The sequence below is a fragment of the Pholcus phalangioides genome, unplaced genomic scaffold (assembly GCF_987345545.1).
Source record: "Pholcus phalangioides strain wild (caught in Gottingen) unplaced genomic scaffold, Ppha-v1.0 ptg000015l_1, whole genome shotgun sequence".
In the NCBI taxonomy this organism is placed as follows: Eukaryota; Metazoa; Arthropoda; class Arachnida; order Araneae; family Pholcidae; genus Pholcus; species Pholcus phalangioides.
In genome coordinates, this window is record NW_028301608.1 from 19,870,093 (window position 1) to 20,000,000 (window position 129,908).

The 129,908-nt window shown below is 33.8% G+C and overlaps 1 protein-coding gene across 2 annotated transcripts; it reads left to right on the top strand.

Moving 5' to 3' along the window:
* Positions 1-42,230: 42,230 nt before the first annotated feature.
* DNAlig3 (DNA ligase 3) lies at positions 42,231-116,638 on the top strand. Of its 2 annotated transcripts, XM_089243119.1 has the most exons (29): positions 42,231-42,389; positions 44,187-44,468; positions 46,144-46,206; positions 47,466-47,522; positions 49,423-49,557; positions 50,747-50,853; positions 55,639-55,683; positions 56,270-56,356; positions 57,171-57,250; positions 58,644-58,721; positions 59,296-59,452; positions 62,554-62,706; positions 62,905-63,033; positions 63,494-63,573; positions 65,457-65,544; positions 68,235-68,312; positions 69,749-69,884; positions 74,234-74,373; positions 75,851-75,925; positions 77,045-77,191; positions 79,297-79,440; positions 80,589-80,639; positions 82,141-82,215; positions 86,528-86,587; positions 87,173-87,232; positions 91,703-91,786; positions 107,139-107,224; positions 115,269-115,335; positions 116,400-116,638. In XM_089243119.1, the coding sequence occupies exons 2-29, from the start codon at positions 44,189-44,191 to the stop codon at positions 116,511-116,513; spliced, it is 2,856 nt and encodes a 951-aa protein (XP_089099245.1). In that variant the 5' UTR covers positions 42,231-42,389; positions 44,187-44,188; the 3' UTR covers positions 116,514-116,638. The 2 variants fall into 2 exon arrangements, with proteins under 2 accessions (XP_089099245.1, XP_089099246.1); XM_089243120.1 differs by lacking the exons at positions 91,703-91,786; positions 107,139-107,224; positions 115,269-115,335; positions 116,400-116,638 and adding an exon at positions 89,590-90,011.
* Positions 116,639-129,908: the final 13,270 nt, after the last annotated feature.

Sequence of the window (129,908 nt, forward strand, 5' to 3'; positions counted from 1 at the left end):
TTTAAAAACTTTATGTAATTGGAAGTACGTATTGATATTGTAAGAATCGTGGCTGTTTCGCATTCTTGCTAGTGCTACCATCTGCCTCTCATGTTTCAAAGTAAAGGTGGTTAATGCTTGAATTTTCATGTTATGCCAGCATTGTGATGTAAGTCTGCTTGCTCTCTGTGGAGAGACTTTCTCAAATGGGAGACGCATTCACACGTCTCGAAGTTGGATGTTAACACGAATGATACGTTATCCGTGATTCTAATATAAACGGCGTTGATTGTATCAACAGAAAACTATACTTGCCAAAACTTTGGCAAGCTACCACATCCTTCTTGAAACAATAGTAAAATTACTCGTGTGTGTACTGCTTTTTTCCTAGTACTACACAAAGCGCTTTAGAAGGGTTTAAATTTCATGTCGGTCGAGAATGCTTTTTAGTGGAAATTCGAAATGAGCTTTAGACCGTAATATGCAATAAATTTTACTCATTTCGAAACATAATCTCAGTAAAAATATCAACTACACCGCGGTTATTATTAATTAAAAGTTTTTGATTCAATTACAGTTTTTAATTCAATTAATTGAATGAATAGAAAAGTAATCACGGCTAAAAACGCAAATTATTCGATATTTATAGAGAAAAATAAAATTTAATAACAGTAGCTACCGCACACTAACACATCTTGGGGAACGAGGAGGCAACACATTTACCAAAATACTACGCAATAAAATACTTAAAACGAAACAGTATGAAAAATTCGGTGCACACCTACGCTATTTATTTCATTTCCACCGGTAAACAATTTTTTATCCATATAAAATTAAAGTGCAATGGTAATATAGAAGAAATGCGCGGAATTAAAGCAAATAAAAAATACGATTCATGGTATGATAATTTACTTAAAAGTTGAGAAAATTTAAGAATTAAACAAAGTTTTAATTATGCGAGAATACTTCTAAATATAGTAAACTTTTAGATAGCAATAAATAAAATGTATACGCATTTCTTTTAGATAATTTGTGGACAATTTATAAAGCGGTTTAATTTTTCACGTTAATTCGTCATTATTTATTCAAATGCGTTTTTGTTTTTTTTGGGGAAGTCAACATTTTCGTAAATTTTGAATGTAATTTGATCTCGTATGGAAATCTTTTATTCATTATTTTTGGTCCTAAATAGTGTATCAGAAGAATTCGGTGTCGTACGGAACGTGTCCGGAAGGAATACAAGTTCTAGAGTTGGTTGTAAAATTGGAGTTAAAATAATGAAAATTATTTTTGCGAAAAAGAGGAAAATTGCAATAGTTATGTTACGGTAAATGTAATACATGTGATATTATGCGTAATAATCGATTGTTATGGACAATCGCCAATCGTCTCGGTAAGTTTGATAAATTTATCACTTATACCCAGGCATCGTTGGTAAATTTGATAAATGCTAACAATGAAGTTCAATTTATCGGGTAAAAGTGTAAAATTTGTTGAATTCGTTGAATTTGTTGAAAATTTGTTGTTCGTTATGTCAACGTGCGATTTAAGAATTCGTTAAACAGTAGTTACTCCGGAGATGTTTGGAAAAATTAGTTAAATAAGAGTTCTCATTATATTCAGACTGAGGCTCACAAGTACTAAGTAATAAATCTTATAACGGCAATGGGACCAATTTATCATATTCATCAATACGAAATGGTGATTATTCATAATGACCGGCAAATGTGATGAATTCACTACGATTTATCGTTTTGCCGGACGACGCTTGGCTATTATACATAACCACCGTAGAAATTTAGGGAAATTTGTCAAACTTACGAAAATGGTTGGTGATTATTCAAAATAACAGGACTTATCACATTCATCGTAACAGTTACACTCGTGTAAAATGAAAGATTTCACAGTTTCAAATTTTCTGAACTTTTGCCCATCATGTGTGGTAATTATTCTAGTTAATTAAAGTAATTCTTAATTAACTTCTTAACAAATATTTGTTGTCATCTTCTAGTTATAAATGAGCTGCATGAGATCCAGGGTTTGTCGGAAGTTGAAAAAAAAAGCATTCTATTGGCTTATCATTTCCATCAAACGGCACACAAAGACAAATTTTTGAAATTTGGTCAAACAATCGTCAAATTTGATTGATAAAATTATGTCAGTCAATGTAATTTGTCCCTTTCACTTTTGTCCCAACAAAAAAATGCTTTCATAATATGGAATTAAAATTTGTCGAGATATCGTAGTTGAAATTCTTGAATATTATTTGTTTTCACATGACAAAGGAACTGCATTTCAAAGGAAAACCCGGAGATGACTGATTAAAAACTATAAAAATTCCAGAAATTCAGTCATCAATATTTCTATGGTTTTTCATTCAAAAGTTTCAAAATTTAATTTGGCATAATAGAAAGGGGAGGAAGGGTTCAAATTATATTACTAGACAATTACTAGAGAACTTCCTTTTTGATTAGTTGGCTACATAAAAATTTTAATTTCTATGTTTCCACCAATTAATATTTGTACAGAAGTAAAATTAATTTTTTCAGCTCAATTTCCTTCTTTTGGTTGATCTTTTTTTCCCTCATCATTTACTTAAATTTTAAAATCAGTAGTAGAAGTGGTAGAATTATTATTCCTTTCACACACTTCTCATGAAACACATGAAGCCAGTGTTTGTTTGTCCATCAAAAGAATCTCCAAACATTTCCACTTATGGCTTTAGAAGAATATATTTTAAACGAATGAATTTCTCTCAGGTTAGTTAGTACCACTCTAAGTGGTGAGTAATTAAAGCAGGTGCGAACTATTTGAATTCGCGTCACACACATAAAAAGACATAAAACACCCATCGAAAGACTGAAGTCTGTTTCTGTTGCATACTACTTTCGATCTGATCCTCCATTGAGTTTCATTCAAATTTAGCGGACGCGAATTTCACACAACAATAATATACATAATAACATACTGCATATTCAGTCATACTGCATATAATTTATCATTTGAGGAGCTTATTTTCAAATGGGAATATTTCCAATTTGCGAAACCTACAGTAGAAGCAAAAAATGTGATTTTTCACATAGTTTGTGCTTTACAAAAGTAGAAAATAGCCCATCACGGAGCACTGGAATCGTTGAAGAATATTCAAATACTATGTTTCTCTTGACCAACATTCAAGACAGTTATGTACATTCGAATTTTGGAAATGATCCATTTTGAAAAAAAATTAATGGAAATGTTACCTTTTGATCAAAATCAGAACTAATCAAATTTGAAAAATTTTGAAATGTTTACATCACCTGTTGATTCCAGAAAGTTTTAATTAGCCCAGGAAAGTACTCTTATTGCCCTCTCCTCATTAACGTAAGAAACACTGTCATTCTACAGTGGAATCTCCCATAACGGGCACTCCTGTTGTCGGACACCTACACTAATGGACACTTTTTTTAAATTATGTCGACGGGACTCATGTATCTTACTGTCCATTAATTGACACACCTCGTTTGTGGACAAAATTTTCGAATTTTGTCGTTGCGGACAACCATCGAATATATCATTCACTATCATAAGCTTGAGATTAAATATTGCATTTTTCATACTTTTCAAATGCTAATTTGTTAACAGTGAAAAGCAGATCTAAGAAAAACCCGTTCGAAGTTAGTTTTTTTAATACTTCCACACTGTCATTCATTTCTTTTTTTTTATTTGATTGTGAAAGAACCAATTAACCGATTGATACGCAATATATTTTAATTTGGTTTGCAATTAAGTAAAATATTGTTTGAAAAACGGTCTTTAAAAATATTGATTTTTTGAAGCCTCAAAGGTCGAGACACCTTTTAATGATAAAGTGATTTTGTCGCATCAAAGGAAGCTTATTTTTGGTTTACTCTGACTCGGTTTCACAATACCTTTATTCATTTAAGAAATTTATGTTCAATTTTTCAAGCTATTTTCAGCTTATTGAATTTTAGCATAATAAAACAAATATATACGTCGCATTGAAGATAAATTTTGAAATTTTAAATTTTGAGAGAGAGATTCTGTTTTCTCACACAATGCATTTTAATTTCCTTATGAATATTTTTCGGTATGCACAAGTAACGTGTTTCCTTTATTGAATTCATGAATTTATTTCTTATTCTCAGCTAGCAAAGATGTTATATCTAACCTGTTGGATAAAATTACAGAAAAAATAATTTAGTATCGTCTCTTACTTTGAAATTCTGGTTCCTTCAGTAAATATTTTTCAAGCATTAAGCGCGACAAAAAACATGAAATTTAAATGAGTCATTCGATAGTATCGTATACATATAAATCCTTTCATAATTTTGAATAATAAAATAAGGAATAATATGTTTATTTTCAAAATTTTCAATAAGGTTGTTGTTATTCCAATCAGAACATATGGACAAGAAAGGAGGACAAGAAAGAATACACTTTTTGAATACACGATGCACACGATAACGTTTTTGATAGCGTTTATATATAAGTAAATATACTTTATTAAAAGTTTTTTTAGCCAGTTTTCATTTAGAATTTAATTTATGGGAATAAAACCAATTGAGAACTATATAATTCGAAATGATATTCGAAATATTTTTAGGTTTTTAAGTAATCTGTTTTTAATGATACCGATTACGAGGTATACTGAGAAATTAAATTTTCTGTATGTTATGCCGAAAATAATATTTCCATGAGGAAACAAATCACTTTTCTTTCCAAATATCAGTTTCGGCCAACATCCAGAAAATTCAATATCTCAGTATATTTCGGGTCGAAAAAATATCATCTCTTCATACAGATTACGGGAGTTCATCAAAATATACATTGCCAAAACTGACAGTTATGATAATTTTTACAAAGTAATTTTATGCATGTGATGTTTGTATGTACACCAATGCTAGAGTGGATGGTGCTGTAACAGCTCTATGTGGAATTTTTGTTGCAGTCATATACTCGTGCCTTTGTTGTGGTATCATCACTTTAATATGTAGAAATTTTACATTTCCGTCAGGAAAAAAGTCTGACAGGACTGAGGGGATTTATAATTTTTGAAAATTCGGAACTGTCTTTGGTCTTATCGTGATCTCAGTGTTGGTATTGTAATATGAAGGCAAGTAGATTTTTATTTAAAATTACCGTTCATTTAATAATAAATCAACAAAGTTTTAGATTGTGGATGAACTTTGTGGAATCAGAGAGATTTTTCCCAATATGCAGGGTGTGCAAAAATGAAGGGCACGATTTTAAAAATTTATATTTTCAAAACTATTGCACACAATATATAATCTGTGACACATAAAAGTAAAGATAAACATTCAATGTTTTTTTACCGTCGCTCGATAAATGGCAGCACTTCCGTAAAACTTGAACGGTGACTGAAATTGACTATTTTTTGTTCTGTTTTTTCAGTTACAAATTTCTGAATGAACGCCGCACAGTTGCAGTGGAATTAACCCTTGTATATTCCAATACACAAAAACTTTTTTTCCTCTCATTGTCTCCATTTCTAATTTCAGGCACCGCGTTCTACGGAAGTGCTGCATCTATTGTGCAACATTAGAAAAAACTTTTGATGTTTTTCTTTATTTTTTTGCATCACAGATTGCATTATGTGTAATAGTTTTGAAAACATATGTTATTAAAATAGTGCGATTCATTTGCGCAAAACCCTGTATATAAAATAAACGATTCACATATCACATTTGTTTTAGATTACAGGAGAATTCTCAAAATATATCAACATAACTTGAGTTATTTATTGTACAAACTTCTAGATTGAAATTAAAATAACGCATATAAAATAGGAAAAAGACCAAACACTTCAACAAATTTTTTTCAGAAGTTGTATTTTTACATTAGAGAGAATTACAGATAACAAATGCATAAAGGGTGTCTATTACGCAAATATTGGATTTTTCTGAATTTACATTGATTCTTATAAGTGAGAGAAGAGCTAATAGCATTCATATTTTTTTCAATACCTTTTGATAATAATTACGTAAAATTTATCAGAAAAAATTATTATGGAGCTTAACAGCAAAATATGTTTAGATGTTCAATACAGAAAAAACATTGTAAAGGAATTACACAACGTCATTTTCTACGTATATTTTATTTATCTTTCATTAAATTTTGTTAATTGGATGAGAAACCGGTTTACTAACAAAAAACGTTTAAAAAAAAAGTACTTCCACAAATGAACCTTAAATAATTGTCAATATAGTGTAATAATTTCTTATATATCCAGTATATTATTTGATTTACAAACTAAACGGATTGGTAAATAACTTTCATTTACTTTCATGGTATGTTGTAAAAATGACTGAGGAAAAGCATGTAAATTAACGAAATAAAAAAGTATCAAGCTCAATAAATTGTATTTCACTACAATTAAAATAACACAGAGATACACAGTATACTGTATATACTGAGTTAACGAAAAAACTAAAAAGTATTGATTTCTTTTTTAAAAGAGTCTCATAAGCATTGAATTATATGTTAAATTATTTTAATGATTCATTTATGAGACGTAACAATGAATAAAAACCGTATCAATTTACAAAAGGTTTCAAAACTGTTGTAATTTCATTTATATATGTATAGTTTCACACTTATATACAGTTACATGGTCTAAAGATAATGCTAGGGAATCCAAAATTTAAAATGCCCACAAGCCTTTCTTCTATCTCTACTTAATCCTGAATTACATTTTTACTAAATTAAACGTATTTTAGAAAGTAAAAAAAGGGTAATTCCTTTTTTTATTCCTACAATAAAATTGAGAATTTCCGTCCATGAAAATTTCAATTAGAAACTAGATTTTGATTGATATTTTTTATATTGACAGTTTTATATCTCTCTATTTCAGACTTGCAATCCTCATTGAAGATGATAAAAATTTAATTTCAAAACGTTTTCATCGTATTTGCAAGATTTTATACCATCTAAATACCATACCTTACTCTTTGTTTTATTTAATGCCAATTATTATTAGCATTAATTATATTATCCTAACAACTATAATTATTATTACTACATAATTTTTAGGCTACAATATTGCTACCTTCATTCGGGTTTTTGTATATTGCTATCAAAACATTATATCTTTGTTATTTTTATCGGTGGAATAAAAATTTACGAATGTTTTGACATGATGAAATTATTAGTATTATTACTGATTGCTTTTAATGTGATTTTAACAGTAGATTGGTCTATCAGCAAATGATTTTCTCTATCTAATGTTTGTTTAATTTGTTTGAGAGATTGGTTAAAAGGGGTTGCTGCACGCAAATTTTCCAAGAAGCACATTTTTGAATTTTTCAATTTTTAAATACTATGAAATGTTCTGCGTCTAACTGTGCTCTACTTTTTGTTCTAACTGTACTAGAAATGTTTCAAAAGTATTTTAATATAAACTGCTGGCAGGCATTATATATGCTAATGTTTTCCACTAAATTTTTTTCTCTCTCTCAAAATTAAGTTTGTTAAGTTTGCTAGATAAGAAACATTTTTTTAAAACAACTACTCATTCAAATGCCTTGAATCTTTGTGCGCCTCTCAACACTACGGTGTTTCATAGACGACGATTTTTTATTTAAATTATTTAGCAAATTTTTATTTCACAAAATATGAGTAAATTGTGGTGATTTTTGAAAAAGGTGCATGTTGTTGAAGTCAAAAAACCAACAATTAAAATCCTAAATACCCTCATTTAATTATATAAAAATATTCATAGTATTTGAGAGAGAAAAAATTGAGTGCTTTAAGTGAATAGAAAATTTTCAAATGTTCCTTAAAGAAAGAAGACTTTTCCTATAGGAAATGGGAATCCAAGATCGCGCACCATCCCCCTTAACAGCATATATCATCATTAAAGCTTGGATTAAAAAATGCCCTTACATTAATTCCTCCGGGAAAATTTGACTAACTACAGTATAGTAGAATAAATTCAGTCTTTGGAATTCACGTCCGCTAAATTTGAATAAAACTCAATGGAGGATCAGACCGAAAGTAGTATGCAACAGAAACAGACTTCAGTCTTTCGATGGGTGTTTTATGTCTTTTTAAATGTTGACGAATTCAAATAGTTCGTACCTGCTTTAATTACTCACCACTTAGAGTGGTACTAACTAACCTGAGAGAAATTCCATCGTTTAAAATATATTCTTCTAAAGCCATAAGTAGAAATGTTTGGAGATTCTTTTGATGGACAAACAAACACTGGCTTCTCTGAAAAGGTCAAAATATCAACGTCTTATACTGCATAAGGTGAGTAAAAAAGTGAAGTCTACCTTGAGATACTTCAAGTTTTCATCGGTTTTTTGAATAATAACCAGTGCGATGAGAAAAAAATACTCAAAATTTAAAAATAATTACCAAATTATAAATTTTGCTCACAAAAATCCCAATCTTCAATAGCCAATATGCAATTCATCGTTCATGATAGCTATACTAAGCATTACAAAGCATGTTCTTGCTAAAGGCTCACTAAAAGATTCAGTTTTGTGAAGGGCTATCGAGATTTAACGAAATATAATTTAAAAAAATGCAAAACATGATAGACTTATTGTCTATCAAGTTATTTCAGTAGCATAATACAGGCTTTGAAAAAAAACATGATATACTGTCCTATATTACGTACCATTAGCTTTTATGAACATTATTTCAAAATTTTGAAATCACACCATCAAGGGAGTGACTTTGCCCAGTTCTAAAATTGAAATTAAAAATTTTCATTCGACCCTCTAGTTAAGAGTCAAAAATAAAATTTTTATGTTTGGTTCGTGGTTCGTAAACATGATTTATATAATTTTTATTTTAATGGGTCACACCCTTCTTTTTCATAAAAAAAAATAAAAACGGGGTGTGTAAAGTCAACCTATTGTGCCGGTTGAATTTGCCCACTACCTGATTTGTGAATATAACAAAGATGTGAACAGATTTGTGGCCAACAAGGTATGTCAAGAGATTCACAATTGTAACGAAAATAACGCAAAACAATGCAATGAAATTTTTATTTTTGAAACATGACTTAATTTTGATATATCCTTAAAGTGGGTCCACGAGACATTACAATAATAAGAAAAGTACACGTGAAAGTTGGAATTGGGTAAATTATATGCATTATAAATTCATTTGTTATTATAAGAGTGTAAGCTTTCTAGAAAAAAAATGGATTTTGAAGAGAACGAAAAGGAGAAATAATAATAAAATCGATCGAACTAGTAGCTTCACTGCAATATACACTATTATACAAAGAAAGCAACTTAACATAGTCCAAAGATTCGAGTATGTATAAGTACTTATATTATCTTCAGAAAATACCGTCAACCGCGACAACTTTGCCACTTTCTTTCCCTCCTTTCAACTGCTTTATTAATTAATTATGAACGAAAATGGCTCAAAACCATCACAAAACATTAGTCTTGATCTCTAGCTTCACAATCTGTTGAAACATAAAAACTTAAGTAAAGATATGTACGGTAAAGATTTAAAGTAAGTAAATTATTTTCTTTTAAATCTTAAGTAAAAATTTGAAAGAACATAAAAAGCAGCGTTGGCAAAGTTACACTGGAAAAGAGACAATTTCACGCAATCCGGAATCGGAAGAAAAACATACACTAAAGTTAAGGCAGAGTTTTATTCATTCAAAGGCATTCATTTATTCAAGCATAAAAAGTAGATATCAAAGGGATAGTATTCTCAAGGAGTCAGGAAAGTCTCATACTGGATATTTAATGGATACACAAATAGATGAATATAAAGTATAAATGATACCCACACAACAATAAAGTAATTATAGGAAAGAAAACGAAAGAAAATAGGGGTGATAAACAAACTATCATTAAACTGTGACAACCACGGTGGTGCTTTGAGAAGTTGATATGGGGGGAGGGAATAAAAGGTATGTAAAGTGTTGGAGACATGTAAGCTCTAGTTGGAGAAAAATAATATACATATGCAAAGATGAATTCATTGGGTAAAATATCACAAATACATGCATGTATATATATATAGACACACACACACACAAAATTATTAATTTAAAAAAAAAGTTCAAAAGTGTTTTTCCATGTCAGCCTCAGATAACATATAGGATTTAATAAATTTTTTGTACTAGGAAGAGAGACATTTGTATCTAAATTTGAAGAAAATTAATTATAGAACTTTGGAACAACATGTAGAAAGTTTGTTCTAGCTATTGTTTTGTGAGTTGGTGGTAAGTGTAAGTACTTTTTATCCTTGAAAATGAACGAGTGGTATTAAGGTTGAAGGAAAACTGATTTTTGTGAATGAGCAAAAGTGATTTGTAAAAATAGAGATGTCGAAGAAATAAGATTTGTAGGTGGTTGTAAAGGACAAATGTAGGTGAGTGATAATCATTAGTAATACATCGTAAAATTCTATTTTGAATATAAATGATTAGTTGAAGATTAGTAAGGTAATCACTGCCCCAAGCAGGAAGACTGTACATAAAATGGGAATGAGAAAAACATTGTGTAAAGTTTTAATAAATATGTGTTAGTTGAACATTGTTTAAGGTAATAAAGCTTGTGTAAAGTATAAATCTAAGTTTATTTAATAATTATTTGACGTGTGGTTTTCATTTCATATCTTGGTCAATATGCAAACCTAGATATTTTATTGACTTTCTCTAGATCTCGACAAGTGCAAGAGAAAATATTGTTGCAGTTAATGTCATGGAAAACAGTTAAGACACAGTAAAATTTTCAGGTTAAATGGTTCCTATATAAATTTCATAAGTCAGTCCTGGAACAAATCATGAATAAAGTCAAATTTTCTGTGTATATTCGTTCTTGAGAGTGAATCTCGTGTTTAAAATAAATTTCTGTTGTTTTTTTTTCAAGCTGTAGAATAGTTTTAATTCAAAATCACGTTATAAGATTTCATCCATTTATACCTTCTAAGTTGGCACTCTGAGACAAAATGACAATTAGAAGGTGGGCAAAGTGACTGTAATGTCCTATGGAAACTGTGGTGACATTGCTCACTGAAATAAAAATCTTCCGGTGAGGTGCAAAATCAAAATTCCAGTTGCTTTACAATCTTCATTACATCTACTTAAAATAACAATTACTGATGGGACTCGGCTGGTTATTAAAAAGGCTGAAAATATGAAAGTTTGAGGCCCTCAAATTTTTCTTAATACTGAATCTTGCCGAAAATTGGCTTATTGGCGATATCACTTATCAGGAAACGCCAACCAGGTCGTCTCATTTACATGTAAAGCGAATGCCTCCAGCGCCACAAACGATTAACCAAGTTTTTTACACAGATAAAAAACATCTTTTTCAAAACATGCAGCTATCATGCAGATAAATATAGTAGACTCTCGGCAATCCGGCCCGTCTGGTAATTCAGCGTCTTTTCTTCAATCCGATAGAAGAATAAAACATATCACTGCATGTCTATGCGCAAAGGTTTATACAGTGCATACCGCTTAATGCAATCACATCGGGAATAGGAGTTTCTCATAACAATAACCGATTTATAAGTATATCCGAAAGAAATCTAAGAGCAAATAAGATGACCATACCTCCAGTTTAATCGAACGGGATGTATGAAAACGGGACAACTCGGAACAAACCTTTTTATTTTCCATTGAACTTTTTGCAAAAAGTTCAATCTGTCGTTTTCTTTTTTCATAGTATTTTAAAACAGGATATTTTTGCTTTAAGCTAAAATCCTGCACTTAATATTATTATTCATACATTATGAGGAGTTTAAGGAGATGGAGGAGAATTGAACTGTGATTGATTTTACGAATTATAATAATTTTTTTTAATTTACAGTACATTCCATAGATCCCCTGAAGAAAGCCTTTCGGCCGAGTAACTGTGAATCTGGTCTACTGGGAAAAAACTGATGCAGAACTGAAGGGGAAGGACTTTTGTTTTTACATTACATTTGCTGAAAAAAAAATGATAATATAAACCAAAAACCAAATTAATTATAAACGAATTTTTTTCCATGTAACGATATTGGTCCGTTCCGCGTTTTGCAAAAGTCATAAAAATATTCAAATGATAACGTTATCTATGATTCTAATAAGTGACGTCTACATTATTATTCAAATGGGTTTTTTTTTAACTATACCATCCAGTAATGCAATGATTTCGATAATCCGGCACACCCTGGTCTGATATGTGCCGGATTAGCGAGCGTCTACTATAATTTTTAAATAAAAAATTTACCGTATTCCCCGCAGTGATCGGCATGCCGGAAAATATCGAGGCAGACCAGCATGCCGAAATTCTGGAAAATTATTAACTATTTTTATTATAAAAATTAATTGAATTGGCTGAATGCATACTGCGATCCTTATTAAACCTTGCTTTTCAAATGTGGTGAAGTAACATATGGTGTCCTTCGCCAAAGATATGGTGTCCCTAGAGTTTGGCGGCATGCCGGCAAATGCGGAAGAATAAAGTTACAGAAATGATTAATAATTATCCTCTTTAAAAAACTTTAAATAATTCCAAAATAATGTACGGAGTGAGGAAATGTCCATGACAAATTTTACAAATTAATAAAAAAATCAACCAATCGATATAAAAAAGTGCGGTTTGCACTGAAATACTAAGTATAATGACAGTTTTTATTGCGTTAAATTCAAAAAAAAGTTCAAAAATTCACCTCAGATGGCACTGTATCACAAAAATCTCGACATAACACATAAAATTCGACACAAACAATGGATAACTAATTACGATATTGCGTTCATTGTGCCCATAATGTTCATTGCGTTAGATTAAAAAAAAAAATCACATTTCAATATGAGTGCCCGCTCTAGCTCAAGCTACATCTAAACGCGTGAAAGGGTACTCATATTTAAAAAAAAAGTTTTATGAAATGCAAATACAGTAGAACCCGAAACCCATGGGACCAAAACTTTTGTCCGTTAACGGAAGTGTCCGCTATTGGGGAGGTACGATATACAGTAGAACATTGTTTACTCGACTTTATTTTTTATACGACGTTTTTGCCTTCGGTCTCAATTGGTTCCTATATGTTACTGTGTGTAAAAGTGATACACCAGTGGCTATACATAATCATCAATCGTCTCGATGAAGAACGTTAGATTAAGTTTCACTACATATATCAGTTTTACTGGTGATTATGCAAAATTCCCAAATAAAGTCTGATAAATATGGAAAAAAATTATAACTTTTTTCTTTTGTTCATTAAACCAATTAATTTTTTTACCCATACACGTTACGTGCACTACACATATTTTGCAATAGAAATTAAATTAAGTATGAAGAAGGAATAAACGGTTTTTTTTCATAACACTACCAGTTTATGTTGGCTTTCTTCACATGTATCAGAATGTGCAAATAAAACCAACATTACTATTCGGAATCAGCATCTTGGCCATAGTTATGTTCAGTTAATCAAGTTGGAATGATTATCTGATTATCTATGGCTAATTATAAATGGCCATAATTATCACAAAAAATACACCAACGAGGTGATGACCCCGAATTATAGGGAGCAATATATAGGGCCAACCCAGGGCTGTCATTTCAACTTTTTCCGGGGGGGGGCAAAGCACATGTACTCAATGCATGTATATATATATATTTGTATATATATACATACCATTTGTAGTGTGGCCCCCCGTCCCCCCTAAATGATGGGCCTGGACCAACGAAAGTCCGGCAGAAGAGCGAATTTCGGGCATTGGCATGGGTCAACTCGGCTGGCCAGTTAACTTCGCGAACTAAAGCCTGAAGTACGACCAGTTCTAGAAGTGTCCAGTCCTTCGTGAATTGGCCGAGAATTTTGGTCAAAGTCCAATTTTCAGAAATTATTGTGGCTTTGGCCGGTAAATTCGCGAAGTGGCCGGAGATCCCTGGCTAAAGTTCGATGTGCTGATGTAAAACGGTCCAGTAGACGTCAAATCCATATTTTTTTCATAGCCAATGCATGGCTATAGAGGGTGTCCTGATAAATGCTAGCACGACCTTTATCCCATCAACAGTCCGTCGTAGAGGTATAATTCCAATTTAAAAAGATACTCAACGGGGGTTCAAAAATTACCTGCACCAGTTTTGAGAGTGGAATTACAGTGTATAACGAAATAAAAAAATCTCAACTTTCATTCGGTTGCCTGTGCTCCAACTTTCAATAATTGCCCGGTCTCTCCTGACATAATAACAAAAAAAATTCCATGTTTCTAAGTGCAATATTTATATAGATATCCGAATTCGAAAAGCGGAGAAAATTTGTGAAAGAACAGCATTAAATGCGGAAGAACCGTTTTACCCGCGTTTAGCACTGTTCTTTGCCAAATTTCCTCCGTTTTCCGAATTCGGATATTTTGTGACTTTGAAATATGAGCATTTTTTTTGTTGGCATCGGGAGAAACTGAGCAACGACTCTTTTGATTGGAAGTTGGAGCCTAGGGGTCCATATCAAAAATTTAGATTTTTTTAATTTTGTTACACACTGTATTTTCACTCTCAAAACTGGTACAAGATAATTTATGAACGCCTGTTGAGCATTTTTTAAATTGGAATCATACCTCTACAACGGACGGTTGATAAGATAAAAGCCGTGCCTAGCACTTACAGGATACCCTGTGCTCTATTGGATTAGCTCTGGATGATGAGAGGAAAAATAAAGAGAAATTTGAGGGAGAGAAAACTCTATAAAAATAATATAAAGATTTTTCTGTCAATTTAAAAAAATATAACCTCATCGTGACTGTGGTTTGATGGATAGCTAATGTGGACATAATTACCACGAAAAAATATACCAACTTTCTGATGAACCTGAAACATATCTTTTGTTATCGGACTTTGGCCAAGTATCTCTGGCGACTTTGCAAACTGGCTGGCCAAAGCCCAAAATTCGGACATTAACCGGCTCAATTTACAACGAAATTCGCCAATTCCCGATCTGGCCGGACACTTCACGAACTGGCCAATTCCGGGATTTTGTAATAACATATAGTTACATCATATATGATATATGAATCGACAAAAAATAATAGCATTAAGAAAATCATTGCGTTTACTGTATTTTCTACCAAAATAGGAACAAACAAGTGTTAAATCATATTTGAAAATCATGATAAATTGTAAGATTTTAAGAGCCTCTTAAGATTATTGTAGGAAAAAAAAAGGTTTTCGAGATTTTTTTCGCTTCAGTTAAAATTCTGCTCAGTTTACGCCCTCGCAACTTTAATTAGCGAATGAGACCAAGTTTCTTAGAATATTGGACAAAAGATTAGAGAAAAACGAGAGCAAGATTATACACGAGGCAAGTCTTTAAAGACGTATTTAGGCCTCGAGGCTCGAGTGTTTCTTTTTTTCATTATTCATCGTTAAAAAAGGAAATCTAGGTAATGTTCTTAACTAGAAACTCGATAATAAAACCAAGTCAAACTCTTATTTACCTCAAAATCTAATTTTCCCGAGGAAAAAAAAATATCTTTTTTTTTCAGTTTTTTTTTTATATGTAATATAATATTTGTATAATATTAAACTGAAGGGGAGTAGGAGGGCATTCACTTCATTTCTTTCCCTTGCTTCAATTTTCCTCTATCTTCTTTTCAGTTTTTATTACACAATAAATTATTTATCGTGCTTGGAGTTACTGGTTTTATGGTTCTGGAAAAATAAAAGGAAAAGAAAAACTGAATAAAACTCTATTTTTTATTAGCCATAAACTTCGCGAGTGTATTTGTGATCAATTTGCTGTGATGAGAAATGCTAATTAGATGGCTTAAGTGACCATAAAGTGACATTTTTTTTCGCTATATCTAAGTGTTTGTCCACTTGTGCTGATCTCATTTGTTTAATTCATGATCCAGGAAAAGAACTGGAGCTTTCAACATTTTTGCAGGTTTTTTTTATAACTAATCCACGTCATAGAACCATTATTTAAGGGTCTATGTTGAATGTTTCCAATTGATATTTAGCAATTAGTACCCTTTTTCTGATAATTATCTTCAGATATTTGAAAGAACGTTAATTATTGAGAGTAATTTAGATATAGGGGAGAGAGAGTGTTATACCTTGGACCATTATTTTTCAAACTTTTTTTTCAGTCAATTTTCACCGTAAAATTTCACTAAAGTCATTTTAAGTATCTGCATAATGTATAAAACATCCTGTGTAATTTATAAATTACCTTTCTTTTTTGCTGTAATCATGAATTATGGATTTTTGAAGAGGCAAAAATGTTCCAAGCTACAACAAGGGGTCATGTACCGTGAAACAAGGTAAAATTACAAAAAAAAAAAATACAAATATTGCTGCAAAATAATATAATGAGTATTTTTTAATATAAGTTGATATTGAAATAAAAAATATCAAAATAATAACACAAAATGTAATTATTAGTACATATACACAAAAAGTACTGTAAATGAGATAGAAACGTATTTATGTAGATGAAATGCATAATTAATCTATATTATACTTGCAGAAAGGAAATTATGTGGGATTTCTATTTCGTCAAATTTTGTGTAGGTTGCGTAAAATATGGCTGAAAACTCCACTTGTTAAAAGTAGAAAGCGTGCGATGAAAATTGGAATTTTTAAAAGAAACACCCATATCTTCGTGAAAGTAAGTTCAATTTTGACGAAAATTCGTGCATTCATTTTTTTTCAATTTTTTTCAGTCCCTTAAATACATTCGTGACTAAATTTTCATTGAACAATGTGGACAACCTTAGCGTTTTCATAACCAAAATTTCAGAACAATTCATCAAGTATTTTTCTAGAAGTTCGAAAAAATCTCTGAACTTTTAAAGTGTTCAATGACTTACGACTGGCTATATAGTGTATATCATTTCTCACACTCATAAATATATGCTGATGATGTCATAAATGAATGTAAAAAACAATTGTTGAGTATAAACTCAAATCTATGAATGAACAATCACTGAAAGCTAAAATTAATTATATGTAAGTTAGCAGGTCGTTTTCGCTGACGAGAATCCTTGAGTTCTCAAGTACGAGCATGAAATACAATAAGAGAGAAAACAAGTTTTACAATCATACATCTATTGGAATTTCTCTTTTGAAGTAGAGTAAAAATTAAAAGACAAACTGAATGTAGAAATTCTTGAAATAAGTTTTATCGTAAAGAAACAACTCTTTTATTTTAAAAAGGATTATGAATAACAATACCTACTCGCAAGCAAATTGTTCTCTTTGTGTTGACTTTTCCTCGTATAAGATATTAATGCAAAGAAACGTGCACTACAGGTGGCTTATTTTGATTTCCGTTTTTTTGTCTCAATTCAAATACAAAATTTAATAATTCTAAGTATTTTAATATTATTCAATAAATTAAATTACTATGATATATTTGAATTGTTCAAAGTATTTTACCTAATTTTAAATTCATGACTTCAACTTCATTTGAGAGTTCTATGTTACAAAATTTAGGTATCGGAATAATTGATTTTTTAGTCTGTACAGTTATTTTTTTTATATTTTATGATTAGATTTTATTGGCACGAAAGTAATCACGCACATGAGAAAGTGAGTGATTCTTTATTCATGTGCTTATAATGTTCAGTTATACAAGCTGTAGGATGTGAGAAAATTATTCTGCAATTTAAAAGTGCCACATTACGAAAATTGGAATTAGCAGAAAACTATAATGAATAAAAATGTAATAGTAATAAAAAAAAATTATCACGTAAATTGTTTGGTAGGTCTTATCAGCTCAATAGAAGACAAAAAAATAAAAATATACAGTTTTTCAAACCATCAGTAAGCACATAATAAATTATAGGCCTATAATCTGGCTCTTTAAAGTACTTTCGGTGGGCGAAAAATTAAGTAATTTAACAGCGTCCACAGTCTCATAAAAACTTGAAATGTTCATACAAATACAAATGCACGGCCACAACAAGCAAAATGCCCAACGAGATGGCTGAAAAAAAAAATGCCCATAACAAGTATGGATGTCATGTATTTCTGAACTATATACAGCAACCCAATTAAAAGTGCAATCATAAAAATAATATAAACTATGCATATATACATGATCAAATATAATACAATGCCCATGAAAAATATTTATGGTTGTCTTATTCTAAGTATGGATATCTTCTCGATTTACCCCAATATGTTTATCTTATTTCTTTTTTTAAAGTATCAATTGTGTTAGAATTTACTACTACCGCGGGTAAGCTATTCTATTTAATCACAACCCTATTAGAGAAAAACTCCATGCGACACCACGACCTAGAATTGTCCCTTACCAATCGATACTGGTGTTCTCTTGTCAAAGCAGTCGATTGACGGAATATTAATAATTCATGATTCATACTATCCCCACCTCGTGTAGAAAATTTTAAATACTTCCATCATATCCCCCGACACCTGCGTTCTTCCAATGTAAACATATTCAAGAAATTTCTCTCTCTGCATAGCTGAATCCTTGTGTACCAACAACAGCACGAAGGTTCATGAAAGTTGATTTGATTTTTTTGATATTTAGAAACCAGATGAATCAACTTGGTAAGTAAATATTTAAAAAAATGGTCTACATTATATTCAATTTAAATATGAATCCTAAACATATATGAAGAATTAATCATTCAAAACAATTGAATAACAGTCTTGTTAAAAAAAAAAAAGAGGATTAAACAAAGAAAAAAATATATATTAAATATCACATTAGTTAAGCTGCCAGCAGACGAAGGCAAGCATCATTAAACAGTAAAAAGTTTCCGGGTCATAGAGATGGAAAATGCCAGATTCAGATCTAGAGCAACGTAATCTTTTAAAAGTAGGGCACAGTCAAATAAAACCGAAAAACGGCCGAAACTCCGATACATCGCCGAACATTTCATGGATTTATATCATTTCTAATTTGAGAGAGGAGGAGTAAAAATATAATCTTATGCAATAGTTCGAAACAACAAATTTATTCAGAATCACCCTGTTTACCGATTTACTCAATGGCACGTGGAGATTTCGTCACGTTTCCCAAAACGATGTCATTTTGCCAAAAAGTTGTAGTTTTTCCATTCCGCTCGGCAAAAGAGGCTGGAATTGAACGATAAGCTCCGAAATTCTTTTGCATAAAACGACAATGAATAAGGCATCTCAGGCAATTCACGGCAACAAATGTTCGACTATAAACCGCTCTTTTGGGAAGGAACAAAATCCAATTCACCGTGAATTTATACTCGAATTGAAAAAAAAAAAAATTTACGCTTGAAACATTACAAGAAATTTTTCCTTTAAATATTTGAAAACATGAAATGGTCTCTACACAATAAATACGAAATTTGTTTTTCTAGAATTGGTCCCTACACAATAAATGATCGGTATTCAAGTAGATTTGTGAGTTGTTCTCAATTTAATTAAGCAAACACATCTCCAGATGTTGAGTTTAAGAGGAATAAAGTATCCAGTTTTTCTACAAATGATGATGACGCAACATTATATTAGCTTTAATGGCACAACGTTTTACACTCGCATTAAAATGACGCAACATCTGCTGTAACAATTTGTGGTATTGCTTATGAATTTCCATTGTGGACATCAAAAAATATATTATTTGGTAGATTCGATTACAGAGAAGAATTTCATTAACTATCGTTCTAGTTCTGGACTCGATACAAATATTCATAGGCATTTACATAGTTAGAAAGAAATTTTATGCATAACTGAAATATTTTTTTGCTCGATATCACTGCTCAACATTGATTTAATTGCCGAAGATATTTTAGTGATTTTCGGGTGATTTTTGGGCGCTGATTTTGAATCAATGGATTTGTCAGATTGACTGTAGTTTTTTGAATAAAGTGAAAATTAAATTTTAATAGTAATGCATAAGCAGCATACAAGTCACATTGAAGTGTGTGAAATGTAAATCATTGCCAGAGATATTTTAGTGAATTTGGGACGCCAATTTTGAATCTGGCGTTGATCTTGTCAGATTGACTCTAGTTCTTGAGATAAAGTGAATGTTTACCACTTCACGTACAATGTTTTGGCAAGAAATTTGGATTACCTCTGTTTAATAAATCGGCGATAAATATGGTAACCTTATCCTAACCTGGCCGCACGGTAGAAAAAAGAAGGCAGAAAGAAAAATAATAAAAGAATATAAATTATAATAGACAATACAGATAAAATAGTTTTTCAGCGACATCTTTCCACCCTCACCCTACGTGTTCTCTTCCGCTCTTACATGTATATAGTAGAAAGATACATTATAAAGAAAGGAGGGAAAGAAAAACCAACTTCCATAAATATTAGGGTTGCTAGAAAATACAGAGAACTTGATTGAATTTATTCCACTAGTGTTTGGACGTAATATTACGCCTGTGTTCGTAAAGAGGTTAAATTGCGTACAAAGCACGCACATTGAAACTGTGCGAGAAATGTAAATCAATAATAAACTTGATATTAATACATATTACAGACCAATGATGTTTGATAATGATATAAATTTGATAATATAGTGAATAAAACAGTAAAATACATAAATAATTAAACGTAAAAATTTGATGCAAAAATTAGGGGATGCATTGAAATATTGAGAGTAGCATTATCTATCTCTCAAAAACCAGTCAATTCGGCAAAACCAACACCAGTCTTGAAATCAGCTGCCCAAATACAACCTAAAACCGTTAAAATTTCCTCGGTAAATTGAATTTTGTTTTGTAGAACAGTATAATAATCATTTTTGAGCTGAAGTACACAGTATGACATTTACAAGGTCTTTCATAAATCATGAGATATCACAGGAATTTTCCCATTGATAAATAAACGTGTTCGATTCTGATCAAATGTACGCAAAAAACTTCAATTTAAAAATACACCCGGAAACACAAATTGGTAAAGAACGGAAAAGGAAAAAAAATATTTCCTAATTATTTTTTCTTCTACTAATTATCTCGTTGGGAAAACGACATGTTGCATTTCGAAAATAAAATTTATCGAAGCAGAAATATAAAAATAAATTGAAAAATCAGACGATCAACACAATAGCAGCTTTCTGGAGTAAGCAAAACATAGAAGAATCCGTGGAATGTTTATTTATCTTCGAATAGGAGGTGAAAAACCTAATATTTAAAACTAAACACCAATCGATACGGCTTCGAGATTCTTGCATTCTTTTTATCTTACTTCCCAAGAGGTCATCGTCTTTTCGTTACTTTAAAACTGAATCAACAAAAACGCCCACGATAAACACATAAATAAGTTTGAAAACGACTGAAATCACATAAAATGTATCCACGTGGAATTTCGAAATATTTCTTTAAAATTGTTCGTTATAAGAAAATTTAAAATTTAATGTAAACATATATATATATATATCAAGTAATAATTTGAAATTCACTCTCTTCTGTTGAGTATTCAATTATGCATATGATTAAGTTGAATTTTTTAATGAAGACTTTTTGATATTATTCTTAGATAATTAATTGCATTAGATATGAATGACATTCAATATAACTCAATATTATTATTATATTTAAAGAACAAATTTTTGAATGATATTTCAATTATCTACAAAGTACATATAAGATTAGAGAACCTAAGAAAGATTTTTTTTATTGATTAATTTCATAATCTCGAAAATTATTGGAATAAAAATACATGTATATTAATTTCGAAGTTAATAATTTCACAAGTTTTTGCTCTTAAAATCTCATTTTCTTTCAAGTAGTCACCTCAATTTCAATTAATTTCAATTTATATTCTCGTGCCAATTCTTCTTGAGAACGAAAACTTATGCAAATATTTCTTCATTTACCATAAACTCTTTAAAGAGTTTTTAATTATTCTTTTTTCAAGTTAAGACCTGAGGTACACACATATGTGTGCACCTAACTCTAAATAGTCCTAGTGAAGATATCGATTCAAATTAATTGATTTTTTTTCTTTTTAAAGGGCATTTCGACATGCGATAAATATACAAATACAAATACAACGCCACAACAGGCAAAATGCCCAACGAGGTGGGTGAGAAAAAGATGCCCATAAAAATATGGATGTCATATATTTAAAAAATATAGCAACCCAATTAAAAATGCAATTAACAAAAATTGTGAACAATATATACACATGATAAAATATTATACAATGTCCATAAAGAATACTTATGGTTGTCTTATTCTAAGTATGGATAGCTTCTCGATTTACCCCAACATGTTTATCGTATTTCTTTTTAAACGTGTCAATTGTGTCGCAATTTACTACCTCCGGGGGTAAGCTATTCCATTTATTAACAACCCTATTCGAGAAAAATTCCCTGCGACACCATAGCCTTGCATTGTCCCTCATCAATCGATACTGGTGTCCCCTTGTAAAAGCAGTCGATTGGCAGTGTACTAAAAGTTCATGGTCCATCCTATTGAAAATTTTGAACACTTCGATCATATCTCCTCGACACCTGCGTTCATCCAATGTAAACATATTCGAAAAATGAAGTCTCTCTTCATAACTCAAGCCCCGTGTGCCAATAAGGACACGCGTAGCTCTTCTCTGCACCCCTTCAACCTAGTCTATGTCCCTCTGTAGGTATGGTCTCCAAAACCTTACAGCATACTCCAGTCCAGGACGAACTAAGCCTCGAAAAAGCGGAAGAATGACTTTAGGAGAACGCGAAGAGACCTTTTTGAAAATGGGACCAAACATTCTATTCGCTTTTTTGACCACCGCTAACAATGTTCGAAAACCTATCGAAACACAAACCAATCGAGAAAAAAAAATTAGCAGTCAGTTTTGGCTCAGTTGTGAGAAGGATAATGATAATTTTCAGCCAAACACAAATATATTTTAATTAGTCATAATGATTGAAAACAGAAATGAATATTAATGCTCAACTTTTGATACAACGTAAATATTATTGATGAAACGATAAATCATAGATATAACGGTTGGTATAATAGTTTTTTTTCAATGATTTTTCCGAAACTCTACAAAAAAATATCTGACGGAATCAACCATTATTGATGCTTAAACAAATCGAACTGAGAACAAATCGAACGAGCAACCATTTTTACCTTACACTGCCCGATAACTTGTCTGATTAATGTGATGCACCAATATTTTTCAATTGGTACATGAATATATTTTTACGCATATTTTATTCATACATTTTATCTTTATTTATAAAACACGCAAGCAAAAGGTTAAAAGTAAATTAAAGCTTACAGTCAGGAAAATAATAGGAGTTTACAGAGAAAACAAATAAAAAATTCAGTCGTTACAAACAAAATAAAATAAAGTTAGGGTAGGCTGTGTGTCGAGACTCAGCCGCAAGTTTTATACGTAAATACGTTAATTAGTAAAGCATTTGTTTTGTGAAACCCACACACAGAAGTCGTTCTATCCCCTCAAATCGTTGTCGATGTTCAAAAAACAATTTATTTTCCATATCTCACGTTATTTTGAGAAAATGCAGAGGTTTCGCTATTTTTAAGTCATAATTTTTTCAAATTCTCCTCCTTATTGGTTTTTATTTCACTACATTCTTGTAGAACTTGCTGATAGGCGTCCAACGAAATCTTACATAAGGTGATAGCAGGCATATAAATAAACCTTACATTCCTAGATACCTTATAAGGAATTTAGCGCATCGTTATTGGTCTCAATGAGCGATGAACCATTATGCTACCCATAGCGAAATTTACATTTAGCGAAGTTGAGTGGTTTTTTTTTCTGTTCTCTCTCCATCATTTTCATTTTCTCACGTGGTTTCAGGTGGTTTTCCGATTTTTGTGTTTTAAATGTCATTGTTTTATTTTATTAACTTCAAAAAGGCTTTCTAACGGCCAAATAATTCTTTCAGTGAAGTTGCCATTATCTTTTGTGAACAAGATCGTGGAAGAGAAGGATAAGACTTTCATGATTTGAAGTACAGTCGGCCCCCCGTATTCGCGGGGGTTACGTTCCGGGGATGACCGCGAATACGGAAATCCGCGAATAACAGAAACCATAGGTTTTTTTTGTATATCTCGTTTAGTGAACATCATGAGAGAGAGCAGGGTGACACAGAGGTAAAAAGGAATGTCAAAGAGGGTGCAGCGATTGTTGGCGATGTTTTCTGAAAGAATGTTGTGATTTATGTTTGCCATTTTTTCTTTTTCATATCATCAAGTATGTTGACAAGGCTTCCTCTACTAATTTTTCTGCATGTGAAGAACGTAAAATAGAGGGATATATGTTATGAAAATAATCTATTGCTGATTTGAGCTTGCGAAGCGCTTCCGCTATGTTACTTGTGGTTGAACTTGTCTTCTACTTCTTCATCTTGATCTTCATCTCGTGCAGCTTCAGTTTCAGGACCAGTTAGCTGCATTAATTCCTCCTCGGTCAATCCAGTATCAAAAGAACTTTGAATAGCATGTATTCACTCTCAAGGTACCTCCTGATTTCCGGAACGAAACACCGTTTAAACCAATCCAGGAAAAGTGTTTTCATAGTCCAAGCCTTTTTGTTGTTAAATACTGGGAACTTTGGCTTATCCTTCCCCTCAATGCTCATGGATTCGCAGATTTGAAAATTATAGTGGGCTTTATCATGTACCCACACGCATTTTTGCGCAAAACAACATAGTAAGTCTATCTCTACTTGCCTTAAAACCAGGAGCTCGCTTTTTTCCTTTTGCTTAACTTCTTTGCGGCGTTTTCTTCCAAAATAATGTAGTTTCGTTAGCGTTAAACATCTGCTGATGTGCATAACCCTTCTCTTCAATAATTTTCTACAAAGTCTTCAGAAATTTTCTAGCTGTCTCCTGGTCAGCAGAGGCTTGATCGCCAGTAATTTTTGTATTGCGTGATCCGAATTGTTTCTTAAACCTATGAAACAACCTTTACTTGCATAAAATTCTGATGAAATAGACGTTTCACCAGCCTTTTCCTTATGGAAGAGTAAAAATTTTCGCCTTTTCTGTTATAATATTACAATCAATTGGAATACCTTTTTGTATCAGTCTTGTACCCACAAAAAACGGCATTTTCTGTACGAGAAACACGTGGATCCCGTAGGCGCTGCAAAGTTTTGACTGCCACGGGTGCAGCTGCAGTCACGGCTGAACGAATTTCAGATTCCTTTTTCTTGATGCATTTCACCGTAGATTCGTTGATTTCGTAATGGCGGACCACTTACTTTCCCCAAGCATAGTTTTCGTCAATATATCCAATTTTTCTTATAAAGTTTTCACTTTTATTAGTCTTTTCAAAGCATTATCAGTAGCATTAGAAGAATGATCCATCCTAAACAAACACAGCTCAAATTTTGTAAACAAAACACGTGAATGACGATTGCTGAGTGTTGTCAAAAAAAAAATCCAATTTAAGGAAAAAAACCGCGAATACGGAAACCGCGAATATGGAAACCGCGAATACGGAAACCGCGAATACGGGGGGGCCGACTGTAATATAAAAATAATCGACGACAAAAAAAATCGACAACTATTTGGCAAAAAATTGGTTTTGTCAAAAGTTTCACCCCTCATGACATTTTGCTATCTTTCTTACTCGTAGTAATCAATCACTTTCCCAACTTCAAGGTGCAAATGCAAGCCCATCTTCTAATAAAAAAGTCTCGCTACAGAGAGGAACAGGTCTACAACGGTGCAATTACTCAATCGTAGCACTTCACTCGTAGTTAGAGAAACTAATGGCAGATGGCAGCACTAAACATAACAAGCATTACACAGAAACGTATTTCACATTAGATTCACAACACGCACCCACGCACTTTCCACCATGTACCAATTCGGTAAAAGTTCCGCAGAGGAATATGAACGAGGTGCATGTGTGGTTTAGTATTAACCAATCACTGCGTGCTAATGCCTATTGTGTTACTAAGAATGTAAGGATTGTAATTAGGCTGCCGGGGTACCAAGCTATACCAATTTTCAATGTGTGACTGACACGACAATTTTCGTACTTCATGTTTGTGACACAATTGTATTATCTAATGGCGTTATACCCAGATCAAACTCATATATCACTGAAACTTTTTAGTCTTCTCCCTCTAAACGAGATATTGAGCACTGTTTTCATATCTGTGTATTCGAATTATTTGGATTGAAAGTCTGGTCTTATACTTTCGGGACGCTCAAATATCATACTTCGAGTACTTATCACATGCTCAAATCAAGTACTTATCACAAAAAACTTTAAATTTTTGTTTTTTCAACAAAATATTGAACATTGTTTTCTCATGTGTTGTATGATATTTATTTGAATTTGAAGTCTGACCTATTTTCGTGACGCTCAAAAATCGTGCCGGTTTATGAGACGCATTCACGTCCAAAAATATCAAACACGTTGAAGAAAATAGAAAGTGACTATAATAATAATATATATAGTGTGTGACGAAAATAGAAAGTGACAATAACTCTTTTGGCATCGACCAAAGAAGAATTTACAAGAAAATATATGCTTGGATATGCAATACCAAGAATCTGTGTTTGTAACAGATTATACTATATCGGTATTAGTAGTGAAAAACTTGACGGCAAATAGACATTTATTGATATGCTATGACTTTCTACAATAAAATGTAATTTATTGATGGAATATTTATTTATAGAACTGTTTTTTTCCCTAATATACGTAACTTAAAATATTATTGTAATGCTTTATATACAGTATATACAGGGTATCCTGTAGGTCCTAATTCGACCTTCATCTCAACAACCATTTGTCGTAGAAGCATGCCTCTTATTTAAAAAATGCTAAAAATGTGTTCAGATATCTCACTCTACCATTTTCGGGAGTGAAAACTCACACACACACACACACAGTGTGACAGTGTGTCATAAAATTAAAAAAAAATCTACATATTTGTACGGTCCAATTACTTTAGTTTCCAATTACAAAGTTATTGCTGTGCCTCACTTGAGGTCAACAAAAAAAGTTCCATGTTTCTAAAAAAAATATTCGCTGAGATATTCAAATTCAGAATCCAGAGAAAAGTACGGAAAGAACAGCATCGACTAATGGAGAACGCTTCTTTCCTCTCATTTATGCTGTTTTCCCCCAACTTTTCTCCGTTTTTTGAATCGAAAAATATTTCAGCGAATATTACACTTAGAGACATATTTTTTTTTTTTGGCCACAGGAGAGGCAGGGCGACAACTTTGTAATTGGAACTTGAAGGACAGAAATGACCACTTACAAATTTTGATATTTATTTTATGACACTGTATTTTACTATTAAGACTGTTACAGAGTGATTTCTGAAAAAAATTGAGAATTTTTAACATTGAAACCATACCTTTACGATGAACGGTTGAAGAGATAAAGACCGCATCAAGACTTACAAGACACCCTGTATACTTCGATACACTGTTAAACTTTAAAATACTACTAATAATGCTCGTGAAAGTTACGTTGTTGTTTTGAACAAATATTTAAAAATGTAAAACGAAAATGTGGTGCCCCTACACACACACCTTTACTTATACTTACGCTAAGCGTAAAGTTGATAATGGTAAAGGTTGTTGGTTTATCCATACAACAGATGTCGACTACCCACACACACACACCCTATACTTAGATGAGGATACCGATACATTTATCTAAGCTAAGCTTGTATAGGGGAATTATTCACACTGCTGATTATTAGAGGAGAGTTCGCGAGTTTTAAATGTTTAAGTGTCGTATATTGCACGTGTAGATAAGAGAATGCTTCCGATCGAATGAAATATGCTTGGACCAGGAATTCCGAAGGCTGTTTTCTCCGCATTGTGAGTTACCCCGCTGAGTAAACAAATCAAAATTAAATCGTTGGGCGTGGAAACAGTAACCTCACTCACGGGTTGAACAAAACGTCGCGATGGACTCTAATGAGGTGCTTAAATTATGGTTGCAGAATCGAGTAGATCGAAAGAACTTCTCATACGAGTATACGAGTAAGGGAGTACCAATGATATGATGATAGTAAATCCACTACCTAATACACTAGAAAACTTGGTTAGTTCGAATTTTGTATAATTCAACTTCTTACTAACACCCCTTGAGTTTTCTATAAAATTCTATGTTGAAATTTCTTATTTAATTCGAATTGTTTCGATTCATTTGAATAATTTGACGTTGGAGGGAAAAAGTCATCATTTTTGTATGAGCAAATTTAGTTTGGAGAAATTCTGCAAAAAAAAAAAAAAGTAGACTTCATTTTTTTTCTCGATCAAGTTGTTGTACAACAAATTTTTAGAGACTAATAAAAGTTTTTAAGTTATGTTTTTTCCATAATTGAATGCCCATTTTAACATTGTTCAGCTGGAGTGAATCGGGAATGTGTACCATTTAATTCCGATTGTTATTCAACCTTCACAAGGTGTGCCATTCACACAAAATCTGAATCTCTTTACCCTACGGACTCGACACTCAAGAGAACCAATCATGACACCCCCTTCCCCCCACCTTTACAGCTGATTTCCCTGACTTTAAAATTTGCCAATTTAGTTTTATTGCTCATACTGGAATTTTTGACAAAAGAAAAAAAATTTAAAGTTAACTTTCTATCCAATTTTAATTTTAATATAAGTATTAGAATTTTGAAAATATTTTTTTTGGATAATTTTCAAAAATTAGTTAACATGTAACAATGCAAATGATTTTCTAAAAGCTTTTTCTGGTATAACAAACATCTTGAGTGCCAACGGTTTTCCATTTTTCTTTATGTTGGTTACAGTTCACTTGTATTGTTTCAGTTAGGATTTTTAATATTTTTTCTTTTCCTTATAACTTTTAATGGAGCACATTTCACGTGGTAGTGTCTTAAAATAAATTTTTGTGTAACTGATGTATTTTACATGTTTTCCTAGTGGTTTTAACATTTTTGTATTTCTCAATAATTCTATTTTGATTTTTCTCATATTTTTGGATTTCCAAAGCTTGTTTTGTAAAAAATGTTGGAGGAACGGATGGTAAAATATGCCCATCTTCGGTTTACAATCATGAGAAGCCTTTTTTTGCTTTTGGGACAATTTGGGGAGGGGGGAGGATTCTCATTTTAGAAAGGCCTTCTCATTGTTCCATTAACTCCATTTTTCTTTTGTTTGTCTTTGTTCTAATTTTTCACTTGTATAATTTCTAGTTAAGTGTACATAGCTACCTTAGGTGCTGCACTCTAACTTCGAATTTTGAACTTTAAATTTAATTTTCAATTTGATTGTTTGTAATTTGTGTTAATTGCATTTTTAATTGGGTTGCTGTATTTTTGAAACATATGACATCCATATTTTTATGGGCATCTTTTTATCAGCCACCTCGTTGGGCATTTTGCCTGTTGTGGCGTTGTATTTGTATTTGTATTTAATTTAGTTTTTTTTTCATAGTTGAATGCATAATTTTCTGGATATTTAATTTTTGGTAAATTTGGAAAACAATTTCGTAAAACGATAAAATTTTTATTTATTTATTTTTTTTCAATTTCGATGATAAAATTTTAATAATTGGTAATTATTATCCCATGTGAATGTGAATGTTGATGATTAAGTTGCAATTTGTAGTCATTTTACAGATTTAGGTGAAAATAATTCGAATTTTATGTAGTTTTAACTTTTTCCAGTGACACTTTGGACTTCGAATTAACCAAGTTCGATTATGTAAATCAATATATTAAATTTAATATATACATAAATAATCATGAAACTGTGTTAATTCCTTATGAAGTTTTTGAAAATTTACTAAAAACTTTTTGTTTGTTCGAAAAAAATTGAAAAAATAAACATATTTGTAATCTGTGTTTTTTTTCAATGAGCTTTTCAAGTTAAAAGGTTACTAGTAAATAATATTTTTAAATTTTTTATCTTTCGATAGCACGAAAATTATAAAAATAAAACATAATACCGTGTTCCACCTCTTTAGACGGCATGCGGGGAAACATCAAGGGAGAACAGCATGCCATGAATTCCCGTATTTTCCGGCATGTCAATAAATTCCAGTCATAGATTCCAGAAAAGTCTTAACTATGTGACTAAGAATCAGTTAAATTGACTGATTTGAATCTCACCTGTTCTCTGCATTTCAGGATTACCTCTGTTTTATGAACTACGTTGGAGATCTCTCGAATTGCACTTTTGCTTTTGCTACTATTAATATCCTTGACTTGAAAATTTGCCTGTTTAATTGCATTGCTTATATCATAATTTTTGACAAAACAAAAGAATTTAAAGTTAACTTTTTATCTAATTTTAATTCTATTATAAGTATTAGAATTCTTGGACATATTGTTTTTGACTATTTCCATAACATGTAACAATGCAAATGATTTTCTAAAAGCTTTTTCTGATATAACAAACATCTTGAGTGCTAACGGTTTTTCTTCATGGGGTTTTTACTTCACCCACGTTGTTTCAGGCAGGATTTTTAATATTTTTCTTTTCCTGTGGCTTTTAATGGAACACATTTCATGTGGTAGCGTCTTAAAATTAATTTTTGTGTAACTGAATGTATTGTGGTCCTTAATCTTTATTTACTGCAAATGTTGGATACCAAGTATTATCATTCTTGTAGATTAGATGAGCTAAGTGGAAAAATTAGTAGATTGCGAAGTATTTTTGCATTATTTTTGATCAAGTGTTCAAGATTTGGATACGCAGAGAAAAAAAAATATTATTATTTTTCAAAATGTGATGTTCTAATAGAAAAGCGACAGCATATTACTCCAATATTCTGAACAGGCAAAAAAAAGTGCAAAACACAGTATCTGCCTTTTCGTAAAAGGCTGACAAGTTTAAAGTAAGTAATAGCTTAATATTCAATATCGCTATCAAGCTCCTGGACAAAACACGTTTGCTACAGTGAAAACGATCATTTTATTCCGATCCGCGTATTTATTCAGATTTAATATAGATTGATATCAGTCTTCTGAATGTACCATTTAGTCCTTTTCAAACCTTGCTTTCCCGGCGCAAAGACCGTGTGTTGTGTACCAAGTTTTTTACGTGTTTTCGATGTTTGAAAATGTCTGAGACGGAAGTACGTAAGAATAGCCAAAAAATATTCGATATCTATAGTTGATTTTTAATGGATTCTATATAATTTATATATTTTGTATAGGCTGGAGTCAACTGGATGGCTAAAGCATCAGACAGCAGAATGGAAAAATTTAGAGGAGACCTTCATCCAGAAGTGGATTGTAAATGGTTGTTGTTGTTGTTGATGATGATGATGATGATGATGATATAGTTTATATGAGTTAAATCTATTTTTTGTATAATGGAAAAATGTGCAAAGTTCCCTAATTAACCGGTTCTCTCATTTGGGGGGGGGGGGGTAGTATAAAAATTTAATTTTGAGAGATATTCACACCAGTTATCTATCACTTTACGGGAGTCAAGCTCAATCACAACTGAATTTTTCGTTTTTTTGCTGGTAAATTTTCACATCAACATATTTTAATTTTAGAATCAACCATATTCATAACTTTTGGACAATCCTTATGAAACACCCTGTCCAGAGTGATTCTAAATTCATGAGACAAACTTTAAGAGATGATATACGACACTTAAACAAGCATTTTTGATCATAGAATGTGAGGTCGAACTGCAATACCAAAGGTGGTAAAGGTTGTTTTCAGAGAGTGCTCAATAGCACACTTCACTAAAAACAAATATATTTTTCTGACGGATATGTTCGATTTGTGCTATGAACTGTTCGTGGGTGATATGCACCTTCGGACTGGATTTTGGAGTTTGCTTTTTATTGGTGCAAGGACCATCAAGGTTATGCTGCGCCAAACAATTATCAATGACATGGATGAATTTGCGTTACCCAGGTTACACAATGAGAAGGCCTATCGCATTGCCATACCCTGCACTCTCGAATGGTTTATTGTACTTATTACAGCAAATCCCTCAGAAAAATATGATGTTTGCTTTTAGTGAAATGCTGTTTGGTACTGTCTAAAACTACCCCTCTACCACCTTTGCTTTTGCAATTCGACCACACATTCTATGATCAAAATTATTTGTTTAATGGTTTTATATCACCTCTTGAAATTTGTCTCACGAATTTAGAATCCCCTTGTATAATGAATTTGTCTTTATACAATATATATAGGTTTACAATGAATAGTTTAAAAAAATATATATGAGAATAGAATAAGTATAGATGGGTTACATCATCACTGCGAGTAATTAAATGATAACGCCATAATTGACAATTTTAAACTTAAAATTTTTTTAACTACTTATCATATTTGTAAAAAGCAAAATCATGGTTTTTTATCTTCATAATAATGAACGAAGCTGTCGTATTTTTTATGGCAGCTGATGATTAATGAGCTCAATCAACGATGAAAGGTTGAGGAAAAAATTTAATCATAAGAAAAGAAATATCACTTACGGGGAACCATCATGGAAGAAGAACCATAAATTCTTTCACGTTATTCAAAATAAAACTGGCTGCACTACATTAAGAGTATCATTAAATGAGGACACCCAACTTGATAGACATCTTGAAATTTCTCGCTCTAATAAAAACCTTCATATTTCGATGTTTAAGATCCTGTCAAATAACGTATTAGTTATTAGTCTGGAAATGGATTCATATACCAGAAGCAAACAGCGTTTTATGAAGAGGAAATTATTATATAGTGTGCACAGAAAGTATTTTTCCAGTATTACCTTTTCCTCCTCAACCAATTGGTCGTAGACAAAAACATTTCATGGCAGAAATGTTTCGAATAAAGTAAATATTCATATTAAGGCACATTTTGCTATTTTTTCATACAAAAATTTATTTTTGAAAAATAACATAATCAAACTTTTTATATTTCCCCCAAAGTCTCTAAAGTTATTATTAGAAAAAGTTCGTCTTTGCAAATAAAACAAGTTCCATCATGTTATCATAAAATCGAGCGATATATTTAATTTCAAAGTTGCGGATTTTCAGCTTTTCTTTTGTGCTTGAAAAGGCATCTTTTTAGCTATCACCAAGAGGTTGGTGTAAAATTAATAAGTAATTCATAAACTTGTTGAACGGCAGAATAGTTAGGCTTAACCAAATAATCATAAACCAAATAAATGAGGTTTCAAACCACTCGCTGATATTAATAAATTGAGTGATTATGATTGATATTCCACTGTTTTTGTCATGACGTGCTGTACATATACAATGTAGTTTAATGCCTGAGCGAGACATGTTATGGGAATCATGTGGGGAAACAAATTTCTGATTTTCGTCTGCTTTTATAACATGGGCTGCGTTCATCTGAAACAAACTCATTCACGTCTAACAAAATCTGGTCAAAGCAAAGTTGGCAACATCAAGTTCCCTATCTGTCAGATCAATTATTCGAGTTTAAAGGAGGACTGGAAGAGGAGGGGCTTTCTGATGTTAACCAATAACTGAGAGTTGGAAAATTTTAAAAAGAGCAATTCTTTTGTTTTAAATGCTCAAAATATCCAAGTTTTGCAGAAGATTAGGGCCTCTGAAATTCACTAATAAATTTAAAACTATGTTAAAATAGGCATTTATAAATGCAGAAAAAGTTCAAAAATACATTTATGGCATTTTGCCGGAACTTCCGGAATAATAATGTTTACTTTTCTAAATAATTTTTATAATTGAAAGTTTTTGTTTACAGCCAACGGTTGACACTTTCTGGACAAGTTGTGTATGAGATTTATGTATTTTGAAGTTTTTATCATTTCTTCTTTTCCCATTTAGATCAATCAGTAATAGTAGGTAATAACAAATAATGATCAAATTCCTATCGTTTCTTTATATATTGGGGAACTTCGGTTATATTATTATCTAGACACTACGGGAAGGGTTCAATTTAAAAAATCTGATTGATAATATTTATATTACTTTGTGCATGTGTACACAAATTTTTGTGAATTTGTGATATGAGGCAGTAGAAAGTTGAACACATAGTTAAAAAAACTGATGGCCGATGGTGTAGTGGTATCAGGTTCGCTATACATCCACACACATTCCAACATGTACCAATTCCTTAGAAGTTCCGCAGAGGAATATGGACGAGATGCATTTGTGGTTCAGTAGTAGAAAGTTGAACACGCATGTTACGTAGGTGGGCATCGAATGCCTGTAATCGATTAAAACCGCAGTCCCCTTTGAACAATAAATTCATTTAATGAGAAAACAAACACACTAGATAGAGTATATTAAAAATTTTCCGTAATTAAAAGCACTATTTCATAAGTAAACACTTCTTATTGAATGAGTACCAAGGCCTTCAACCTGGAGGGCATTTTTAGTACGTAACTTGACGTTTAATTTTGATTTATTCCGTGATCGCTGGGAATAGAGTCCTCTGAATATTATTAATAATTCTGCCGCACAGTAAAGTAAGCAACCGGGGGAAAGTTTTTCGACTTTGTTATATTTCTTGAATAAACTACCTGACATTTCCGTAATCATTAACAATATTTAATTAATTCCTCACGACAATCTGCGCTGTTTGCGCGAATCTTTTCCCGTGTTCTCATTAGTTTTGTAGCCGTTGTAATCGAATCACAGTGATTCAATTACTTCTTCATAACTTCTCGATAAAATCTTTCATGCATTCGAATACTTATTAGCATATTTAGCGAATAATTTTACACTCTTGGAACTTTTTTGCTCATCCTTTTTAAGGAAAAAAAAAACTCTGTGACAGGAAATGAAATTATTTGACATTTCCCGAATAATTTATTCAAAATTAGTTTTATGGTAATTTACCCTGAAATTTATATAAACACAGATAAAGTGAAACTTCACTACAATGATACTCGACAAGCGATAAATCCCTCTGCAACGATATTTTTGAAGTGTGTGTGTCGTTCACAAATTGCGAAACATAAACTAAGTTCAAGTTATAAAAAATCTTTAATTGTCAAAAAGTGCAATTGCTATTTATTGAGAATAAAAAATAAAATGGTTGAGCCATTCTACTTGTCTACAGTCCCGAAAACTGGCAAATTTTGAGCTACTCAAAACTTGCCAATACAGTGGCAAGTTGCCAAAACATAGTGATTACATATACAGGGTGCATTGCTAACTCCTCGAACTACTGGTGAACTGTTGATCTTAGAAACATGCTTCCAACTAGAAAAAGTATCCAAAAAAAACGTGTGGATCTCAGATACATCGTTCTATTGCTAGGTGTTGTGTAGTTATTAAAACAAAAAAAATGAACTTTTTATATTGACACCCTGTGCCCAAAAACCCAATTAGAAAGTTGTTGCCCTGTTTTTCTTGAAGCCATCAAAAGGAGTTCCACGTTTTTAAGTGCAATGTTTGCTGAGATATTTAAATTTAAGAAAATTTGAGCAAAATTGGGGGGAAAAGAAATTGGGGTAGAATGAGAATGAAAAAATATTCCGTTAGCTATTCATATAAGTAGATAGAATGCGGAATATTAAATGGAATGATAGATATTATTAACAAAATAAGTCAAGTGGAGTGTCATCTAATTACATTTAGGTACAATAAAAGTCTTCATCTTTGGAAGTTAATGTAAATTGATGTTAGTATACTTCTCACAATGATCTGTCGTATATGCTGTGTGTCTCTCTCATATTTGTTGTTGAAGATAACCTTTATTCGCCAACATTTTGTCGGGAAATATTATGCTTTCAAAAGACATTTTGTGCAAAGATATCGAGGAAAAAATAAATATATAATTATATATATATATAGCATGAAATGAGATGCCTAGAATTAATTGCGTACGAGCACCAGTTTTTTCTCATTTGATGCCTCCATCTGAAGATTATGTTCTGAAGCGATTATGGCTATTATCGTAACTCGACATCATCATCGCCATCCATTTAACTCAGGAATGCGTTTTAACCTACCAAGTGGGTGGGAAAAAAAATACTTCGGTGTCTCGAAATTTAATCCCCGCGATTTTTAAAAGGATTATTTTGAGAGTTTTATTAATTTCTTACGCTCATTAATAGCATTTTATTTCTCACAGAAAAGTTAGAAACAAAAGACGAAAAAATGGAAATAAAAATATCCCATGATTGTTCCAATTATTGATATGAATAAGCGGTGATAAATACAAAAGGAATTTATCGAAACAAAAGGGTACTTCACAAAGAATCTATAAAACTTTATAAAACTACATATTTCTAATTTTTCAAGGATCTTTCATAGGAGTATTGTCCATTAAATTATTTCCCTAATCGATGAACATGTTTCCTAAACTTATATAGTTTACTGTTGATCGATTTTATTGCTGTAATGGATACCAAATATATTATGATGAATAAAAAAAAATCACATTTATATATATATAATGATTAATTATTGATTTTTAAAAAAACATTATAGTTTATGTTAATCAAAAAAATTTCCGTCCAATGTATTGTTTTATTTGGCCCGTTGAATTTGTATTTGTATTTCCCTTCAAGGTAGTATACGATTAAGCACAATTAACAGAAAACTATAGTTTTTCTCTTCCTTTTGTTTTATTTTATTATTATTTTGTGTTGAGAGGATAACAGAAAATAAAAAAAAATTTCTTGAACGTAGGTGGCAATTTTTGTAGAAGATTTAGTGATTTCCACTGTGGCAGTTATAATGCGGATCAGGAAATATTAAAACCACTTAAATAAAATAAAATATTAATTTCTTTTAATACACCAATGTATTGTGAAATCCCGCTCAATGATCATCTTTCTTTACGGCAAAATAATAACTACTTACTCTTTTTTTCAAATTTCTTCAATAACAAACGGTGTGCGCAAAAGAGGTGTTTTGTTGTATCTGTATAAAATTATGTATTATACATAATAAAAAGAATTAATTCAGTATGTATATTAAAAAAAATTAATGTAATATGTATATTAAAAAAATTAATGTAATATGTATATTAAAAAAATTAATGTAATATGTATATTAAAAAAATTAATGTAATATGTATATTAAAAAAATTAATGTAATATGTATATTAAAAAAATTAATGTAATATGTATATTAAAAAAATTAATGTAATATGTATATTAAAAAAATTAATGTAATATGTATATTAAAAAGAATTTCAATTTGTATTTATTTACATCGTAAAGCAAAACGTAGTGTTTTCTGATAAAACCATTATTACAATAAAAACATTAAATTTTGTTATTTCAATTTTTAAAAGCACGTTAACAATTTTTGAAATTCCATCACTATTACTCTCACCCATAATTATTCTTTTGATGTTACCCGAACATTACTTTCGCTTCATGGGTTTCCTTAAAGGTCTAAATTTCTCGTAAGAAAGAAGATTTTGCAATGAAGACGAAAATTTTACGAAATGAACCTTTTCACTTGATATTTCCCTAGATGTTTGCAAAATAGGTGACGATGCGCAATCACTATTCGACACTGCTTGACGGTTTATGACTAAAGCCAATGATGCAGAAACTTCTCGTCGATTGTACCTCGGGGGGAAACAAATGAGTTAATTCAATTCTGATAGCTTCCGATTAAACTCTATGAGCTCGACCCACGAAATTTTAAGAAAAATGCAGGAATAGCCCTTTTTAATACTGATTCTCCATCAATGGTAAACACTATAGAAGCGTATAATGGATATGTATCAAGAGTATTGAGGTGTACTAGAACCACATTCATAGAATCACATTTTATCACATAAATGCAAGTTTAATAAATAATCCTCGCATTGGATGTAAATCATAACCAAGAGGGAAGGGGGTGTGTTACAACTCAAACCTTTGGAGGTGATTAAAATACATAATTTATACAGGTAAAAGATGTTATAACACTTTATAGGATAAGTTTGTCGAACTATTTTAACAGGTGCCATATCTTCTTTAGGAAGAAATAGGTTCCTTAGATTTGAGGGAAAGATTTTTTTCCTCGCGGTGTTTTCAAACAGGCCAGTAGCCAGAAATTTTGTTCGTGGGGGAGGGGGGGGGTGCACTTTCATTTCGGGTGGGGGGGGGCCAAAGTGATAGAACAATAGATTTAGCCATATTTTCCCGTTCTTTCGATCGTTTTCTCACATTTCGGGGGACCAGACCTCCAAGTCCCCGCACCCCTTTCCCCCGCTACGGCCTTGTTTTCAAATATTTAACCTCAGCACCCCGAATACATGATTCGACTAAAAATAGTTTTTTCTCCATGCTATTATGAATATATGTTCACATAAAATATTATTAATTATAACGAATTAATCATGCAAATGCAGTAAGCACCCTTGATTGGAAAAAACTTCACCCAAACTTCTTTATGTTCGTCTGTCGCTCTTTAATCCTGAATCATAAACAAAAATATTTCTGAATAAAAACTTCACAAAATATTGAGAGGGAATAAAATAATAATCCTTTAGATATTTTTTACTATAAAGAAATTTAAAAAAAGTTCTAAGTGTTTTTAATGTGATCATTAAATTCATAAATTTAAAAAAATAAAAATAAAAAAAAAGATAATAAAAATATCAAACTTGATTCATCATGATCATATCAAAACTTATCATTTTTTAAATCATATTTTTAGTACTTCCATGTACTTATGCCTTTCAAATAATTAGGAACTTTATTCATAAATGATAAGATATGGGATTGAAATGTATAGGAGTAGCCCTGCAACCTTTACGGGTAAAGTTCGAATTTGGAATTAGATGTAATTGGCGGATGGTTCATACCACTGTGCTCAAAATTACTGTGATCTGATAAAAGTAGGGTGACCACATATGACCAGCATTTTCCCAAGTCATGCTGCATTTCTCCGTAATTTTGTCTATCTCGACTATTTTTTTATCAAAATGCCTCATTCTTTTCCGTATTTTCAACGACGCAACTTGAATTTTTATTCGTTGAGGGAATCAGGGATTAAATTTCTTCCCAGTTTTATAAATAATTATATTGTGATAAGTATGACTAAAATATTAATATTCATATCCCATGTCTCTCTTGTTAAGTAATTACAGAACTGACAACATCTCAGTAAGACAGATATCATAGTCGTGACCCCAATTCCTCAATTGTTACTTTCTGCCTTCTCTAGAGTATCATGCCTCCCCTTCCCCCCCCCCCTCCTGACAAACGAATATTCAGGGCCACCTCCACCTGGTTGGAAACAGGGCCGGATTAACCCATATGAAGGCCCTAAGCACGCAAATGATTTCGGTGCTCCTCCCCCCTCTTTACATTTAACCTTTTACCTTAAATGCATGACCCGGGACCTCATGACAATTAGATCTGTTTACAATTTCAAGAATAAGTGTGTAAATTGGTAAGAAATTTTTTTAAGGGGAGATTTAGGAAAATCATTTCAATCAAGGCCTATATGATCCCAAGGCTCGGTAGCATCGATTGCAGGGAGGCCTCATGACAATTTGATCTGGTTAAAGTTTTGGAATGAGTAAGGATGCAAATTGGTATTCAGGTATTTGTAGCTAAATGGGGGAGGGGACCTCAGATTTTTTTTTTAACCGGTGGCCTATGATGCTATTGAAACAGCTCTGGGATTGTACTTTATGGAAATTAAGCAAAATTTCAATGCAAATACTGAGCATTGACACAAGTTCTTGTTTGCAATTAACTTAGTTTCTCTGATTTTGTGTCACCCTCAGGGCTAAAGTGTACCGTATTACTTGGGGGAATCGGTATCAATTTTGGCTCCCCCCTCCCCATAATTTTTAACGCAAAATAGTAAACTTTGCACCTTCCTTTCCCAGAACCCCCCTTCCTACCCTCAATTAGTTGCAGCCCTGATAAACCTTTCGATAAAGGTCTTCAACTGTACAATCAAGTGCTCTTAAAGTTTTAGGATTTTCTACCAGATAGTTGATGCCGGTGAAAAAAACTTGAATTAAAAGAAAAGTACACTATTGCATCATTTTTTGTGGTGCCCCTTTTCTCTTGATGCCCTGAGCACGTGCTTATTTTGCTTAATGGTTAATCCGACCCTGGTTAGAAGTACCAACCTGCCAACTTACATAAAAATCATATAATGCTATACAGCAAAATATCTTATCACCATGGAAAGTTTCACCCAAGTCCCCCTCCCATCGTCCTTCCCTAGACCATTCCCTGGCTTGTGACCCCGTGTGTTAAGGGTGCCGTGTGACGCTTGGGTTAAGCTTCCACCTTCTTCTATTCAGAAATAAACAAAATGGGTTTTCAGAAATAAACAGCCAGAGGATTTCAAGCAGTTCACCCCAACAAAAAAAAAAGGGGAGACCATGCAAATGCTTTTTGTTCAGAAAAACATTAGGTATTTTATAACAAACATAGGTTTAAAGAGAGATAGATGGCTTTTTCACAGCCCAAGATATTAAGGAAACATTTATTTTTCGGATATGATGCTGAGGTGAACTCGGAATATAACTGTTTTTTTAAACATAGGTTTGTTATGAATACAGTGGCGCCATTTGGTGTAAACATGCTCAAGTGATGTTGTTGCGTGTGAGGGTACGCACGCATGTGCCCTCATTTCTATCCCCTTAATGAGGCTCTTCAAATTCTAAGGAATTTCACACAACAATCTACCATCCATATGGCACCAAATGCACTACTGTCTCGGATTCGTAGGGACAGGACCCAGGGGGTATGCGCTGCATACAATTGCAGTTGGCACCCCGGTTCCACTAATCAAGGTTTCAGGTTTCATTTCTAAGCTTCAAAATTTGGCAACATTGTGGAAAAGCTTGCGCCAACTGTAATTGGCGAATCATAACAAAATACTTCTGGTTTTATTTGATAATTGGCAGCAAGAGTGTCCTAGTGCAGTGCTTTTTCTCGCATGTATAGATATACGGTTGAAGTTGTTTTCAAATTGAATTTCTGATCATTGACATTTTTATGATTTTGTTATAATGGTTATCTTTTGCCAGGGAATTCATACCAGAAATTCCCATTAGAAATCAAATCCAAATACGATTAATTAGACGATTAAACTTATTTATTTTTAGAAAAATTCTAGTCTCTTTTATATACGGGGTGATTATAAAAAAACTATCCCGACATATGGGCCCCTAACTATCATACCATTCACAGAAACTGAATGAAATTTTGGCATAAGGTATTTTGAGGTATGCGCTCAAGAATGATATGGAAAACAACAGTGTCACTCTAACAGTTACGGTTACAGTGAGAAAATTTCGAAAATATCAAATGGCAACACCAAGTTTTTTGTATTGGAATGCGATCTCCATACTGAAAAACACTAAATAGCGTTGGAATGGCACCTGTAGCACGAAAATCCCCGGAGCTAGGCAAGTAAAAAGGACTTTGCCGTGCACCAGAGCATTAATGTTCGTTTCATTCGTCACACCGTTTCGATCCAAGCCTGATTAGTCCTCCACAAGGTCATGTGGAAAACACAATAAAATGCTTTATTTTATGCTGCTTCTCTGTCCTTATTGGTTGTCCTCACTTTTAGACTATCTACCGCCGGTGATTTTCATGCTACAGTTGCCGTTCGAACGCTATTTAGGGTTTTTCACAATGGAGATCACATTCCAATACAAAAAACTTGGTGTTGCCATTTGATATTTTCGAAATTTTCTCACTGTAACCGTAACTGTTAGAGTGACACTGTTGTTTTCCATATAATTCTTGAGCGCATACATCAAAACACCTTATGCCAAAATTTCATTCAGTTTCTGTGAATGGTATGATAGTTAGGGGCCCATATGTCGGGATAGTTTTTTTATTTTCACCCTGTATATTTAATAAGCCAACTTGAATTCTTATTCTTTAGATAATCCTAAACTTTTTTCACTTGTGAAACCCTTTCTGTGATCAACGGTTATCTACGGCTCCCCCAGAGCAATTTAACAAAGGAACTAATCAAAAATCCTTTGTCAGGGCCGCTTTTCTATTGCACCCCTATGACAAAAGTTAGAATTTGACCCCTATGACAAAGGACTCCTGCTTTAGAATATTAATTTGATCATTTTTGTCGCACCACTGTCATTTTCTGCACACTGTTGGAGTGACACGGATTAGTAGTAATCTCACCAGGACCCACAATTTATCGCCATTCCGAGCGGAACCCCTTTCTTACACTCACTGAGATTAGTATATTAAGGATTGAAATTTATCTTCCATCTCACATATTTCTCATGTCCACACGTTTAATTCTATGGAATTCATTTTAATCCACTGCAATTTCTAATAGCGCAACTTTTTCAAGCCATTTGCAATTTTTCAGTGATATTGGCGATAGTTAGCAACTTTTAACTTTCTTTTGGCATTGTTTTTAGCGACAATTGGCAATATCCAGTATTTTTGTCAAGAAAATATAGTCATTATACTTTTAAGTAGAATGCACTATCGATAAAAATCGTTGAATCCTCATTATCGTCATCGTAATCTTTATTGGAACATCTGATCTGAAGGGGAGTTTAAATAGTAAACACAATTGTGGAGAAGGGAGTTGATTTCGAATTTATTTGGCGGGCTCCTTTGGAGTTCGAAGCTATTTCTTGGCTTCTAAAATATCGTTTACACAATCGGTAAATCCTTTAATTCATTTCACAATTTCTCATTAAAGAAATTATTCAAACTATTTCTATCGCATTACTTTTAGTATTTAACACAAAACTTTTAATTCTAATATGCCACGTTGTTTGGATCTCATGCGTGAATTGTTGAAAATATTGCATTACATTAACTTCAGTTCAAACTCAGCCAAAATTGGCGAGAATTCCGCATAACTAAGGTTGCCATATGCTTGAATATTTTCGTTAAACCATAGATGTTTTAACTGCACTCCCTATTTTCATGGAAGTGTATGTAAAAGTTTTGGGAACAGTTATAGTATAATTCATTTTTTTCGATGTGTTGGCGGTTTTTTTCCTTTAGCTGTAAAAACGTCTGAAACCATGGGTGAAAAGTCATCAAGAGTGAAATGAAGTTAATTTCGAAAAAAAAAATAAATGTCTGAAATCTTGGTGTGAAGTTGTTCAGAGCGAAACAGAGTCATGCTTTTAGAGAGGTCAGCTATTGTATAATCCTTTTTGGTAATGTCTTGGTGATCTTTTCCTTTGGTGAGGAAAAACGTCCGAAATCATGGTGGGAAGTCGCCAAGAGAAAAACGAAAACTGTTGGTGCTTTTCTTTCTGGTCTGCCATTTTCTTCCGTTGGCATTTTTTTCTGTTTGCTATTGTTATCTTTCGTTTCTAGGTTGCCCATCTCCTTTTTTTCGCCATTGGATATCATCTCAAGAGTTGCCCCTAGAGGACCCTACTAATAATATGATTTTGCATGGAGCAAGCGCTACATTTGAATAAATTGAGTCGTTAGCATTTCGGAGCTTATTTTTTGTTTGTTCGTTGAAATGCTGCATCTATCTTTCTGCATCCTGCACCCATAACACTTGGCGGGGCGGGGGGGGGGGGGAGAACATGGTGATATATACAAATCAGTTGATAGGTTGCATTGTCCCACGATAATGGTTTATTAAGTCCAGCCACTGAACAAGCACTGGGTTCCTAGTAGCCTCCGTGAGAAATAACATGTTATGCTGTATTCCATTATGTCTGAATATCACATTTCACATTTATTTCTTTCAGGTTGTACAATCGTACTTCGATTTTTATTAATTTTTTTATATACTAATTTTGGTGCCGCAATCATGCTTTTATTGAAGCCGATCTTCCCGTTAAAAAGTCTCGCCGCCGAGAGCAACAGGCCTACAACGTTTCAATTATTCATTTATTACACTTCACTCACCGCTATGAGTTGAGAAAAAACTCATAGTTTGAAAAATTTATTACACATAACAAGCACTACACAGAAACAAACTTCACGGAAGGTTCACTATACATACACACACATTCCAACATGTACCAATTTGTTAGAAGTTCCGCAGAGGAATATGGACGAGGTGCATAGTAGTAGTGGTGAGAGCACTCGTCTGGCAAATGAGGGGTCGGCTTGCCAGTTCTCTGTGTTTTCTTTCCTCTCTCTTCACCATCGCAAAGCTTTATAGCAATCCTATTATCTACAGAAGATTTTGTTTTTACGAATATGTATCTTTCTACTTTATACATTTGAGAGCGAAAGAGAACACTGAGGGTGAAAAGAGGACTAAAAGGAAATACATTCTCTTATACTCTCTTAAAATTCTCTTATTATACCTTTTCTCTCCCCTTTATATATCCCCCCCCCCCATTAGTTTTTCTAACGTGCTGTTAAGTTAGGACGCAAAGTTACCAGATTTATTGCCAAATCATTAAATAGAGGTAATCTAAATTTCTTGCCATATACTTGTGTTTAATGCTTTAGAGAAATTTCTTCTTATCTCTCAGGAATGGCATCAAACAAATACTGTATCGACATTGCAAAACGTGGTACTGCAGGATGTAAAGAATGCAAGACAAAGATAGATAAAGGACTTTGTCGAATCGGTATTGTGGTTCCCAATCCTTTTGCTGAAGGTGATATGAAGCAGTGGTTCCATATGCCATGTGTGTTCCAGAAACTGTCTCGCTCCAAAGCTGCTACGAAAAAAATTGAAGATGAGGATGATTTGGAAGGTTGGGATGATATAGACGAAGATATTAAGGAGGAAGTGAGAAAGCATATTAAAGGTAACTAAAAATGTTCTATGGAAATAAGATATGTTTGTTAGTAATTTGATCAGATCTGTTGTAACAGAATTGTAGGTCTCCTTGCAGAGTGATGTATAGCCTTCAGGAGGGGGCCCAGTAATCTATGTTGATGACATACTTGCTTAAGTGACAAACCAAAGAATATTTATAGGTGCCGCAAGTACGATTGCAGATTCGTTCATGTCAGAATCTTTTCTGACATAAAGGTTCAACAGCAACTGTGTGAGATGAGCCTATATGGGAAAAGTACTCAATTGCTGCCCTCCAAATTTGGCAAAAAATTCTAGGTCTGAGTCTAATTGGTGCTCTCATGAAGAAAATGGCTGTGGTGTGACAAAAATTATCAATAATTAGTAGCCGAAGGAAAATAAAATGCATTTCAATTAGAAAGTTTGGTACACATATCGAATGTTTATGATTTGTATGTCTTCTCTCCCCAACTGTTTCTGTAGGAGGTCATAAGAAAGCAATTTTCAGGTCCACTCACATAAGTTAAGCCAACAAGGCTCTAGTCCCAAAAACTGTTGTGATCCTATTATTTGTTAGTTCCTGTTGTAAATTTACTATAAAAGGGCTCATCAAAAATCTTGGCTTGGGAGCCTGCTGAAGATCTTTAGCCCAGAGCAGTGGTTTTCGTCACCACCTGATTCATGGTTTATCTGTGGCTCCCCAGAATAGTTTAGTGGATATTTTCACTTATTAAAGAACAACTTCCAAGCATAAATAGGCACACAAATCAATATCTGCAGCTCGTCGTGATGCCTCTGACAAAGGTTGGCGACACCCCTGGGAGCCACAATGCACAGTTTGATAAACACTGGCCGAGAGTAACAAATTTCACTGTATACCAACTGAAAATTACATGTAAAAACAAGTAGGCCGTCGATTGCAGAAGAAAAATCAAAACGTCTGGATTTCTTGGTGCATATTGCACACCTCTACATCTTATGTGCAATTTTTTTTTCTAGAGGTCTGGATGAAAATAAATATTTAAAAATTTATTGGTGTAAGTTTTTTTCCTTCAAAGTTCATCTTTTTTTTCAAAACTATAAGACACCCCTTCTTCTATTCCTTAAGATTTCCTTATTGATGAATGAAATTTTCACATGAGGATTATTTCCAACTGCATCATGCTAAACCAGCCCACTGCAGACAGTATGCTTTCTAAAAGAGTAACAAAATTTGTGCTGTCACAAATTATATGTAGAAAACCATGGCATCTCTTCCTGGATGTAGGTGCCTTGAACAGTTCTTCTTAACCTGTATCACTGGTAAGGTTATAAAGGATGAGTAAAAATAAAATAGCATTTTTGGATTAAAATTTATCTTCCAGTTTCCAGATAGAACAGTCTATAAAAGTAGTAGGAAAACTATGACAGTCAAACTGTGCATCTTATGTTATTTTTAATCAATTCTTTTGCTTGAATGTAGTAAAATTCTCTGCTATGCATTCAATTTTTACAAAAGATGACACCCATTATTTTTTTGACAGCATATTTTTAAAGTTTTATCTGATTGAAGTATTTTTCCGCAGTTTTTACATTCGATCTGCATTTGTTTTGTGATGTATAGCCAAATATTTGACTATTTATTTCTTCAAACATTTTTTTCCTCAAATTTTCCCTCTAATTTTTGTCTGCATTTTTACTTGCAGATTTCTGGGATGTGAACAAAGCTGCTGCACCAAAATCTGCCAAAAAGTTAAAGACTAGCCCAGGTACTAAATCTTCTTAGCCAGAAATTTCATCATCATAATTCTTGTGTTGTTTTTATTATTATTTTTTAAATCTTCAAAAATAATAAGAGTCTTTTAAAGATGTCATTTAACACACACAAAATCCATATACGTTCTATGATGCAGTAGATCACATTTAAAAAGTTTCCATTCGAAAGGTTTTTCCTGTAGGCAGAGTCCCATATACCCTCTCCTCATATTGGAACATTCCCCATGTAATAAAGCAGGACTGGGCAAAATCTCAGGTGTCAGGTTTCAATGGCGACTAAAAAATTGGTATTGGCACTTAAAATTTTCTTTGTATAGTTACTAAATTGTAAGCTGAGAGCAGCACAAAATGTTTGGAATTTATAGTAGCATATCTGCCAATATGAAAGAGGATCACTATGCCGTGAAAAAGTCAAAAGAAGCATTATTTTGGACCTTTTCCTTTGGGTAAGAATTATTTTGGCGCCTAGATTTTTTCTCTTCAATTAGTCCAGCTCTGAATAAGGTACCTAGAGTATACAGAGTGGACTTGTTGCCCTCCATTTTAGAGTGGCAAGCCATCTCTTCAAAGTGATATCTAATTGGTTTAAAAAAGACATGGGGGAACAGCTATTTGCTGCAGCAATAATATTGGCATCACACTTCGCACGAATATGTTGATGAGCCAGCCTGGATGTTTTTCAAGGAACTATACCATGTAATGAGTAGGGCTAGGCTTTATGTGACCTAAAAGCAGACAGAATATGGTTCATAAAAAATGCATTTGTCCTAAAAAAAACTAAAAATACACCTTAAAAACAAAAATATGCTTTTATAACTAGACTGACCATATTTCCTGAAGAAAAATATGGGAAATTACAGGAAATTGCCAATTATTGCTAAAGTCACCAATTGCGGGAAGAGAGAGAGAGAGTGCTTCAGGGGAAAAAAATCCCTCTTCATTGTTATTCTGGAATATGCAAAATATGCTCCAAAATATGAAAATATGCCTTAAATTTTGAAGATCATCAAAAATGCCCTAAAATTACTGAAAATCATGAAAGTATGCTCTGTCGCTTAAAATTAGTGAAATATGCAAAATGCGTGCATAGCATTAGATTTAGTCATAGAAATCCTAGCCCTAGTAGTGAGTTTTCTCCTTAACATATTTATGTTGCATGGCCCTAATGATAGTGTATCAAGTGGGATTCATTGTTGAAATTATTATTGCCATGTTAATAACAATTACAACCATTTTTTCTTTCCATCTTCAGGGCAGAAATCATCGAAAAGAGAAGCTAGTCCAAGCTCTCATAAACCGAGCACTTCAGGTTAGATATCATTTTTATGATTAGTCCCAATGCATTTGGTTTTTTTTTTTGTATAATTTATTTTTTTGTTATAAAATTCCATGTTCAATATCATTCAGTATGAATATTTACTCCTAACAAGGATTACAACTCGCAATTTATTGTGATCATATGCTATTATCAAGATTACATACTTTACTTACATGTTAGCTTGCCTACAAAACTACTTTAATTGTCTTACTTTTTATAACTAAAACTATCGATATCCCAATTTTTTGTATTTTTTAATCTTCAGTGTAATATATTTTGTGTGAATGAAAAGTTCTGTAACTCAGATTTTCAAAACTCAGAGTAATATCAATTGCCAGAAGCACATAGAAATATTAAAGTTTGACTGTATTTGTACTTATAACATACTAGACATGCTGTTTTAATACCATAATTTATTTTATTCACTTCATACTGACATGAATTAAAGATGCAAAGGAAAAAAAAGAAGTCAGCCAAGGAGTCAAGAGCCCTATACAGTAAAATGGGGTAATAATGTGCCTCTTTTGGAGGTTTTTTATTATAACCCCTCTTTAAAAATTATATCGGGGAAGAATTTTTATTCAATGTAGCAACATACCTTAGCTTTCAATTCATAATTTTTTGGCACATTTTTTCCACCCAAGGTGCGATAACAATGTGCCACCCACTTTATGAAACCCATACATACTCTGAGCAACCCCTGGTACATTTTTACCTCTTCTATCAAATAGAGCATGGTTTTTTATTTGCAGGGAAAAATAGATTTTATTCATTCAAGTTGTTGAAAATAAATGGGGGAAAAATAGACATTTTCTTTTAACACTTTATTACCCTAAAAGAAACTTTGGTGGTTATTACAAGAAATGTATAGAATGCAAATTTCACTGAAGGAGCAATTCTATTATTTATACTAATCTTTTTGTGCCAGAGTTCTTTAGGTTTGGGCCAAACCCAAAACTTTACTTTTCATGGCTGAGACTTGAGCCTCCCTAGAGTCAAAAATTTGTCATCATTTCACCTGGGTAGAGTTTGGCCTGGTATTCTGCCAGTACAAAAATCTCCTTGTGCAACCACCAAAATTGCGCTCCAGTGAACAGAACACATTAAAAATAAAAATCTGAAATATTATTCATTCAGAACTTCTAGAAGGGATAGTTTATTGGAGACCAAACAAGAAAGAAGACGGAAAAAAAAAGTTACGCTTAAAAATCTGTGAGACATTAACACCCCCAAGCCCACTTTATTTGAATTTCCATGTATAGATTGTAAATAAAACACCATAGGAATATGCCATTTGTGTGACATTATTCATCTTAGAGAGTATGTCAAAGAAAGTTTGCCCAAGTTTCACACACTTTTAACAATAGGTAGTTTAAATTTAAAAATTTGGTGGATGCAAATAAAACCTTTTGCAAATATAACCTCACATTCCACCATCCCTCAACATTAGCATTACCGGTGAGCACTCCACATGGCATCTAGTTCTACACCCTGGCCTGCAGGATGCACTGAAAGGCTACAAAGCTGGAGTGGCACATCAATACCCCATTTCATGGTACTGGTTGAAGCATTGCAAATTCAATGAATAATAACAAACACAAGAACATGTTAGTAAAGTAAATAACAAAAAAATGAAAAAAAAAACATAATTTAAGAAACATTGAAACCTAAACATAATAAATAGGGTCATTAATCCATGAGGTCTCTCTGCATCACATATAGTTTAAAATACTTTGTAAAACTGTCTGAGCAATTATCAGAATTTTAAAAATGTTGTGTTTATACTATATTTTTCCTCTTTTATTTTTTATGTACTTTTTAACGAATTTACTTGATAATACCTCAAGCTCATTATCAAGATCGTTTCATTTCTTGTTTCCTTTCTTTTTAGGAAGTAAAAGAGAGCCAACAGTTGATGATGCATTCAGGACATTTCGTAAAGTTTGTGCAGACATTGCATCAGTGAATGAATATACCATGAAAACTGCTGTCCTTGCTGATTTTTTGAAACATGGTTCCGATAAAAGTAAGCATATTCTCCCCACGTAAACATAAAAAAACATATTATATAAGTGTATTAAAAATATTGAACAACTTGTATTCATGCAATTTTCTCTTAAACAAAGTCACTCATGAATTTATGTAACTTTGAATTTAGTTTTTACCCATCACATATAATGCAGTTATTTGATTGATTTTCAAAGTCCCACTTACAAATCGCATAGGAACACCCAAACCTAAAAAGCGGTTACATATTTTTATATCATGGCCAGTGTCTCAGATCTGGCTGGTTTGCAAAATGGCTAGTTGTAAACCATTCACAAACCTTTGCATATTGGCCCTGGTCCTGGATAATAGTTTTGATTCATTCCCTATGCATGCTTCTGGGTTTATTGGAAAAAATTGTAAACCAGACACTTGAAAATCAAATTAAATACTAACTAGCTAGGTGAGACAAGTATAGAACAAGACTCAAATCGATAACCAGGGAGATCCATCTTTCAAGAGAAGTGCCGCTCTCTTAATTTCTTTCATTTGGCCTGTGTATATGATAGAGATTACACATAATAAGATGAGAGAACCAGCAGATAATATTAACCATACATGCTTCCTGTTTTTATACATTCTTGTAAACACAATTTGTACACATTCCTGTATAGAATTTCTAACAAATTGGTATATGTCAGATGTATGTGTGGCCCTAACATATTTATGTTGCCAGAATTATGTTTATTTCATGTTATAGCTAGTACTGCCATATTTTGAAGCAAAAATGATAAATGCTTGAATTTTTGTTTCATGTCAGTATTGTGTTGCCTGCTCTCTGTGGAGAGACTTTCTCCAATTGAAGACTTGCTCGCAGTCACACTTCAAAGTTAGAAAACCAACTTCAGCCGACCACTACTGTGTGTCAACAGGCAGAAGGGCTGGGCAGGTGGACCAGAGGGATTAGTTCTTGGCTGGAAAATTGTTGAATCAGCTGTAACATGTTACCAGCTTTACATTAATAAGTGTATAATTTGTAATATGCAAATCACATGTTGTGTTGATCCGTGCGTAATTGTCATATTCATACTTTTGCCTGAAACCATCAGATATTCTATAGGATATCAGATTTCATACTTTTCCTGTAGCGTGTAACATACATAATGTTATAATAATGTTGTTTCTTCTTTGATGATTCTTTTGAGAATAAAGTTTTGATTGTGATGTAGAAGGCTTTGATGGTGATCTGCATTTATGGATGAAGATGCTTCTGCCTGGAGTCGATAAGAGGATTTATAACTTACAGAGCAAGCAGCTTGTAAAATTGTTCAGCCAGGTGAGTATGTCATTTTTTCCTATCGTTTCAGTGAGTGATGAATATTTCAAATGGTCAGTTGGCCATTAGATATTAACAATATCAGGTAAATGTAAATTTCTCAATATTGTTGCCTTATTTGCAATGTGTGAATGTGCAATTTGTTTCAATATCTGAATTAAACATGATATTAAAACTATCCATATGCAATGCAACTAGCTCTGCTTAATTTGATTCAGTTCTGACTAAATGATGTTGAAGGAGCATTTGTGTGTGTGTGTGTGTGTGTGTGTGCTGACGAAAATTTTTCTCTCCTGCTCTTGTTATCATCGTATACAGTGTGGCACAGTAGATGAAACAAAGCCCATCTCAGATAATACTCATAATAACCCGATAGGCCATCTTTGAAAAAATGTAGTGTCCCATCTAACTAGAAGGAATCGCTAGTTAAAAAATGAGTAAAGCATAATAAAATGTAATTTTTTGATGTACATTGCACTTAGTTTCAAATTATATTAGGCACTCTTTCAATAATGATTAAAAATTTTGAAAACTTGCATGAATAAATTAAAAAACAAATCTTAACCCATAGCACATAATGATTGTGACAATTCATAAACACTCACTATAGAGCATCACAGGAACATTTTCAAGTAGTTTATCACTGTTCCATTTGGTGGGCATACCTGAAAGTGGGGTAAACCCGGTATTTCATATTACCCAACTATAATCCTACTGTAATCCTCATGCTTACTACAGCTTTCTGTGTGCATAAGAAATTAAAAAAGTAATCTTTTTTTTATTCCTGTGTCATTCATATATTTACAACAAGAGCAATTTAAGGGTTAGGGAGGCCAGACTGACTTTTTTTTTTAAAGTTCAAAGTTGAAAATTTATTATAATGTAGACAAAATACCTTGTCTGTCAATGGGTGCTGTGGTTTTAGATGTTATAGCTAGCCTATTGGAATAAACAGCAACAAAAAATCAACTTGTTAACAAATCTTCAAAATACATTTTGCTTAAACGGCAAGGTCACTTGATGTGATGCATGAAATGAGAGTAGAAGAGAGTGTAAGTGTATGGTTTTATTTAAGAGAAATTTATTCCTTTTAATTAATGTTTCAATGAGACGGATAAACCTAGATAATCCTAACCACATAATAAATATATTAAATATTAAACTGAATACTGATTATACTGTTTTATTGGTGCATTGTCTGATGCAGTGGAATCAATTTTAAACTGTATGTGATGGTTAAATTTGATCCCTTATCTACAGGGTGTTCTGTTAATGGACCGACAAACTCAGAGGGTTGTTAGTAGATATCAAGAGGAACAAAAATTATAATGGAACATGGTGTCGCAAGCCATGTTGTGAGGCTGAAAATGACAAAAAATGCATGCAGGTTTTGACACCACGCTTGAACGACAAAAAGTACATTAATAACTACAAAAAGGTTCATTTGATTAATTATTACAAAAGTTTTTGTAAGTATCAGCTGCTGTTGTCATTGCACAGTCTAAAACAATGTAAAAATGATTCTTGGATGCGCTCAAAGATACCAGGTATGCTTTTGATGTCTGCCACAGTGACAACAATCCCTGATATGAGATCCTCCAGTGTGTCCACAGGCGTTGCATAAATAAGTGATTTAAGGTGACCCCATAGGAAAAAGTCACATGAACTGAGATTCGGCGAACATGGAGGCTGAAAGCAATGGGTCCAGTTTCTCTAATCCACTTCCATGGGTATGTAACATCGAGATGATTACGCACCTCGTGTAACATATCACCCCTAGGGCTTTATGTCCAATTAACCCTTTCCTGTTAACCTTACATTAACATTAATACAGAGTGAATCCCAGAGGGAGGATGTGTTCGAGTCACGGGATTTTCATTGATATAATGTTTGTTTATGTTTATTTTTCATTATGTTATTCATATTTATGTTTATTTATACTGTAATGATATACATGTACATTGTATGAAATGTGATTAATACTTCTATATACCTTGTCTCATGAGCGGAGGTACCCGCAGACTTCCGTTTCGTCATCACAATTCCACGATCTGAAACTGCCATAGCCTTGTCAACAAGGGGAGAAGCCTGATCAACTTCCTCCATCTTGTTGAGCCTGTTGCCACCCACAGAAAAATAATACTCTTCCGATAATTACAAATCGCCCTACAACATGCAAATACATCGAGTGACGTCATAGTTTTCTCTGTGCGCCAAAGGACAACAGAATGCCATCGGAATGCCAACAGAATTGGTCCATCGCAAAACCAGCTCTCCTCTACTATATATATTCCTGGCGGATGCTTCAGCGGGGCAGATTCTCTCATTCATTCTACAGTTCATTTCGCTTCATCAACTAAGCAGTTCTTAGTGTAGAGCAGGAAGCTCTCACCCTAACCCTAATAATGTTCGACTAATATTTCAAGTGTTCTGTTTCGAACTACTCCGGCTGGTCCAGGTAGTTAGTGGTGCATCCTACAGTGATGTAGTTGCAACTTCATTCAACGAGCTGCAATGTTCGACCTCTTCATGTGATGAGATATCACTAGTGTCTGTGTTGTCTTCTGTCAAGTTAGTGGAGTGTCTTGTGTGCCGTGTCATCGATGTGCTGACAGGTGAATCACAATCTTGCATCATTATTGTCTAGTTCCTCAGAGAGCTCTCCAGAATTCTCTTAGCCTGAGGGACCCCTGCTGACATGGTTGGGTGAGACCTTATGTTATAGATTGGCAGTTGTGTTCAACTATATTTATTTGATCTATTCAACAAGAGTAACATAATATAACATAATTTTGAAGTAATAAATGATTTAAATAAGAGAATTGCCTGTATTTTCTTTGTTTGCCAACGACTTACTCTGTAGATGAGAGAATCACAAGAATCACAGGATGTAGCTGTTAAGAGATGCTACACTTGCAGGAAAAATGTGCAGGGGCACCATCATGCGTGAATCACATTCCTCACTGCACTGCATCTGGCTCAATTCTGGGAGGACGTGTTGCAGAAAAACAAGGTCATTGCTCCATTCAGGCATTCAAGCTAATTTACTTCGTCTGCAGCGTGTGATCTTAGCCCTTTGCATACGCTGCTGCATATTGCTACGCTGCCGCATATCGCTACGCTGCTTATGTCAGATATGGTGAGCAAACGCATTCAGCGATCAACTGACATCTATCTTTTGTCTCCTCTGGACTCAGAGCCTGCATGCATTTTTCACGATTTTCCCCCCAACATGGTTTGCCACACCATATTCCATTGCAATTTTTGTTCCTCTTGATGCCTACTAACAACCCTCTGAGTTTGTTGGTCCATTAACAGAACATACTGCATAAAATGACCATGACATAACAGAAGTTAGCACACAAATTGAGATAATATTGTGTATTTACTCAATTTAGTCATTCATTTAATTTGGATATTGCGAAACTATCTCAGGGTGAATGGGAGATTTGGTATTTAAATTTGAATTATAAATATAATAGATATACAGTCAACGCTCGTCAGAACTACCCCATGTTATAGCAACCATTCCATTGTAATGACCAGTAGGATCAGGGGCAGCTTAAGCGAGGGTGCAAAGGGTGCCATCCACCTGGGCAGGCATCAGGTTGTAAGGGGCGGCAGAATAGACTAGTTGGTCTCAAAAAATGTAGAAAATTCACATGACATCAAGCTTTTGTTGAGCGATAATTCAGTGATGGAAAACAATACTTGACGAATAGACAGGGCCTGGGACCGTAGTACCAGAAACAAAAACGTAATTTATCGGAGATGCTTGAGACACAATCTGCAGTTCATTTATAGTGTAGAAAAAAAAAAGATAACGATTGAGAGTCCCGGGCCCCCAAGCTAGAGCCCTTTCAGCTCTACCCTTGTAGGATGGGGCCATGTTCTCCCTCACAGATTATCCAATTTCTAACAAAAAAACTTTTTCTTTTCAATTTTTTTGCCCTTTCATCTCAGATTTGGCACCCCCCCCCCAAAGCAGACAAATAATTTTCTTTGATTTTCTTAGTTCAATGAAACTCCCCCCCCCCCGGATGATTTAACATCCCTCTTTAGTGGTGTCCTGTGTGGCCACAATGGGTTGCATGGTTCAAGAGCCTCTGTACTGTATCCCAAGGAGCAAGTGTGAATTTTGGTTCTGTCACATAGTATTTTTTCCAGAACAGTCGAATGAAGGCAAAAAAAATTTTGTCATTTCTCTGGTCCCTGAAGCACCAGAAACTTGAAATAAATTTCTTGATAAAAATTACCTTTTTATATATAAACTAAAGAATAAAGACAATTGATGATAGCTCAGTGCTGTTTTGAGGATTAAATTATCTGGCATTATTAAGAACGATAAAATAATTTGGGATCAGAAATTGGGACGTATGGTCACAAACATTTGCATGCTAAGCAGTGGTAAAAAAAATCAGGTTTATCTAAAAATCGAGTTCCCCTAGATTGGAGGCCTTTCAGCCTCTCACCAGTGCTGCCCATAGGCGGAGAAAGTAACTTGAAAGTGTGGGGGGGGGGGGGAGGCATGATGATGATTATGTCAATTCATATATACACTTATACATTAGATCAGTGGGATAAGTCTGAAATGTTTTCATATAATGACTACCATATATGTTTTTCTTTCAGTACAATCACCTTACCAATATAACGTCTGTTTTTGAAGGGGGTATCATTATATCAAGTAGCGACTGTATTTTGTATCCGAGATAGAAATGTGAAATTAATTTTTAGCTCACACAGTACAGAATTTTCTCATAGTTTGTATTTCTTGTGTTGTAGATTTTTGATGCAGATCAAGAAGAAATGATAGATGATTTGAACAAGGTAAAATATATATTGTACTCCTACATGCCATTTCAGTGTCATGCTACAAATCATCAGAATGGGGTGGGGGAAGAGATTATTTGATGATTTTTACAATGCTTTTTAAAAGTTAATTTAAGCTTTTGTGGTGAGTTTAAAGCTAGGCATATTCAATACCTTTGGGATAATGTTTAATGTTAAATCCATAATATTTGGAAAGAAAACTTGAAAGGTGAGTTAAATGTATAAAATTAAGTTTTATTGAAGGGGTTTTTTTTTAGTTCTTGAATGAAAATTGTGTTCTGCTTATACAAAACTGCTTTTTGTTTTTCTACAAAACCTTTTTCTTCTCTGGATATTAATTTTATCTTTTCATGGTGCTTATTCATTGGAAATTTAGTGCATGTTTGTTATATTATGTCTCAAAATGATACGTTCTTGAAATGTAATTATCAATGTCATCATAAAATTAAAACCTATTATGTAAAATTTTTTTCTCTATTCAAGTTTGGCTGAAATGAGACACTGCATTTATGCATATGCATTGGAGTATATACTATGATCATAAGTGAGTTCAATACAAAACTGTATGATTATATTTACACAGGGTGATGTGGCAGAAACTATAGGATCCTTCTTTGAATTATCGACAAAGTGCACAGCAGCCAAGAAAAGTACTCTAACTATGCAAGAAGTTAGTAAATGTTTATTCATATTGCAGTGATACCTTTTATGAAATTTGATGTCAGCAGACTGACATTTTTTTATTTTAAACAGATGTTTTGCAAAGGTGTGCATGAAAAGATAATTTATTTTTTTCTTTATGCAGAACTTTATGCACATTTTACTTATGAGTTTTTCATACAACTATGTTCATTAAACCGGTGTTACAGTAGCTCAACAAATTAATAATTTTAATTACATACAGTTAAAGGTCATTATAATGATACTCATGAACAAAACATTGTAAAGGAGTTATATGGAATATACATCAATGCTACTGTGAAAAGTACACATTAGGACTGGGGAGTAATATCATTATACAAGTGATTATCATTATATTTGATTTTCACTGTATGTTTTCAATTTTTACATATCCATGTTTGTTCAATACAGCTTGGCTATCAACATCTCGGGTATGATTGATTTCAGCAATTATTGTTTCACAATGTTTTGGTAATTTGTTATTATATTGAGAATCACACTTTGATTCACTAGTTTCATGACACCAACTATATTTGAAAGCTCAATCTCAATTATCCAGATGACAAACCAATTTATTAAGATATACCAGAAGACATCTTCATTTTGGTATTAAAAGCAGCAAGCTAAATCTTCCATAATATTTGGAGTCATCTACACTTTCTTGTTAGTCTTGCATGGAACTGGCCATACTTTTATGTTTTAGATTTTTGAAAAAAATAATAATTTGCTCAGGTCAGAAAAAAAAAAAATTCTTGAAAAAGGAATTAATTCTAATTTTATTTTATTTATTCATTTTTTGGCAGATTGAATCTTTCCTTGAAGATTTAAGTCATTTATCTAAAGAAGAAGAACAGAAACGCTTATTGCAGTTAGTTGCCAAACGGTAAGAACTTTAGTTAAAGCAGAGTGCAGCACTTAATATTGGTTCATTTTCCCATTCATAACTATTTTTTTTTCATCACATTTTTTAAATTACTCTGTGCATTAGAATGTATACCTTTTTGACATTTGAAAAATTTGAAAGCACAGGAATTTTGTTTTGCTAATACTCCCTAATAACTGATAATTTGGAAAAGATGGGTAGAGAAAGCATGATTACTTACTATGTCTATTTTATTTTTATTCCTGGGAGTTGCTTCCTTATCTCTTTGTTAAAATTCTCCCAAATTTTCTTACCTTTTTGATGAATAGTCATGGCTGTAGAAAGCTAAGAATAAAGAGCGTCAATTATATTCACCCCCTGTATCTTATATGTAAATGTGAGAGTATGTGTTCTTTATACAAATCCACACTGTTGATCGTATCACAATTTTTTTAGAATTTTTCACTAATGCGTGGAAGAAGCCGTAAGCATATTCCCACTGAAAAATATATTTTATCAAATTTTTTTATTGCAGAAATTTCTAGAAAAAAAACTTTTTTTTCACCATTTTTCCATGTTTTTAATTAGATGCAACAATTTTTTCCCACACAAAAGATGTATATTTTACTGGGTTTACCATTGCAATTTGAATTTTAAAAACTGGTTAACAAATAGTGGAGTCAAACAGGTTTTTGTTCCACATCAAATCTTAATTTATAAGTACAGATGTGTCTTTTATCAATGTTATTTTTTTTGTGTGTACAAATGTTTTCTGCGATCAGTGTATTTTTTAAAAAAAAAGCAATGTATCGATCAGTGTATTTTTTAAAAAAAAAGTGATGTATCGATCAGTGTATTTTTAAAAAAAAAAAGTGATGTATCGATCAGTGTATTTTAAAAAAAAAGAAGTGATGTATCGATCAGTGTATTCTTTTTTTGCTGTGTTATGAGCAGCATTCAAATGCAATCTTGTGAATAATCTTTAGTGAGTATTTGAGTTTAATCTTTGTGTGTGTGTCTAAAATACAGGATTTTTAATGGAATGCACATTTTCCAGGCATGTTTCCACTGTTAACATTATTGAATCACTTTTAGATGAGCCTGAAAAATATGGCTAATTAAGCTATAGATACATAAATTTTTTATGGGGATGGGCAACAACACCGGGTATCAGCTAGTGTATTATATGATGAAATTTTGATTTGGAAAAAGTTCGGTTTTTATGTTAAACTTAAAATTTTGTTTTATTATTTCTCATTGCAGTGCTTTTCAATGGGACTATTTTTTCTTATAAAATGACAATTTTTTTATCAGACAAAAATATGTTTTGAAAGTTTGAAATTGTGTTTAAGAAGCTATATACATAAAAAAATTAATAAATCACTAATTAACATTGTGAAGGAATTTGTTACAGATGTACTGCCAATGATCTACGGCTGTTCATTAGATTGATAAAACATGACCTTAGAATTCAAGCTGGACCAAAACATATGTGAGTATATTATTGATATTTACTATCAGTTGCTCTGCACTGATAATATTAAAATTATATTTTATAACAATCTTATATTTTGAAGGGCAGAAAAGAGCATTTATCTAATTTTTTTTTAATTTTGTTTCCAGATATCAGTTCATCAAATTATAGTTCAAGTATTTAGAATTTACTAATTGTTTTGCATGCAATTGAAAATATGTTTTCATGAAATTAAACATTTTAATGCCTCACTATTTGAATGTTTAATTTTATAATGAGGAGAGGATGCTTCATGCTTGAATGATTCATGCATTAATGTACACACCTTTTTTTTAATGCTTTTCTCACTGCTGTGCTTGTAAATATGCAGCAGTACCACTAAAGGAATATGTTACATATCTGGATAAATAGTTTTTTCTTTGCATGACACCCAGTAAAAGTATTTTGATTGTTAATTGTGTTTCTATAATGGGAAAAACCATGGCTAGGCTATTTTTTTCATTTCATCAAGCTAACATCCATTCTTAGTGCAATCTAATTTAATGAAATTTTCTTGTGGGAAAATGATTATTTCTTATCTGATTTCATGAAGACTTGGAGCTATACATCCCACTGCTTATAAAGCATTCCAAGCATCACATAATTTGAAAGATGTTGTATTACAAGTCATGAAAGGAAAATCTTCTGGTGGAGCTTCTTCGAGTCTCAGTGTCAAAGCATCTGTTTTAACACCGATCAAGCCCATGTTGGTGAGGCACTTGCAATTATTCTGTTTTATTTTCTGCACCTCCTCAAATAAATTTATCATGCCATACACATAGGTATTGTCTGAAGTTACATTATAAATGCATGCAATTAAATTTATATGACATTATTAACAGACAGGAATGGTGACTGAAGATAAAAATTTCAAGTATTCCAAAATCTGTTTTGTTAGGAGAATTTGTATGGAAGGTGCTCCCTTTCCAGAAAGAAATGACAATATGTTATATCCAACTATAGTGCATTTCATGATTTTTGTTTTCTAAATTCCCTCTGAGATGCTGCATGCATAGTAAAAATGCCTCCATGCATGCAAAATCACAAAATTTACCATAAGTGTATATAGCATATTGCCATTCCACAGAAGAAACAAATATTTGCACATAAAATGAAAATTAGAGGGAATGTTGCTGAGAAGTCAAAATAACTCAGAATTCTTGAAACTACTTTAGTTAACTCATGCAAAATTTTAATTTGTGCTTGCTCTGTATAAGTCTGTGCAAGAAAATATACGTAGTAGCTTAGGTTGTGCACACACAATACATGTTCCTTGTGAATAAAATGTATATATATACAATAGAACTTCATTATAATAGACAGTTAAGAAATTTAAATATTGTCTGAGGCTTTCATGGCGGGCGTTAAATGACTTGCAAACGGTTTTCGGATTATTAGGCCATGGTCTAGGAGATTTCTTCCTGACGTTTCGCCCACATCTGCGGCAGGCATCATCTGAGGTTATTTGGACGTAAGTCTCCACGGTAAACGAGAAAGGCTTAGTATACATCTACTGTCATTGACTTGTTCTCTATATGCACTTCTGAGACTTGATCGGCTGCAGAAGAACCGCATTGGTTGGCTTGTGTGGATGTATTGTGCTCTGATTGGCTGCAAGTGGTGTCTGGCAGCAATTGGCTGTCGAAGTCATTTTCTCTCTAGCATTCATCGGAAGCACATCTCGACTCTCTACGCCGCTGAAGTAGGGAGTCGAGATGTGCCGTTTGCAAGTCAGTTAAGAAATTGTTATAATTATAAAGGATGCTCATTTTTATCTGATGAATTTTACATTTTTAAGCAAGTGATTAAACATTGACTTTTGTGTTGTTTTTCATAAACATGAATGTGCTGCATGACTCGCACTGCTTGCCAGCCAGGAATATTAAGATTAATGCAGTTGTATACGTACACATCTTTTTATAGCTACTGCTATACTTTTGTTGATGTACATCTTGTTAAATCACACCCCTATAGGAATTGTTATACACTAGACGTTCATTGAAATGGACAGCTTTTAGCCCTTATTAGTCCATTGTAATGAGACTGTAACTGTTCTGATATCACATGAGTTAGATTATGTAGTTAATTAATATATCATATGGGGATCACAGAGATATATCATTGAACCACATCATACCATTAATATGATATTTCTGTAATTTCTTGCATATAATCTGTGATGCAAATTCTGCTACTTTGAGAAAAATGTCATCACATATTCCACAGCTACGTATAATTCACATATGTCAATTTCATTCATCATAAACTGAAGTAGGAAGAAAGGAAGGGGGGAATGGTTTGTAATATTTTTGTGGGGGAAAAAATATAAATTTTCCTACTTGCATTTTTAAAACATGTCACTAACAAATAAATCTTTAACATAAATTTCTACAAACTAATATAAAAGATATTTATTCCTACTCCAACTTTTAGGAAAAAAAATATGCTGATAATATGCAGTGCAGTGTTTGCCAGTAAGCATCTGGATGTGTGATTCACGCATGAAAATTCAATTTTATTCCTTCAAATTTCGATGAGTGAAAATACTTCTAATTTTTTTCAATAAGTATTTCACTGTTTTTCATGAAAAAAAATGCCCTTTTACAAAACTATCCCTTAAAATTTTGGATAAGAGTGAAATTACTCTTTTAAAATTATTTTTTTGGATAGTACTGATGCAGGAACAGATCTGCGGGGTGATGAGAGAAAAAAATCCCTGAAGAAGGAGCAATGGAACAAAATGTTTGGAAACTATGATCTACATGAAGAAATTCAGATATAATAACCTGTGCATTATACACAGAAAAATATAGTGTTCAGTAATAGATCATGATAGATGGTTTTTAGCTCTACCTTAAGCATAATAAGAGGTGTATGGGAAAGCTTGTGCAAATTTCAGAAGGTCAAGAGAGAAAATCTCCATGGAGATTTTATAAGCTCAGGCAAGCCACTGCAGTAAAAATTTTAAAATTAAATTTATCTCTTTAATGCTGCATTCACATTTTAAACCATATACAGTTTTACTGTGAGTTATGTGTCCTGACTTGCCAGTAATTCAAGTTACAAGCTAAAACTATTTGCTTAAAACTGGCTATAGTAAGCATTTGATCCATCAAACTGAAACATGACAAACAGGTCATTCAACACATAAAAGTTCTGGTGCATTGAACAAGTTAAAGTTGATAGAGATGCTCATAGTACTGTGTACTTTACTTGCTTTGCGAGCAAAAATATTTTTGTCATACATAAAGTGCACTGTAATGTACTGAGCTAATTTATTTTTATACAGGGAGAGATTCATATAGAACCGGCCTCACACAAAATGAGGTACATCACAGAACATACCGTATATATAAAATTATGTGGTTTATATATAACTGGCCTTGGATTGTGTATGTTTGAGTGCCATTCATTGTGATTAGGGTAGATGTTGAAAATGGGTGCTGTTTTCTTGAAGGCATGCAGCCATTCAATATTTCATTTCACGCTGAGAGATTAATATGTCAATGTTTAGCAGTTATATGCATCAACTACAGAATTATTTGAGAATTCGTTGGGCCGGTTCTATAAGAATTTTTCTGTACAAGAAATAATTTTGTGTCAAATGAATGAAAAATCTCCATAGTTTTAAATGGGGGGAAGTTTTGGCATGATACAAATAACTTCCAGAAATGAATTCAACTCAACTCAGAATTCGTAATAATGTCAATAATTAAATAATGTGATAATTTTCTATAGTTTTTTTTAATGATCTCATTGAAATACATTTCTATTGCATGCATAACTTTCATTCATTGTTTTGAATGATCAGGCCGAAGCTTGTGGCTCAGTCGAGAAAGTATTTGAAAAATTGGAACGTCCTTTAGCAGAAATTAAATATGATGGGGAACGAGTCCAGGTTCATAAGAGTGGAGATGAATTCAGTTATTTTAGCCGAAGCTTGAAACCAGTGATGCCTGGCAAAGTAAGTATTGATATTTTAGTAGAGACAGCCGAAGTAATGGGCTTGAGTTTTACTTGTTTTGCAAAGTCATCTGAACATAGTATTATGATTATGGTGAGGATTTTTATGGTACACACTTTATATATTAGATGAAAGCAGTTAGTGGGAACAGCATTTTGGTTCTTTTTGAAAAAATGTTCTAATTTTTTTATTTTTCAGGTTATGCACTTGAAAGAATACATTCCAAAAGCCTTCCCACATGGCAATGACCTTATACTAGATAGTGAAATATTACTTGTTGACAGCAAAGGCACTCCACTGCCATTTGGCACACTTGGGGAACACAAAGTGAGTAATATGACATAAATTTTTGGGGGCAGTAAAGAAAAAAATTCTGAAGAGAAATAAATTAACACAGAGGTGATGAGCCATCAATTCATGAGAAATCTTGTAGTATGCTTAAGAGTGTGGTAGATAACAAAACCCCAAGAAATTTCAGCTTTGTTCATGACATTATCATAGCTGCCAAGTCCTCCAGACTTAAAGGTTCCAGAATTTCTACATTGCTCGGACTTTTGGGGATGTAAAAATTCTGGCTATATCGCCAGAAAAGTGAGTAAATAGCATTAGATTTATGTTTTTGTTCAGAGAAATTTATACCTTAGCATAGAAAAAGTCAATGTGCAAAATAACAATTTCTCTTTCTGAACATGTCTACATGTGTTTATTTGTAAATTAAATTTTTTTTTCTGAGTTAAGTGACATAATTTTTTCATATTGTAAGTTTTCTCATTTCTGTATAATATAGAAAAAAGCTTTCAAAGATGCCAATGTGTGCTTGTTCATTTTTGATTGCATCCAGTTCAATGACGAGAGTTTAATAAACAAGTGAGTAGTTTTTTATTTTCTCAATCTGACATTGTATCATTCAAAATGTTTAAGAGAATTAGATGTTTTGTTTAAAATCTAGTAAGCGCACCAATTTTAAAGATTCTGTAACTCATAAGATATATTTTAAACTGTAATTTGCATCTCTCTCAGATTTTTGGTTAGTGCAGCAATCTTTAGCTGCACTTGACTCTCATTCCTGCTGAGACATTGAGACCTTTGTCCACCTGTTCTGAAAGTGTTATAAACTAGAAGTTTTTAAACTTTCTAATGCAGTGTCTACCCTGAGCTTCTAATTTCTGTATGCACTTTCCCATAACTTGTTTTTTTTTAATCAAGGTAGTACTTAAAAAAAACCAAAAAAACTCATGACTGACTAATTTTAAAAACTTGAAAAAGTTCTTCCATTTCTTCCAAAAAATTTGGATGGCTCCTGCATAAAATACACCTCACAATTCGATTATTTTCGAATTATTTTTCCATCTGATCACTCTGTATGAGAGTGATGCCATAACTGGTACATGATCAATTTCAATTTTCACAGTCGACGATCAATTTTAGGAACCTCCAATTTGTGAACACTCCCTCTTTTATGAACTGGTCCTCTGTCCTGAACCGCATGCGATAGAGCTAATGTTCAGCTCCATTTTACGAATTCTAATTTTTGTTAACTCCCTATTTTACAAACTCCTTTTTCTTCCATTTTTTAAATTATATTTTTAAAATGGCAGAAGGGAAAAGGAGAAAAAAAGAAAAGAAAGGAAACTTTTCTATTCATCTCCAAGTTCGTTGTAAGCAAAGGTGAACTTCAATTCAAATGCTTTGCATGTTTTAAGTGCAAATATAGGAGGAGATGGAAGGTGTCACCACACAATTTGTCATCACCAACATGTAAGTGCTTTGTGAACACGTGTCAGGAAAGAGAATTTGATTGTTGTGGGGGGAGATCATGTGAATCAAAGATGCATTCACAATGTAAATCACTCTTTGTGCATTATGATTGGATAAACTGGTAGTTTGAGAAATTGTATGATATAATAGCTTATTAGTAATGCTACTTCCGGGTCGAGAGTTTATCCAACTCTACTTTGGGTAACTGTTGTTGTTAACTTTCCTTTTCACAATGTCAACAAAATAAAAAAATATTGTACTTGACAGTAGAAAAAAGAAAAATAGTTTGAAAGAAATTTATGTGTCTCTTACAAAGACAGAAATTACCGAAAGTATGGGATTCCGAAAAGTACATTGAGTACTCTGATCAAAGATTGTTTCTACGATAAGTGGTTCCAGTAGTGTTCCACCATCCTGGTAATATTTCAGAGAAGCAGGATTCATGGGAAATGTTATCTTACATGAATTTTATGGTATCTTATTTTTACCAAAATGTGGCGATAAAGCAAAGAAAAATAAGTGATTTATTGGGATATCGTCAAATAAACATGACCAACTCATTTTTCATTTCCCACGGTTTTTTTTTTGTCTCTCCCATTTATGAACTCTGTTGATTTTATTAACTAATTATCAAGTCCATACACGTTTGTAAAAAAACATATTGATCACTGTTTTCAAATCTTCACTTGTACATGATTAATGCCTGTGTTGAATTGTATTTAAATGGGTGTGCACTCTCTTCTTTATTGACTCTGAATATAGTCTGCAAGCAGCTATTGTTTTAATTTTTTTCAAGTAGGTTCATATCATTATATAAATTTTTAGATACATTACCTGAACACAACATTACAAGAAATAAATTTATTTGTATAGAATAATAGAAGAATCCATTACCAATTTTGTAATCTGATATTAGTTCTTATTTCACCAAAAGTAAATATTGGTATTGATCATGCATACCATTTTTAAGTAACATTTTTACAATACTGCAGGCCCTTGAAATATCGCAGGAAAGTTTTGAAGGAGAACATTAAGGAAATAAAAAATCATGTTGTGCTGTCTGAGATGAAGCCTGTAGATGTGAGATTTTTAAATTTCTTAATTTGTATATTCAAACCATTTATTTTTTTTTTTGTTATTTTTTGTAAACTGAATGTCTAAATTTAAACAATTATAAATGCACTCAAATAAATCAGTGCAGCATGAATGAATACACTGCTAATTTTTTTTTCTCGCTCTCATTCCATTTTCATTGTACTTTCGCCAGGTTTGTGACAGTTGTTTCTTTGTCAATAATCAATTTCTTTGCTCACGTGCTCATATAGGAGGAAATATCTGGTTCTTTGTTTCCCACCATTTTCATTTTTTTCCCGCTTCTTTGATATAAATTTGTGAGTTTTGGATATTAGTGTATACTTTTTCCCGGGTACTCTCAGTAATTTTTTTTTCATTTTAGCCCTATTGTTTTAGTGTTTGTGAATTAGTGAATCTGTCAGAGTTATTACTATTATCCTCCCGGGAGGAGGTTCAGATGTGACAGTGATTCCAGTACTGCCAAGGGGTAGTAATATAGAAGTAGGATCCACCATTTAGGATATTTGCTCCTCACTTGGGGTCACATTCTTGGAGCTTTTTGCATTTACCGATAGGTGGCTTCATTGGTATGGGATTCATCTGAATAAGGGGGGGGGTCTGGGAGGGGTTTACGATAGACTTAGGCCAGATTTTTTACTCCCAGACTACAGACAGGAATGTGGGTTAGTTAATGATCATAGCAACAGTATTTACTTGACGGGGAATTACCCACCTCTGAATTGGATGGCTTCTCGATTGGCATTAAATCACAGGGCAAATTAAAATGTGTGCTAACAAATTCCAGGAGCTTGGGTAATAAGAAAGATTTTTTAGAACTATGATAGCTGTGGAGGGCCTGGATCTTATAGCCATTACAGAATCTTGGGCAAACGATGGGGATGAATCTTTCTTATACATCTCAGGATAGGATACTTTTTTTGAGAAATAGATCTACATCTGATAGGAGAGGGGGTGAGGTGCTGATGTACGTGAAATTATGTTTGTGTGAAGGCTAGAGAGTAACGTGCAGAGAAGTGATATTGAAACTATATGGGTTGAGTGCTTGAAAACAAAAGATGTTATAAACTTATTGTTGGGATTTGTTACAATCCACCAAATATTAATCCAAACTACATCGCCAAATTTCATGATGAAATTTCCTACATGTGTAAGAGTAGGAGGGTTGTCATTCTAGGGAATTTACCCAGGTATCGATTGGGAGAACCTTTCAGCTAGAGCTCAATATAAAAGAGACTTTCTTAAGTTTGTGCTGGATAAATTTTTGTATCAGTATTTATCAGAAGCCACTAGGAGTACTGCTATTTTGGATTTAGTTCTCACGAGTTCCGAGGATCTTGTTGAATATATTTCGGTGGGGAACGAGTTTTCTTCCAGTAATCATTGTGTCATGTTTTCTCTAACTTTTCTTCGGGTAAGATTGATAACAAAAGACTGGTTTCTTGTTTTCAGAGAACAAACTTTGATGTTTTGAGAGGAAGGTTAGCTGAAGTTTTCAAAGACCGGGTGGAATCAGTAGGGGGGGTAAGTCAATGGGTGAATTTACTATGAAGCTGTTTACTATTTTGAACAACACCATGCCCTTTCACCTTTCAAAGGTTTTTAACAGCTGGCTAATACGAAGATATATCTTGGAAAAAGAGAAAATTCAACTGCCCCTGCGGGGAATCAAACCCATGTCCTTTCACTTTCTGGGTGGACACCCTAGCCCCTAATAAATGGAATAGCTTACCCCCGGATGTAGTAAATTCTTACACAATTGACACATTCAAAAATAAATACGATAAACATGTTGGGGTAAATCGAGAAGCTATCCATACTGAGAATGAGACAGCCATAAGTATTCTTTATGGGCATTGTATAATATTTTATCATGTAAATGTATGTGTTGATGAAAATTGTTTGTTTAGATTCAAAGACCGTCGTTTGTTTGAGTTAGTTCTCAAAGTTTCCCAAACACTAGTGGTTGGCATAATCAGGAGAATTGATAAAACAGGATCAAAAGACTTTTGATCCAGTTTTATCAATTCTCCTGATGATGTCAACTACTAGTGTTGGTATGATATGCACTCTTTATGATAAAAATATGCTGTAGTGCAAACCCTCCTCTAGGGTAAGGAGATCCTGATGTCTTCATTTAATTATTGATCAAGAAATAAATGTAATGTTATGTTGATGAAATTATCCAGCTGGCATATATAACCTAATGCACATTAGAAAACCATTGTATACAAGGGATGATTGAAAAATGTGGCGAGTGTGAGTAGCAAAATGGACTGCAGTAAAGAGGAATTACCATTTGCCAAAAGACTTTTGATCCAGTTTTATTAATTCTCCTGATGATGCCAACCACTAGTGTTGGGGAAACAATGAGAACTAACTCAAATGGACGATGGTCTTCGAACCCGAACAAACAATTTTCATCAAATGATGGCCACGAAACCTTATCAACTATTTATATATATATATATATATTGTTTTTAATGGCATTTTTAATTGGGCTGCCGTATTTTTGAAATATATGACATCCATATTTGTTATGGGCATCTTTTTCTCAGTCGCCTCATTGGACATTTTGCCTGTTGTGGCGTTGTTTTTATATTTGTATAAGCTAATATTCATGATTTCATTAAATGTTGTCCAAGAAGATGAGTATAATAAAATAAAATTCCTCACAGAGCCCTGAGGATCTGAAAGAAATGATAGAGTCTGTTATAAGTCAAGGACTAGAAGGTCTAGTAATCAAAGATGAAAAGGTTTGTATGCAATTTGTTTTCATTATCCTTTAAATTTACACTACATGCACAATGCTTGTGAAATGTCTTTAATTTTTATCATATCACTAATGTTGCCTCTATAAAAACAATTTATTAATTCAATGAACATGGTTAAAATAACTTTTATGCATGGCCCAACCACATTCAAAAGGCTGACACAGTTCCAGCCCAGGATAAGTCTTACTTTTTTGTCCTCTTTATGATATAAATATGCTGTAGTGCGAACCCGCCTCTAGGATAAGGGGATCCTGATATCTTCATTGAATTATTGATCAATAAATAAATGTTATGTTGATGAAATAATCCAGCTGTCATAACCTAATGCACATTAGAAAGCCATTGTATACAAGGATGATTGAAAAATGGGGCGAGTGTGTGAGTAGCAAAACGAACAGACTGCAGTAAAGATGAATTACCATTTATTTTTCCACTTAAACTTCTGAACAAACTAATAATTATATCACTGTTTATAATAATTCTATTACTGTTTACACTGTGTACAGCATTTGGAAAGGGTGGTAATATTAATTCTCTTTTCAAAATCATTACAGAACAGACCAAGCATGACCAGGCTCTGTCACATGATACAAGCTCATTGCCCAGAGGGCATGTTCGTACCAGAGAAAATTCTGAGTTATAAGGAGAAAGAAAAATAAAAACAATTGGGGGTCCATATCATGGGACCTAAAGAACCCCCCCCCCCATTCGTGTATGTGCATTCAGATGCAATAAAAAAACATGTAGAAGAAATTGTTCTAACTTCAAAGACTTTTTCCTTCAAAAAAGCTCTTCAATAATTTCCAGATTGCCAACTGATGTGAAAAACAATTATGTGCACCAAGTAGGAGTGGACAGAAATAGCAAACCTTTTTACCTCCAGAAAAAACGAAAACAAAAAAAATTATTATTCATTTTAGGCCTGTATTGAATACATTGATACCCTTACATACATCAGAGATTCATTCCAAGACTGATGACACGTGCCAATGTAAACTTTTCTAATGATAATGCCCTTTTTTCTCCAGAGGAAGCAGGAAATAAATTTACAGATTTTCTTAATTATTTTTTATTTGTCTTTTTTTTTTTATGGAAACATCTCTCTCTCCAAGAACAAATGTTGAAGGCCTTCAAGCTTTGTGCAATTAAAAAAATTAGTTTTTAGCTGAAGATAACGGCAATTCAGGGTGACATGTCAGTTGGCATATTACTGTACTTGGCAATCAACTCCATTATACTTCAAAATTATGATTGTAAATTTTGTTGTTGTTTTCAATGAAAAATCTTGAGATTGGGCTGATTGATGTCATAAATGCACAGATCTGGCAAGTTTTAGCAAATTGTTAAGAATATTTCAAGTAATATTTCTATATTAGTATGATTCATTTGGAATACTTTGTAAATATCTATTTGTGCAGAGTATTTACGAACCTGGTAAAAGGCATTGGTTGAAAATAAAAAAAGACTATTTTGAAAAGGGTGGTGTCAAAAATGCTATGCCAGATACTGCAGACCTTCTTGTTGTTGGAGCTTATTATGGCACTGGAAGAAAAGGTGATGTTTTTACTAAGATTATTCATGTTCACTAAATTAGGCTGTTATTGCAAACATTGCCAACCCAATTTTTGTATGCTAGATGAGTTGCATGTTGTAAAGTTTAGTGTCATAATCTATCTCTCTCTATGACCTAATCAATTGAAAAATTATGACTAGAATTTGTTACTTAATTTACAGCTTATAAATTAACTAACAGTTGCAAAGTATGAAAGGATGGATACCAAGCAGGGATGAAGATGACAGTTTGGAAAGAAAAGTCATATTCCTTATTAGGAAATCAAACCACCAACTTCTATCAGTCTGGACAAGTGCTCTACCATTAGATTCAGAGAACTGACATTGTCTGGAGCACTCGCCCAGACTACGAGAGGTTGGTGGTTTGATTCCCCACTGAGACATGTGGATTTTCTTTTTAATCTTTATCTCCGCTTGGTATCCAGTCCTTTGTATGTTGTGTGAGAGAGCAGAATGAGATATTTTTCCTCTCTTAACTAACGGTTGTCTCCTAGCCATCAAAATACTTATTAGTTGCTGCATAACTTCCAATTTAATATACTTGATTAATTATGCTGGTTTTCTATCATTATTCATGGACCTAATTGCAGATAAATAAAATGTTTGAGCTTATATTAGAGAAATGTTGATACTCAAACCCAGTACACACCTTTAGCCTAAGAGAAAATGTAGTAAAAGTCTGATTTAACGTGTAGTTTATAGCAAGAATCTCGCTATAACAAGTTATTGTCAAAGAGCTAATGTTAAGGATACAAAAAATATTCAGTTATAGAGTTAAAAATTAGGAAGCATTTTTGCTATAACCTCAAAAAAAATCTCAAAAAAATGCTGGTTTTTCCTTTTCTCTCTTCAAGAATTGAACATGATGATTCTTTTCATGGCACATTCTCCTTGTAAAAATTACTCTGAAGTACTTTTAACAAAGAATAGACACAGAGAGGTCAAAACTTTTTAATTCCCCTCTTCCTATTTTTGGGCTTCCCCACTATACACATGTTATATGTGACCATTTTATTCAACTTTTGTCTCTCCCAGTGACCACGGAATCAGAACTCCCAATCAAAGGTTATTTCTGAATGACTGAAAAAATCATTCTAAAAACTTTCTAACTAACAGAGAAATGTTGACGAGCTTATATAGCCATCAAAGTGAGTAATAATGTAAAGAGAATTTTAATTGATCAGTTGATCGAATAAATCACTTTGTTTATATGATATTCTATGTAAAAATGTCTTGAAGTGCTGTGAGAGACTAGAAATAAATTTTATGACAGGAGTTCTGTTAATTTGTTAATATTAGAGTATAAAATGATTTATAGAGAATGGTTTAAAATGCAAATAAAGCAGCAATTTTCTACAATTTTATAGCCTGCACAGCAAAAAAAATTGCTTATAACAAAAAATCTGTTATAATGACAATTTTCTTCATGATTTTTAACTATTATAACCAGGGTTTGTACAGTGTTTAAAAACTCCTTAAAATCCTTCCAGCTGTTTCTAAAAAGAAGTTGACTTTCCCACACCCTGGAATATTTCCTGCTAAGGTTGATGAATGGTTGATGATGAGTAATACTTGATGCTGAAAGAAAGTCCCTGAAAAAAAACAAGGCGGGGGGGGGGCCCAAGAAAGATTTCTTTATAGGGATTTCAATGCCACCCTTTAGCGGGTGGGAACAGCTCTGCCAACAACCAGCACAGCTAAGAGATAACGGCACCTGATTGGTTGGACTACAATGGCCACACCCACTTCTGATATGCTGAGAAAAACGGGAGAAGAAGATTATTGTACTGTCAAAAAATTGACAATGAAATTGAAATAAAGTTAGCTAAGTTCTAACTATCATTCCTGCCAGAAAATGATGCAGTGGTGGGAACTGTGCGCCAAAATTAACATCTTGCTCCTATAGTGTATTTTCGTATTTTTCTGCGTCAATATATTTTTTTGTGTACTTAGAAATTTGAAGTACTTTTATATCTGCCTTTTATGTACCTTAGGCCGGGATTGCACTATAAAAGTTTGATAAAATCCCTTTTATAAAACTCGATAAATCCAACCAATAAAGCTCATAGATTACATTTGTGCAAATGCAGCAATAATCTTATTGGTTGAATTTTTTTCAAATTTTAAAAAGCTGTTTTAAAAAACTTCTCCTCTATAGTATTTGCAATGACACACTCAGTACATTAAATTCCCAGATTTTCGGAAAAGGAGACAAAAAAAAGTTTTGTTTTCGCGTGCCACGAAACGATTTTTTTCCAGGGAGTGTGTTTTATTCCTTCGTACTTCAGCACCACCCCTTCCTCCCATCTTCCATAGTCGCACTTAGAATTTTCTGAGAAAATAATTTTGAAGAGAATAATTTCACTCTTCAAAATTTTAAGAGGAGATATTTAAAAAATAAATTTTTTTTTATTAATATTACTTTTTAAAAATTTTTCTTTTTACAAGCGGTATTTTATCTTATGAAAAAAAATGTTATGCAAAATTTGAAAGATTATTTTCAGTCCTCTACAAAATTTGGAGGATTGAAATTAAATTTAGATGCATATTGGATTTTCCTAACAAGTTCCCGCTCTCGATTTTGTCCCCGAAAATCAGATTGTGGTAACCGCAGCTCCTTATTCAAATTATCAGCCCCTCATCGGGCTTTTCATCATAAAACCTCTATCATATCTTTGATCAGATCGTACAGCTGAAGATGGTTTATTCTAGTCCAGTGTTTCTCGACAACTGACCGCTGTTTCCGTTTTCAAAAAAAGAAAAGAAAAAAAGTCGCCACTGTGCAAGCAGCAGAAATTACTATGGTAGATCGTCATTGCGTCAAATCGAGATGTTTCGTGGGGGAAAAAATTCATTTCATGAATAAAAAGCTAGTCCGCGGAATTATGAGTGTTAATTTGTAAATTTCGCCAAGCAACGAGTGTTAAATTGCCAAACATCGTGTTGATTGTCCTTAAATTTGCTCCCATTTTGCAACAATTTCTTTGAGTTCAACTGAAAAACAGGAAGGAAAATTGAAAACTTAATTTTAAAGAATTTGTGTATGTGTTGATCCACTTTGAGCGAGAAGTGAATAAAGCGTTGCTGCAAATATAAACAATTTTGTATAAAAAATCTTTGTCAGCTGTGGTTTTTTATTTTGAATAATTGGGGGAGGGAGAATGAATATATCAGTTTTAGAATATTTATAATTTATGTGATGCACTGTTATGAGTTATATTTTGGACCAAAACTTTGAAGGTTTTAGAACACTTTGGTGACAACAGAAAAGTATGTATGTAGATTGATTATTTTATGAATTCTTATAATGCTGGGTAACAAATCAAAAGTTGTAATTTCTGAACTACTTCTACATCTATATTTTTGAGAAGAGGGAAAATTTGTTTGGCAAATTAAAAAAAATATATAAATTTGCATATGTGCCCCGTCTTTTTTTTTTTTTTTTTGCTCTAAAACTTGTAAGTTATGAAGTTTGTCATGACTCCTTAAAAACTGCTTGAAACTCCTTAATTTTTATTGAGGAAATTTTGTATGAACCCTGTGATAAGACTTTTACTGTAATCCATTTTTATAACATCCATGAATATATAATTAGCTATTCACTACTATTTATGTTTTAATACTTCGCTATTAAAACATATTTACATTCCTAAAATGAATTTTATAACTCTTGTAATTGCACTCAAAATTTGTGATAGTAAGAATTCTTGTGAATAAGAATATTTTACAATATAAAGAATTCTAATTACAATATTTTATTTCTTGTGAGCTACTTATCATCAAATACAATAAATTATGATCATCAAATAAAATAAATTATGATCATCAAATACAATAAATTATGATCATTGAATACAATAGCCTATGACTGTTCGATTTTGAAGAAACTTTCCCTCATTGTTTTAGCAATATGTTAAGACATTTACCTCAACTTACATTTTTTTCAGCTTATGCCATTTGTATTAGAATGACTGAGGGCGTGTCACTGTGATTACTTGAGTGGTTATAAAATTCCATAGATTCTATTTATTTACTTTTAATGTTAAGGGAGGAAATATATATCTCTTACTACTACTTAACCATGCATTCACTTCGTACACATTCCTCTGCAGAATTCCCAATGAATTGGTACACGCAGGAATGTATGTGCTGAGTGTATGTATGACCCTAACATATGTTGTCAGAGTTATGCATAATTTGCATTCCAGTGATGCTACCATTTTCTTCCATATTTTTAAGTAAAGGGGCAGAGGCTGGAATTTTTGTGTTATGGAAGTATGTTGAAGGTCTGCCTGCAATTGCTGTTATGTTCTATGTATATTCTTGATCAGGTGGCATAATGTCAGTGTTTCTGATGGCCTGCTATGATGAAAGAACTAAAAAATGGTGTACCGTAACTAAAGTTGGTGGACGTACTGATGATGACTTGAAAAAAATCAAGGAAACTTTAAAGGTTGAAGAAATCAATAAAGTATGTAATGCATTTCTGTATTGCTTTTTAAATTCCTTTATCACAAAAGTTTCTGAATTGCATTAGCTCTTATGACATATCTACAATTATATTGCATGTTAAAATTATTAAATCTCTCCCCCCCCCCCCCCCCTGATCCATTTATTTTTAAGAAACTATCATTCAAAGTATAAAAATATCACTTACTGCTATTAATCTTACAAGAAATATTTGTGTTATTTTTCACTATTCTTTGTGGTTTTATGTTACATCAACCAAATTGTTATAATTTTTCATATCAAGCAGACAAAAACATTATTTCATATCAACTGTAGTTTTTTGAATTAAGTTTGATAGATTAAATGAAAAAATGTGCATTCTCAATGATTAACCGGATTTGTTTCAATTAATAATAACTCAGTTAATTTAAATCAAAACATCTGATTTTTTTTACTTTAAAAAAAAAAGAGATTTTTTTCATACCCTGCCCGAGTTAATTTCTAGAAAGGGGAAAAATAAATCTTCTCCTATAGCAGACATGATGATGGCAATAACTGATTGACACTGACTGTAGATCATCACGGGAGCATTTTGAAGTGGTGCTGTGCTCCACTTGGTGATCATATCTGAAGGTGGAGGAAATCCGGTATTTCAAATTACCTGACTATGCCATATTATCTGACTATTCCATAATCCCTATATTTCCTATTTATTGATTATTTAAAGAATTAGGAGAATATAAGTTGAAGTTCAAGGAGGGTGGGAGCATTTGATTTGCAGTTACAGAGCTGCAGCTTGGTAAAAAAGTTGAGAATCACTGCTTTAGAACACGGATGAATGATTCCCAGCCTATATAGTAGCACTAAAAATTCATGCACAACACTAGATATGCACTTAAGACTGTTAGTTACACATGCATACTTCTGGCACAACTTATTCAGTAGTAAACTGCCCATGGTGATAGATTAGAGTTGTACTCGGTTTGAAAAAAAGGAGGCCTAAATAAGGCAAATGAAGCCCATTTAAAAGTTGTTTCCAGTTTGCAAAGCAATTTTAAAAATATTGGATTATTTTTTAAGATATGATTCATGATAAGTCAAGAGTATAATATGTAAGCGATACAGAAGTGTGTATCGCTAATGTAATCATTAATTTTGATGTAATGGTAATGAAATTACCTCTGATTAATGGCATGAACAAAATGATCCAATTAAAACAAGGTCTGTTTATATATTTTATCAGTTTTTTTTTCTAAATCCATATTTGGCCCATATTTAGCTATTGGGCAGCCCTCAAAAGTAATTCTGTAAGAGAGTCCACCAAGCCAAAAAATTCAGTACATTCATGCCTTAGAAAGTCATTTTTTTTAGTATAGATATTAAGAAAATTCATATCTTTAATAATAATTTTCCTGAGTGTGTGTGTGTATTATTTTTACACATATCTTGTACTTTGTTTTTGCATATGTTTTCCACATAATCTTTATATTTACATTTAGGACCATTTGAGAGTTCCAAAGTGGCTCAATGTAACCAAATCACTCACTCCAGATTTTATTGTAACTGATCCTCAGGTAATTGATTGTAATTCATAAAATGCAATTGCAGTGTGGCAGTGTATTTTATTTAAGATGTGTTTCATTTTATCGCATATTTGATAAAAATGAATTATAAGTGTTTTGGTGTCAACTTTTTCTATTCAAATTTAAAGAAACCAGTTCTGATTTGAGTCTAATCATTCCATTCCTGCATTTATTTCCACATAAATATACAAATACAAATACAACGCCACAACAGGCACAATGCCCAACGAGGTGGCTGATAAAAAGATGCCCATAAAAATATGGATGTCATATATTTCAAAAATACAGCAACCCAATTAAAAATGCAATTAACATAAATTATAAACAATATATACACATGATAAAATATTATACAACACCCATAAAGAATACTTATGGTTGTCTTATTCTAAGAATGGATAGCTTCTCAATTTACCCCAACATGTTTATCGTATTTCTTTTTAAACGTGTCAATTGTGTTACTGACTGTCTATGTACTGTCCTGTTCAGCACATACAAGCTCTAACAAAAGAGATTCATTGCATTTCTCTAGAGCACTCACCTCGCATGTGAGAGGCTGCAAGTTCAATTCCCCGCAGGTCAATAGAATTTTCTTTCTTGAATTCATCTTTGCCTCAGCCAGTTATTAAAACCATGATGTTTTTACTGAATAATTGCACTACTTTTCAACATGTGTTACGCTGGATTCCCCCCCCCCTTTCTGATGTGAAGTAAACAAGAATAGTTATAATAATTGCATTAAAAAAGTTTTTGTAAAATTAATTTTAGTAAGTTCAAAAAAAATTCTTGAGTACTATTCTATTTAAGTTGATGTCACCTATTGAATGTTTTCTGTTTGTGGGGGAAGAGATCTTAGCAACGGGAAAGTTTGATTCTGCAGTTCTTTGACATTCACACTTCTTGTGCATGTTTAATTATGCTATGCTTCTTTGAGTAATACATGCCATACATGCTCTTATACACTGAAAAAAAAATGAAGTACTGTGAATGTGCTTTGTCTTATGGGGGATACTATCACAACTGTAAATTGCTCTTAATTTCTCATATTGATTGTTTGTTTTTATTTATTAGCTCTCTAATGTATAAACTGGTATTGATGTTTTCTAATAGAAATCAGAAGTTTGGGAAATTAGAGGAGCTGAATTTAGTAAAGCTGAAGCTCATACAGCTGATGGTATCTCCATAAGATTTCCTCGTTTTGTTCGAAAAAGAACAGATAAAACTCCAGAAGATGCAACAACACTACAACGACTGAAAGTAATTACAACAAAATAGTTATATTTTGATTTTATCATCAATAACTTTTTTTATATGTTATCAATTTATGTTACTTCCAAGTGAAATTTGTTTGTCAAAGAGCAAAATTAAAATCTACCGTGTATATATATCACTTGTGTGTATAAACCGTCAAACCGAAAGATACCCAGGCCACATCGCTATATGGCAATATCGGCTCATTGTCCCCATGGACTGGATACCTCTGGCAATTTATTCATAAAAAAAAATACATTATAAAATATACATTACAATCATAACAACTATAAAATCATAATCTAAGTATAAAATCAGTTGCGAGATCACAAATCTACGTATATAATCGGAAATCAAGCATATAATCCTATATATTCCATATTAAATCTTAATTTGAATATAAAATCCTAAATCACATATTGAAATCAGAAATAAATCAGATAAAATTTATAATCTATTTCATCCTCAATTTAAATCGTTCGATTTCCACGGCATTATACTGTTCTTGTGCTATCAGTCATCTTCTTTATAGTTGATCAGTTTCTTTTTTCTTAGTGAACAGTGAGGTGGTGCAGTTTGTACTTGTGCTATTGGCTGATATGGCATCTGTCAGATCACTTTGTCTTCATTGTCTTCTATCCATCTAATTATTTTCTTGACTTTATTTAATCTACTTTTGTTTTTAAAAATCTCTCTGATCCAGAGTGTGGCATTTTTAGCAGCGGGCACAGCCATTTGTGTATAAACCAAGTTTTTTTGTACAGGAAATCTTTCACATATTGAAAGGATCAGCTTATACATGGGTCAGTTTTTGAGGAAGAAGCTTCACCCGGAGTTTTATCATCCTCCTCTACCTCCCTTTCTAGTGAAGTGCACTAATTGTCACCCACAAAGCGGGTGCAACTCTGCCTCTGTATCAGTATCATGGGAACCCTCTAGTCTAGCAATACACTGAGATTCCCCCCATAAATTGGACACAATTATTATAAAATCATATCATCAATTACCATAAATTGGACACAATTTATGGTAATTGCTATGCAAAGTCATCTAAGACTTTTCATGCGTCAAGAGATCCACACGCAGTTCCCAGGTGAACCCCTGCATTAAAAGCCATTATTTTTGGCCCCTTGGATAAAGACAGCGCTCACGTCAAAGTGGTTTCCAAAAACAAAAGTATCAATCCAAGCAGCACGGTAATTAAAACAGTTTGTGGTATGCAAATGGTAGCCATCAAATGCCTCTCAGCAGACATTTTGTACAATCATACTTTTTTGTCCATGCTGTAGCCATTGATACGATGGAAAATGTTTTAATGATGTTTCATAAAATGTAGCAAAGAGTGAGTAAATGGCAGGAGGAAAAATATTCGGAATGTTTTGATAATTTTTCATAGTAAAAACCTTTATATATTTAGAAATATATATTTTTTTCCTTCAAAATGTGTCCGATTTTTTAGAATTTGCTTACACTCAGGTATATGATTTACTATTGTTTTCATGGTCATCAAATTGGGAGGGTCTGCTTATATGTGGTAATTTCAATATGTTGAAGTGCCACCTCAAAATCAGCTAGAGATATTGGAAACAAAAATAAATACTTGGTGTTCTATATAACAAAAAAACATGTTAAAAATATATACTTAATGTAACTGATTTTAATGGTTATGATCAAACTTGTCTGAAAGAAAACTTTAAAATCTAAGAAACTGATAAAACTTGATAACTGAATATGAGGGTGTGAGCATGATCAACCACTAGAAATAACAATAGATTTGGTGGGGGGACTTAAAGAATCTCTTCTATAAAAATACTGAATTATTAACATTCCTTAGAAAAGCAATTTATATTAACATAAATTTTGATAGCACGTAAAGGTATTTTCTCTCAATATTTTTTTTTCACAAACATATTCAATAATATTTTCAATTATTGATCATATTGGGGGGGAGGAGGACACACCGTTCCTCCATCCCTGCATGAAACATTGCATTCAAATCCCTTCACAACTCTGACTCAATACAGAAGTTGTGAACTTGATTCATGATGATTGTTTATGAAATTTTCTGTGATGAAGAAATTTTAATTATGCTAATTTTTTCTTTTCTTCAGAAATTGTATGAAGAGTCAAAGCAAACTAGCGAGAAAGTGGGACTTGGTTCTGTTTCTAGTGGCAACAAAAAGCGAAAAAGCAGTGAAAAAGAAACCTCACCTAGTCCTACTAAGAAAAAGAAAGATAAATCACCATCTTCCAGTGTAAGAAATTTTATTTAACCTATATACGATGAAAAATACATTTTATTAAAGAACTAGCTATAACTCTGGCACTGCTCAGGTTTTCTCAATATATTGGGAGCATTAAAGAAGTGACAAACCATTGTAAAAGGATAATCATGTTTGAAACACATTGTTTGGTAATCATGGTTAACCAAATTAAACATTCTGGAAGTTATTGGTGAGACTGACAAACCAATTCTTTTCTCACAATTTTTTCCCCATCTTTGACAAACTTTTCATTCAAGTTGGATCTTGTTTGACCTATATGCAAAATTTGGTGGAGACCGGTTTAAAATTGTAGATTTGTATAGAGAACATACACAAAAAATCAGTTATATGTACATGTGCTACCGTGAAAGACTGAAACCTGGCGAATGTCGACATTCACCATGCACTGCCCAAAATATTTGCTAACTATCATTATTTCTCATTTACATCACCAAATGTCAACATTCACCATGCATTGATGGTGAATGTTGAATAAAAATATTTTTTGTAAATGATGGCAGGGCCCTTGCTGGACACTTGCTATTTCCGACTACTTTATTAGTAAATATACTTATAGGCCAGCTCGCTACGCTTGGACGTCGCTTCACTCCTCGTGTTGATAAAGGGCCCCTGGGACTGAAATTATCTACTCTTTTTTTCACAACAACTGGCAAAAAAGATCCATAACAAGGATTTAGTGCCTCTCTAGCTGTGTCTTCTTGGCTTCTCATATGGACCCTAGAGCTTATCTGTGACTGTCAACATACACCGGCGATGGTCTGTTGTGTATAAGAATATAACCAAACGCACATTTCGGGCATTCACCATCAATGCATGGTGAATGTCCACATTCTCCAATTTCTGTCTTTCACAGCGACATATAGATGATGAATTTTCAGTGAGATTTCAGTTTTTGATTAGTTTATTAGTCATTCATCATTTTTTTGATTGTCTCATCACATCACTCATACTCAGTATTATAGAGAGAACTCTTTTTTTTTTTAATTGAAATCGAGATTTTTCTCTCTCATTTGTGCTTAAGAATAATTTTGAAAACCTGTTACTAGTGTATACTTTGGGAGTTCTTTAAGTATGCGATATGAAAACAGCATAAATCAAAATGCCTTTGTTTTTTCCAGAGATCAAACTCTCCGAATTCTAAAGGTAGAAGCAAATCTCCTACATTGAAAGTAAGTCAGGCATTCAAAATTTGGTTTAAGAAACCTAATTTTTATGATAAATCACTCTTCAGATAACATTTGCTTTTCCCATGAGAGATTTTAAAGTTGATGAAGTGATGGGAAAATATAAGATGACCATTTCAAGTGAAAGTTTTGATTGAATATTGGAAAAGTGAAAATGATACACTTTGGAAAATAAGCAGATACAGGCTTCTTGAACGAAAAAAGAGGGAATCGTATAGGGTATATATATATATATATATATATATATATATATATATATATGGCAAATGCCCACCTACATCATCCCACCAATGGCAAAAGCACAATTTTTTTACTGAAACCCAATCTCATCCGTATCTGCCTGTGCTTTCAATTCATTCTTAACATTCTCATCACTTGTATTTGTTTGTTTCATAAATATCTTGTCTAATGTACAAATGTATCATCTCATTCACAAGCCTCTTCATTTGTATGTCATATGCATAAAGAGAACAAAGGCCGAGGAAGAAGCTTGTTGCCACATCTAAATTTAATTTTAATATGTTGCGAATGAATACCGTTATAAAAAACAGGAATTTGTGAAATGCATTTGTTGAAAATTATTTTGATTGAGAAATATTAAGAATATGCTTATAATAATTATTTTTTGTGGATTTATGGTTTTTATCATTGCGATGTGGGAAAAACAAAAGCAGTACAATATAGTCTCAATGATTCATGTCTCGAGAGTTTGAACTTGTTAATTATTATCCAAGGTGCTGAATTTTTTTCAAAATTTCTTTCTAAAACCTTAGTCTTCCTGTTTTTCTCAGGGAACATTTTTTGGAAGTATTAATAATACTCACTAACATCACCAATAATTAATCACCAACAAAAAAAGTCAAATACTAGGAAAATACAAAACTTCTGATGCATTTTGACACACTATGGGTGTCGTCTTCAGAGATTTAAAAAAATATAGCGCTGACCAAGGGGATCCCACTTGGATTTGTTACTGAATCTTAACTCTTGGTTGCTCAGTGGAAGGAAAACATATATGTCTGTCCAAGTCAAATGTCGTGACCAGAATGAAGCTGAGCACTGCCTGCATGTAATTCTTCTATAATGCAATGATTGGCCACTTGCGAAATGATGCTATCTGATCGGTCTATTCAATTTTTTTTACAATTCCTTCATATAACGAACTTAAGCCATAGCATTGCAATCAGAGGTGTTGATACTGACTATTCAACTTCAGATTATCAAGACTCAACATGAAAAAATAAACATTTCATTTTTGTGAATAAAACATACAAGTGTATTAGCATCAAGATTGTATCACTTTTTTAATATCATAAATACACAGACACATACATTAAAAAAAATTTGTGACTGAAAACTATATTTTTGTACTTGGACGAAATCTATAAGAATAAAAAAATAAAAATTTCATGCTGTATCTGATTTGCATCAGCTCAAATAATGTTTGGTAATTCTAGAGAGAGTAATTTGCATTACATTTTTCAAGAAAACGTCATCTAAAAAGACTCCTACGAAGAAGGCAAGCAAAGGCAGAAGTGCAAGCAAGTCACCTGTTAGAAAGGTACTAATGATTTTGGCTGCTCAGAATTTGTTATCAAAAATGCTAAATTGTTTGATGTATTCATGATTTACAAGCAAGTACATTTCATTCTCAGCATTCATAACACATTCCTGAATCTTCAAATGTCTGAAATTACAACAATTGAACAAAGACAAACGCAAAAGCCACAGCAGGCAAATTTTGCAATAGGGTGGCTGAAAAAAAAATGCCCATAAAAAATATATGCATATCAAATATAACCAGAATACAGCAATCCAATATAAAAGCATTTATCATGGAGGGGAAAAAACTAATAATTAGCATTATATAATGCATTGCTCATAAAAAAATATTATGGTTGTCTTATGTAAAAAAAAAAGTATGGATAGCTTCTTGATTTATCCCACTATGTTTATTGTACATTTTTTTAACCCTTTATATCATGACAGCACTTGAAAGTACCTCTTTAATCAAATGCTGATATCTTTGTAATATGACCACTTTTACTGACGGTATCTACAAGGACACAATGAGTGTAGTTCTGACAGCAGATTGTAGATGATAAAGACAGAAATCCTTTTTGTTTTTGCTGTGGGCATTGTATCTTTACTATGTAGCATTAGGAAGAAGTTTTGCAGTAGAGTCGATTTGCGTGTTTATTTGAGTGAATGTAGTAACTAATTACCAGTTTATATTGTTGCTATTTTATTTTCTATCATGTGGTCAAAAATGTATGCTGGTACTGCATAGTACCACCAGGTAATGAGTCATTTTTTCCCCATAATAAAAATTACTTCAATGTGGAAAAAAAAATAGGAATGATTTTAGTGAGGCAACTACATTGAGTCATCGTGATTGAGATGTGATGAAAAAATATGTTGTAGCACCTATGATATTCATCAATTGGCAGAGTGGACAAGGCAGATATGCTGTGCTCATTATATGACACAGACAGAAACTCAAAGAAATGGTGGCACAGGCTATTCTTCACGATGATTGAAACGGTATATATCATTGCCTATGTCATGTATAAAGAAATACATGGAGAAATTTCACTATTGGAGTTTTGAAGAAACTTGCCAATGGGGACTCATCGTCCAAGGACGTAACTTAGTAGAGAAGAGAGGTCCTCCTGCTGTCAGCATCACAAGAGGCTGCTGCGTGGTCATGAGGGCATCATGCTGGACTCTTGTCTTGAGGATCCATGTTAGAACCCTGTTGACAGCATGGTGGTGGTCGGCTGGAGTTGGTTTCCTGCAAGTTTTCCAGCTTCAAGGTGTGAATGTGAGCTGGTCTCCCATTTGAAAAAATCTCCCTGCAGAGAGCAAGCATACCTACAACACGATACTGACCTAACATAAGAATTCAAGCATGTCCATCTTTATTTCAGAAAATGAAAGACAGATGGCAGCAAGTAAATGAAACAAGTGCAACTTGACAACATAAATGTTATTCTATTGCTACACATACACTCAGAACACAGCACATTCTGGCATGTGCTGATTTGTTAGAAATTCTGTAGAGGAATGTGTACAAGATGCATGTACATTTAAGTAGTAGTAGGATTGTCAGCACCACACCAGAACAGCCAAAGAAGAGAAAGAAAAGTAACTTTTCTGTGCCTAAAGACATCAGGAAAGAAAATCTGGGAGCTCATTCACCTACATTTGTTCAGCAGAAGAGAAAATATGAGATATGCTCCATTCGAAAGATACAGTTCAAACCTTACTCAAAAATGTTCATATTGCAATGTATTTCTCTGTTATAATGAAAATAATAATTTTTTGAGAATTATCTCGAGTAGTGTAAATAAAAATGTTTGAATTTTTTTTCCTTACATATTACCCATATTCCTGTTGGTACTTCTAAGTACCAGTTGCATAATTAAAACACAGTAAAAAGTATTTTATTCTTTTTCCTAGGGTTATTCTGCACCAAAACTTATCAAACTTATGAAAAAAATATAATTTAAAAGTTACTGGTAAATTAATTCAGGATATAAAGAGTTAAATATGTCAATTGTGTTAGAATTCATGACCCCCAGAGGTAAGTTATTTTACAGGCTCTCCCGCTTGTCTTACTTTTCCTACTTTTTGGTAAAATGCCCTACTTTCTCGGTTTGTCCTACTTTTCTACCAAATCCTATCAACAAAATTCATGTAATTGATTTCAATTAAGCAGGGAATATATTGCCAAATATTACAAATGTTGTAGATTGCAATTAATGATTCTGCCGAAGCAAAAATTATTGTTTTTAAGGTGCTTTGGGTGGTGGTGTATGTGGACCATTTGGTTTAATAATTTTTCATTTGCATAGTTTGAAGGTTCACCAATTAAAGTAGTGATACAAAACTTCTGTCTGGATGGAAAAAATAATTTTGTATTTACTACTGCGTGGTCTTGGACGGTAACTAACATTCATAATTATGGTGCACATTTTGTGTGTAGATGAAACAATAGCTTGCATTACAAAACAGTTGGATACTTAGGCCTATTTTAGGTTTGGTGATTCTGATGCTACCCAATATCATTCAAGTCTTGTGTATTTTTAATGCATGAAGAGGCATACACAATATTTGCTATGCTGAGTAAAGAGCTAGAAATGAAGGCTTCATTTGCCAAAAAAAAATTACACTGGCTTCTTCAAGAGTAAAATGTAAAAAAACAAATCCTTTAAAAAAATATGGGTGATGCAGTGAAACCATCTGGTTTACCTTGACTTATTTACATCAGACTTTGTAATTTACAAATTTTTCACTGCTTTTGAAGTGGTCTCGAAGGAGAATCATTCTTAAAAACTTACATGCCTTCATAATTTGCTGTGTGCATTGTCAAAGAGAATTAGTTGACAGATTGGACTGTGAAAAACTCTAAAAAAAATTAATAAATATTATGAGGAGAGGCAAAAGAATTATCCGGGTTTTGTGACCAAAAATTGTTGTTGTAGCTGTCATTTCTGTCATTTTGCTTTTGCTTGAGTTAGTCTTATAGGATACTTAAATAGCCCTATAAAAAAAAATTAAATTTTTTATAAAATGGGAAAAAAATTTTAGGTATTTTTATTATGTGCTATGATTATGGTAGGGCACCCCCTCCCATCCTACTTTTAGTCAAATTTTTTCCTACTTTTTCAAAGTGTTTGTGGGAGAGCCCTATGTTTTATTTATTAACAACTTTAGAGAAAAACTCCCTGCAACACAATATGGAATTGCCCCTTACTAAATAATACTGGTGTCCCCTTGTCGAAGCAGTTGATTTACAGTGTTTTAATAGCCCATGCTTCCATCCTATCCATCCCATTGAAAATTTTAAATACTTTGATCATATCTCTCCCCCAACACCTGTGTTCCTTCAATGTAAAGATATTCAAGAAATCAAGTCTATCTTCATAGCTCAAGCCTTGTGTGCAAACAATAGCACACATAGCTTTTCTCTGCACCTTTTTAACCAAGTCTATGCTCCTTGGTAGATATGGTCTTCGAAACCTTAAGACATATTCCAGTTTCTAGGGCGAACTAAGCCTCAGAAAAGCAGAAGAATGAATTTAGGAGAATGTGAAGAGACCTTTTTAAGAATAAATTTAGGAGAATGTGAAGAGACCTTTTTAAGAATAAATTTAGGAGAATGTGAAGAGACTTTTTTAAGAATAAATTTAGGAGAATGTGAAGAGACCTTTTTAAGAATGAAACTGCACATTCTATTCAATTTTTTCACCACCGTTGATCAATGTTCAGAAAAACCTAAGCCGTTCGTCATCGGTCACTCTAGTTGCATCTGGGATAATAATGCCATTCAACTCGTAAGTGAAATGTTTATTGTTTGAACCGAAATGAGTGACCCATGCACTTATTGACACTAAAGGTCATCCTCCATTCATCAGCCCATGCCACAATCATATTCAAGTTTGATTAGAGACTTTCCCTTGGATTCCCAACCACCTCCATTAGCTTCATGTCATCTGCAAGGCAGTGACATAGTATATCACTGTAGATGAGCAAAAATCATAGTTCTAATCTAGACAAATTTGATATAATTTAATATGCGTTGATTACTGCTATGAAGAAAATGAACACTGCTTTATTTAAATAGTGATGAACAAAATGAAAATGTATTTTTTCCCTCATGAAAATGTTAATATGTCTGTTTCACCATTTGTTAACATTTTCTTAATTTTTCATTTTCAAATATTTACTTCACTCAAAAGTTTTTGGTGTATTCTATGTATTCCTAATGACATCAAACTTTTCTGAAAGTATTTTTTCATCATCAAATATAATGAACATGTATATGTAACTTATATGTAGGCCTATACATTTACTAAAATATATTATAGAAATCTCCCTCAAGTGAAAAGACCAAGGAACGAAGTAAAAGCAGGTCACCAATCAGAAAGGTATCAATTTTTTGATTTGATAACAAAATTACAGTAGACCCAGGTTATAATAAACAACAGAATGTAACAAACAAAATTGTTATTTCCATTCCATAACATATTCCCTTATTAGATCCAATATAGGGAACCAAAATTCTGGTTCTTCGAGATTCTTATAACAGGGTTTTGACTGTGGTGATTTAAAAATTATAAGATGCAAAGTGCTTTGAGTAAATTTTTAAATGTTATTTAACATTCCAATTTAAAATGTTTTTATATTGTACTTAAATAGGATGTTAATTCTAAATTTGACAACCTTAAGTTTTGATACATGTGAAAACAGTAAATTTTACCTTACTACTATCATCAGGTGCTTCAATTCATGCCATTTGAACACTATTGTAATTTTTGCTCATATTTTATCTTTTTTTTTAAAATCATTTTTCTTTGTTTCTTGCATTTTATAGGTGAGATCTATTTTATTTTGTTTGAGTTTCATTACATGAATGATGTTCTCTCTCGCAGGATTGAATACAGTTTTTTCATCAGATATAATGAACATGCGTACATAACTTATATGTAAATATTTACTAAAATTTATTATAGAAATCTCCCTCAAGAAAAAAGACCAAGGAACAAAGTAAAAGCAGGTCACCAATCAGAAAGGTATAAATTTTTTGATTTGATAACAAAATTACAGTAGAACCCAGGTTGTAACAATCCCAGTATCGATTTAATATAGCTAACAAAATTTGTTAGTTTCATCCCATAACATGTTCCCTTATTAGATCAGATAAAGTGAACCAAATTTTTGTTTCTTTGAGGTTCATATAACAGGGTTTTGACTGTGGTTATTTAAAAATTAGAAATAAAAATACTTTGAGTGAATGTTTTAATTTTCGTTGACATTCCAATTCAAAATGTTTGTATAGTGTACGTAAGTTAGAGTATTAATTATGAGTTTGTCAACTTCATTTTTCATACATGTGAAAATAGTAAATTTGATCTGATTATCATCAGGTGTTTCAATAGCATGCTATGCGATCACTATGTTGTGATTTATATATTCATGTTTATATATATATATATATATATATATATATATATATATGTTGTTCTTGATAAAACTTACCTTTAAATTTTCTACCTTACCTGGAAAAATTATGGGATCGAGCATCTATTTATGCTTTGGAGACAAAGGGATGCTCTCAGAAATGTTCTGTGTTAAGCCAATATCAGGGTGTTCCTCCCAATGAGAGCCCTAGTCATTGGTTATGACTTTTTTTCATTTTTGAATTCTGGAATTTTTCAATTTTTTTCATTCTAAAGTTTTGCAATTTTCAACTTCCAATTCACATAATTAATTTGTTTTCAGTTTAACAATGTTTTTTCACTACACTGCATATTACAGCTTCCTATGGAGCTGATATTGGTGAGTTTTAACAAAAATCAATTTTTCATAATGTACATTTATGTATATGTTGATCATTTTTCTTTGTTTCTTACATTTTATAGCTGAGATCTATTTTATTTGGGCTTCATTACATGAATGTTCTCTCTCAAAGGATTGAAGCCATTGATCTTGCTGATATTTCAGTCTTTTTCTATGAAAAATATATCTTTTTTTTATATCCTCATTCATTCTTAAGAATACGGTGATGTATCGGCTTAAGATAATTTATTCTGGAATCATATTCGTTGGTCAAAACAAGATTTCCCATAGCTTTCTATGTAAGATTATTTAGTTTGTTCCAGGTTAGGCGGAAAATTTAAAGGTAAGTTTTATCGAACACTAAAAAGCACTGTAAAAGATACAAGAATTGGCCCAATGCAATATGCGCCGGAACCTGGTGACTAAGGCCATTTCAGCCACCCCTCATTACATTTTCTGAGAGTGTTGAGTACCCCCTCCCCAATAATTAATAAATGTACAATGAAACATATCCCTATCCTCCTACATACAGGATTGAGTCCCATATGTATGGCAAGACTATGTATGGTAATTTTCATCCCCTCAATGTTTTCTTCATGTCGGCACCCCTGTCTAACACTGATATGAACATCTTCACAATTGAACGAAGGAGAATTTCAAGGAAAGGAGGAGATACTGAATATCTTTTTATATTACACTACAGTATATAACTCAACTGGTTTGTCAGTTTCCTAGGTATTCTCTTATGTGGATATGGTTAGCACATTTCTGTTTCATACATACAGATGGAAAAGGCAAGCTCCTAGAATGTCCAGACGGTGGTGTAGTTTGGTGCTAAACAGTCCTGCACTGCAAACATTCAAGTGTAGGCTCTTTCTTACTATTTATTTTGGGCATTTTTCTCTTAGCCTAATGTTTCTGTCGCGAGTTCGATACCCAGTTCGTCCTTGGCAGAAAACTTTCCTGACACAGGGGTACAACAAAAAACTGCGACTTGACCGCAGCAAAAATTGCTACCACAGGGAGTCCCCCATCGAGGGGTTAGCGCACCAACCTCTCGATGAGTATGAAAAACAAGCCTGCCGTTCGGAATCGGCAATAAATTGTAGGTCCCGGTCTAATTAGCCCTCGTGTGCAGAAAATGACCGTGGTGCGACAAAAATGATCAAATGATAGCCTAATCTTTCATTTTATATGAAATGGCTCAAAAGCTTTCTGAAAGAGAAATAGAAGTACATCTGGAAAATGATTCCATGACAGACATAATGAATTAATCAGGCTTGAATGACAGTAATTGTGATGATGACTTTAGTGTCCCACCAGTAAGTTATGGAAGCATGTCCATACAGAATCAACTATAGATCTTGGTCTAATTACTCATCTTGTGAAAGCAATCAACTTTGAATTATTACATTTCTCTGATGATCAGATTGCATCTATTTTTTAAATAATAGCATCTTGTCTGTAACCAACAAAAAGAATGAACAATTCATTCAAAAAAGGAAATAGTTAATCCTTATTAATAAACAATGCAAATCAGTTTCTTTGGAACTGAAAAATAATGGTGCTCACTATCATTTTTCCATTTCAGAAATTGCAGAAAAAAACTAAGGAACCAAAAAAACGTTGAGGATAGAAAATTTCCCCCACTCAAAAAGATATGGACTGTAGTGATTCAATCTGTCTGATCAATTATTATATACAAAATACATGAACGTGAACTAGCATTATACATGAATAAAATATTTTTGTTATGATGTATATAATTCATAATTTATATGTGAATTTTATAAGAACTGATTTTTGAATTAAAATCAATGACATAAGAATTAAAAATAAGGTAATCCCTACTAGTAATTGTATGCATGTTTTAATGAGAGATAAATAAACTGATATTCTATTTTCTGACTAAAACAGTTTTTATAAAAATATACTATGCAAATTCGTTTTTGAAAAGAGTGGCATTTGTAGTTTCCAGGAGAAAAACTTCATAAAATTTGTTGTTGGTCTGCTATTCAGTCTTTTTTTTTTAATCTATTCCATTGCTAAAACTATAACCTCTTTTACAAGAAAATGGATTCCTATTCCATGATTCAGTTTATTTTGGACTCTGCCATGAAGCATTGGGTTGGCCAGTATACTTGAAAGTGGAGAGGCAGGAAGCTGTGACACTGAAACCTATTCATCATGGACAGCAAATATATTGGGACTTAAATTTATTAATGAGATCATAGGTAGATATGAACAATTAGATAGATCAGAGCTGCATTTGCCATTGGCAAATGTAATGAACATCATTAGAGGGTTTTTTTTTTGGAAAAACCAAGGTTTATAAAGTCTTCAATTGGTTTTATTCAGCTGTTATATTTTGCTTTTATTCATTTGGTTGTCACTTGGTGGAAAGAAAAATGCATTTTAATAAACTTGATAAAAGTTCTTAAATTACTACAAATATTCACTACACCTTCTATAACCGCTGCAATGCAAATAAATTTCATTACCCATGTGTTGCTTAATACATAATGTATAGGAGAAAAAAATTGATTGCCAATACAGTGGAACCTGTTTGAAGCAGAACGTCAAGAGACCAAAATAATCAGTTTTAGACGCTTTTCCTGTTTTCATGAAGGTACAAATCAAAGCACTAATCATCAATGGAATTATATTTTGATTCCGTTGAAGATAGGTTTCCATCTCATGCGGTATTTGTCTTAAACGGGTTTCACTACACAAAAAAAGTGCCAAATTAATGCTTGTAGCTCACATCATTAAACTTCTAAAGCTTAAGAATAAAACCAACATTGCTAAGTTGCAAAAAAATTTGAGTAGTGTGGAATTTTTGAGCATTCGTCTGTTGAAGAAAAAAACAGTTCTGTGTCTTCTGAGAATGAAAATTATTAACTTCCCATTTTGTGTAATTTCTTTTGGACTTTTAATTTTCCTGACCCACCCCCTGCTCAACAAAATCTAGTAAGTTGAACCAAAACCTCCTATACCTGCACTGGTCTTTAAGAAGCTTTGGCTGTTCATCAGAGGAGCCTCGTGCCAGATATTAAAAAAAAAAAAAAAAAAAATTGGTTCCAAAATGATTACACAAAAAATGTTTTGATTTCATGTTTCAGTCAATAGGAAAGGAATTATATTTCTTAATACTGTATTAACAAAATTTTTAATTTTCTCATTATTCGAAAGAGAAAAAAACCCTATAATATTATATACTATATAAATCTCAATAGTTCTTCAAATTTTACTTTCTTGCTTGTGATAAGGTACAAACATAGTGCATGCTGGTTTCTGCGAGTCAGTGCCTTTATGGTTTGGTTAAAAAACTCAAAATTCAGGTTTATAAACAATCAAGAACGGTGCGAACTTGCATAGTCAGAAACCAGCATGCAATATATCCTATTCTACTATTTCATGCCTCACATTTGTAGTCTGAAAGCATGGTATTAAAATCTTGATTCCATTCACATCTCTGATTTCCCCCCCCCCCTTCCCAAGCCACAAGGCAAGGTGGGTGGTTGACCTCTGGACATGCTCATTTTGTGATACATCTGTACTACAGCATATTGGTGTTATGTAATCTTTTCTGTACTTTTACTACCATGAAAAGTGTTTTCTGTGACCCAAATTTGTTTTCTGTTTGTTTTTAGTGTTATGTAATTACATTGAATGTCTGTTTATTTATGATCTGTTTGTTTTAGTCAGATAAACAGCAAGAGGAAAATGTAAATGAAGGGGATTTAGACATAACCATCAAAAGACAAATAACAAAGCAATTTGATCATGTAAGTAAGGCATGCTGAGAATTTTTTTAAGAATTTTCACTTTGGAGAACTACTTTGCACTATAATTTTTATATATACAAAAAGGGTTAGTGGAAGGTTTGTATCATAAAATTAGTTGCACTTTCTGAACCACTTTCTTTGAAAAATGTTGCAAATGCATTTTCCATTAAAATACAATCAAGCAAAGGCCTAATCTTTTTTTACCTTCACAGTAACAGAGTAAGTGATTCCGGAAAGATATTGCTGTGTGAAATATATTGAGAATTACTTGAAAACTAGTCAGAAATATCTTGAAAAGAAAATGAAAATCTGAACATAAATTTGATCAATAATTTAAGTCAACTATGCCAATTATATAGTAACTAATACATTCAGCCTTTGGTATTAACAGATTTCGTATTTGCATTTCCTTCTCTGTTTTCTGTAAAAAACACAGTTGATGTGCTAATTCTTGTATCGGAATAAAATACAAATTCCACGTGTTAAGTAAGTGTTTTAAAATCCCCTTCTAAATTTTTTTCTAGTGCTTAAGCCTTCTATATTCCTTTTAACTCCAGAGTTGTCTTAAAAGCATTGTGAGCCCCTGGGACCTAGTGATTTTTGTATTTTTCTGAGGCAGGCAAATTTTCATGCTTGCTCTTGAAAATTTACACCAGGTATCATTTTTGTGAGGGGCCCTTCTTCTTTTAAGATACCCAGGTTTGGCCCATGCATTAAGATGGCACTGCAATTAGCATTCGGCTGCTTGTTTGGATGTTATGCAAACATTTATGGCTCACTCTATATGCATTACTTGATGATTGTGCGGGCATTCAAAGATTCAAATACAGGAAACGTTCTAAAATCATGAATGAATTTCACTGATGCCATTAGCATCATTGCCAGAACTGTGGAAGCTATAAAGAGAGGGGTATTGGAAGAATTTTCGGCCACAATATGTGCCAGAGGACACATCCATTTCTACGGAGACAGCCAAAAAGGTTATGAAAGATATGAATATGAAATGCTAAATTGTTACGATAGTAAAGCAAATGGAGGAAGAAGTATTTAATGAAGTGGGCATAGAAAGAAATTTGAAAATAAATTATAACAGCAATTCAGAAATTAACACGAGAGATTATTAAAGCTTGCTGCTCTTGAAACCAAAGCAATACGGAATGATGATCAAGATTAAGTGAATGGCAAGTTTATTATGAGCAACATAGTGCAAGGGCTTTGTAAGTTTAAATAGGCAATGGATTGTTTTCATGACATAGACCCATATAATACACTTTTCTCATGAAGAAAAATTGAAAGAGGACAGGGCCGTAGCAAGAAGTGAGGAGGGAACTTGGAAAGAACAGCACAAATTGTTTGGAATTTATATCAGCATATCTGCCAACATGAAAGAGGATCACTATTCCCTCTGAAAAAGTCAAAAGAAGCTTTTTTTTGGACCTTTTTCATCGGGTAAAAAATTTATTATTATTTATTTTATTATTTATTTAGCAAAGAAATGTACAAGCATACATATACAAATAGAGACAACTTTTCGTCCAAGGTGAACATGACTGTCACATACTGGATGATGGATTATTGATTAAAAAAAGTACAATGTGTGAAGGGGGAAAATACAAAATATAAACACTTTTACATAAACACATATAAATGGGGAGGGAAATTGATAGTTAAATATCGAATAATAGATGGGTGAAGGGGGAAAAAAAAAAACAATAGTAACATGTGGCAACGCGTGGTGGGTGCATTTTAAATATCAAAATTAGAGATAATAAGTATGATTTGAATAATTGAGCTACTGCCAGAAAGGCAAAATATTTAAAATGTTGATAAATATAATGGGAGAAAATCAATTAATTTAATTAGTGTGAGGGGCGATTTCTTTGAAAAAACAAAAGACTAAAAGTGCACGGAGATATCATCAATAGATAATAGATATCTTTTGAGTTACTTTTTGTGCGTTTTGCACAATTTTTTTTTTTTTTGGTACCTAGATTTTTCTGGTGATTTGTCCAGTCCTGGTGTATTTTATATTTTAATGCTCCTTTTTATAATATTATAAGCTTAAAATAAAAAAATATGTATACATTTGTTGTGTATAGTGGAATTTTTCCTTTTATGAACATGATTCATTTCATAAACATGCTCTTAATCAGAAACACTTGTATATTGAAACAAATTCTTTCATAAGAAAGCATGGAAACTCGAATGATTCATTCCATGACCTTCACTCCACACCTTTTTAAAGGGAAAAAGTGCTGATTGGTTCATTTTAAATTGTTGTATTTTTACTTATTTTCTATTGACGGCTCAAATATTTTCAAAATGATATAAAACAGCAAGGAAGGGTTTTAATTTGGAATTTCTGCTTGTATGAACACATTAACAAGAGAGTGAGAAGATCTTCAATAGAAGATCTTCAGAGCATAATAACAAGCGAAACTCTAACAACATAAATACATCTGGAGCCACATATACACTCAGAACACATGTTCTAGCATGTACCAATTTGTTATAAATTTCACAGAGGAATGTGTACAAGGTGCATGCACGGTTAAGTAAGAGTAGTCATCAATTAAGGATTCAAATTCTATGATTTTCCAGATTCACTATCTTCACTTTAAATATGGAAGATGTGTGGCAGCACCAGCAACAACACGAAACAAGCACAAATTGCATTGTTAAATACGTTGGGGGCAACACATACATATATGCCACATGCTCCTACCTGTACCAATTCATTAGAAATTCTGCAGAAGAATGTGTACAAGGTGCATGTATGGTTAAGTAGTTGGAGTCTTGTGTTATGAATGCACATTCTTGCAGTCAATACAGGGCTCCCACTTGTCCTACTCTTCCTACATTTTGGTAAAATAGCATACTTTTATCCTACTTTCTAATTTTTGTTCTACTTTTCTTACCAAATCATATCAACAAAATTTGTGTAATTGATTTTAATTGAGGAGGGAATCATCAATATATTGCCAAATAATAGCCCCCACCCCCTTATCTCCACAAATGGACAACATAGTAAAACCATCTGGTTGACCTTGACTTATTTACGTCGGACCTTGTGTAATTTATACATTTTTCACTGTGTTTTTGAAGTGGAAAAGCATCATTCTTAAAAACTTACATGCCTTCATAATTTTTTGTGCATTGCCAAAGAGAGTTGGCAGACTGGACTGTGGAAGACTCCAAAAAATAATGATGTATATATTGTGAGGAGAGACAGAAAAGGATTATCTGTTTTGTCCAAAAATTGTTTTTTTAACCATTCATTTCTGTCATTTTGCTTTGACTTTAGTCACTCTTATAGGATACTAAAATGGTGCTATGAAAAAAAAATCTAAATTTTTTTTTAGGGATTTTTTGTTATGATATGATTATGGTATCTGGGAGGGGGGTACCCTCCACTATCCTACTGTTTAATTCAACTTTTTCCTACTTTGTCTAATTTTTTGAGTGGGAGCCCTGAGTCAACGACATTTGAATAAATGAGTTATAAAATCAAACAAGAGTCCTTAAACTAGAGCTTGAAATGCTAGTCTGACTCATCTGTCATCTTCAGACAAACGTGTGACATCGATATTATCACTACAACCAATAGTTGTGCCCTATCCTGCTCTTTTTTTAACAATTAAGCATCATTTGAAGTGGCAAACCAGTTTCTTGTTCAAAGATGAATGGACTGAGTCTGCTCTCTTTTATAGCCACCTTACTTTGAACTATTGGAGGGTTTTATTAATACACGGAAACATACAATATAATTTTCAATTTTGTCTGCCATTGAAATAATAAAGAATTTCAAAAAAATGCTTCAACTTGGCTCCCTGATTAAAAAAAAGATGGCCTTGCCTGCAATTGGAGAAAGTGAACTGCTTATTAGTTGTGATCATTTAAGGCTCGACAAACCAGATGAGTACACAAAGTTATACTAAAGACCTACGAACGTGTACACTAAAAATATCCAAGTATAGGGTTTTTTTTATTTTTTTTTTTATGCATTTTCGCTTTGCTTTTTCATTTATGACTGAAAAGTTTTCTGGAAGAGAAATAGACGTGTATCTGGAAAGTTAATCTGCTTGCTCATGTACCACCTCGAAGGCTACTGTCAGGTCCGCGGGTTCAATCCTGGGGGAAGAATGGATAAACGCTCTCTATCGACCCTTAGATAACCACCGATATATGTGGCCCTTCATTTTTTACCCAACTCGATAATAAAATATTACTTTAGTGAATTGCTGTATGGCGATATGTGACTGGAATTGACGTGCGGTAAAAAGAATAGTGAGGTAAGTGAAATAATATAGCCATGCTTTGATTATAAAGTATGATATTATAAAATAACTAATGATACGCCATGCTTCCGAGGCCTGGTCTGTATGGTAAATTCTGGAAAACAGATAATGTTGAAACATACTTTGAAGAGTTAAAAAGAAAAATACAGTGAAACCTCGATAAGTCGTCACCTCAAGTTATCGAAAAATTATGACAGCTTAAGCGGAGTGACAACTTAAGAGGAGTTTCATCAGTTTTAATGTGCAATGTTATGAAAATCATATAAATTTAAAGTAATATGACATTTATTGAAATATGAATCAAAATAAGTATATTAATAAAATTTATAGATTGCGAAAGAAAAAATAATAGCAATTTCTTATCTTTTTTATCACTTATTACTAAAAATATTGCGGTGAAATGTACATACACTTTGATTTATACTAGTTATTTTTAATTTATAGACTAACAGAGCAACTGTTTGAATAAGTAGCTTTTCTTCATAACAGATCTCTCTATTACACATTAATTTTACATGTACATCAAATTTAATTTTAGTGCTTGAATTCTTCATCAGTAATTCATGATCCAACCACTAAGTAATCTCGAATACTTTTGACTTGGTGGAGGAGTCCTGGGCAGGGAAAAGTAAACAGAAGACCTCAACTTGGGAAAGAATGTCTAATTGTTTTCAACAAAGATATTTTGTTTAAATTTCAAGCCCTAAATTAGTAGAGTCCATGCTTCCTATGATTATTTATTATCCGTGCCCGTTGCACTTTGAATTTAACTTGATTAATTTGATTCTTTGATTTACGTAATTTTTTATTTCCTTGCACTATATGTAATCTTTGGCATATGAATAAATTTTGGTTTTTCCGGAGATGCCACCCCCCCGGGGGGGGGGGAAGGACAAAGTGCTTACTTTGCTACTTTCGACAGAGCTTGGGTGTCTCGCGGTTTGTCCAGTTTCTGCAATGGAGCCCAGGCAGAAATGAGGTTTAGCTTGAACAGTCCCCAACGTTCCGAAAAATCTTAGTCGGCAAATTAACTTCCCAGCGTAACTTTCGTCACTTAAACTGTTCCGTTTGCGTATATAGGATTTTATGGTGACTTTTAAGCATATGGCAATGTTGTTAATAAGCTCTTTTTTTTTAATGGGAGCCATAAAAATAGTCTGTTCCTCTTTCTCAAACTTTTTCATAGTGACGACACCGAAATTAGCGACGAGTAAACGAGGGTTTAATAACATTGTGGTCTATGAGAGCTGGAAGGGCCTGAAGAAAAATGACGACTTATCAGTGTGACGACTTACGAGGTTTTACTGTATAATGATCCGCGTATACCTCAACGGAAAATATGAAAAAAATCGGGTTTTTATTCAGAGTGCACCTCTTGGCCATATTCCCAATAGGTGAAGGTATACCAATCGTCGTCCTATGTTACGGGGGAAAAAAAAATCGTCTTTTTGTTATCCTTTTCAAGTTTCTGGAATTATTTTTCATTTTTTCTGGATGATTTTTTTTTCTACACTTTGAAACACATATTTCTTAATTGATATGATTGTTTTTGTTTTGTTTTTTTTACCTCACGCATTCATCAATAGCCGTAGAAATTCCCGGAATTTTTTTCTTTTTATGCTTTTTTTTAGCAGTTCTGTTTTAGAGTTGGGAAAAATGATTGTTATGGCTGGTTTAATTCGTCGGAATAGTGGTGCCATCTATTGGGAAAATTAGGTTGAGTGACGTCCTCCTTTCTCGGATCTGGGTAATCCTAGTAATATGGCCAATGAGAAGTCCTCAACATATATATCCTAACAAATTAACAAGCATTTTCACGAGCGCAACTTTTGAATGCCTTATTACCATCAGACACCTTAGTAGTAATTCTGATGATTATGCGAAAATTCAGCTCACAGCGAAACGTGTTTATACGACTGCGTTCTTTCGTTAGCCCTGGTAGAAATATCGCGAGGCTTTTTTCCCTCCTGAGTGGAACACTGCTATAGGAATTTTCCGTTGCAGCCAGGGCGTCGGAAGTGTGTGTCAAGCCTGTGGGTGCTCATCTTGAGATTTATGTAGAAAATTTGAATTCTTAGTCAATTCTGGGGTACTTGGACCCATGCCACAAATTGTACAAAAATGTAAGCGTCAATGAATATATCGTTCTGCATGTCTCCCACAGGCACTAGCAATTCGGACAACACATTTATTTTACAGATTTATGTACACGTATTTACAAGCAGCGGTTTCGACGAAAACCCGCTAAACAAAGAGACCAATCTGCAAATATCGACGAATATACTCGTCTTTCTACTAAAATTCAACATGCTGCTCCTAGCAGAACAATATTCAACAGAACTGCTCCTAGTTCTGCGGACGGTGCCAGTATGTAGTGAACGAAATCGAAACCGAATAATTTCGACGATTATCGCGTCATCTTTACACTTCTCTTGGCACTATGACTTCGCCAAATCATCGTTGTCGCCAGACTTGCCAAGTTCGTCGTCAATTTGACGAGATTTACAGAGTGCATTAATGGTTATTTACAGGCGAAAAATGGCATAATACATGATAAATGACTACACAATTTTCGTAACAATATGATCGCTCTCTATCTGCTTACCTTTATGTGATTTGGTTCAACCATACACGCTATCAACCGAAAGCAAAAAATGAAATAATCAGGAAATTGCTATCAATTAAGCGAAACCATGTGGCTTTTATTAGATGAAAAATTACCAATTATTGTGCTATAATTAACTTCTATTTATTGAAAAAATTCACGTCTGGTTCCGAGCTACAAGTATCGATGCTTCTTAACGAGATATTCCGGATCATTAGATATCGAATTCAAGAACAAAAAAAAAAAATCCTATTTTCCGAATATCATTTATTTCTCTAACCAGGAATTAGAAAAAAAAGACCCTTAGGGCTTTTTCTATGACTTATTTTTTGTCAGTGGCGGTGGGTGTATATCGTGCTTGAGTGAAGAAGCCGCAATTAGGTAAAGAACGGAAGAGTCTGTTGATGGCTTTCTCAGGATTGGATTTATCTGTGCTCCTTTTTTTATTACTTGTCACTAATTAATTTCTCTTTGACTAGTAATCCGATTAATTATCGTGTTTGGGATTTTTTTTTTCTTTAGCTTTCTGTGTTTCGGCTTGTGCGCACGCGCATGATAGTTTCCTTGATGCATATAATTTTTCTCTACCAACGATATTTTTTCCACATTTTATCGAGGATTCTTTTTCGGGAGCGTTTAGTCTACTTTAAAGAATTTTTTTTTTTTGCTCTTTCTACTCATATTTTTCTATAAATTTATGATAGCATTATGAATTTTTTCGTAGCTTGAGTGTTTCGTGAATTTATTTTGGTATTAAATACTGTTTATTGTTTGATGGGGTGTGGTTACCGAAAAGTGGTAAGGGGGAAAAAAAGCGAACATAAGCGTATTTAGTTAAACTTATTTGTTAAATTTCGTGATAATTAGGAATGTATTAGAAAAAAAATTTCTGCAAGTTCACCATTGATATGAATGATGCATATTTAGTGAGATGCAGTTATGCAAAATTTGTTTTGTTTTTTTCGGTCCAGATAAAGTAGGGGTCTTCAACGCATTCCAGCGCTCGGAGTGTTTCGCCGTGGCTTGTCTGTCATCGTCCGTAACTAAAATACATTGAAAGCCGATTAAATAAAATGAAAAAAAATCAATAAAGCTAGCATTTCATTGCCATTAGCGTCGTGCATCAGAAACATTACCAGGGCCGTCTGAACAAGTGGAATGCTCAAACATTTTTGGGACCCTTAATTTCATTATCTCAGGAGGGAAAAATTGGCATACTTTATGCACAACTTACGGAAATGCTTGAAAACTCCTAAGTAAAGAGGAAAAAAAATTATTTCCAGAATTTATGAAAGAAGCAATTACAAAACCAATAAAAGAACAGCTTCAGAATAATTAAAAAAATAATTTCGAGAAATATTCAAAGAAATAATATCAGAACCATTTAAAGTAATTTAGGAATCGTTAAAAAATGTATTAATCGAAAAGAAATTGATACAAGAAACGATTTCAGAATAAATATCTTCAATTACTCGGGTCCGTGTTGGCCCCAATCCTTTTTGACACCATTGTATATTAAATTGAGTCCTTGTGAATCTCGATTGCATGTTAGAATTCTAAATACTGCAGTATGACTTGAGGTGGCCCGTTGCCTTCACTGGGAGTTTTAATTTAGCCCGTTATGTCTGAAGGGTTGAAACCACCTGAGATAAAATTGTACAAACGAAAATATAACATCACGGTCATGGCATTTTTTTAATCGTATGAAATACATAGTTGCATTGATGAAATGAGTCAAAGAATAAATCTATTTTTATAAAAAAAACCACTGTTCAATGAGGAGTAAATTTTCTGACTGTTATTTGATTCGAGGATGATGTCACTCTCCGCTATCCATACGAAGGTTTCTAACAGCTGGCTGATGCGAAGATATATTTAGGAAAGAGAGAAAATCAACTGCCCCGGCGGGGAATCGAACCCACGTCCTTCCACTTTCCGGGTGAACGCCCTAGACTACAGAGGTAACAAATATCTCAATCTTTCCTTGGAGCTCGTGTGCACTGAAACATGGAGGGCAGTTGAATTTTCTCTCTTTCCTAAATATATCTTCGCAACTGCCAGCTTTTTAAAGCCTTCATATGGATAGCAGAGAGTGACATCATCTTCGGATAAGTCTCATCTGGTGGCATTGTCAGCAATTTTTAGCTTTGGCCTGAGTTAGGTCCTGCCGTCCACGTACGGTCCCGTTCAGTGCATACGAACTCCAAGGAAAGATTGAGATATTCGTTGTCTTTGTAGTCTAGTGGTCTAGGGCGTTCACCCGGAAAGTGAAAGGACGTGGGTTCCATTCCCCTCAGGGGCAGTTGAATTTTCTCACCTGGCAGTCGAGTGGTTAGGGAACTAGCTTCTCACTGTGCAGGTCTGGGTTCGGGCATGGATGTTTACTAACACTAAAAAATTCCCTGGACGGATCATGCTGCTGATCCCTTGGGAATACGTGAGGATCGCGTTATAAATATATCTTTGCGTCAGCCAGCTGTTAAAAACCTTCGTGTTATTTGATTTACTTTATATTCGATGTTTCCTCGAAATCCAGTGGCTAACATCACTGGAGATGTTCTTGAAATGGATAAAAAATTAACTATCCATTGTATAAATATTGTAACTTTTAAAACAACCATTGTCGTCAAATGTACATAGAAAATGTGTTTGGCTCATTACTTCTTTGGTGTGTGATTTTTCCTTATAATTTTTGATATTTTCAACCATTTGTGTATTTCCATGCAATTTTATTTGCGTAAAGGGAAAGCTTACTGAGTAAATGAAAAATTTTGCGCTAATTGAAATGTGCCACTATTTTTCTTTGGTAGTACTGCTGCTTATTATGATAAAGGTGCTTCATCATAGAAAACAATTTCTTTATCCTTTGATCGATTTCAAGGTAATTTGTAGTTTTAGCTGACAGCATTTTCTAGGGTTCGTACTAATTTGTATGTGGGAGTTCGTGAGTTGCATGTGCAACGCTAAGATTCATTAACGACTTTCTAATGTTTATTATTTCGGCGTGAAACCTCCTCAAAAAGCTCTACTTATTATCCCCATTAATGACATTTTTTAGAACTTGATTTCCTCAGTAAAAAGAGTTCGTATCGTTATTTGAATATTTTATCCTCATTTATATTCACGGATATAAATAAAACTAAAACAATTTTGCTGGTGTTAGTTAAATGAAAGTTAAACGAGGTGCTTATGTTGGTAAGAAACACTTTTTTTTTTAGATGAATGCAATTTAAAATTTAGAGGTTAAAATGATTCTTGACGAGGCTGTTCTCAAAGCATTAAATTTGAAATGAAGGAAAAATATTATTGATCCCCGTTTCCGTTGCTGCCAAGTCTCTCGGATTTTCTTAGACGCTTCCATAGAGTAATAATAGTACTATATATTTTTAATCTATGGACGCTTCCGAGTTTCTACTCCATCTCTCGGACTACCGAAAAATTCTTATATCTCCCGAATTTCGGCCGTGATTGTAAAAATCTTTACTTTTGGTGGGGGGGGGGGATTATTTCAGAAGAAGTTTACCCGGAAAAACACCGTTGCTTCCGTTTTTAATTCCTAAAATTATGTCACAAGCGTTGTGTAAATTGTCATTGCGTCCAATAAAAACTAATTTTCGTGGTCGAGGAAGACAAAATTCGCTAAACAGGTCAGCGTCAATTTGGCTTTTCGACATTCAAACTTGACGAGTGATGTGCACCTACTTTATCATATGTCCCGTTTCAGACCCGATGACGATTTTTTTTTGCTGGCGTGATTTGATTCTAGAGTAGTGACAGGTAATTTTAATCTACTGATTGGTGACTTGGCAAAGGTTGCACGATGTCACGTTTTTGCAAAGGGGAAAAATCTCGAAAATTCATTGAAAAACCTCAATTTTTTTTTCAAAAAATTCCCTTTATATTTGTTTCTGTATGGAATTTGGATCCACACGAAGACCTCCCTGATTCTGATTGTCTAAAGTTGGCAACTATGTCTTTCGTTTCTTTGCTTTAATTGTATTGTTTACTTCTCCGAGAACTATTTTCATCAGTAGACTTTCAACGTCTTTTCAGTTAGTAGAAGCATTCAATTTCGGGTGGAGAATGTTTGCATTCTCACAAGCAGTAGTAGGAAACGACAAACATTGGATTTTCCGGATTTTTTTTCTAATTATTTGATCTTATTTGTTGTCCACTTGTCTCTGATTGAATTCTTTAAATGTTTATTTATCCCAGGCAGAAGTAAAAAAAGATACATTGGCGTTGAATGCAAGTAAAGTTTAATACGCTAAGCTGAAACACCTTTCATAAAAGATTTTTCTCTTTTTCCTGCTCCCTTAACTTTTGTATTTTGAACTCACTGTAAAATCATACCACTGAAGGAACTTTGAACGACTATAGTTTCAAGAATTGTCAACAGTAAGAAGTGAAAACTTTGCGAATTTGTTCCTGTTTTTCGAGAGCTAACATCTATAGTTTAATTCTTTTCAAATAAAAATACTGGCGTTGAATTTGTGCCAGAAATTCCAGTCATTACATTAGAGGCGTACGCAAAGCACCCCGAACCAATCAGAATAAAAAAAAATATATAATGGGCATCAAACAGGAATCGAAATAAAGTATCTTAAAATGCTGTCCTATTCCTTTTAATTCAAAATTCTATTTTTTTTAAGGTTTGTAGCTCAAAAATTTTTGGAAGAGATTCCCTTCAAACTCCCTCTTTCCAATCCACTTCTGTGCAAAGTATGCTTCGTTCGCGGCTCCTATTGGCATCGCCAAACTTCGTCCAAGGCGTACCAAGCTGAGGACATTCATTGACTGATCGTAGTGATCAGTTGTAATTAAAATTTTCCTGACTATTCAACTCAAGACTGGTTTAACTGTTACTGCTTTTAGAGCGTTGTGGGTGTGTGACCATAGGGCAAGATCAGTAGGCGAATTAGGTGGGCGAGTTACGTTAAGAAACCCACAGGAGTATGACCATCAGGGCAAGGGTGCCGTAAGTAAATGAGAGCTAGGGCATCTGTGGTAAAATTATAAAGCTACCCTGGTTTTCACGATTTTATTAATTTTTTTACTAAGTGGTGCGCGAATGATTTTTTTCGGTGGGACGTGGCTAAGCATGTACAGACGCGTCGTCGTCTTTTTCAATTTGTAACGTGTTAACTTGAAGATGCGACTCTAAAGAGTTTAGTGAAAGTAAAGTTCGATGAATTCGGCTATTAAATTGCAATGTTTTCTCTCAGAACTGGCTGAATAAGTTTGTAGCTTACGGTGTATCAATCTGAATTTTTAAGGCGTGGAAAAACTGATTATGTTAAATGAAATGAAAAGACAAAAACACTGTTCATCAGAAAGGTCAAGATGTTCAATGAGCTCATATGGCAGAAGATAGGTTTTCGTTTTTGCTAAATCAAAATGGTTTTGAAGTTGAAAATATCGTTAGTAGACGTTTCTAAAGCAGAGGGCGCATGACTTTTTTACTCTACGGGACGAATATGCGAGATAGCTTCCGCTGGCAGGCCACAAACTGGTGTACTTATTTTGATATGTGTGTGTGAATCGATACTTTTCTTTGGGAACATGTTCCACTTGGTGGGACCACTTCTCTTGCCTAAGTTTGTGCACTCATAGTCTAGAGTCCCACATACTTCAGCGACTGGGAAAGTTATAGGAAATGGATGCTCATCAGCTCATTTTCTGATAGAGATGGGGTACGACTCCTAGCTAAACAATCCACAAAACGAATCGTTCGACTTTGACCAAGAAGATTATGGCATGAACATGTGAGTGTTATCCTGTGAAATTTTTAAAGTGAAAAAAAGTTCCACTTAGATTTTTCTAGATTGGCTTTTGAAGCTATTCACGTAATTTAAGGCTTTATAGGCCAGATTTCACGATCGTTAAATGAGAGGATGCTAAGTAATTGTCTGAGAGGTGTTTTTTTTTTGCTCACAGTAAGATAGATATTGTTGCTTTAGATCAGTGTTTCTCAACCGCCGGGCCACGACTGATCTGCCGTTTCCTTTTCTCCCATTCATGTTCGTTAATCATGTGTTTGACCGAGTCTTCCACTTACAAAAATAAATGAAACCGGGCCGCGGGTTTCCAAAGGTTGAGAACCACTGCTTTAAATGACCCAAAAATCAACCCAAATATTATGCTGAACTTTTAGAAAACTAACTCAAACTAAAACTAACTACTTTTTGTAGCAAAAAATTGGTAGTTTCATCAACAGTGGGATTTTCTCCAACAGAGAAAAATAGATGTTCTTTCAAGATCATCCTCGTTTCCTTGACGAAAGTGGAAACATGTAGAGGATACTTACTGGACCTACATATGATGCTGGTCGTAAAATCTTGGCTGTCAATCTGAGAAACTGTCAGTTGTAAAACATTCTTAGACATGGTTTAATCAATGCCAGTTCACGTATTTGCTCGTATATTGCCATCAAAAATCGAGGTTAAACTATCAAGAATTAGAAAATGTTTCGCTTCAGCCTCAACGTTTTTCTGTCAGCATCTAAAAGATCTGGTGGCCCTCTATTTTTGTTGCATGTCATTTTTATATTTTTCGCTATAATTTATTGTCAAATGTTCGGTTGTACATGAAATTTATGCTATATACTTCCTGTAGCCTTACAAATGTTAGTATCGGTTTTTATTTACGTGTTAATGTGGTTTCAGAGGCATACGCAGCCCCCTTTCCGAGACGACCAAAAACGGGAAATTTTTTTTGAATATTTTGTAAAATGAATTAAAATATATATTGAGAGAAATATTTTCATATACTGTTTTAATCGATTTCTGTTAATTTAAATGCTTTTTGAAGGTTTGTAACCCAAATTTTTGGAAGAGGCTCCTTGTGCCCTCGCAAACCTTTTGTACTCTGTCTAAAGGTCGATACTGCTTGCGCCCCTGGTGTGGTTCATATAAAATTAGGTTGGTCTCATAATTATATATCATACTACCCCGTCCCCCAATTAATGTTCGTCGTCATCAATGGAACTATTTTTCCTAGGAATTTTCTTTTTTTTTTTAGACCGTTAAAAATAAATTGTTCGATAAGCAGCAGTATGGGTAAATCTTTGCTCAACTAACTATCAGTGTTTTCTAGTGGTCATTGGATATTTATGAACACAGGTATCCCTCGCTTTATTCGGTCTCGCTATAACGCAATTTTTCCAAGTCGATTTTAAGAATTCCAACCTGCAAAATTCGGCTTGGAGTTTTAAACTTTAATCCTGGAAATGAGCTTGTATAAATTGAAGACATATTAGACATATTATGAGGGAAATTCTCAGATACAACTGAACAGATCTCACAGATGAACAACGTTTGGTAACACACTGACAACCAAACTTGCTATGAGAAATTTAATCGAAAAAAACGGTTTCAGTGAAACTACAATTTTCATACTTGCGAGAAATGCGCTACTGAAGTTTTCATAGACACACAATGTTGCTTGTCTGCCGAATCTCGACTGTTTCATTCAATAGAGTTATCAGCCCATCATACCCAGGCTCTTTGGGAAAGAAAACTTCCACACTCACTGAATCAATCAGTAGTGAAGACAGAAGTAAAAAGTATTAATTTGATTCACTCATGTTGCCTAAATTCACGGGATTTATTCGAAGTTTGAATAATTAATTCACATTAAAAAAGTACCTTTGCTGTCGGTTTCAATTTTTTTAATTCTTCTGAAAAAAACCAGCTTCCCCCCCCCCTCTCCAATCCCTATCTTTCCTGTATTAAATTCAACTCACTTTACGCGATTTCGTCTTACGTGACTATTTTGCGGAATTAATCGCGTAAAGCAAATGACCCTTCACGAAGTCGCTTTCTTTATACAGTATCTTCTGTCATCGCATTTAAAGTAGCGTTAGTAAGTACACTCAGTCCGTTTCATAACCAGAATTTTTTTTTTTCTCTTTTTACGCATCAGTGTTGCAAATAAATGGCTGCATTGTTTGTTTTGTCGTCACTACGAAGACTTATTGACCATTTGTCAAGACTTTTGCATCTGTATTCTTTCGAAACCTGTTATTTCTGACCAAAAATACGATTGTTCCTGGATTATTCGGTGAAATTTTTTGTGATCTTTATGCTTTTATGCACGCATTCAATATCGTTAGTTTTTTTTTATCTCCCACCCCGTACTCAGTTTTGCATTTGTTTGTGAACGAAATACTTTATGAAATCGTATTTTCCGAGCGATATACGAAATGTTTTATCCCGTTATTATTTACTGAAATAGACTTAAATTCGATTGAAAACGCGCAAAGTCTCCAAATAAGTTAGAATTCTTATTCGAAAAAAAAAATAGAATATACAAACAGGGAATTATGATTATCTTTTTTCTTAGACAACGCGTTTACGTTGAAAATTCTCCATCCGTGAAAACTCGCTCGTATTTGTTAGTTTTGTTTTTAAACCAGATTCAATATATATATTTTTTATTCCATTTCCAGGGTCTGCCCAACGTTTTCACAGGTGTGAAGCTGTACCTGTCAAAGTCTTTGCAAGATTATGATACCCTACGGAAATATTTTATAGCGTATCCTTTTTCCCCCTCCCGTTTTCTTTTCATATTTTCAGAAGAAATTTTCATTTTTCCTTTATATGAAATTCATTTTTAATGTTTCTTTTCTTCGCTGTGTGTTAGAATGCTGAACTTTAGCGATCAACGATGGTCGTCAAATTTCTCCACCAGGTGTTTGGTATTGATTATTCTTTGAAGAATCAGAGTGAAGTTTAGAAAATATCGAAAATCTAATTTGTATGACTTGTATTATATAATGTGTATTTCAGGGCTTGACAAATCCCATGCGCCATGTCGCCATGGCGACGAAAAAATGGACATCAGTGCCTAAAATTTTGCACACTGCGTGTGATTACTAGCTCGGGCAAAAGAAATACGCTTCTCTAAAATATCTGCGTGGTACTAAATTTTTTTTTTTTTTCAATTTGTCAAGCCCTAGTTTATTTCCCCTTTGGACCATATATGCTATCCGTGATAATTCCCCGTGGACCATATATGCTATGGTCCAAAGCAGGTGTACTTTTGTGCTCTCCAGACCCTCCTCCTTCTACCATTGAAATGGCCGCGTATCGCTTTGCAGAATACTATTCAGTATGAAATATTGTAAAAACAATAAGTTGATTATTTCATCGTTCAAGCGTACAGTCCCTAGTAGGTTTACTTACTAGCAAAGCGAACTGGTGAAAATCCATAAAATGCTTTTATGTCTTTAAATGCTTTTTTCAGAATTTTTCACCAATTCATTTAACATCACTAATCAACTCGTCATCGGCAAAAAAAACGCGTGTTCCAAAGAAATTTTTAATATGTATATCTTTGTGTGCGAGTATATATATTGCAGTCCATCCTTGGGGAAGGTTTGAAATCGCATAAACGATGGAACCTGGATTACACATGGCCTCCACAAGGGCAGGGCTGAGAGAGGTTCCGGGACGGTTCTTGTCTTTTTTCCCATAATATAATTTCACTATAGGTGGGGTGGGGGACGTCAAAGAACCCAGCCTGATGGCCCGAATGTATACGGGCCGTAGTAGTTCTTCAGGTTCAGTAGTTGGGATGACGACGAGAATGATCGTGCCTTTTGCTAAAGAGGAATAGATTCGGAAATTGCTTTATGTGAAGAGATCTTGATCACCTAAAATTTCAGTCTATTGCTATAAAGATACATTAATTTTTCGTTTCATCGCCGTGGAGTGTATTTTGGCATATGTAATATCTTTTTCTGATAACAAAAAAGTGCGTGTATTATGTCTGGCTGAAAAGTGTTCAGTGGGTGCTGCTATCTGTTGCACTAAATATCAGTGAGTGAATGCGTACTACCGTATTCCCCGGTGGCTGGGAAATTCGAGTCACAAATTTCGGAAAATTCTCAAATATCTGGACTCAAAGAATTGATTGAATTCGCTTATTTAAACTTTTACTGTTCTCTGGATTTTAGAATCCCTTTTGTTTTACAAACTACGTTGGAGATTTTCACGTTTGCTTTTGTTACTATAAATCTGTTTATTGCAAATTTCGGATACCGCGTACGGTATATTTGTTCTCGTAAATTAAGATGAGCTAAACGAAAAATTTGTGGACTCCTAAGTATTTTTGTATTATTTGATTAGGTGTTCAAGATTTGACAAAGCAGAGCAAAAAAATTTAAGAATTGCATTTCAAAAAATTACATATATGTAATAAAACAGTGACAGCATATTTCTTCTCTGAACGTGCAAAAAAAAACCGTGCCAAACGCAGTGCCTGTATTTCGTATTAGGCGGGCAATGATTTAGAGCAGTGCTTCCTAAAGTGAGCGATATCGCTCCTGAGAACAATAGAAAGGTCCAGGGGAACGATAGAAGCCTTGGGTTAAGTATAGGATCCTATGGGTTCATTTTGAGTTAAGGGAGTGATAGAACACATACACACAAAGTTTGGGAAACTATGGGTTCGAGCGATAAGTAAAATTTTCATTATATTTATCAAATTTCTGGACAAAACATGTTTGTTAACATGTTTTAAGGGAAAACTACATATCATTTCATCCCGAATCGTGCTTGAAAATGTTCAACAGTCATCAAAATTATTAAGTATTTAATATATAGATTAATATCGATTTTCAGAATGTATCATGCCATCCGCTACTTCCCCCCATGACTTTTTCCTTCCCCCCCCCCTTTATTCTTTCGACTGTTGTTTTGTGTTTTATCTCGATGAGCATGCAAAGATTTTTAAAAAATGCTCTCCTGGCTCTTTTCATTCTATACACATACGCTACACAACTCACGCACATGAACAAATTTGTCTTTCCCCCTTCACATACCACCCCTGGTGATCTGTAAGTCGCCAGACAGCCTGCAAAGGCTAGGCGGCGACGGAAATGTTCAATTCTGGTCTGAAATGTATCATCTGATTTTCATTGAACCTTGCTTTTCCTGGCATGCCTGGAATGGACCAGACATTCAAAAACTGGTGCCCCCCCCCCGATTTTTGCGGCATGTCAGCTAATGCGTGGAAATACAGTAAGCTACAGTAAAGTAATACACTAAATACAGTACATACGATAAACATGTTGGGGTAAATCGAGAAGCTATCCATACTTAGAATACAAGGTTTGAAGAATCATAAGGTTTTTGCACTTTAAATCATTCTATCACAACAATGGTTAAACGTGTGTTTTGAAACGCGTCATCCAAGTCGTATATTTTCCACCGTTTCTTCATATGGGGTTAAAAACGCATGTTTCTCCATAACACAATAGAATCGTTCAAAAAATAAATATTTTTTTTCTCTCGTACCTTCAGTCTAGCCTTATCGGATGCTTGGAGAAGGCTTCCCCAACCACTTGTACGTATATGCCATAGAACTTCATGCATTGACGCGTACTTTTCTTCCATTAGGTGAAGGGAGAAATAAGTGATATATGTCCCTGAAATATCTCTCAAATTTCTATTTGGTATACCTTCCATATCGTGAGACTGAGAGCGATGGTGCAGGTGGGTGGTTGTAGCAAATACGCCTTGAGGAAAGTTGAAAGTGATTTCAACCCCGTGATCTGCCACTATTCTTCTATTTTGCGTGTCTTGACTGTTACTCGATAAGTTAGTTGCTCATAAAAAGAGGCATATTTGAAACATATGGTATATTTCAAAATTTTCTGTTACCGAAGGAATAATAATAACCGTTTCACAACTGATATAGATAAAAGGTTTCTTCTGCGCGTTTTTACCGAGAGGCGGCGTTCGAAATCTCAGCCGCAGTCATAACAGGTATCGGAATTGGCAATCATCTTTTTGATGCCAGAAGCTATTTCAGATCCTCCTCCTTTCCAGAAAAAGAAAAATATGGAGGAGAAAAGACTTCTATACTCTTTCTGACTTTCTACTCCGGGGATTTTGGAACTGATATGCCATTGAAATTTATATTTATGGCTAAAAAATATTCCAGCCGTAGGATGTTCTTGGAGAAAATGAAAAAAATAATAATGTTGGAAGGACATGAAAGGGGGGCCGGGAGATGGGAAGGATCGAAAATCGAATTCCTTTTGACACATCTCGTGGTGTCACTTTTGGGCTTCCGCATCCCGTTCCGTGTCATATTCAATGTTGTACGGTATACGCCTCCACGGTGTATATAGCCCGTACTTTTTTTTTCGCGCAATGCAAACGTGCTTTTATTTTTTTTTTTGCTACGCCTTTTCGTTTTATACTTTTTTTTGAATGGAGTCGTTGCAGCGGATGGCTTGGACTTAATTCGAAAGGACTTGATATCTCGGCCATCCATGCCTTTCCCATTTTCATTCCCTGTTCTCTTTTTTTGTCTATCTGAATATCCGGATGTAGTTTTGTCAGTGATGTAAATACAACGTATATGGATCGCAACAGATGCTGACAACTTTTGGTTATTCAATTTATATTTTTATTCTTTATTTATAAGATATTTCTTATTAAAATTGAAAAAATGAATTTCAGTGTTTTTTCACTTTGTATCATGTAAAATGTTTCATCTGTTTCCGTGTCGGTGACGAGATTGATAACGTGAGAATGTTACTTCTCATGGAGTTTTTCCGTTTTTTGACACTAAACACTGTGGCATCGCAAATTGCCATTGACGTAGGAAGGTGAATGCTCGCTACTACAGTCATTGAACTCCGTTATTCCGTATAAGAACCTGTATAATGAAGTTATTGAACGCTTTTATTTATAGTGAGAACGCCATTTTTGAATGTGGGTGCGAATTTACTGCATAACAAAATCGCCTTTGCAAGTGATTTTTAGGATGAAGAATTTAAATTACAGTATCAAATCTGTCTGTTTTTTATGTGAGCACTTTTACGACGACGCGTTATTTCACCGAACCGGCTGCATTTCTGTAAATTCGAGCTTATCGCAATGAAAAATATCACTTTATGAATGAAAGCTCTTATCTCAAAAAAATGTGCTGTTCATATGTAGAGTAGGATATCGAAACTTCGAAGTTCCAGATAATCCGTGATGGTGGAATTTTTCGAACTTCCTCAAAACCAGTTTTTTGCCAAGAATGGTCTTTGTTTTTCGAATGAAATTTGAAGGGTTTTTCACAGAGGCTTAAGGGGTCTTGATCACTTAGTGACTGGGGTCTTCGGTGGACCCCCCTTCCCGAAGCCAGAAGTAATGCCAGGGGGTTTCGGTCCCGTTCACCTCGAATTATCGAGAGTTTATACGTAGTCTTGGGGCGTATTTGTTGTCTATAGCAGTCTTAACCTTTTTAACCCATCACCTCACCTGGAAAATATTTTCCTCTCGCAGCTCACTATCTTATCAGAGCTTCCCACGCTCATCTAGGATCGAGGCTCTTTCCCCGTATTGATTCTTTGAGTAAATTTCCTGGGAATAAACGTTTTATGGATAAACACTTGGGCGACTGGAGCCTATTCATAAAACCATTCGTGAGCTTTTTTTTTCTTTTTTTTTGGGGGGGGGGTGGTGTGTTTCTATGTAGGGACATGGTAACGTCATAGGTCATCAGACAAAGTGAGAATTCTGTGCCCCCCCCCCCCCATACTTCGCTTGAAATAACTGCTTACTTTACTTCCATACTAACTCTCGAAACCATGCAACCAGATATCATGTAGGTTCCCTATCAACATGAGATTTATGGAGTATTCCGGCCAGGCCAATAAGTTATGATTTCACTTAGAAGCCCTATTTCTTCCCGTCTGAATTTTTTCAACAGCTCTCTGTAGTCCCATCCTCGAAAACAACAATGGTTTGGGGACGACTGGTCTATAGGACAACGTTCAATGTCTGCTGGAGAGATTTCGATAAACCAAACGATATATGCAGTATTTACGTGAATACGTTTTGAGATTTTGTATATGAGTAAAAGACCGGCTATACGTATAGTCACTATATCTCAATAAGATAACTCGGTATAGATAGAAGCCAGTGGTAGCCACGCATAGATATTTGAACAAATCCAACGATACCCTACTGACACAAATATAATATATCCTGTAGCCATATTGTACTGCGATAAACTATAGAGTCAGTCATATTTGCGTTCAAACTTAGACTATAACCCCTTCCCCGAATTTTTGGATGTTTATCTTATCAATTTTCATTACAAGCCTGCTCAGGGGTGTACGCAAAATCGACCTTTTGGAGGGGGGAGAATTTTTCTCCAGAGAAATTTTGAGTTGCCATCCATCAAAAAGCATTCAAATTAAAAGGAATTGATTAAAATAGCATATAAAGGGTATTTTCTTTCCATATTTTAGTTTTTTCTACCAACGTATTAAACGTATTTATTTTGGAGGGGTTTAAGTGCCCCCCCTCCCGAGTACGCCTCTGAGCGTGCTACGAATTGAATATTTAAAAAAAATTTCATTTTCTCTCCTGAAATATTGAATGAAGTTCCAATCCGAATCATTACTTGGCAGCTGTATGGTGGTTGTGTCAACCTCCGGTTCAGCCTCTTTGCTGCTGTGGTGGTCGAGTGGTCATAGTGACTGACTCGCATCGTGAGGACTCGGGTTCGAACCCCACCGCCACCACAGTGGTAGTCGGCTGAAGTTTGTTTTCTGTGGTTCGAGGAGCAAATGCGGGCCGATCTCCCCGTCAAAAAAGTCTTGCCACAGAGAGCAACAGCGATACAATTATTCAATCATTACACTTCACTCATAGTTAGAAAAAACTGATGGCAGATGGCGGCACTGCACATAACAAGCATTACACAGAAACAAACTTCACTCGTACATGCACATTCCAGCATGTACCAATTCGTTAAAAGTTTCGCAGAGGAATGTGGATGTGTGGTTTAGTAGTTTAGCCTATTTAAGTTCGAGTCACGATTGAAGCAAGACTCCTTTTTGAAATCGACCCTAAACTGTAAGTTCCGGTCCGATTATAGTCTTCGTGTGCATAAAATGGGCGTAGCATAACATAATGAATCGGGATTTCTCGTAAAACGCCCTAAAAAAATTTCATATCGTAGTTTTTTTAGACATAGCTGCGTTTTTGTGATGGGTGTTTGTTTCCCCTCCTTAGTATAATTAGACAGAAAAAAGATCCGGTGAAAAAAAAACTTTCTGTGTACTTCAAACTTTTTTTTTTTTACTTTCTCATTAGGATCGAGCAAAGACAAGCAACAGTTTTTTTGTCCATTAACCCGTGATGTATTTACAATTAGTTCCGAACTTTCGGCTCTTTAAAAAAGTAAAATAAAAACGACATATTGAAGAGCAGTTTCTAATAAGAATCTACGTTTCTGTCCAAAGTGTTTGTCGATGTTTACTCAATCGGTCAATAGAAGGAGGGTGAGAAGAAAGAAAGGTTTTCTGCCCTTTGTTTTATTTATCATTATTTTTACGACATAGGAACTTGTCGGATAGGAAATTCCGACTTTGTATGAAAGGTTTTATATATGGGGGGGGGGGGGGGGGGAATAAATAGAAGACGTTTTCTGCTATGTGTCCATTCTTGCTTAAGTTTCGCAAAACAAGATCGTTATCGCAGAAATCGTTTCCTTAGCCCTTCAAGAGTGTCTTGACAGCCTGTCGATACATAAAAATAAAAGCTATTGAGAGGCATTTCCGGACACACACAAACGCTGACTCTCTTCAGAGTTTTATAGGATCCTCGCGCTGTCGAGCAGCTCTGACATTCCTGCCGAACTCTTTCTTTTAGAAACTGAATATGTGGCGACTATATATACTACATGGAACCTTATTTTTGAATAACAATCTGGGGTTTTAGTGTTTTGTCCGGAATATGCTCATTAGAAGCAGCATCAAGGATTTCAATTCTCATATCTATGTTTATAATAATGCTCAGAAGTTTACAGGAATTTTGAGAATAAGATTGTGTAGTTCGGAAAAAAGTGCTGAAATCGCCTTTGAAATATCTTCTATTTTGAGTGAAGATATCTTCAAAATAGAAAACAAATATTTCTGAGTCTTTTTGTACCAAAAGACCAGTAAAATATTTGAGGCAATTTTTCTGACCACAAACTCAGATTGAATGGGTCTAATGTTTCATTTGAACCTATGTGAATATTATTATTATCAGTTATACATGCAATATTGAATGGTTTTCATTACGTTGGAACTAAATTTTCAAGTCGTCCTTCCTATCTTCGCGGACCTTTGGTGGGGGAATGCTATTGGCGCGGTTACACATAAAATCATATTAAAATTTTGCATTTTAACATGACTATCTCATTGAAAAGGTCGCACCAAAAATGGTCGTAACTTTGTAAATAGTAAGATATTTGTGTGTGCGCTTCGAAATTTCAATAAGGAAAGTCCCATCGCTCAGATGAGTTTTCTTTTTCGAACTATTGCTCATCAACTGCTGGTCCATCTGCGAAACATTTTGTCCAATTCAAGTAACTGCAATTATATATTTAATTTTTTATGATTTTGACGATTTTATATTTAATAAATATTGTGTCTATTGGTTTTTATTCTTGTTTGCTTGCGTATATTTTTTTCTTGTGTGATGCAATATGACTTTTTTGCATTGAAGAGTATCAAAAATTGATATAACTTTTCAAATGATTGAAATTTTTGGTTTAATACCTTGACGGATATTGGCAGCTTCGATGGTAGATGCGTCAAAGAACATGAGAAGATGAGTGCTAGTCACTATGTATCAACATCGCAGGTATATTTTTTTTCTTTAATATTTCAAAGCGTATGTTACCGTCCATTGCTTAACATATGGTAATGCTCGTTTTTTAGTTATTAATAAACTCGTTAAACTATTACATCGAAATCTCACTAACCAAATCACATTGTGTAGTGCCAATTTTTCTGTAAATTTCATAAAAATTGGTTGAAATGCCACATACTATAAGCAAAAAATATGTGATGAAAATCGGAATTTTTATAGAAAACATATCTTCCTGAATATACGTGCTATTCTCACGAAAATGCACACAATGCACAAAGTTGATAAAAATTTTGTGAAAGTTACGAATCATTTGCAGTTTTTCATCTCATACAGGGTTGGTCAAAAACCTTTTTCTTTCTTATTTAATTTTTTGTCGGTCTCTCAAATGCACTCGTGACTAAATTTTTACTGGAAATTCCGAGTACAAACAGAGTTCACGTGACCGAAATTTCAGAACGATTTTACGTATTCTGCTAGAAATTCGATAATATGTCGAAAAGGGGGACACACTTTTGGAAATAAAATGTAGGTGCGCAAACGCCATTCTCTCGAAGCTGCTACAGGGAGTTGTTGCGTCATACACTAGTAAAGCAATCTCGATATAATGATGTATGAACAATTGTGATACGCCAAGTTTCTTCTTCCCCCGCCCATAAACCTTTTATTATGAAGTTTTTTAAAAGGACTCGTTTACGAAACACCTGTTTTGTCGCTGGAAGACTTGGTAGGAAAAATCGTTGAGGCAGCGGGACGTGTTCGAGATACACCTGATATTTTTGAGAAGGTGCGGCAGTCCATGCAGCGTCGATGTAATGCGTGTCAATTGTTCCTAAATAAATTATTGTGGAAGAATTCTTCGTTGCTTTTGTATTACGTATTATTTTAAATGACGTCGGTTGCTTCCTGTTGGTGTTTGCGCACCTATGTTTTTGGATTGTTATCGTATGCCTGAGTTGCCCTTTCATTTTGCAGATTCTCATGATTCAGAGTTGAGTTAGTGATTAATGTCTGTATTATTTGAACGACTTTGGAATTTTTTTTAATCATTCGTGTAGGATGAGGATTTTTCACCAACCGCCACCAGAATATCGTCCGAATGGCTTTGGGACTGCATCAAAATGAAGCAATTGCTACCAGCTTACCTTTACGATGTATCGAAGAAAACGTGATTTTGTTTATTGTTACTTCGATGTACTGATGAATTTTATCTTTGCAAGTTGACGTTATCCACCATGAACATATGAATCAACATAAATTTCGAGTCTGTTAATAAATTTGTTAAGTTTTCCTCTTCTATTAGTACTTCCTCTTTATGTCGTTTGAGTTGAGTGTTATTTTTTTTAATAAATCAAAAATTAGGAAAATGTTAGTATATCGAAAGAAAATAATTTTTCATGCTGTTCTAATCAGACCTGCTTATTTAAATGCTTTTTGAAGGTTGGCACCTCAAAATTTTTCTCGAAAAGATTCCTTGTGTCACCCTCCAAAGTACGCCCGAGTTGTGTTATCACGAATGGATTCCATCAAACATCAAAACCTGGGTATTAATTGCTAAGTGCCACAGAGAGTATCGTATAGATTAAGTATCACACTCTTCAACTTACCTTATCATGTCAAGAACTCGTGTTCGAACAAGTACTGGTAATTACGAGTTCTTGTGACTGCTGAAGGTAATGCACTAAAGCTGGGATGCACAGTCATTTCAGTACGTGGGCCAGATGTGCGGTATTTTTGCCTCTCGCGGGCCAAAAACTTGCAGAAAACATGATCATGTGGCCAGTACTATTTTACAGGATATTCCCGTAGTTTTGGCTGTCCCAACTTTTTACGAAATGTCCCCTTTTTTTTCTTATTTTTAACAGCTTGAATTTTTAAAATCAAGGACTAAGATTATTTTTATGACTTATTAAATGATTGTTGGTTGTTAGGAACCATCGAGTCGATTTCGGCTCTTGGTGACTAAAGACCATGGCTTTCAGGGCTGATCTGTCATTAACAGCATGTCTCAGTTGTGCTAGCTTCATTCCGGTGCGTTGCAACACCTCTATCCATCTGGTGCTTGGTTTGCCTCTTGCTCTTTTTCCCTCTATTTTTCCAAGCATCACTTTTTCTAGTGAGCCTTCTGCACACATTATATGACCAAAATAAGAAAAATTTGTTTAGTGCCTTTTGCTTCGAGAGAGTTAGTTTGGACTTCTTGGATAAGTCCTTTTAGCTGTCCATGGAATTCCAAGCATCCTTCTCCATTTGCGTTCCGTAGTGTCTAGCTCTCACATGCATACATTATGACATGAAATACCAATGCATTTACAACCCTAATTTTTGTTTTGATTGAGATATCTTTGTCTTTCATTATATTAAGCTTCCTCATGGTGGTTGTGCCCAGAACTGCTCGTCTTTTTAATTCTTCTGTGCGTGTTCCCCCTTTTACAATTCGTGATCCTAAGATATCAAATCTGTCCACAATCTGAAAACTTTCGCCATCTGGTTGAAAACTGAATATCTGCTGTAATCATGATCTTTGTGATTTTTTTTCTTTTAATATTTAGATATAGGCTAAGCTTCTCACTTTCTGTTTTTACTCTTGATATAATGCTTTTCAAGTCCTATTCAGCTTTCGACATCAGAATTGTGTCATCAGCATACCTAAGGTTGATGATTACTCTACTTCCGATTCTAACACCTGCTTCCAATTCCTCTAGATCTGATGTTCTCATTATATATTCTTCATAGAGAGTAAATAAGCTTGGAAAAGAATGCATCCTTGCCGAACTCCTTTTTCACTTCCAAACCATCCAGTTAGGTCATAGTTTGGTCTTGCCTTTTGATTAATATATAGATTTTTGATCAAGCAGACAAGGTGATTAGGCACTCCCATTGTTCTAAAAGTATCCCCAACTTCATCATGATCAACACAGTCGAAGGCCTTTATAATCAATGAAACAAATGATTAACTTTTGATGTTCTTTTGCTGCCTCCGTTATCCATCTTATATTGGCAATTCGATCTCTAGTTCCCCTATTTTTTCTGAAACCTGCCTGCTCTACTGCCCATTCTTTTTCTATAATGGTTTCGTCTTTTCTAAATAATTTTTAGTAAAATCTTAGACATGGTGATATTAGGGTGATTGTTCTGTAATTCGAGCATTCTCTAAGGTCACTTTTTTTGTGTATGGGTGTGAATATAGATCTTTTCCAGTCTTTGGGCCCAGATTTGTTGACATAGTGATATTAGTACATTGAATATACTTTCATCTGCCTTTTTCAGCTCTTCTGGAATATCATTAATACCTGGAGCTTTAAAATTTTTTAGTTCATTTGTTACCCATCTGACTTCGTCCTTTGTAATTATATATTATGATAATTATGCCTGATTTCCATAATTAATCAAATATAATCCTACATATTTGTCAAACATATACGGTTTTATGATTAATTGCAAATACAACCCCACAACAGGCAAATTGCCCAGCGAGGTGGCTGACTTAAGAACATCATGGATCCCCCAGCCATTTTTTGGAGGCCCTACCTACTACTACTACATCCCCCCCCCCCTCCGGATCAGTGAGATACTCGTCTAAAGTACCAAAGAATGTTTAGACGTGTCGCGAGTTCGATACCCTGTTCCTCCTTATCAGAAACTTTCCTGACACGGGTACAACAGAAACGGTGACTTGACCAGAGAAACAGATTGCTACCGCAGGGAGTTCCACGCTGAGGGGTTAGCGCACCAGCCTCTCGGTGAGTTTAAAAAAAGGCTGGCGTTCAGAATCGCAATAAATTGTAGGTTCCGGTCACAAATTGACCCTCGTGTGCAGAAAATGACCGTGGTGCGACAAAAATTAACAAACGAATGCGAGTCCGTCACTACGACCGCACAACGGCTCCACGACTGTCTGACATGCAAACATTTCTTTAAGTTCATTACATCAAACTCTGTATACATATATATATTCAAATATTTCTATACATTCATTATATATATATATTTTATGCCAATCATTCAACGAATGAGCTAAACATTCATATTTATTTAATTTCAAACATTTCAGAGTTATATTCAATTCCGTATACTTCCCGATTAACAATTAATACGTCACATTAGTTAGGAATCAACAAATGCATTTAAAATTACAAGAAAACCCTCTAGTTATTTATTAATAATTTTCGAAAGTCAAATATTACGGGAAATTAATTTTTCCAAAGACATGGAAAATTGATTAAATCCAACACCTAGAGACGGAAAACTTGTGTGAAAGGAAAAAAAAGAAAAAACTTCAGAAAAGTTCGTATTGATCTTTCAACTTTGAATAGTTTCATTTAATTATTGTTTCTACTTATATACAGACAGGGCGGATTTTCATTTAATTATTCTGGTACCTCATTAAATATAGCCGCAAATTAATCTGGAATTCCGGTATTATTCAATACGACGTTTATCAATCGTAAATATGCGGGAATATATATTTATTTTTTTTCTACTTATAAATAAGTCTAAATTACTTTTCTCTAATAGATCTCGAGCGATTTTTTCCCCCATTAGAATACCAATGAGAATTTTCTGGGAGACTTTTAAGGAATTCGAAATTTTAATCTACTGGGGATTTTTTTTTTGTTCGTTTGTCTGTTTTCATTTTCGTACCATAATCGAAGTGAGAGTATTGATTATCTAGTTCGGAGTTTGTTTTTTGGAACGTCTGGGGCTACGATGAATAGTGTCAGCAAATTTCTAAAACTTCTAAGGAAGTTCAGTGGCGTAGAGAGTTCTCTCCCTCTATTTATAGTGGAGAAGAAGTTGAAGGAAAAGAAAAAAAAATTGTTTTATCAAAGTAATTGAGCTGGAAGTGCTCTTTCCTTTTAATGTGATGAGTTGAGTGTGAGTTATATTCGGTTTCTTCCCGAGGAATAGATCTTTCTAATGAGTGTCTCCGGCAGTGTTAAGTACTTGATTCAAAACTTCAAGGTGAACAAACAAAAAATTTTAATGAATGAATCAGATAATGGCATTTGGATACAATGGCTATTTTTTCATCTAAATCTACGAGATTATTTTATTTAGATATGCAAGTTATGTTTCTTTATCATTAAATTATTTTATTTGGAACTTATTTTGTTAAAGTTTATTCATCGTATACTGCAGTATAGTAACGTGACCAAGTGAACAACCTCCGACCCGCGAAAGGTGTCGCCTGTAGAAAAGATATCACACACGATAAATGCCTGGACCGATCATATTTCCTGCATAAAAATACAGAAAACTTAATGCGCAAGGGATATCACCAGTTATCGAAAAAAAGGTCAATGGCAAGTGTTTGTGTATGTAGCTGTAGTATTTCATATTATGTTCATTTCCTCTATCGCCACTAGATGGCATCGCTTACACGCTTATGCTTTTGAGGCAGATGTTCTTTTGTATCGGCTCGAGTCAGTCGTACCTTTGCTTCATCTCATAAATAAACCTTTTATTATAATTTCAACCTTTGCGTTCTCCGTATATAACGACGCGTTCGTCGTTCGTATAAATTTTTTGGCGCCCGAACAGGGACTCATTGCATAAAGTAGTCCATATCATGTCAACTAAGGACATCGTCGCTCATCGAGGAAGAGCTAAGGCCTCGATCACAAGAATCTAGCATTTCATCGAAAGCGCAACCGAGTTCGTCCACGAGGACATCAAGACCAGATTGGAAGTACTCGAGAATGTCTTCGAGGAATTCGTTCGCCATGACGAATGCTTGGACGAGGAATTATCAGAAATTGCTGAGGTGGAAGAACAGTATTTTTCGACAAAATCCAAATTGAAACGAGCTCTGGCTGCCGTGACAAAGGAGCCTTCGACGACGGTTGAGTTTTCCGACGCGGACACCCGTACTGAAAGAATTCTGCTGCAGCTGGCGGAACAACAACGAGTGCTTTCGCAGTTGATGACGCGTTCACCGTCTACTACTACTACTACTACCGAGGTAAGAGACAGTTATTTGCCTTACCTAAATATTCCTTCATTCGCGGGGTCGTATTTAAACTGGAACAGTTTCGATTACGAATCGATGATTCACAAAAACGAGCATTTGACGAACGTCCAGAAATTCAGCTACTTGAAGGGCCTCTTGGAGGGTGATGCAGCGGCACTGATCAAACACATACCAGTGTCAGAAGCCACATACACAGAGGCTTGGGAAAAATTATTGCTTCGTTTTGATAGGAAGAAGGTCATCATTTCGTCCCTGATAAAGACGAACAGCAACCGGTTTCTACTGCTGATGAAGCGAAACTCAGACACATTGCCGATACTTCGGATGAGATTATTCGAAGTTCGTGTGCCATTGCTGATGAAGCTCTTACTCTGGACCATTGGCTCATTAAAATCCTGCTGGAGAAGGTTGATCCAGAAACGCGACAGCTTTGGACTCAAAAGACAGCAGAACAAGATTTTCCAAAGTTAGGAAACTTCCTCGAGTTTCTCAATTCAAGATGCGCTGCCCTCGAGATCTTCAATACTGAAAGGTCAGCAAGTGGAATCAAGGTGCCACAAAAATCAACATCGTCACCTAGCGGTATCAAGAGCTGTCCATCATGCAACGGACCTCACGGGCTACATAAGTGTAACATTTTCAAGTTCTGGTCAGTGGCCGAGAGAAAAAACGTTCGGAAAAAACAGTTATGTTTCAACTGTTTTTGCCAGCTCTCACAAGATTTATGAATGTTCGTCGTCGTTCAGGTGTTCGTGATGTGATCAGCGGCATCATTCAACTTCGCACGAAGTTGTGTCCACTAGTGTTACCGCTGCGTTATCGGATATGTCTGTATCTACCGAGTCTAAGGTGCATGATTCCACACTGTTGCAATCAAATATTTCCGCTAATGTTTCTTTCTGTGCGATATTGCCTACGGCTCAAGTGTGCGTTTTAGATACGTCAGATAATCGTCACATTATCCGTGCAATTCTCGACTCGGGCTCTCAGTGTTCCTTTATTAGTGAAGCATGTGTCCAAGCATTGAGCATTCCCCGCAAAAATGCCCGCTTTACTGTGAAAGGAGTGGCAGCTGTGAACGCTGGCACCACTAGAGGGTTAGGGAACTTACAATTGTATTCTACCTATTATGATAATCATTATATTGACATTGATTCGTATGTCTTGAGAAGGTTAACGGCTCCATTGCCTACTGAGTTTGTCCGTTCGGATGAACTGAATTCTTATGCTGATTCGCTTAAATTAGCTGATGTTTACTTTGATAAGTGTAAAAACATTGACATTATTATTGGAGCTGAGCATTTTTTCTCTTAGATACACCCAGGGCAAATACGGGATAACGATATCGCGAAGAATACATTGTTTGGCTTGGCTCTGTCAGGAAAGATTCCTTCAAAATATAATGGAGCTAATAATAACTGTCAGTCTAATGCTAATTTGATATGTTTTCATTCTGAATTGGATATCGATGAAACACTTCATGGTTCCGATGAGATTCCTACAGTGTCCCATGAAAACTGTTTCTCCCTTGAAGAGGAATTTTGTGAGAGGCATTTTCAGGACAATTATCAACTGTGCTCGGTAACTTACGGAACATCATCGGCTCCCTTCCCCACTACTAGATCATTGCATCAGATGGCCTTGAAATGTGAAGAGAGCTTATCAGCTGTTGCTGACGTCATTAAGAACGACACGTATGTTGACGATATATTGTCCGGTTATGATGATTTGACAAGCGCTATAAACATTTGTTCGCAGCCGCAGCTTATCGGTGTTTTCAAAGAACATGACTTTCATTTGAGAAAGCGGTGTTCTAATATATTCATTGGAACCAACTGAACATATTTCTTGGGATTTCTCTTCTGAAAATGCATCCGTTAAAAGTTGTGGCGATGGCATTTTACGGGTGGAAGGTCGTTCGCAACATTCCTCTTGGAATCGTTTTCTTTCAGTTTGTAGAGCTGACTTTGCAGGGCCTGTCAACATAAAACAACACAGAGGTCTCGGATCTCTTTCGACGAAGGAATATATTGCTGTTTTTTGTGTTTTGCCCGAAAGCTGTTCATATCGAAGTTGTCAGTGATCTTACACCCAGTGCATTTTTTTGCAGCCCTTCAATGATTTTGTTCACGTGGAGGTGCTAAAATAATATTTACAGTGATAATGCTATAAATTCATCTAAGTAGAAATTTTATGTTTAAGTAGTCGCCATTGGAACTGTTAGGTATATTTTTAAAAGAAATTGTTAACTTTTTTTGTTAATCAATTGCTAAGATATGTATCAAGAATAATATGACACCATGCATATATTCTTGATAGGGTGGGAGTATGTTTGTGTATGTAGCTGTAGTATTTCATATTATGTTCTTTTTCTCTATCGCCACTAGATGGCACCGCTAACACAATTATTATCTATGTTATTTTTCCCGCCTTTTGAGGCAGATGTTCTTTTGCATCGGCTCGAGTCAGTCGCACCTTTGCTTCATCTCATAAATAAACCTTTTATTATAATTTCAACCTTTGCGTTCTCCGTATATAACGGCACGTTCGTCGTTCGTATACAGCAGGTAAAGTTGTCAATTGCAGCTAAGAGATTCTTAGAGGCAAAGAGTAGACACCTTGCATTCAACAGGGTGAACGTGACCTAATCTGCCAAACGAAAGGAGTGATAGGAGAGTCTAAATGAAACATATAACACCCTATTAACCCTGTTTTCGAGTTATTGTGGATAATCGATTATGGAAAAAAATGCGTCAAATCTAAAAAAAACCCGCATTTGTGAAGTTTCTGCAAGGCCTACACGCAGGCGAAGCACATATTTGTAAAGAGTAGGAAAAATAGTATAAAATAACACCAATTTTATAGAGGAAATGTTTGGATTTAATGGCGAGCAAGACGTGTTAAAAGATTGGTGAAATCGAATTATCGCAAAAAGTTTTCATCACCAATTACGTAAAAACACGCACCTTCTAGCCACAATCGGTCAAATTTACCATAACTTGCTCATTCTACCAGCTATTTCTCGAGAGCCTACGATAAACCATATCGGTGATATAGTTCAGGAGAAATTCAGTCATTTGCGAAGTAATTTTAGCAGGTTTTGGTGGCAATTCTTTTTTTACTTCACCAAGGATTTCTTTTGACAAAATCAAATTATATAACCAAAATCTGTGTCCACCGCTTACGAAATTTCATGGAATATCTACTTCGACAAAGGCTGATTTCAGTGATGTATTGCAAACATATACCTAAATTTCTCCTGAACCAGAGAAAACCGATATTATATGGTTTATTGTAAGCTCTTTCGAAAGCTGGTGGAATGAACCAGTTTTTGGTAAATTTAACCGATTATGGCTGGAAGGGTGTTTGCTTAATTAGCGACGAAACATTTTGGCGACAATTTGATTTTGGTCGATATTTCAGCTCTTTTAACTTGCCTGTTAAAACCAGATATTTCAATGAAATGTAGTTACCTTATACTATTTTATTCCTTTTGTTTGCTCTTTCCAAATATGTGCTTAGTTTGCGTGTAAAATTTTCAGAAACTCCACAAATTTAAGTTTTTTTAAGAATTGACGCTTTTTTTTTCCCTATAATCGAATAACGCATAACTCGGAAACGGTTCGGATAGGGCAAGGTTGATAGTGTATTTCATATTCCATTCGGGCTCGTCTATCACACCCCTTTCATTTGGCAGAACACGTGTCACGCTCACCTATATAGAAAAGTTACCTTCGCTAGGATTGAAATATTTTGGGACAGTTCCTCTATAACTTCTGAGATATTGATCATTCATGGAGAAATGAATCAAAAATCATTGTTGATGGGGGAACAAGAGAAAACTTCATTTTTACTTCTTTGTACTCGTGGAATATGGTGTTTTCTTTAACGGAATATCTTAGCTAAATACCGAAATTTTTTGTTTATTTTCCATTATGGCAGTCATCCGATCCGTTGATCTCCAGGGTACAGACACTCGTGAGTAATAATGGTAGAAAAATTTGATCAAAGTCAGTTTATATAAATGACGTTCAACCACGATTGCTCTTCATCATTAGATGAATTTCAATTTAGTACAACCCTCTTATATATACAGTATATTCATATATATATATATATATATATATATATATATATATATATATATATATATATATATATATATTGTAAAATGAACACCTGCTATATCATTACATTTTTATATTTGTCGTCAATATGTGACTCAATACGCTAGAATTTCATAAATTCTTTACAAAAAATTTTCATTGTTGAATGAAGATTCACTCTGTGTTACCATTAGATATTTTCCTGTCATTGTTGCCCATTGTAATGACAACAATGCAAAAAGCGCCGAACTGGGTATGTAGGTATATAAAGACCATATTTCCCAGTGGAACTTCGGAGTTTCGGCGAATGAGATAGTTCAATTGGTTGAATTATTCATTCGAATCTCAACGGTGGATTGATCAACCTGCTGTCTTTAGAGTGAGACTGATAACGGGGAAGAATCGGTTTTGGTGGATCCTCGAAACTCCATTGCGTAGAAAAGAGTTAAATGATGCCACCATAAGTGTGCTTTCTTTTCTATGAAATTATTGTAAAATAGATTTTTTTCCTAACGGTATAGAAACCACTGTAACGTAAGTTTTACTGCTGTCAAAGTCGTTGTACACTGAAAACAAATTTTAGTATTTCTTTTATGGGCATCTTTTTATCAGCCACCTCGTTGGGCATTTTGCCTGTTGTGCCGTTGTATTTGTATTTTCAATCATGAAGATTGAAATATTTCGGAATAAATCAACGAGATGACTTTCATTTTCGGTGATATTGATTGCTCGACTAATGAATGTTTCAAATATTTTGTTAACTACCGAATTAAGATTTGAATTGATTTTTTACATTTCTTTTCCTGCGTGTTTTCTGTACTTAATCATGTCCATAGAAACAATGAAACAACGTTAAAATTAAAAACAAAAAAAATTGGGTTTTACTCTTCCTCTTAAAAATAGGTACTTTAAAAAAATTAAATTTCTTAAATAAGTGCTGAAAAGATTGAAATTTTTATTTTGTAATCTAAGTTTGGAATCTGACACGTTGAGGTAAAAAAAATCATGCTTTCATGTAAGAAAAATATATTTTTTTTCTAAATAATAAGACCGTAAAAGGTTAATATAATGATTTGTTCACCTCAATTCGTAGTAAATGTGTTAATATAGTCGGTCGCGCGAACGTTTTTCAAACACTAAAATCAGTTTTGCTGTTATCAAAGTCATTGTACAATGATAACTAATTTCAGAATTTGTTTCAATCGTGTAGATTGATAGATTGTGGGATAAATCAACGACATGATTTTTTAAAACCTTTTGAGTTGTTTATACAGGGTGTCCTGCAAGTGCTAATGCGGCCTTTATCTCATCAACCATCCGTCGTAAAGGAATGATTCTAATTTAAAAAATGATCAAAAGTTGTTAAAAAATTACCCTATGCCAGTTTTAAGAGTGAAAATACAGAGTGTAACAAAATAAAAAATCTAAATTTTTATATGGTCCCCCCTGTGCTCTAACTTGCAATTAAAAAGCTGTTGCTCCGTCCCTCCTGAAGCCAACAAAAAAAATCCAAGTATCTTGCTGCAATACTCGCGCTGAGATATTCGAATTCTAGAAATGGAGGGAAGTTGGGAAAGGACAGCATCAAAATGAGGGAAAGGAACGTTGTGTGTCCGTTAGTTTTTGCTGTTCTTTCACAACTTTTCTCCGATAATTGGGTTACTCAACGCGCGCGCGCTGTACTCAGGGGTGCAAGAGCTGCGCCAAACTGCGCCGAAACTGTTCTCTTGCTACATGGTGCGCCAAGGCGCCGAATCCCTGCGCATTTGCGCCAATTCTTGTTTGCGGTTCGCGGAGGTACCGCTAATGCACTGTAGTACGTCAAATACCCTTAATTAAGCAAAAATTCGCATGAAAATGTTGTTCACGGGACGCGTTCTTTCCGAGACACGGAAAAAGATACGGGGGGGGGGGAGAAACTTCAATTTTTTTTTCACTTCCCACCATCTACCACAATCGCGTTATCTCGTGACCTTGGAAAGTAGTTATACTACCTTGAAGTATAAAGTCCTGTACTGTTATTGGAATAACCGGCGGGCTATCAAAGTCCCTGAATAAATATGCCGAATTTTCCGATTTCGGAGACCGTTTTTTCTCCTGCTGGTTATAGGTTATATACTGAAAATAACGGTAATTTCGCGGCTGCCAACTTGCGTTCTAAGACGGCATGCATCGAAAAGAGGATTGGTTTACTCGTTTAAATTACCGAAATTTTTCGGAGATCGTTGGGAAAAAATAGAATCTGTGAAAACTCCAGCTAAAATATTCATAGTTTTGTCATCTAGCCACTATGCGGTCATGTGGTTATCGTCGGCGGTTGCCGATCGTAACAATTTCACATCGCGAAAATCCGGATTTGGCGAACGGGGCCGGCTCGAGAGAAAAAAATCTCTACCCATGCAGAACCTTTTTTTTTTGGCGCTACTGACCACGTTTTTTTTGGTCGACAAACCTTTTTCACCCTTTCAACTCCATTTGGCACCCCTCCTTGAGCGGCGCCCAATAAGGCCACACAGTCCGCCACTGCATTGGTTGGGGAGAGGCATGCTCTTAACAATAGTCAGAGGAAGGAGTTTGTACTAGGGCATGCTCATTTTACATAACTTCTGTGAGATACCTAATATATATTAATGTCCTACTTTTCCAAAACATGTTGTTGGAGAGAATGAAATATTTTCACCCTTTCTTGTTTTTCGCACTCCCTCTCGTGCATTGCTGGGATGGTACATTACTCCCTCACGTATTGCTGGGATGTTGTTTAACATTGTATCACCAACAGAACTATTGATTATGTGTGATGAATGGGTTGCACTACAATCCAAACAATTACAAGAAGTGAAATCAGTTCAGAGAATAGATAGATAGATATTGGGCAGACATATTCAAACTTTGTAACTTTGAAAGCTGCCCAAAGTTCAAAATTTTGCCAGTTTTGGTGAAGACTTTTTTATCTTCAGCACATGGTAACACAGACAGTGAAAAAGAGTTCATTGTTAACAAATAAATAAAAGTCTGTTCGAACATTGAAAAATCTGTCCATGCAATGCTTTAATGTTCAATGTAATAAGACATACAAAATCTTATGTTCAAGGGCATAAAAAATTGGAAAAAAATAGTCATTGAGATGCTGTACTTCTGAAAGCGAATCGTGATTTGTAACCTATTAACATGCTATTAGGTTGAGAAATTCTTTAAGTAAATAAGGTATTTATATTTTTCTCATTTTTTGCATTTTGCTTTTAAATTTAATAATTCCTTTAAATTCTGTGAGAAGCTAACTTTTTTCACGGAAACTCTTATTATATTCTGCACGCACTTTTTTTGCTATATCAGGAGGAATAAGATTTTGGTGTTCAAGCAGCAGAAATTCTTGCTGCCTAGGTTTTCAGTATGCATGTTGCTTAATTTGAAAAGAGTAATAATTTGTATTCGTCATTTCAGTAATACACGTTTTATTAATGACAGGTAAGATAATTCAGAAAAAATTTAAATGGATTTTAATTTGTGAATGGAATTTATTTAGAATTATTTGTTTCAACCATTTTTGGCAAAACTTTTCACATTTCACAGAAAAATTACTCCTTATATTGCAGATATAGTTCGTGTTTAGTTCTGCTCCATTTTCAAAATTTCTGCTCCAAAAATGAAATTTGCTGCTCCGAAATGGACGAGGGACACTTGCACCCCTGTGTACTTGATATATACAGTATATTCGTGAGGGGAGATCTAATTTCTAAGTCCTTCTGTGCATTGTTTGTCTTGTGTAACGCAATGACATCCTAATATGTCTACATTTTCTCAGATTTTTACTCATTTCAATAACTTATAGTTTATCTCGAGTTTTTCTCTTCGTTTTTGATGGGATCTTTCATCTTAAGTCAACTAAATCTTAAATCCATCTTGAATATTTTAAAAAAATGTCCTCAAGGGGATATGATGAGTTTTAATGAAAATCAGTTTTTAATGTTCAAAGCGATTTCTGTTCATCTTCGGATGAATTTTAATTCCACATCGTGCGTGTTCTTTATTGCCTCGTGATATGCATCGTGATCTCAGATGAAGCAAATCTGTTCTTGTCGCGATATGCCATCAATGCAATTTACTTTCTTGAAGGAAAATAAAATTCCTCTGGTAAATTAATTTTAGCTCATGTAAATCTCTTCACTAGTAAGATAGCATCACACACGAAAAACTTTCAGCAAATTTTCACCGCCACGAAAATCAAATTAGGTATAATATTCCGGTGCGTCAATCACGCTATAATCACCGCACCTAATTAACTCGATAAACTTTTACTTATACTACATTGCATCTCAACATGAATTTTTCATCAGTTTGGCTCATATTCCAACTAAAATATTTCATTTCAAGACACGTAAGTGATTCTTGTCTGGGGGGGGGGGGGGGGGGGAGACCTAACTTCCAACTTTTGATACATCCTTCTGAAATATTGTTTGTTTTGTATAGCGAACTGATATACAGGGTAG

Bases quoted from the DNA above. Each gene is read 5' to 3' on its own strand.
- DNAlig3 (XM_089243119.1), top strand. From the start codon at position 44,189: ATGGCATCAAACAAATACTGTATCGACATTGCAAAACGTGGTACTGCA. The intron at 46,207-47,465 runs GTACTAAATCTT...TTCCATCTTCAG, and splicing joins AAAGTTAAAGACTAGCCCAG to GGCAGAAATCATCGAAAAGA. The intron at 65,545-68,234 runs GTGAGATTTTTA...AATTCCTCACAG, and splicing joins CTGAGATGAAGCCTGTAGAT to AGCCCTGAGGATCTGAAAGA.